General features: G+C 47.3%; 2 protein-coding genes and 1 long non-coding RNA gene across 4 annotated transcripts; 1 reads left to right on the top strand and 2 right to left on the bottom strand.

Annotated features, from left to right (window-relative positions):
* Positions 1-93498: 93498 nt before the first annotated feature.
* TSPAN2 (tetraspanin 2) lies at positions 93499-132465 on the top strand. Its single transcript, XM_037038830.1, has 8 exons — positions 93499-93633; positions 108901-109003; positions 119847-119944; positions 121243-121317; positions 122609-122707; positions 124435-124506; positions 127418-127501; positions 130023-132465. Exons 1-8 carry the CDS (start codon positions 93565-93567, stop codon positions 130086-130088), a joined length of 666 nt encoding a protein of 221 aa, XP_036894725.1. The 5' UTR covers positions 93499-93564; the 3' UTR covers positions 130089-132465.
* Positions 102374-106067, bottom strand: LOC118981950 (uncharacterized). Its single transcript, XR_005065440.1, has 2 exons — positions 105034-106067; positions 102374-104011 (listed from the first exon to the last, which is right to left on the bottom strand). It is a non-coding gene; the product is annotated as an uncharacterized LOC118981950 (long non-coding RNA).
* A 7253-nt stretch (positions 132466-139718) lies between the features above and the next one.
* TSHB (thyroid stimulating hormone subunit beta) lies at positions 139719-143807 on the bottom strand. 2 transcript variants are annotated; one of them, XM_037038853.1, is made up of 3 exons: positions 143660-143807; positions 140479-140641; positions 139719-140038 (listed from the first exon to the last, which is right to left on the bottom strand). In XM_037038853.1, exons 2-3 carry the CDS (start codon positions 140638-140640, stop codon positions 139784-139786), a joined length of 417 nt encoding a protein of 138 aa, XP_036894748.1. In that variant the 5' UTR covers position 140641; positions 143660-143807; the 3' UTR covers positions 139719-139783. The 2 variants fall into 2 exon arrangements, with proteins under 2 accessions (XP_036894748.1, XP_036894749.1); XM_037038854.1 differs by having other exon boundaries at positions 143665-143807.
* Between the last annotated feature and the right edge of the window lie 372 nt (positions 143808-144179).

The raw sequence follows: 144179 nt of genomic DNA, 5'->3' as shown, positions 1-144179 counted from the left end.
GAAATTGGGACAATTATAATAGCACAATCAATAAAATATAATTTCAAAAAAATTAATATTTCTCACAGTTCTGGAGGCAAGGAACTCCAGGTTCAAGGCGTCGGCAGATTCAATATCCGGTGCAAGCCCTCTTCCTAGTTCATAGATGACCATATTTTCACCACGTCCTCACATGGTGGAAGGAGTGAGGGAGCTGTCTTGGGCTTCTTTTATAAGGACACTAATCCCATTCATGAGAGCTCTGACCTCTAGTACCTAATCACTTTCCAAAGGCCCCATTTCCTAATGCCATCTCCTTGGGGATCAGGATTTCTACTTACGCATTTTAGAGGGACACTTTCACACCACAGCACCTCCCATGCCTCATTTTCCCCTCTTTTCTGAATATCTAACAGCAATCAAACATGTTCAAGATTTTCCTGTTGGCATTTTTTTTAAGAATGAAGAGGAATGGGGGTGGGGGGGAGAAGTTAAACATCGGATGGAAGCCATCACTCCACAGGGGAAAGGAGAGAATTTTTTGTAAAAAGAGCCCCTGCCCAGAGGGCTTGCTATATAAATTAGACACATAGAGGGAGTGCAACAAGACAGGGCAGGCACCCACAGGGAGACAGGTGTCAGCCAAGGATAACTGTCTTTGTTCCTGGCCAGGCCAGTCTGTCACCTGCCACCTTGGAGACAGCTCAGGGGAAGACTCAAGAGAGAGATGAAAAGAAAGGACAGAGTAGTGATGAATTACTTCCAATAATAAATGGAAATGAAGGTACAGCTCGGAGGGCCGGACACTTGGTTTCTGGCACCTGTCCTCCCTTATACATGAGAGGAGAAAGAAAGGGGAGTGTTAGTAAAAGAGCCCCAGCCCCAACAGGAGGACAAAACTGAGGGCTGTCCAGGGTTTGACACTGGTTTTGCTGTATGTCGTGTGTGTGTGTTCATTTGCTGTCCCATTGTTATTCTTCTAACATGTGTTATTGTGCTGAACCCTTTTGTGTGGGTGATATCTTCCAGTCTCATCCATGCCATAACCCTGAGGCATTCTCTCTTCGTAAATTCCAGGGCCAGAGCCCAAAGACATCTCAGTCCAACACATCTTGTCACATTGAAGTAAAAGCAAAATTAAAACACAGACATTGTGCAATGCCTCATAAAGCTCCCCCAGTGCACAGTGCAGGCTCAGATTTCCCAACATAAAACCATAAAACCGCTGCTCCTAAGACGATCTGCCTAATATGTGGAATATGTAGGTCAAGAAGGGAGGATTTTAATCTTCCTTGAGTTACATCAGTCCAAGTCATGATATTATAGGAGAGTGTCTTGGGCAAAGTTGATGAAAGCTGGCAAAGTCTGTCCAGTGTGGGACCCAAGCTCAGGTTCATCAAGGACATCCTGGGTCTTTGTTGGAGACCCACCCCACCCATCTCTGTTCTGTGGGTGTCACAGGAAAACTGAGCCCCTCTCTGCCTCGATCTGCAATCTCATCATAAACAGACAAAAAGTGGCAGTCTGTGAGCACTCAAGCCCTTGTCCTTGAGATCACATCACTACTTCCTTCCTTTTAGAGACAGTCACCTCCTTTTATTAAATGGTAACTCCCTCATTTACATAGCAGTAAATCAGAGTACTAGCTGGAATTGAGTTCTTTGCAGTTTTCACTTTCTTGAGCGATTACAAAATCTATTGAAGATGAATGTTGTATGGTGAGCCAGCCAGAGAAAAGGAGAGAGTCACAAGGTTTGACAGTTCTGATGAATGAATAATTGATACATCAGAGGCTGATTCTGCAGGAGTCATGAAAACAGGCAGGACCAGAGGGAGGGAAAAGCTTTTCTGGGAGAGGAAGGACTCTGTGGTTTGTAAGAGGGTGACAGCTTTCGGCCCCTTCCAAGCACCCATATGGCATCGGGGACGGGAGGTGCTTAGACAAGGGGAAGACAATGGCTCCCTAGTGGTGCTCCTGCCCAAGAGTTGGCTTCCCTAGTGAGGACACTAGACCAAGTCCTCAATTCCTGAATCGTCTGGGGAAAAACAGGATAGAGGCACTCAGAGCCTGCGGTTCATTCCTTTGCATATCCTACTGTGAACGGGGAAAGTTTGGGACAAGCCCTGATGTGTGCAACAAAAGCTGTCTTTCTGGATTTGCAAGTAGACTAATGGGACTGAGTTTTACAGAAAACATGTTTCCAAACACATTAGCCACAGGCCAAACTTCTCCTCAGAGGAATTTTATTTTTAGAAGAGCCTTAAAACTATTGTCTTTGTAGGACCTGAGTCTAAATGATCAATCCCTGTGATTCCGTGAAACTCCATTTTTCATAAACTTTCTGAGACAGCAGTGCCATTTGACAAACTCTCCAAAGTGGGGCTGCGGGAGAGAAAGCCTCCCTCGTGGTTACTGGGAGTGGAGAGGGTGGGAAGTGCTCCTTCAGTCACACGCAGCCATCTCCTGCTTGTAAAGTTGCCCGACAGAAACTGCCGGGTGGAAGAACCAAGTTCCTATTCAGCTTTGTCACAATCTTGGGCATGTCACAACTCTTCTAGGTCTCCGTTTTCCTATTTATATAAGAAAGAATTGCAAACACTATTTCCTTTCTGACCCAGGAATTCCTTTCAGAACTATGAAGACACACCCAAGATTTTTGCAGCTCCACTAAAGGAACATACCTATCAGCAGAAATGTGAGTCAATCACACTGGAGTTTCACATTTAACATGGAAAACATGTTCATGGTTGCTGTTGCAAACCTCCCAACAAGCCTGTGAAGCAGGTAATAGAGATGAAGTTGTTGGGATGTAGATTACATGCCTAAGTCTCTTCATTGATAAACTGGTACCTTTCTGCTTCTCCTGTGTCCGTTCCCAGCACCTCTTCTAGCTGGATTCTGTGACCGATCACAGAGAAGTCTGAGGATTAGGTGCTGACTGTAAGAGTTGCTACCAATTGAGATTCTACTATGAGCCATGTGTTGGGGCAGCTGTGTTGAGTCCTAAGAGCAACGCTATAAGCAAGTGGTACTGTCCTCATTTTATGGATCAGGAAAGCAAGAGTTACTTACATACACCTGATGGAGTAAAGACTTAGATCTATGCTGAGATTATGAGAGAAAGAATTCCATCAAGGGACCCTTTGGAAAGTCTAATGACCTTCCCAATATTGCCAGGGTGTCAGGGTCTTCAACTCACGGTGCTGTTATCAGGGGCAAGTTTTTTAAACTCCCCTGAGTCTATATGCTGCTGTCTGTGGGACATCCAGAAGGTGTTACAATGAAATCAGTCTTCTAAGAAGAATTCCTACATGAGGGAAAACCCTCATGTTCTGGGGGAATGCAGACTTATTAACTTTTTGCCTCAGACTACAGCATATTATGGTCATTTTTTAAAAGCAATTATTTGTGCATCTACCAAATATATCAGCCTCTTCACGAAATTATAATCTTTTGGAGAGCAGAATTAAAGAAGCACACAAATCACAGTGATCAACTTAAAACTGGGTCTCCATCCTTAAATCAGATTCATGATTCACGCAACCTTTGAGTTACTTTACAGAGACAACACCGAGCATGTACCATCCCTGTCCTCGAGGTGACCTCAGAGCCAAGAATCATCAGTCTACAGGACTCAAGCAATGGAAATGGGGCCAGCCAGAGACCTTTACAAGCAAGAGGCGCTTCAATAAAGAAGACCTGTACGTGGGCCAAATGTGGACAAACATAGAACTGACCAATCAATCCCTGCCAGGCTGGAATTCCTTTGTGCTTTCTCTTGCCCCTTGACCCTATACCATAAGCGGCCATACTCCAAAATCCGCCAATCAAAACTCAACCTGCCAGCATAACCTCATGCCACCCTATTCTCCCTTTAAACTTGTCTGGACCCCAGATCAAGGAGACAGATTTGAGCAGCATTTTCTGTCTCCTCCCAGGTTGACTCAAGAATGAAGAAAGCTTTTAGCTTTCTTTTTCTTCAAAGCCAGTGTTATAATTTTGGCTCCTGTGTGTATCTGGCAGCAGACCCTTGTTCAGTAACAGAACCCACAGGTCACACTTCGTATCCCTGTTCCCAGAGAACATTAAGCAGATCCTCCGTGAATACATCTATGGGGGATGGGAGGTTGACTGGGCTACAGGAAAGTTTGGGGAAGATGCCAATCTTTCATTCCAAAAGTCCCCAAAGAACTGTGTAAAGTAAGGGGGACCGTAAATCTGCATTTGAAAAAAGCCCAAGTAAGCAAGATGTTGGTCACCCTAACATACCAGAGAATTCACTCTCACACTCAACCTAGCAGGGGTGAAGTTAACACCAGAAACCATGTAAAAACAAAAGGGTTTTTTTTCCTTTCTGGGGTCTAGCAAAACCGTAGCACTGCAAAACATATCTTGTTCTAGGTAGCAAGCAGCACACGTGCCGTCCGGTTCTCGAGAAGGGGCTCATAAAACTCAAGCTCCTGTGAAGGACTTTTGCCAACGTTCTCAGCAGCCATCTGTGCTTCTCCCCCAGGAAGGTTCCTCCCCAGGGATCTATCCATAAATTAGTCATTCTGACCACCAGCCACCTCCAGGGCAGGCTCATCCTCAGTGGCGTTAGAACCATTAAAACCTCCTTCACATGTGGAAGAAACTTCCCACTCCCATTGAAAATGGAAAACACACAAAAGTTTTTCAATTTCAGAAGAATCCTCAACTGCAGTGAACACCTCATTACACATGTGTAACTTCATCATTTCACAAGTTTTCTGCCCCATTTGCTATTGCAGAGTGACATCTCCCTGTGCCCACAAACACCACAGGACATCTTGTCATTCATTAGTCAGTAAGGATTCAGGCGATGCTTTTGCATTTTACCATCAGATAAAGCAAGCATAATACAGTAAAACCTGCTGTTCTCCACCCTCCACCCCACCCCTCAACACACACACCTTCCAAAGCTAATTATACATGATCTCGGGATTTTTTCCTGAGCTCAGGATTATTCACTGTACCATTCCTCTAGGGTCAACTGCACCGTGGCACATTCTATCAACCTGCTTAAAGAAGCAGAGCTAACACCTCATGCTGTGGCTCTGTTGGAAAAGGGTGAGCAGCAGAATTTCACACAACTGACCCTGCCTCTCAGCAGCACAAATCTGGGACGTGTTAGGGATGTGAAAAACAGCTCCGCATCTGCATGGCGCCTTCCTTACTCCAAGCTTGGGAGGCACCAGAGACTTTGCACTGGGGCCTCACTAGCAAAGGAGCATCCTGTCCAGTGCATGAGCCCAGGCCTACAGGCCCCAACTCCCCCTGACCACAAGAGGCCTCCCTGGCCTTCCACAGGCAGGTTGGACCACTTCCCTTCTGCATTCCGGACCTGCTGTTCCGGGCCAAATTCCGAGCTGATAAGCCAAGCTCCATTTGTTTCCCTTCCCACAAAATTGTAAATGGGAGATGCGTTGCTCTCCATTTCCTGTCTCACTGTCTCCACTGATTTTTAAAAGAGTTTGCCACTTCCCACCCTCTGGGGATGGATGCCCCTCAGTGACCCATGGTGTCATGCCAAGCGCCTGCACAAACTCCAACCGGTGCGCAGAGCTGACAGTACTGGCAGGAGCTTTGGGTGTTGCCTCCACTCTGAAGAGTGAAGTCTAATGGGGGGAGGGAATCCCGGGGCTGACTCATCCAGTGGCTGGGGCTCCTTGTGCAACTGGCTCTGTTCCCCTCTCCACCCTTGTACTTTCTCCTCTTCCTTTAGGAATCACATCTTCGAACGGCTGATGCTCTGTGCGAAGGGAGGGACAGGCATTATTCCTGTTCCCAAGTTTGCTAATGACAAACAGCCAGGAGATGGAGACTGCACTGTCCACACTCGATCGTGGGAGATGTTCACACACAGCTCCCCTCTCCGTCCCTGGAAGGCAGGGTTCTTTTTCGGTTTTGAATTCCCAAGGGAAGTGGCTATTTTGAAACCAGCCTCTGGCCATTCTTGTCCAAAAAGAGGGTGAGAATATCCAGAAGGTGAGAGGCCGTCTGTGGCTGGTTTGCATACATTCTTTAAGTTTTACGTTGAAGTTGATTCTTTCCCCATACGATTTCCATAATGTTCCTTTTCTTTATTTTTCCATGAAAAACTATCCTTTTATACTCTACTGTTTATGACTCTCAAGGCTTAAAAAATCTTGAGGATAAAAGACACAGAACTCCCCCCAAGCATGTTATTAATGCTCAATAACCTGAAACCTGAAACACAACTGTAAAGTGAGTTGAGTTTTTCTCTGTCACTCAACACCCACCCCCATGACACAAACACCTATTTTGCTTGCCTCTCTCCCCACGTTGGTCCCCCCACTCACCCTGAGCTTCCTAGCAGCCTGAGCAGGCCGCAGTAGCATATGCTACCCACCACCTTCCTGACCAGTCCTCAGAGCTCCGAGGTCACTCCTTACCCCATCACTTAATCTCTCAAACTCATCCAGATGAATGTGTTAATAGATGATAATGGGAAATAATAATAACAAATCCTTATATAGGTATAGAATGAGATACTTTTCAAAGCACTGGACAGTTTTCAAAGCTTTTATATTAATTATTTCACTTGATAATGTTTTTTATTTTACTTATTTATTTTAATAATTTTTATTTAATTCTTGATAATGTTTTTTATATTAACCTATTAGTTAGGGCTGAAATTTTCTTCTTTATTTTATGGATGTGAAAATTCAGGGTCTTAGAGTCTAATGATCTGGCCCAAAGCCACAGGGCTAGGAAGATGGAGAGCTGGGCCTACACCCTAGTGTTCTGGAACCTGGTTCCCACATTGCATCTGGACAGTTGTCTCCTTTTGAAAGAGAACAGCTGGAGCAGGGCATGCCTTCATTGTTTCACAAGGCAGAAACGTGCTCCCACTTTTAGGTACCTGTTCATAGCACAGATTCCTGGGCACCATCCCAAACCTACTGAGTCTGAATCTCTGAGATCTTACTATTTAACATCTTAATTTCTAGGATGATTCTCATGCACACCAATGTCTGAGAACCTTTTACTTAAAAGAACTAGCTTTCTAAGGGTGAAATTCCAGACTCTGGGGGCGTGGGGAGAAAAGAATTAAAGAACTAATTGAGAAACAGAAACTCTTATGTTGGATTCCATTAGTACTTCCTGAGCACACACCTATCACGATGCTGCCTGCACACCCTGGAACAGGCAGACTCTGCCGCCTGTTGTTCCTGACCGCTACCGGTTACCCCAAGGCCATCTGACCACAACCGGGAGCACCCACTGCAGTTTGGAGTGGAGCCCATGGCCTATGCTTTTTCCTACTTTCTGTCTTCAGTCTCCATGTTCTGATTTGCTTGATGCTGTTAAATATAAACTCACAAAAGAGAAAAAAGTATGAGTATTATGAAAACATTCTCCTGTTTCAAAAATGTTTTTCGCTGCCATTTTGCAAGAATAATATATTATTATCAAAGACTAAATCTCCACAGTGACTAGAGTCACGTGAAATTCAAAAACACCTGGATAATTGATTGACTATTTCAGTCAAGGGTACAGCACTGTATACGACCAGCCTGTGCATTCCCCCATGGGAACCACTGAGGATGTAAATCCATCCCTCGGCTCTTTAATTAAAGTTGCAAAACATCAAGAGGGTCTCACCCTTGTAAACACACAGAGCTTTTTCAGGAAATAGCTCTGTCTCCTGTGTTAACAGATGTCATGGGGCAGTTGGGTGAGAGGGTGTTGTTTTAAAATTCTCAGTCTGTCACACAAGAGCTTTTTCTTTAGACAGTTCCTGGATAGCATCACATACTTTTTTTCCTCTTTTCAATGTTCATATCATTTCCTCCAGGGGTGTCCAACCTTTTGGCATCCCTGGGCCACACTGGAAGAAGGGTTGTTTGGGGCCTCACATTAAATACATTGCAACACGTAATCACAAAAAAAAAATCTCATAATGTTTTAAGTAAATTTACGATTTTGTGTTGGACCACATTCATAGCCATCCTGGGCCACCTGCAGCTCGAAGGCTGCACGTTAGACACCCCTGTGCCTTCCTGCTCTGTCTCATTGCTATGGTCCATTTGTGTCCCTACGAAACTCATATGTTGAATTTCTAATCCCCAATGCAATGATATGAGGAGCTGGGGCCTCTGGGAGGTGATTAGGTCGTGAGGGCAGAGTCCTCGTGAATGGAATTCAGGCCTTTATAAAGAAAACCCAAAGGAGCTCTCTCATCCCTTCTACCATACCACAAGAATACAGCCATCTGTGAGTCAGGCAGTGGGCCTGCAGCAGACGTCAGTGCCGCAATCTTGGACTTCCCAGCCTCCATGACTGAGTAGGATTCATGGCCAGAGAGACAGCTGGCACTTCCCGCCATGTGAGGGAGGCCCAGAAAGAAGGCAGCAGTCTACCACACAGAAGAGGCTCTTCCTCAGGACCTGACCATGCTTGGGCTTGGACTTCCATCTACAGAACTGTGAGAAACAAATTTCTGTTGTTTATAAGATTCCCAGTCTGTGGATGTTTTTATAGCAGCCAGGACATGTTAAGACACTCGTCATGTGGACCAGAAATAACCCAACCAAAGGCCAACTCCTTACATGCATGACAGCCACCACCTGCCAGCGGTGAGCTATGTTTCATTATTTGCCTGCTGGGACTGAAATAGTGAGCAGCTTTGTAGTTACACAATATTGGGTGCATCTTCCCAACTTTAAGCATCTGGGTGAAAAGTAGAAAATCTTTTCAGATAGATGCTCAGTATCACAATAACAAAGTTCCAGATATCTGACAGATGTTTTTCCTAGAGTTACTGATCTCAGTGTTACCTTACCTGCTTACCTGCTTTATCAGCAGTAAGCAGCCTTCCAGGTGAGCATTCTGCTCCAAGGGAGAGAAGCTTGCTCCTAAACGGGAAGCACTGAGCACCTTCATCCCAGCAGGGGACTGAGTCAGTACAGAGACCAAGGAGGAGAAAAACACTTCACACAGGCAGCAGGGTAAGAAGACTCAACATTCAGGAGGTTGGGGTCAGAGACTCTTGAGGATAAGCAAGTCTGAGTTCAGTCATGGTGCAGCAATCAGTCCAGAGATATGGCTCACACACACCTAAAGAGAACAGAGATCAAGATCATTCCAACAAGGAACAGAGCTGGGAGGGCAGAGAGGCCTCCATCGGGGTGCTAATGTCCCTGGAATGATCGTGGCATCTCAGCATGCATTCAAGTCATTGAGAACAGCCACCTTCTAGACTGTCCAGAAGAATTCAAAAGTGACAAGGCAGTAAATGGGACAGTGTGAGAGGGCCAGATCTCCAAAGAGGTGCTGTGCTCAGGAGAAGGTGGAATGAAGGTCTAGAAGCAGAAGAGATGCAACAGCTATGCCATCCAAGCCCCTCATTCAGCACCTACAGGGAGGGAACTGGTGCCGCTAGGATTCCCTCACTCTCCTCCCCATCACCTCCAACCTGTCCCACTCACTCCTGCATCCTACCACCGGGGAGATTCTGGCCAGGCTCTCGATCCTTGCGCCTGTGCTTCAGGATCAGTCACTAGGTGCTGGGTATAGAAAGGCCAGGGCAGCAACCATTCCAGAACCCACAGCAGAAGGTGAGAAGGGACGTGAGTGAGATTCCATCCGAGAGGACCACAGGGAGGAGGGAGGCTCCCAAGGGAATGCACCCTGAACCTCTCACATCTGGGAGCAAAAACTAAGGAGCAGAGAGCCTGAAAGGCAGAGGAGGGATGAATTCAGAGAAACAGTGCTCAGGTCAAGAGAACCCTTGGACTCACACTGCTCTTAGACAAGAATGAGCCTCCAAAGCCCAGGCTGAGTGTATGTAACATGGCCAACACCCAATGAGTCAGTGCTGTGGGGAGCTGAAGAAAGCACCAGATTGAAAAACTGGACATTGAATTCTAGATCTTACCACCAGTTAAATTTTGTGTGACCTTAGGCAAGTCATTTCACATCTTTAGGCCTTAGTTTCCTCATGCAAGAGAAGAGAGCTGGGTGGGATGATTGCTATGGCTTCCCCCAGCTCTGACTTCCAGCCCCATCCGGTTCAGGGAGGAGGGAGATGAGGGAAGCACAGAAGTCCTAGATGATGGGGTATTGCTGCCAAAATCACCCTCTCCCCCTCCCTCCTCCTGTTCTCTTACTGACATGCCCTTTATTATCTTGTTGTTGATGCAGGGTTTTTCCCACAGAGCACTATGGGACGGCGCTCAGAGCAGACAGGAGGGTGTGAGTGGGAAGGTGGAGGAAGGGCTCCTCCAGGGCTTCCCAAGTCCCTCTTCTCCAGGACAGAGGGCCGAGGAGACATGCCTTCCAGACTGGGAATCTGGGAAGGTGAAGGCCTCTCAGCATCCCCCACCTGCTCCAAACTCCACAACCTTTTCAGCAGTGTTCTCAGTCCCACTGCTCATTGTTCTCTGCTGGGTCCTGCTTTCTTTCCTAGCCTCCCTGGGATTCTGGCATATTCCTGCTGAAGCCAAGAAGCTGAGCTGGTAGCATCTGCAAAGCCTAATATACTCCTGGTAACAGGTTTTGCTCCATACAAAACATGGCAAAATTTAGTGATTTTAAAGCAACACCATCTTATTCATTCCAATTCTGTGGGTCAGCTGGATGTTTCTTCTGGTCTGGGATGGTTTGTCTGTGGCTAAATGGTCTAAAGCAGAGTGTTCCAATAGAAATATAATACAAACCACGTCTGTAATTTAAAATTTTCCAGTAGCCACATTTAAAAAGCAAAAGAAACAGGTGAAGTTAATCTTAATAATACACTTTCATTTAACCCAATCTATCAAAAATATTACCTTGATATGTGATATAAGAACTCTAAATGAAATATGTCCATTCTTTTTAGCGTGTAAGACTTCGTAATCCAGGGTGCACTGTGCGCTTTCAGCGCATCTCACTGGGCACTAGCCGCATGTTGAGCGCCAAACAGCCGCCGTATGGGACAGCGCACGCAGATCTAGAAAAACCACATGACACGTCTGAGGTCTCAGCTGTGATGACCAGAAAGGCTGGAGTGTCTGGGGCTACTTTTCGCATAATCTCTATCTTCCCAGAGACCAACCCAGGTCTGTTTGCGTGATAAAGGAAGAGTTCCTATCAGCAACAGAACCCCAAAGCACAAGTGATTTTTAAACCTCTATCAAGAGTAACAAGGGGCAGGGGTGGAAATGGGAGGGAGGTGGGGAAGGTTGGGGTGGGTGGGCTGGGATGGGGGTGAAAGGCAGAAAACTGTACTTGAAACACAATTAAAATAGAAATAAATAAATAAAAGAGTACCTAACCTTTTGGTGTCTCTGGGCCACACGGGAAGAAGAGCTGTCTTGGGTTGCAACACATAGTCACAAAAAAAATCTCATAATGTTTTAAGAAAAATCTTTTGTGTTGGGCCACTTTCATTGCCATCTGAGCTGCACGTGGCCTGAGCTGTCTGGACACGCCTGCCTCTGTTCTATATTTGCTAAAGTCCCATTGGCGAAAGCAAGTCCTAGGACCTAACCCAGAGTCAGTATGGGGAGTCTCTCTGAGGGCGTGGTTTCCAGAAGGTAACCAGGAGGGGCCGTTTCTCCCCAAAGCCCCAGGCACCAGGCAGATACCCCATTGCCATCACTAGTCTTCTCCTTTTTCCTTAGAAAATTTCAATGCAGAGGAAAGCGCAGAAAAGGAAAATTAAATAATTTGTAATCCTATGTCTCACAAATAACCACAGATAACCCTATTTCCCACAGAGACTGTTACCTTTCCATTATTTTTTCAATGCATGTGTACATACTCATTTTACAAATTATACACTACTATTTTCACTTATGAAAACATTCTTAACATTTTCCCATGCAACTAAATACTTTTCTAAGACATAAATTTTAATGGTCTCATAACATTCTATTGTATGAATATAGCATAATTTATTTAAATAATCCCTTCTTGCTAAAGAATTAAGTTGTTTCTTATTTTTTCATGCTTATATAAATAAGGAAATGAACCATCTTAGTTCATAAATTTTTCCATTTATTCAAGTCAATTTGTGAAAATTGAACTTCTAAAAATAGAATTTCTAGGTCAAACAATACTGCGCATTTCAAATTTTCTGATTAATTCATTGACCCGTTCATTCAATGGTCACTAAGCACCTATAATGCCCAGAGACTCTTAAAAATGCAGGGGATACAGCAATGAGGAGAACAGACAAAAATCCCTGCTCTCATGGAGGAGTTACAGTCCACTGGAGGAGGCTCCAATACGGAAAGGAGCAAACAGTCTGGCATGATAGAGAGCAATGAGTGATACGGAGACAACCTGATGGGTGTTAGGCATGGGGCGTGCCAGGGTGGGGGAAGGGCTACAGATACAAATAAAGTAGTCGGTATGGGCCTCACCTCATATGACATTTGCTCAAAATATATTACTCCGGTCTTTCTTCAGAGTATATAATAGTGGGGAGGGCAAGACCCTGGGGAAAAGTACAAAACAGGTGACCACCAAGGTCAGAGTCCAGTTCATCTCCATCATAGGTCTGCCCTGGGCTGTTAATTATTTGCCTCCACCTATAAACAAGTAGTTATAACTAGGCCCCAGGGGTCAAGCTGGGATCCACAGGGGAGGAGTGTCATGCTCCTAGTCCCATGGTGATGTACACACCGTGGTACTCACAGAACTCTTGGGGGCAAATACACTAAGGAGACACCATGGGGCAGCAGGGTCTCTGAGCACCTTCCCCATAGGCCCACTCTCATCGGGACTGACTCACCTCTTTAGTGTGATTGGCCAGAAACCTCCCAGAAGCTACGACCAATGACTTTTTCCTCAGCAAGCTTGGGCCACCAATACAGCCCCTCTTTCACTATTACAACAAAGTTCTTGTAAACATTGAACATTGGGTGCATGGGTTTAATGGCTATTTGGAAAGTTAAACAAATGAGTAAATTTATTGAGATAAGAGTAAAGAAATAAAGAAGAAAGAGGGCTTTACCATTCACACGGCCAGCCTGGGGCATTTGGAGGCGGAGTGAGACTGGAAGGATGGGAGTGGTCTCCTGAAAAGAACTTTGGTCTAGTTGCAATTCTACCACTGAGGAGATTTACGACCTTGAATGTGGCACTGGCCTCCGGAATTGACATCTTCTTACCTGAATATGGATAATACAAATGAGTGTATGTCTCTACTTTTGAGGACTAGGTCATAGAGGACACCCAGACAGATTTCCCAGGAACCATCCTTTGCAGCTACTCACAAAAGCACTCACTCATTCAAACAACAAAGTTTATGATATGCCTATGATGAGCAGGGCATTGCACTAGGCATTCAGAACTGCTCTGGGTGTCAGAGATTAAACAAGAAAGACAGATCCAGACCTACATTCTATGGGAGAGGTAAATATATAAGCATGTACAACCAGACAGCAATAGGTACTATAAAGAGAAATGAAGAGAGGGTGATAAAACAGAAAATGACTACGTGGTTTCTTCAAGTTGGATGGTCAGGAGGCCCTCTCTGAGGAAGAGACATTTAGGTTGAAACAACGTAAATTGTGTTTAAGAAACAAAGATGCCAGAGTAGCTAAAGCCTAATGGGTGATAGGAGACTGGTATGAGATAAAAATCAGGTAAAGAGCCCCATTTGGATTTTAACCTAAAAGCCATTTAAGAGCTTTGAGGAAGAAATTACATATCTAGGAGACTTGACTTGGGGTAGTGAACACACAACACAATGCAGATGATGTACCATAGAATTGTACACCTGACACCTATATAATTTTATTAACCAATGTCACCCCAATCAAGTCTATAAAAAGCTCTAAAAAAGAAGAAATTGCATCTCTGATTTGTGTGTCAAAATTGAAGAAGGGAGTTGAGGATCAGAGTAAAAATAGAAAAACTAGCAGACAGACTACTGCAGTAATCTTGGTGACAGACAGAAGTGGACTGATTTTGTTGTAGTTTTCAGTGGGGTTTCTGATGGATGAGAACTTGGCTTTGGCCAGTGGATGAATGCCGGGACAATTTACAGAAATGGAAGAGGCTCTGGGAGTAGCAGATCTGGGGGTAAAACTAAAAATATAATCTGTTTTGGCTTTGTCAGTTTGGAGAAGCTATGAGATATCCATTGGAGATTCCGTTGGAAATGAGTCCCACTCGGGTTTTTGAGGCACAGGTCGAAGTTGGCAGGACACAGATATGACTGGGTGTCATCTTTTACCCCCTCTCACTGAGTTGTCAAGCGGTAAAATGAATGAGTAGTTGTAAGGAGACTAAAGAGCACGAACTCAGCCTCAGAAAACCAGAATTATTGCCACTTACTGAGCAAGTCGTTACCCCAGCTCTGATCTTCATTTTGCTTGTCTGTGAAATGGAGGGAGCAATGATGATACTACCAAAAAGTGTTGTTCTGAGGATCAAAGGAGTCACCATTTGCAAATGTACACAGTAGGCTATCCAGCACAATGGAGGTCTCTTTCAGTAAATGACTGTGTGCTCTATTCAATCTAAAAGATCTTCAAGAAGAACATGGGGGCCACCCTCAGAAGGAGTCTTCACCATGCTTCTCACACGCCCTCACTGCTGACAGCTGTGACAGAGGCGCAATCAACACTGTGCAGAGCCTTCACTTAAATCTGAAATCAGCTGCTTCTGGGGAAAACCAGTGATGAATCTCTCAACAGTCATGCTATTTATCAGCTCAATAACATTTTTTTTCACAGATTATTTAGACTTTAGCTAAGTTAGAAACAGTAAAAATGCATTTTACAAATATTATTCATGCTTGTGAGTGGAATATTTTTTAGTTCTCTCTCACTCTCTCTCCTTTCCCTTTAAGAAAGTGCCTGCAAGGAGCCTATTTTGGGGGCTGACTTGAGTTGTTTTCCTGGCTGTCCTCCAAGTTCATAGCAAGAGTTGCTCAAGCTGCAGATAGCGGTTTTGTGGGCTCTGTGTTGCTGCTTTTAAGTGCCCCAAAGACCTCTCATTCCCATGACTTCCTAGTCAAAACGGAGGTCCAGGAGTCCTGACCACAAACGACAAGTGCAGATCTTCCAAAGGCAAAGGGTTGAGGAGAGAAGGGGGATGGGCTATCACTTAACCCCACCGTCCTCTGCTCCCTTCTCACGACAGTGGCAATTCTACACTGGACCTGCTCCAGGGTGCTGGTGGGAAAATCTGCAGATGAACCACCACAGCAAGCAGCACCCTTGGGGAATGTTCCTGTGGTGTTTGTGTCATAAAGGGCCATTTGCGCTCAAGTGCTTTCGACCGACAACGCCACCCCAGCATGGTGTGTCACGTAGAGGGCACAGAGCAGGGCCTGCTCTGAACCACACCGACCCTCCACGTGGGAGGTGGCAAGGCTGCTCCAAGGCCAGAGGCACAGCAGGGCTGGACAACCTGCAGACAGAGACTGCGTAAGTGGTCTCTGCTAAACTAGCCAGCGTAAGTGGGTCCTTCATTCTGGGTGAAGAAATTAGGCCTTCGCACATCACAGGCATGGCTCCTCCTGGGAAAGCACTGAACCAGCGCCTGCTCTGACTCTGCTGAGAACCCAAGCACCTCCCTGGAACTTTCATCTGAATGGAGACAGCCTTCCCCTGAGCCCTAGGGGCAGGTCCGGCTAGGGCGGAAGGTGGGCGTCTCCGGGCTGCAGAAAGCTGGGAGGTGAGGAAGAGGCGGGATTCCAGGAACCAATCCAAAGCCAAGACTCATGTGAGCTTCATGCCAGGTAGCGGGTCATTTTAACTTTTCATTTCAGTTTATTTCCCAGTATCATGCATAGCCAACATGTTTCTGGGGTGTTGAGTCAACTAACCATGAAAGCAACTTAATTTTTGTTAAGACTGAGAATTACAAGGCTGATCTTATGTAGCTAATGAGGAAAATGTGGCTCTTGGGATGCTGTGGTGAAAAGGAGATTATTATAGGAATAGATGAAATGGGAATTATTTCACAATTCTCTGTGCTATTTCCTTTTGTTTCTGTAAGGTCATTGTCCTTGTAACTGGGGAAGGGTAAGAAATTGTTCCCACATTGTTGGACTGTTTCCTTCTGGATAAAACCAACCCAAGCTAGCAGCTCCCACCCCCAGGCAAAGAACTGCACCAGTAAGAATGAGTTCTTACAAACGACCATGTCCCTTAGACCCAAACATTTAACATTCTCCACCCTTCGTTGTAATGACACCAAAGTGCACTCATCACGGTCCCAGCTGAGCGTGGTGCTCTACCCAGCAAGGGAAGCACACGGCACCTCTGCTGTCAAAGCAGGGAACATCATGAGGAAGAAACACAGGCAATTTGGCATAAACACGGAATGAGGACTCCTTTAATCTGTGCTCTCCTGTGCCTGCAGGATGCCAAACATCTGGATGAAAGATGCCACATTCTGCCAGGAAGCTCACTGGTCTCCCAGATAATCAAGTAGACTTTTATGTGAATTGTATAAACCTAGCAATTATAATAGTTACACCAACTTATATTTCCATATAATTTATTACAGCAGGGTATATATGTGTTCGTATATATGTAAAATTTCATTTTGTTACCGCATCCATATGGAATAAGCTTCATTATCCAAGTTTACAGATGAGAACATTGAGACCCTGTATCAAGCATGTTTCGATCTCATACTCTGCCAGGATTCTCAAGGTCTGCGAGGGAGAAATAAGAGTCCCTGCCTTGCAGGTGCTCACAGACCGAGAGAGGAGCTTGAAATTAAACGAATTTGACTTGCACAAGGTCACACAACGATTTAATGTCAGGTCTGCAACTCTGGCACCTCTTCTGGCACCAAGCTCAGCACTCTCTCCACAGCTGCCTCCCATAAAGGCCAGAGGCACTCAGAGAGCAGGGAGTGGAAAGGTGAAGGGACAGAGGTGCCACCAGAGTTCTGAGTCTCATTACTAACGCTGAGTTCAGAACTGAAGCACAAGTCATTACAATTACAACTCTGAAGACTATGACCAGACATTAGAAAATGTTTCATGCAGTGTTGGGTGTAAAAAGGCAGAGCACAAATGCCATGCCTGCCCACACTCGATGCACACATGGACGGCACGCCTGTCCACGCTCACTGATGCACATGTGGCCAGGACAAGACTGTGGGCAAATTTAAACAGCTGGCTATTTTTCATGTGGCTAGTTACAGCTGAAATTTCCCTTTCTTCTTTCTCTTCTTCTTATTACTTTCTAGTTTTGTTGATGTTGCTAAAACATAAATTATGGGTAGGAAAAAAGAAATAACATAGAAAGTTTACAGCTTTTGTAGCCACACGGACCTGAATTCAAATCTCGGTTTTGTTTTGCTCACGACTAGCTGTATGTTCTTGGGAAAGGTCCTGTACTTCTCTGTGCCTCAGTTTCTTTGGCAGAGAATAACGTGAGCCCTGCAGGGTTGTGCTGAGGATTAGAGATCATGGGTTAGAATACACGCAGAGTGGCCACTCAATCTATAATTATCATTATTATTATTACATAATGTGAACCAAGAAGTGTGTTGGAGAACAGACAGGCATTGCAGGGCCCACTGTAAGTCCCAGGTTTGGCCAAGAGTCAGCAGTGGTATCTGTAACCCAAAACATAGCAAAGTGGAATTATTCTTATCAGCAGCAAAAATACATTTACTATACACCTCTTGAATGTCAGAGACTAAAGGAAGAACCAGGGTATAAGGATAAAGAAGGCTTCGTTCTAACCCTAGTTCACTGGGGAAGAAACAGTCCTGGAAACAGATAAGTACACTACAGTATGGAAAGCTAATTACAAAGTTAGGCATTGGGGGACACAGAGTGATGAACACCCAATCCAAGTTGGGGAGGGAAGATGAGGAAAGTCTAGGGCAGATTTCTAAAGTGTTGGCCCCAGAGCTGAGCCTTTAAGCATAAGCAGGAGTTAGTCAGCAAAAGGGCCTCAGTGTGGGGTAGAGAAGCATCACAGCAGAGAAGGAAATGTAAGGAACAGTGTATTAGAGAACAGGAGCTGTTCCATTTTGCTCAGAATTTGAAGCAGAGGAATAAGACTGCAGGGAGAAGAATCAGCTCATATGAAGTTTATCCAGACGTGAGCAAAGGGTTTGAAGCCAGGGAGGTAGGAGTCGAGGCGGTCGGCTCTACACTTCAGACAAACACCCCAGAGCCACGAAGAGGGAGGATGTGAACAGGACAACCTGGTTGCAGCTAGGGGTCAGTCACCTCTAGGAGTTCAAGAGAAAGATGAGTCTGGTCTAGAACAGCAAACACAGACATAAAGATGAGAACAACAGAAACCAGATGACAAGACAGTGTCTTGCCCGGTGAAAAGCAGGGAGAAGTACCCATGTAAGCTTTGGGAACATTTTTCTTGCAGACACAGTCTAGGAAAGCAGCCCTCTAAAGAAGAAGAAGACATAGGTAGAGGAAGAGGACACATCCAGGGGAGGGGATGGAACCAACGAAGCCAAAGAGGCAGTACTTCGTGGGCTGTGTCCACTAAAGCAGCAGCTGGGTGGGTGATCTTCGACATCCTCTACGTTGTAAATTCTCACCCCCATCACAGGGAAAGCGTTTGTGCAAGACGGGTTATGTTTTCTCCTCAAAATCCCTGCTTTGATGAGACTAGGCGTGAAAAGAGGTTATAATGAGCTCAAGGCCAAGGAAGACTCCGAAATTCTTCTACAGTCCAGAAATGAAAAGACAGAGCCCGTCTTGATGGCATAAAAGGTCTGGTATTGTGTGGCGACTCCCGGCTGTGGCGAGACAGAGGGGACCGCCTTCCTCTGTCCTGCTTTCTTACTCCCCCGCTCCCTGCGCCCCAGGGGCAGGCCGGAGTGCTATAGGGAGAAAAGAAGATGGGGGAGAGGGGGCAGAAAGTGCCAAGGTGACTAAGGAATGGGGGTGGGGGGAGAAGGACAGTGTTCAAGGTCACAGGTTCCCTTGTCAACCTGAAAGTCAGAGGGGTGCTTCAGGTTAGAACAGGAGCCCACAAACTTGCTCTGCAAAAGGTCAGATAGGACACATTTCTGCTTTGTGAGATATTTGCTATCTCAAGTACTCGTGTCTGCCATTTAGCACAAAAGTGATCATAGACAATAGGTAAATAAATGAGCATAGCTCTGTTTTAGTAGAACTTCGTGGACATTGAGATTTGAATTTTATAATATGTTCACATGCCACAGAATATTCTTCTCTCATTTTTTTACAACTACTTAAAAATGTGAAAGTCATTCTTAGCTCATATACAAAAACAGGCAGTGGGCTGGGTTTGGTCTGTGGAGTGAGGTTGGCCACCCCTGGTTTCGAATAAGGGTCTCATGGCAGACAAAAAGTGGGAAGGGTCACCTGGCATAGAAAAGCTGCTCCCAGAGGTAAGTCCTATGGATTCTGGATGGGACGGGACACAGGACTAAAGAACCATTTTCTATGCTTTTCTGGATTCCACAAGTGTTTTCCTGGCTGACAATAAGTTGTTCAGTTGCAGACTATACCATCCTTTTCCCCACAATGAAGAATGTAGTGATGGGGGTCTTACATTGCTTTTATATTAATTAAATTTTGAAGTACTGCTCCCTATATTTTTATAAACCATATCATGGTATTCAAAAAACCCAATAATAAAACAAAAATCATACAGATTTTGGCTATAACATGTTTCTCTGGTTTCTAAAAAGCCAGGTAACACCTGGGGCTGTGCCTGTGAGCAACTTGACCTCCCTGTGGCCTCAGAGGCCCATCTGGGAAATGGGCAGAACTTCCTAAGCAGTTACTAGACTTGCTCTTTTCCAACTGGCTGCTCCAACAGCCACACAGCGTTTTATCTGTCCTCCCAAGTCTCCATCTCTCCCTTCATTGGGCTCTAAATTATCTTTTCTAGCTTCCACAGCTTTATGTGGTCTTGCTTGGGAAACACCTGAGACCCCACAGGCTTTGACTTTTCTCCTGGCTGCGTAGCTGAGGAGTAGCTATGCTTCAAAAGATGAATAGGAAGATTGACTTGCAAGATCCCTGACAAAGAGCCCAACCATGTTCCCTGGCCTGGGCACAAGTCTCCAGATTTTCTTAAAATAAATCATTAATATCACATCAAATTCAGGTTCTAAAACCCTCAGCCCCTGACTCACTGCCCCCAGAATAGAAGGATTCATGTCATTACATTTCTCTTCTTTTCTGCTCCTTGGAAGCAGTTATTCCTCTTATTAGAGAGAACGTTTGGGATGCTCCCACTGACCTGTTGCCTGACCTGTATTCTAACTTCCTAGCTACCACACCAGACTCTTTCTCTTTCTGTAACACTCACGATCTTTCAGAGGTGGGTATAACAAGAAGGGGTCCAGGAGAGGAAGAGAAGTCCTAGAGAACCTGAGGATGCATGTTGAGGGCTCTTGTTTCTGATGTTCCTCCTGTCCTCAGCTGTCCCTGATGACAGAGAAAGGAGCCAGCCACTAGGTCCACCCAGGATCTAAAAAGCGTGTGAGGCACAGAACTCAAAACAGAGAACCCTGCAAAACAAATTTCATAGAATCAACTATGGCAAGCTGTGTTGGGTATGTTTCCAACAAGTGAAAGGTCACAGGACTTGTCTAGCTTTTAGTGGAGAGCCTGACTCTCACTGTTGGGAGGAGGGGGGCATGGTGGGGAGTGGAAGCACTCTCCCCAGCTCCAATTGAAACCCACTCCTCTGCCCGGAGGCACCAGGTCCATTCAGCTGGCTTCCCACAAATCTGGTCCTGAAGCGAGCACGCAGTTCTGCTGAAAACACATTCATCCTCTTCTCCCATTTGATCTTCCTTCCACATGCCTTTTGGATTACTGCTGGCATTTTGTTTCCATCTGTTTTCAACTCCTGGTTAGAAACATACAAGCTTGGCTCTAGACCTCTGCGGGGCTGGGGGTCCTCGGCAGGGTGCCGCTCTGAGCAGGGTCCAGGGGAGACCAACTGGATGTCTTATTTCAAATCAACAGGCACTGAGTGAGAGCACCTCCTCTGTGCCAGGCACTGTGCTCTCTCTCAGGCACCGCTGGGTGCCATGCCATGCCACTACCCGAAACTGAGCGCAGGTGCCCATTTCACTTGGAGTAAAAGCTCAAGTCATTACAAGGAGCTATAAGACCTAAAATAATCCCCTCCCCAGTCACCCTGCCCACATTTCTGACCTCATCTCCGGCAACTCGTGCTCTTACTCACTCCCTAAAGCCACCCAGACCTCACTGCTCTTTGTGACCATGCCAGCCACCGCCTGCCTCGGTGCCTTTGCACCAGCTCTTCTCCCCACTCCACCCAGAAAGCTCTTCCCCAGAGGGGCTGACACCCACCTTCTTCCAGTCTTCACTCAAGTATCACCTTTTCAACAAGGCTTACACTGACAATTCTGTGGAAAATGGCAACACTTCAACAGCACACCTTACCCCCTTCTTACCCTTCTCTAAACTTTCTTCTTCTGTAGCACTTATTACCTACTGCCTTGGCCCAGTTCCCTAGAAAACGGCTCAAAGGAATGCAATTTCAGGGAGGCAAGAATGAATGGCAAGGGAGATAAAGCACAGAAGGGGAAGAGCAAGCCCAAGGGAGTCTGATTCCAAAGGACACAAGTGCTGTAGCAAGTGATGGCCAGGTCCCACAGGACATCTTCGGAGAGGCTGAATGAAGCTCATGCATCTGTGAGCAACATGCCCAGGGAGGAGAAAGAAATTTTGGGGTCCATATCTGTCTCCTGGTGGTCGAAGTCTGCCCCATGGGTGTTAACGCCCTCACACTTCAGGTGTTGAGAAAGCAGGTTAAAAGCACAGAGGGCCATCACCCTAGCAGTAACAGGGAAGCCCCAGCATGAAAGGTGGGCACTGAGAGATGCAACACTTTCATCTCAGGCAAGCGGCTGGGGGCAACATGAAGGACGGCCCTTAGTCGACAGGAGTGGCATGGAGTCCCTGCCTGCTCCAGGACTGCAGGCAGGGACTGAGCCGTCCCCAGGGCTGCTCCGGCCAGGCAAGGCCCACCTGTGCGTCTGCACTGCGCATAACCTTGACCCTGTGTGACCCTCGAACATGGCAGCACAGAAGAGGGGAGAACCAGCCTAAAGGAGGCTCCCTCCGCTCGAATATAAGCACCATAAAGGCAAGCTCTTTGTCTCTGTCCCTGAGACATCCCAAGAGTCTGGATAAAGGCCTGGCACATGATAGGTCCTCAACACCCTGCTGAAAGACTGAAAGGGCTAAGATAATGAAGGCAGTCTAGACCCTACACTCAATGAGCTCACAGTGCGCAGGGGAACACAGACCAGAGAACATTCATGGCAGTGCAGAGCAAGAGTGCAGGCCAGGAGGCTGCAGCAGCACCTGGAAGAGCCGTGGGCAACTGATCTGAGTCCTGGTGCTTTGGCTTCAGGTGTGGCAGGTGGCGCCCAGCCTGGTGTGTCTCACAAAATAAGGATACCAAAGTAGGAAGGCAAGATATGGGCTCTCAGTGCAACCTCAGTTGCTAACCAGCTAAAGGACCTTTTGAGAGTTATCTACATAACAGTAATTACTATTTATCAAATACTCACTTTCTGCTAAAGTGTAGGCTGAATAATTCACTGTCTTAGGCTGTTCAGGCTGCTCAAGCCGAATACCACAGACTGGCTGACTTATAAACAACAGACATTTATTTCTCATAGTTCTGGTGGTTGGGAAGCCCAAGGTGAAGGTGCTGGCAAATTTGGTGTCTGGTTCATGATGGCTGTCTTTCACTATGTCCTCACAAGGCCGAAGGGATGAGAGAGTTCCCTGGGTCTCTTTTATAAGAGCCATCAATCCCATTCCTGAGGGCTGAGTCCTAATCACCTTCCAAAGGCCCCACCTCCTAACGCCATCACTTTGGGGGTTAGGATTGAACATACGAATCTGAGGGAGAGGGTGATAATATTTAGTCCATTGCATCTGCACACAATTTCTAACTTCATTCCTACAACTCAGTGACAGAGATCTAATGATCCTCTTTTAATAGAAATTTAGACTGAGCCCAGGAAAGTTTGATGAACCTACCCAAGCTCTCATGGCTAAGAAGTGGCAGAGCTGAGACCTGAACTTGAAACTGCCTCTGCAAAGTCTGAGCTCATAACCACCTCCCTCTAGCATGGCACTGCTGGGTCTTAGTGTCCTCTTTTCTGAAATGAAGAGATTAGATGACATAATCTTTAAAGACCTTTCCCATTAAGCAGCATCCTAAACATGTCAAGTTCAAAGAAAAGTGATCTAGCCCAGACTTGGAAGGAAATGGTTAGATATTGTCCAGGAAAAATATAGCTACAGTGTGTTGTGGGCCACCAACCAGGCCTGAGTCACCAGTAGCCTCCTTGCGGCTCTCAGACCAAGGGACACAAGTCTTTGTATTCTGCACATGGGGACACACATAGGAGATCAACCTGGACAGGTAGAGGGAACAGAATGTGGCATTGTGAAGATACATGCAAATGTCCTCTGCAGTTCCAAGTTATGAAATGTGACTTATGGAAAGCCAACTGGTCACTCACTGCACGGTTGGAGGGCAACAGGGCAAGTTCAAAGCCTGTCAGGCAGCAACTACAACTTCAGACCTCCATCACTGATCTATATCACCACACACTCTGGTAGAAACAGGATACAGCCACACAGGTAATTCTACATTTCCTTGTAGCCACACTTAAATAAGTAAAAAGAAGAAAGTGAGATTAATATTCATAATCTACTTTATTTAACCCAATACCTTCAAAACATTATCATTTCAACATGTAATCAATATAAAATGTCATTGAGGTATTTATTATACATTCTATCTTTCATGTAAGTCTTTGAAGTCTGGTGTGTGTGTTACTTAGAGCACATCCCAATTCCAAAGCCACCTTTCACAGGCTTAGTATGAATTCATATGGGTGTGGCATTCACATATGAATCGTGGCTGCTGAAGGGGGCAGCGCAGGCCCAGTGCCTGATGGAGCTGATGCAGACGGGAGACACGCACATGCCCACACTCATACCCCAGCACCAAAGACAATGGGAACTATCAAATCCCCACAGCATCAGTACCAGCAAATGGCACAGTGACAGCCCCGTAGCCAGGCTTCTGGGTGCAGCCCTGGGAACAGGCAGAAGCCCAAGGGAAATGGACAGCAACCTGAACACACACACACACACACACACACACACAGAGTGCAGAGAAATGAGAGGAAGTCAACCCCTTGCAGGGGAAAGAAGGCATCTGGCTTGGTCAGATGCCTTTGAAGTTCAGCTCACCTTCTAACATCAAAAGTGGCAGGCCGAGAAAAAACACCAGAGGCTTTTAAACAATTGAGGCAAGAGGTCAGAGTTCCTTGGTCAGTTCCTTGGGAAATGAATTTCATACGAGATTTGGGAGGGTGAAGGGAGAATTGTCATAACATTAACAATGTGTATATTTAAGCAGTGTCAAACCACAGGAGCCCGTAGTCCTAACACATTAATGAAAGCCAAGGTCCCGCATGCCATTCACACTGTAATTAATTGCTGCTTGAAACAGACCCACAGAAGCAAGAAGTAGCGGGGCAGATGGGTGTTTTTCAAAACTGAAGGATTTGGAGACTGCCGGGGGGGGGGATTGTGGTTTTTCCAGGAATGAGATGGATTGAAATGGATTTTTTTTTTAAAAGGAAAGAAAACATTTCTAACTCTCCTTGGTAACTCCTGCCCCGCACAACACACGCACCCAACCAAACACGCAAAGCAATAAAGGAAGCGTGACTCTCTTGACACCAGGGGAGGCTGCTTCCCTCTCTGACAGGGTACGTCCAGGTGCGGGCCATCCCGGGCCCGGCTTCCCAGCCCTTCCCCCATCGGGCGCCAACCATATGGGCAACACTTCAGAACTCCACTTGGGGGTGTTTACTTGCTGCATTTGTGAGGTTGAGGCTAGAGCCACATGGAAGGCACATGCAGGAAAGGCGCTGTAATAACTTTATGTTTATAATTCTGGGAGCGGGACGGCAGAGTTGAGAATGGGATTGATCGGGTTCCAAATCTACTTCCTGGAGTCAAATTTAAAAGAGAGACATTAAGGGTAAAAGCCCTAATGATGTGGGTACGTCACAACAAGTCACAAGTTTATTTCTACTAGTGTTGGTACATATTTTTTAAATCTGTTGCTTTCTTCTCACACGGACCAGCCCATCCCTGTCAATGCTTAGAGAACTCTGACAACTGCCTCCTGGAATAAATTCTTATCAAATTCAGAAAACCTGATGCCCAAAGAGTTCATTTACAGGACAACCACCCCTTTGCTGTAATTCCTTTGTCATTTTTTATTGTTATTGTTCAGATTTTAAGCATTACCATCCGAAAATCTTGCCCATTTTCAGTGATGTTAGACATCCATCTGCTGCTACTTTGGTTTCCAGATTTCTCCTTGGACAACGAAAGCTCAGAGTGGGTCTGTCTCCACTCCTGGGCACACCCAGGCAGAAAGACATTTCCAGGCCTGAGGAGTCTCTTCAAAGCCTCTTGTCTGAGCTGGTCGTTCCCCTGGAGCTGCTCTGAGTCACTGTTCACCATTGTCTCCATCAGGAGTGGGATGGTCTAGAGCTCCTGCTGGGAAGCAGATTTTCTAGGCTCCCTAGCGTGGCATTCAAATTCCAGTCACTCGCCTCAGGTCGGAAGGCGGAGAGGTGATGAAGAAAGTCAAGTGCACTAGGAGTCTAGCTGCAAGGATGACTAAGACCAAGTCCTACTGTTGGGACAGCACTTCACAGTTTACAGAATGATTCCACACACAACGTCTCCGTTAACCTCACGATCACCCCATGAGACGGAGATTGAGATGCTGCTTTTTATAACAAGGAAACTGAAGTTACGTTTGTGGGCACATCTCATGTGAGGTCACAATATGTGACCCATGGTAGAGCTAGGAACTGGATTTGCTCCTCAGACAAGAAACCCAGCCCAGTTCCGTCCATGCTTCCCCTCCTGAAACCAGCAAATGAGCCCAGACAGCAGAGATGTCCTCACGTGGCCTCACCCCGTAAACCTTGAGCGTATAAAGCATGTTTAATCATGAATGAACGTGCCTCTTTTACCTAACGTATTTCTGTCACTTCGCTCATTGCCTTTGGATGGTGCTTAGGTAAAACAATCCCAATGTTCATCCAAAATCAATATAATGAGAGGAAAATAAGTAAAATTTCAACTAAATATATATTGAGGGTCTACTACATGAATAAAAAAACTTGATACTTACTCTCAAATTTACATTGTTGAAAAGTTATAGATTGTTGAGGGTTAGACATCAACCTAGGTACCCAAAGAAGAGTTGCCACCATTGTCAAAATGTGGGGTGCATCGTGAGCTGGAGGAAGACCCTGGAGATTCTGGGAAGGAAGAATGGAACAAGCCCTGGGCAGGGACTCCCCAACTTCCCTAAAGATAAGAGTTCCCAGGAGCACTTGTTGTAAATACAAATTCCTGAACTTGAATGCCGAATCAGAATTTCCAGGAGGAAAGCCTGGTAAACTAAGTGTTTCACCTGTGCCCCCAGTGATCCCTGTCATAGGCTGGGAGTCGTGCAAAGCACAAGTCAGCTCCAGAGGCCGCGACAGTCAAGCTGTGGAAAATGTCTGTGAGCTGTGAGAGGAGAGGGAAAAACCAGAAAACGTGGTGAGAGAGACTGAGAGAGGTGAGGTGTATAAACTAAGACAAATGTCAAAAGAAGACTCGACTCCAAACTAAGTAAGGGCAAGGGCAGACAGCAAGACATCAGTAATGCTGTCGGACAGGAAGAGAGAGGGCTCCAGGAGGGGAAAAATCCAGGCTCACACCTGCCCTGAGATGGGAGGGGACCACACACCGGTGGGCAGCTACATGGGGCCCTAACTTCAGGGCATCACTCGCCGGCACAGTGCTTCTGCCTAGGAGCCCATCATGGGACCAAGACCAGTCCTTTTCCTCGTTTTCAGCTGAGGGGCAGGGGGGGCAGCAGAGTGACCCAAGTTGCTAAATGAACAATACGGTTTGCTCAATACCTGAATTTCTTTTTCTACTCCACCTAGAAGCGGCTAAGACTGAGCCCTAGGGGAACCCAGGGGAATTTTGTGCCAAAGGAAGCCTCCAGCAGCCACGGTAAAGGTAGAAAAGTTCTTGGTCTACGGGAAATCTGGATTCAAAGCACAGGTCCATGAGAACCTCACAGTGCAAACTCATGTCTTTGGTCCTTGGTTTCTTCCTCAATTAACGATTATAATAACTAACACTTATATAGTACTCAATACATGACCAGCATTGTTCTGTATGTTTTCGTGATTTAACCCATTTAATTCTCACAGCAACCTTGTAAGATAGGTTCTTTATTGCCCCAGGTTTATGGATGAGAACGGTGAAGCACAGAGAGTTAAATCTCTTGCCCAAGAAGTAATTGACAGAGGCAAGAGTCAAACCCAGTCAGTATGGCTCCAGGCCTGCCTACGTAACCACTATCCCTTCTCTCCTCTCTAAGAACAATGTCTGGCCCACACAGAAAGTACAGGTGTGTGTACATGTGACTCTGTCGTGTGTATGGGGAAGCAGAGATCATCTACTTCAACGAGATGAGAGATTTGCTGGGGAATGGTGCCACAGTAGATTCTAAGGCAGAAGATGGTTCTAGGTGGGCTGGGAAATCTTCATAAAGGAAGTCCACAACCCAATGGAGAAAGCCCGAGCCCTGAAGAAGATCCATATGGATAGAGATGGGGAGGAAGGGAGTTTTGGGTGAGAATGCTTAGCACCCAGTGGGTCTGTTTATTTAATTTAGCAGCTGTTTTGTGAGTGTCCAGTACATGCTGGGCCCTGTTCCAGATGCAGGGGGCAAAAAAGACACTGTCCCTGCCTTCACAGAGCCCATAGTACCTTTGGGGAGGTGGACAAAAAAAGAAAGCCAACAAAAGAATAAAAGTGATGAGCTGTATAAAAGGAGCACCTGGAGAATTACAAGTGGGCGATTATTTCATCTGCGGTAATAGGAAGGTCTGTCTGTGTGAGGAGGGAGCTGGGACCTTAACGAGCTGCTGGGTGCAAGAAAATGGAAGACTAGTGTGATTCAAGGAGAACAGGTGACCGTGGGAGACAAGGCCACATCCCTCGAGGCCACCCCAGGGAGCAGGAGTGCAGTGGGGAGACGCTGAAGGGCAACACATGCTCCGACTTCGGTTAAAACAAAAATCCTTGCTGACTGGGAGGACAATAACTCTCAGGGATCAGGAGAGGAGCCTGTTGCTGTCATCCAAGCAGGAACAGGTGGTGACTGAGCAGGTGGTAGCCATGGAGGTGGAGAGATGAAGCAAGATTTGAAGTGTATTCTAGACGTAGAACCAACAGGTAGCCGCAATTTGGTTCTTGCCGCTACCAAAGAGCAAGCTACATAGACAGCAGCAGGATTCAGACCCAGGTGGACACCGTGCTTGCCAAGCACAAGTCCAAAGAAAGAGGGCCGGAAAGACCGTGCACAGCTGGTACCAGTGGGAAGTACAGATGGACACAAAGAGATGCTCCCTCTTGGAAGAGGGGGTTCCCAAGCTGCTCTCCAGGCACACACAGCTCTCAAACAGCTTTCAAGTGAACCCAGGTTTAGGGCAGTGATCCAAACAGGAACAATAACAGTTCTGTGGAGAGCTGGGCACAATCCCTGCCCTTGGTGCTCAGGGTCAGAGAGACAGCCACGGTGACTGAGAGTGTCCTGGGACACGGCATCGAGCCAGGAGACCCTGGGTAGCAAGCAGACTTGCAGAGATGGGGAGAGGAGATGGCCAACAAGGACAACACAGCCACCTGAGAGCATAAGCATAAGAGATGACTATACGGTGGCTCAGGGGGAGGGGGTGGGCAAACACAAGTAAGGGGATCCAGGGGCATCTCGGCGTCTGTGGCTGTGGACGGATAGCCAGACCAGGGTCTGCTGGAAGCAGAGTAAAACTGCTGCTGGACTTAGAATTCTAAGTACTGTATTTCATTTTTAATAGTTTTCCTTTTAGATAAAAGGCAGTGGTGTCCTAGTAAATTATTCTGCTAGCTTCCTAATCTTACTCCTTCACTTATGCATTTAGTGCATGGTCATTAACACAATATACTAGACCAAGCTTCTCCAACTTGGATGTGCACATGAATCACCTGGGTATCCAGTTAAAATGCAGGCTCTGGTTCAGCAGTCTGAGGTGCGGCCCGAGATTTTGCATTTTTATTAGTTCTCCAGTGAGGCGGATGTGGCTGGTCCTTGATCCACACGTTGAGTCGGAGGCCCTGGACCAATTAGGCATTCCTTTCACCTGCCCTTTGGTCCATCGGTCCCTTTTCACACCACTTTGACTTTAAACTAAATAAGTACATTCTCTGCAACAGAGTACCTACTATATACAAAGCAATGAAATGACTGCTAAGAGAGATACAAAAATAAATTGATAAAATGTTACCTTTAAGGAAATTACAGTCTGTGGGGTGGAGAGATGGGCGCTAACACAGAATAAGGACTGCCCTCCATCAGGCCTCCTACTACATTGGGATTATACCGCATTGCCCCCACTGAACCCTCACTACACCCTGAAATAGGGATTGTTCCTACCTTACAGAGAAGGAAAACCAGGCTAGGAAAAGTTAAGTCAATTCTTTTCAAACTCACATAGCCACTGAAAAGTTAGATTTTGACTTAAATGTGGGTCTGTCTGGTCTCAACGTTCAAACTCTTCCCATCAAGCCACACCTATGTGTAAATACCCCCCACACTGGGCATAATATGAGGGTTGCAAGATGCGAAGTGTGCAGAGCTTGCTGAAGGAGTTCTGCGGGCGGGGTGGGAGGTGACGGAAATATGGAAGAGTATAGCTACTGAATCTGACTGGTTTACCAGGAAATAGCAGCAACGAGGACTTCATGATGAAAATGTTATTTTTCAGTGTTGCAGAAAAGAGACCAAATTCTTTGTAAATTCTCCTTTTATGGACTGCAATTCCAGAGTTGAGGAAACTACATGCCCAGCCAAGAGAGGTTGGCATCTCTGGCTCAGGGCTCCAGATTCTAGCAATTCGTCCACAAACACCCAAGGAGGAGGCCTGCCCAGCCTGGGAGCAAGCTTCCACTGCCCATCTGCCTCAGCCTGAACAGGCTGAGTCCAGCCCAAAACCCAGGATGACAGCGTACTCATTACCCAGCATTATGTGGCTGAAAATCTGCACCCTTGTCACCATGAGTCTTTTTCCATTGTCGCCACTGCTGCCCCGGGGCCTTTCTCTAAGTGGTGCCCTCCCACTTACCCACACAGATTCTCAGCTCCCGCCGGGCACTGCCTGGACTGAGCACTGAAGAGGGGCCCCCGCGACAGTGTGTCTGGGATTCAGAAATGACTCCACTTTCCCTGCTGCTGAGTCATTGTTATTGTGACTGGGATGACGGGAAGGCCAAAGCCTACTGAAGGGGGGAATCTCTGTCCCAAGGGCCCTCCGCACACCGCTACACTCGGGGCTCCTCCTGAGTGTATATGCCCTCAGGCAAAATACCCTGAGCCAGTGTTCCTGCATGGTGGCAACGTGGTGCATTTCATATTGGCAACAAAAGACTAAGAGAACCAAGACTGTCATTAAACCCTGAAACATGTGGAAGTCCACCACCCCCACCACAGTGAGCCTCAGCCAGAAGAAAAGCCCAGAAACATTATATTAATTGCTAATAATAGCTCCGCTGGGTAGGGGTTGGGGTGCGGGAAGTGGACGTAGAGAGGGGACTGAGGGAAGGTGTCCAGGACCACCTGCCAGGCAGAGTGGAGGAAGCCAAGGATTTCTGTAAGGGGCTGGCCCTTTGGAACTCCATCCAGCTTCTTGGTTCTCTGATGCTAAAAAGAAAAATTTGATTGCTCAGAAAAATTAACTGTGGAGCTCACTGGGACAGGGCCTAGGGGACGATAATGCTGTACTCTAAGTCAGCTTCGAGGAGAGGCTGCCATGAGCCAGGCACTGGGCTAGCCCCCGCAGACACACAGATGATGAGGAGAAGCCCCCCAAAAGAGCTAGCCTGGGGTAGCACGGGACCAACGTGAGAACTGATGGGATGGTTGAATATGACGAATCACTACGACAGGCCTGAGCTAAGTTCAGAGACAGAACAAGATACACAGCTCCTTTCCCCAGCTGCTCACGGTCTGGTGAGGAAGACAGTGTGATAGGGACTTGGAGAAGGCTCCGTGAAGCCTATAGCAGGGCCGCCCAGACCTGGGCATTCAGGGACACCTCCCAGAAGAGAGGGCTAGACCCGAGGGTGAGCAGCAGCTGACCACACAGGGGTGGGGGCCAGGGCCGGGGGCACGGAGGAGGGGAACGCAGGGCTGGCATACAGGTCTTAGTGTGGAAAGCAGCGGTGAGAGCAGACACGGAGCATGTGTGAAACCAAGAGGGGCCCAGTTAAACTCGTGTAAAATGGGGGAGGGGTGACAGATGAGGCTGGCAGCGGGCAGGGCACGGCAGGAACTAATAACTGCGCAAGAGGAGAGCTTTGGGTACAAGAGAATGGAGCCAGGAAGTGTGTTAAAGGCTGGAGAAGACTTTGGCAGAAAGAGAAAAAAAGCAAAAACTGTTCAAGGATGACTAGGCGTTTACCAAAAGAAATGAGAAACACACTCCAGGCAGAGGAAAAGGTGTGTACAAGAGCACCGTGGCCCTTTGAAAATTAACTTCCTTCTCTCCTCTGATCCCAGGTGGGATGCAATGTACCAAATTTTGGTGGGTGGGGTCATATCAAAATCAAGGTTATGCAGGCCTTCGTAGTAGGGGAAAAGAGGAGGGAACAGACAATGAGTACACTTATTGCTTACGCAGGCCTGGTCCTTCAGTCCAGGCCCTTCCTGCTGAGGACAGCCTACATTTCCAAACTCAGGGACGCAGCCCAGCCAACTTAACACACTTCCAGGGGAACCATGGAAATGACCACCTCTAGGTGGAGGTCCTGATTACAAGGTATAGCCTTACTAAGAATATTAAATGCCCGCAAAACAAGGATCCTCAGAAATGATGCCAACTTAATTCGCAGCATCTACTCTAGCAGGCACCGTGCTAAAAGCTCCCTAAGCCTCATCCCGTTGACCTCTCTAATCAACCCAATGACACGTAAGTGTTCCTGTTCCTTTAAAGAGGAGGAGGAAGGACTGTGTTGACTACATTTACCACCACTCGGGCCTGCTGCACCCACACACAGATCAGAGTATAACTAAACCATCTCCCCACAACACCACCGGAGACAACAACACAGAGACCAGAAAGGGAAAGAGGATTTCACGAACAAGCGTGAACCGAAGAGATCAAGGTGGGGTTTATCTGATGTTAAAACCTTTTCACCTTCTCAGGGACCCAGCCTTTATAAAGCTGCCTCTTCCATGAGGCATCTGGATGGTCTTGCATGCAACCCCCCTCCACTCACCTTTTCTTGTGCGATCCCCAAACATGCTCATTTTACAGATGGGGAAATCAGGACTCAGAGCTGTATCTCTTCGAAAGTCTCGCTGCTATTGAAGAGCTCAAGCCAGACTCAACCCAGGTTCTGTGTGATTTCGGGAACTACGCCTGTCCACCACACCCAGCACAGCACGGCAGAGCGGACAGGAACTGCAGCTTTTCCCAGGAGGAGATGCCTCGCAACCAGTGAAAGAAAGCTAAGGCCCCACTATCCAAGGCCTTTCACTGAGAGAAATTGTACCTTACAAGGATGCTGACATGATTCTTCTGCCAAACACAGGTTCTCCCACAAGAGAAAAAAAACGGCAGTTATCAGGGCCCAAAGGGAGAGAAAAAGGACATCTATAAATGAACACAATGCTTGCTCTCCCAGGCAAACTTACGGTTAAACTTTCCACTCTCCCACGCTGTTGCTGGAACATAACTCTTACACTGTGGGTTCTGTATAACACAATATCAGTGAAGTACGGGGGAGGACAGACCCCGAGGGTCCTGGTGTAGAAGAGCAAGACAGGTCTTGTGGGAAGGGGAGGTCCAGAGGAGGAAGAGCCCATCTGTGTGGACTTGTACAGATGAAAACGCCATTGTATTTCATGCTCAAATGCACAGAGTCTCAAGATGCCTATAATCTTGTTCAGAGTGCTGAGAGGTGACGTCAGAGAAAGAGTACTGAACAGAAAGAAGACCAGAGTTCAAGTCTCGGCCTTACCACGATTCCAGGAGTGACAGAAACTCCTCAGTTTCTTATTTTCTTTGTAACATAAAGAAATCAGACTGGATGATCTCTCGAGGCCTCTTTCAGGTCAGGAACATGTGATCATAACTCTACTAACTATCTCGTTTCTACTTAACTATCTATTTTTGATGGGGCCACAGAGTAGCCCACAGAACCAGAGCCCTGAGATGCTATGACTAAAGGGTTGGAGCCCAGAGATAGACCCTGCCCACACCATAGCCTTGCCCAAGGCCACCCTACAGTCCAGTCACCAGACTCAGGCAACACTGAGATAGTCACTCTCCATGTATCTGCACCCATCTGCTCACCTACACCCTATTCCTTCCTTCTACTACCAAGCTGTGACTGCTGGGCCAGTGAGGGTCAGGCCCTTGCAGAAGCCAGAAGATGAATAACCCCCTACACTCAAGATAAAGATGCCCCCCAAGAAGGCAGAGAACTGGCCCTGGGGTTGAGACAATATGTGTCATTACCCAGAATAGTGGGTTCTGGGTGAACCAGGAATTTTCTGACAAGCTGTGTGATGTAAGGGATTTCACCTCTCTAAGCCTAAGTGTTCTGACATACAAAAAACGGTGATGATGATACGACCTGTTGATAAATGGCCTATCTCACAGAGTTGCTGTGATCACCAAATTACATATAAAACTCTAAGGCTTGACAAGAAAGCAACCACTGCCCCCAGGGCAAGTCCATGGGTAATGACCAGGAGTCTAAGAGCAGGGCCAAGGGCTACTGTAGGTGTGAAGCTCAGTTCACACTCACCCAGCCCTTAGCCCATCAAAATAGTCCCAAATCACTACACACTGGTTGAGAAGAAGAGGATTCACTCTCTCCAGGTAGCAGTGGATACAAAGTAGGTACAAGAGAGAGGATCTAGGCACTTGGGCCAGACCAGGCAACCCACCAGTCATCACCCAGAAGCATGAGCCCCCTGGGGCCGTGGAGGGAGGGGAGTCTGAAGCATCATCTCTCTCCTAACTGAACCAACTTCCACAGAAAGTAAGTGAGGACAGTCCCCAAGAGAAGGCTGTAGCTCCCAGAGAGGGGTCACTTCCTGTGCACAGCTCAAGGCCCAGCACCAGAACATTGTGGACACTGATTAAATGTTTGTTGATTGAGTGAATGATTAGAAATGGAGAGGCTGATGGAACAGAAATCCCAGTGAGCAAACTAAGTAGGAGGCTTCAGGCCTAATATGGCTGGACTGGCCCCCAGAAGAGAGATGGCCCAAAGGCTGAGGTTACCTGGAGCATTAAGGATAGCACTCGGAAAAACCAAACCAGGGAGAAGGTCAGTGTGTGAGTCACCTGTCCTTCAGACCCAGGACCTGTCTGCGGAGGGAGCCAAGGAATGTAAAACTCTGAGTCAGCAGGTTATCTTCACTACCTTCTGAGTCACTGTCTGAGCCCCTGTGGGTCTACCCTCCTGTCACCGGTGTGGGGCCTGTGTGTGTAGCCCTGTGTTTATATCCACACATTCAGCAGACACCACCAGCCAAGACCAGTCAAGAGTCTCTCTCACGTTTGACTGATGCTATGTCACCGGGCTGTCCTGTCAGTGACTCACTGCTTACCTGCCCTCCCCTGGGGAAATGCCTTTCAACAGAGGTGAGGTGAGGCATGCCTCCATGTGTCGGGGCCATGAGATGGGCTCACTCTGCCAGGTGCCATCTTCAGGAGCCGCGTGATTCCAGGCTCTCTGTGAGCATCTGATGAGATGAGGCCCCAGCCCAACACTCAGCATGGTTCCTTCCTTACCCCAGGCCCTACCAGAAACCTGCGCTCCTCAAAAAGGCTTCTCTCAACTACCCCTCTTTTCCCCTTACTGCCACCTGCTTCTGTATAGGTTCTAGGGGGTAATTACAGAAAAGGCAGCCCACTCCCTGGCTATTGCAATCTATTATTAGAAAACTCCCAAAGGCCCCAAAGACTTCCCAATTCCCCTCCGTCACCCTGCCAAAAGAATCTCTAGCAAATCTTCCTTGCCTCTGAAATCATTCCTGACATTATTACCAGATGAACCTTCCTCAGATACAGCTCATTGCTCAAAAATTCTCATCCCATACCAAATTCAGTAAAAACTGAATTGGCCCTAACTCTGTCAAGTTCATTGCCAGCCACTTGTAGGGTGACAGGGAGGAGCTCTGGCAGTCATGCCTGTGCCATGTGGTCCTGGCACAGACGAGTGAGCATACAGGGGCGAGCCCCTGACCCAACCTGGACCAGGCTGAATCCCTTCCTGGGAAATTCTGGGCAGAAGCTCAGAAATCCCAGTCTCAGTTTGAACTAAAGACTTCAACGAGTAAGATGCAAAGACTCAGGAGGTGGGCCCCACTGGTGGGGTAGCTCATTTGGTTAGAGCATCAACCCTGATACGCCAAGGTTGCTGGTTCAATTCCTGGTCAGGGCACATAACAAGAATTAATCAATGACTGCATAAATAAGTGCAACAACAAATCCATGTTTCTCCCTCCCTCCTCCCACCTCGCCTCCTCTCTCTCCCTAAAATCAATTAATCAATCAGTTTTTGAAAGCTTTAAGAAAAAGACTCAGGAGGTGGGGGACTCGGGGTGGATAGGGGGTGGGCATTTTTCCCATCCTATGACAGAAAGCTCAAAAGCAAGTCCACAAAGGGGGCAGGTGGCCTGCGCAGAAAAGCTGAGACAGCAGAAAAATATAGTGCCCAGGTCTGTTACAGTTCCCGGTTCCCAGGGCCCAGTGGTACCCAAAAAGTACTTTTTATAGTTTTAATATATAAACATGGAAAGTGATAGATGAGATAGTTAAATATCCACTTAAAATAGAAAATTTAATTTAAAAAATACTTAAAGTTAAATCATATCTAAAACAATTATTTTAGAAAAAATTTTCCACACTCATAGGTAAAAAAGGAAGGAAGATGGGGAGGGAGGAAGGAAGGGAGGTGGGGAAGGAAGGAGCAGGGAGGAGGGGAGAAAAGGGGACAAAGAAGAAAAAGCAATTTATAGCATCAGAAATGTTATGGTTTCCATCCTCCTTACAGGTGATTATTCATGATCCAAAAATGACCTTCAAAGGGCTTGTTTGTAATTACCTTCATCACTTGCAAGTGGGAAGCCCTATTTCCAAGAAGAGCCATTTAACCTATACTAAATTTATCTGCCTCTTTCCCCTCTCATGGTTTCTATCTAAAGAACTCTAAAACATTTCCAAAGGGCATTGATTAAGCTTGTGTCAGGCTTGGACTTAACCAAACACTGTCCTGTTCTTCAAAACCAAGTAATTGAGAGAGTTCCCTGCGACATGAGAGTCTTTGTGTGGCCTCCGACGCAGGGTTGCTCCCTCCGAGTCATTTGGAGAAATCCTCACTTACAGTCCAGCATACGTATTACTTTATCTCATTTAAACTTTACAAGCACTGAGGCACTATTACTATCTTTATTCTCTAGACAGGATGATCAAGGTACTTGGGGGACACGTATAAATAAGACCACACAGGACACAGTGGGCTAGTTTGGGAAGTCAAGGTATTCTGGCTCCTTCGCCTCTAGCCGGCAGGTGCAGAGGGAGGGCTCTGTATCTAAGCTGGGAAAACCTTCTCCCACACCTGTAACTTAGGCTGGGCAATCACGTGCTGATTAACTTGTTGTTCAGTCCTAAACACGTGTACCTCATGTGAGGGCAAAAGAAACTTGCTACTAAAGCTAACAATTGCCTTTAAACTGAGTCAAAGTGTTCAACAAACGCACTCATTTTCATTTTACTGAGCACCTACTTACGTGCCAAGGGTTCTGCTTCATTTTACCACTAGAATTTCCAAAGTCAGGTAGGCATGAGACACACAAGAAGAACAAGCTGGAAATACCAGAGGCTCTTGAAATCTGGGCCTTAGGAAGGAGACAGGGTGAAGGAGACACCCTGTCATGGGAGACAGCCCTCTCCCACGACTTCTTGTAGGAAAGGCAGGAACTGGTGGGCATATGACCCTGCTGACTGGATTTAACTCTAACTAGGAACCGTAACAGTGGGTCACATTTTCTTTCTTTAATTGAAATTGACATATGTTTAAAAATTATTCATTGCCTTGGAGCATGAGAGACCTCAAAACAGTTTTACTATAGACAAACTCCCTGTCCAGGTGAGAGGCCCTCTGGAAGAATCCATAATCTCTCTCTTTCTCTCTCTTTCTGTCTTTCTCATGTTTTTGGTTCCCAGATGGAAATCCTAGAAAGGAAAGGAAGTGGGGGAGCCAAGAGAAGGGAAATAGGGAAGAATGGATGTTCTCTGAGAAGTGCTTTTATAATAGCAATACAAATAGCTAGTGTTTACTGAGCATTTTCTGTAGACCAGTCACTGAGCTAGTGTTTTATCTCATGTAATCCTCATAAACAGCCTAAAACAGGGCATTATCTTCACACTTCTACAGAGTAGGAAGCTGAGGTCCAAGGCCACTCAGATAGAAAGTGGCAGGGTCACTAAGCTAGGATCCTGGGCCCTCAGTCCCCAGTTACACTGATTTATATGGCCCACCTGGATATTCGTCCTCAGCTGGGCTATGATCAAATCACATGGCCCTGTATCCATCAGCCAACCCGAAATCCAGGCCAGGTGCTGGGAAGAGTCAATGTGACTTGAGACAAAGAGAAAGCAGGTCACCATCCCAGACTAAAGGCCTAGGGGCTCGGACCCAAGCAACTTTCCTGCCACCCTTTTGTCAAGTGCACTCTGGTCAGGCAGCTGGAGAGCCTCCTCTCACTAGGACCCTGGAATCTTGAGCTCTCAGGAAGGCCCTAAGGAGAAAAGGAGCTACTGACCAGGTGACTGTTCAAAAGCCTGGACCTAAATGTAAATGGGGTTAAACTGCGTTTGAAAGGCCAGAAAGCAAAGAGACAGGTCCCCTCATTCTCCTAGTTGCAGAGGCCCCCAAACATCCCCAGGGAAGCATAAAGGGGCCCCCGAACTGAAGCATCTTGTTTTGATTGCACTGAAAATATCCTGTCACAGCCCGGACCTCGTGCATTCTCCACTCTGTAGGCAGAACACAGAGTGCCGTGCGGAGAGCCCGCCGCTGCACTCAAGGGTATGACAGCCAAGAATGCTTTCATAGTTGCGCTTCGCTGCCCAATTCTGTCTGGAATGCGTGGACTTTGCCCCTTTGATCTTGACTATGGCTGCTCAGAGTACCAGCATTTGCAGCTAGTTCTGTCCTCATTCTCCACCAGTACCGCCTCCTCTCCAAGTTCTTGGACACAGTTCTGTAAGTCTGCGTCTAGAAGTCCCTTCTCCTTCCTTCTCCCCTCACCCCTCTTCTGAAAGCATGCCCTCAGACTCCAGCCCCTGAGCACGCTGCCCCGCCACCTACAGCCTTCCTCAGTCACACAGGCATAAAGAGGAACTCGCTCCTCCTCTTCTCAAGACTGCACCCCAAATACAAGGACTAAACAGCTAGATGCTTGGAAACAAGCATCTGGTTCATTGGCTGGTGGCTTTTCAGTTTGTTTGTTTTTCTGCTTTTCATCCAGATGTTGGTGTTGTGTAGACCCCAAATGGGAGTCGTGTTTCCTATTATGATTCAGAATAAGTCACACCAACTAGAAAAAGTGAGACGCTGTTTCTCCTTTACAAGCAAGGCACTTTCTAGCGCCATGCCCAAGACTAAGACCTTAACCTGACAGAGAGGAAGAAAGAAATGTAGCTGTGGATATGCCACTCTTTTTAAAAAATGCATTTCTACAGAAAAAAAAAAGAGGTAAAAGCAAGATTTCCTGAGTCTGCTAATGGTGGGCTGAATGGTGACCCCAGAGATTCCAGGTCCTAATCTCTAGAATTTATCATGTTACCTTGTTTGGAAAAAGGACCTCTGCAGATGTAATGAAGTTAAAGATCTTGAGATGGAGATGTAATCCTGGGTTATCTGGGTGAGCTCCAAGTGCCACCACAGGTATCTTGTAAAGGGAAACAGAAGGCCCTGACTGATACTCATCCTGCAAGCCAAAAGGTCACAGGTTCGATCCCTGGGATTCCTGGTCAGGGCACATGCCTGGGCTGCAGGCCCGGTCACCTGCTGGGGGCATGTGAGAGGCAATTGGTCATCTTTCACACATTGATGTTTTTCTCCCTCTCTTTCTCCCTCCCTTCCCGTCTCTCTCAAAATAAATTAATTAAATCTTTAAGAAAATAAATAAAAGGGAAGCAGAGGGAGATATGACACACACAGAAGGGGAAAGTTGTGCGAAGACGACAGCAGAGATTGGAAGGAGGCAGACACAAACGAGGGATCGCTGGAAGCGGAAGGGAGCCAGGAGACAGCCTCTGCGGGGACTGTGGTCCTGCTGGCATCTTGATTTTGAACTTCTGACTTCTGGAACTGTGAGAGAATAAATTTCTATTGTTTTAATCCAAGTTTGTGGTGATTTGTTACAGCAATCTTGGGAAACTAACATAATGCTTATCTCTAAGAGCCACTGAAGACAAGCCCAGAGGTGGGGGTTAAAGAAAGAACAAGCAGGACTACATGGGAGGGTTTAGTGGTGACTGGTGTTTACATTCATCTGGGGTCCATTCGGATTAAAGAACCACTGCAAAGCAGAGGGAGAATAACGTCCCTAACAGTAGCATCAGGAGTCTGAGTGAGGTTAGGACGTCCTAGTTGGGGTCCCACCAGTAGATCCAGGAAGACTCAAGACCTGCTTCGGCTCAGCTAGCCCTCCTCCCTGGGAGTTGCTAAGAGAGATGGGAACACAAGGAAAACCATCAAATGGAAAACCAATTTACCTCCAGCTAAACTCCTAACTGGGTTTGGGCCTGAGACTCTACTGAAGAGCTTCCTGGTAAGCTGGGCTGGCACATATGTCCTAGTCCAATGGCCGAACCACCTTCTGGCCAGTTGTAGAACCAAAGAAATGAGCCCCCACACACCAGCTCATTGTCCTTCAAATTCTACCTGCTAGTAAATGTGGCTCTTCTAACCAGATTGTGAGTAATATAATTAACAGCTCACCCTCCTTGTTGGACACAAGAAGGAAGTGGGAATAGAGCTAAGCTTATCCCTCTCCTATAAATAGAAACGACGTGGAAACCACAACCTCCCAGGACGGTTGATTAAATCTCTATTTAGGGTCATGAGGATGAGAGTGCATCATACCTTCTGAGCATTTCAGCTTCCTTCTCTCATCTCCCCCCAAGTGAAAGAGACACTGAGCTAACTTTCCCTGGGTGCCTACCTTATGTCATGCACTGTCCCAGGCACTGGGGATAGCGCATTTAGAGGACAGATGCAGTCCCTGCCCCCATAAAGGACCACAGATTCTCTCCTGGGCCCAACTAAGCCTTCACCAGTCTGAAACAGAGTCCAAGAAAGGCCACCCCAAGCTTAGTTTCTCCCAACAGGCAGGACCCTGCAGTCACACTTCCCACCCAGAGCCATGCTGGTCTGAAACCTGAGAACTCAATTCTTGAAAGAACCATGTCTTAAGAATATAAGAATCAGATAAAATAAAGTTTGAAGAGCATGAAACACTGGAAAAAATATACGCCATTTATCATTGTAATCTATAACCAGTTAGGTCAGAGGATCAGAAAATTGTGCTGCTAAGGTCAGAATTTGTGGTCTCATTAACCATATTTATTCTCATGTCACATCCTGGACTTAAACCCCAAACAGCCGATTAAGCCACATAGAAATCAGCTGACTTCCATCTAGGCTTTTTGAAGTACAGCCAATAGCACCAGCTTCCTTTATAGAGGATGGCATGTTATTTTTGAAACATGAAGAACAGAAAGAAGACAGATCACAAGTCCCAGGAAAATCCAAGTCTATGAATAAGCCAGCCATCTATCTAAGGGGGAAGGAGAAAGGGGAAGAGGAGAAAGAAGAGGGAGGAGCAAAAGAAGGAGGAGGAGGAAGAGGAGGAGGAAGAAGAAGAGGGAGAGAAAGAGGAGGAGGGCGGAGGAGGAGAAAACACAGGTACACATTTCTAAATATGCAAATATTTGTTACGATGCAGAGATGGAGGTCTGCGTGACCAGGAGAGGAGAATTTGCTCTGTATTTGATAACGATATCCATGCACAAACACTAAAACTAAAACAAATGGCAACCAAAACAATTGTTCCAAAAGGATGAAATTTGGAGAGTAAGCCTAATTGTTTAATACTAGTAAAAACAAGCCAGTTTTGACTAATTCCATGGGAAATGGCGCAAAGCTTTCCTATCTAGGATGTGTGGTTACCTGGGTGGCACACTTTCAGAACCAAATATCTCGGTGTCCCTATTCCTTCAGTCCCAGCTCATCCCTGGCACTCAACAAACTTCCCACTAGACCACAACACATTAGGAGGAGCCACCGTTGTTTGGGTCAAAATGAGGGGAAAGTGCACCACAGCAGAAGAAACAATAATAGAGAGAAAAAGAGAAAAGAAAGGGAGGGAGTGATAGAGATAAAAACAGTACAGGAACATGTAATTTGAAGAAGAAAGCAGGAACAGGCCACTTTAGAGGTTTGGTTGAACTGAATGAACCAAAGGCAGAGGCCAGTAAAACGTTCCCATTACCCCTCGGCCGGGTTCGTTATGTCCTTATAGAACAGCCTGTCCAAGAGTTCACTTGGGTATTTCACAATCATTCATTCACTCGTTGACTCACTCATTCATCCAGCAATTTCATGTGGCATGCATAGGGCCCTGGGCTTAGCTCTAAGGAGATCGGAAGGTGAGCACAAACCTGAAGGTAGGATCTTGCAGAGACATGAGATGTAAATGTAAATGTGTGCACTATTCGTGTGACCTTCCCATGGGAAGAGTAGAGCTTGATAGGGTACATTGTCAAAAATAAACTTGTTTTATAGTATTTTTAGATTTACAGAAAAATTATGAATGAAGCATGAAGTTCCCAAACATCTCACACCCAAGTTCCCTGTTTTTAACATCTTATAATTAGTAGGGTACATTTGTCACAATGAATGAACAAATATTGCTTAATTACTATTAACTAAGATCCATACTTGATTGAGAGTTTCTTGTTTTTACCTAATGCTTTTTTTTCCCCCATTCTAGGTTCCTATCTTGGATGCCACATTGCATTTCATCATTATGTCTCCTTAAGCTTTTCTTGGCTATGACAGGTAATAGCATGTACTTTTAAAACAACGTTTTCCCTTATACTGTCACTCCAAATAGGCTTAGTGGACTGCTTATTTCTCTGTCCCTAGGTGAAATCTTGAGCTGATCCTGAAACATTTTCAGTTTCTCACAGATAATATGTCCTATCCAAATACAAAATTACTATGTCCAGTATAGTGTAATCACTGCTCAAAATTTGGGGGGCAGGAGTCAGTAGAGGAACAACCAGAGAAGTAAGCAGAGAAGCGTGAAGGCCCAGGAAAGCAGAGTCTTATGGAGGTCAAGAAGGAGAAAGTCTCAAGAAAGAAGGGGAGTGGGGCGCTGAAGAAAGGCCCCGGCAAAGGAGGAGAAGAGGACTTGGCCATCGGAAGCTTCCTCAACCTGGGACAAAACAGTTGTAGAGAGTGTCAAGAGAAGAAGCCACAGAGGAATAGGGTAAGGGGTGAATGTGAGGCCCCAAAAGTAAGGCCCCTCTGTGCACTCCTCTCCTGAGAAACTGAGTGGTAAATATAAGGTGGAAAATAGGTTGACTCCTTAAATGGGTAGCAGCAGATTTAAGGGAAAGGTCTTGGGGTTGGGGCAGATGGTAGTCAGCTTCTAAAGGGTTCCTAATGAGCCCCCTTCTGATACTCACAACCTTTATAACCCCCTCCCCTCTATATGGGCCGGACTAGTGATTCACTTCTACCCAAAGAATACAGCAAAAGTGATGGGATGGCACATCCGAGATTAGGTTACAGAAGATGAATTTTTGTCTTACTTACACCTGCCTTTCTTTCCCTTTTCCCCATGTGCTCAATCTGCTTAAGCAGCTGCCATGTTATGAGCTGCCTTATGAAGAGGCCCACATAGCAAGGAACTGAGGGTGTCTTCTAGCCAACAGCCAGCAAGGGACCAAGGCCCTCGGGCCAACAGCCCATGAGGAGCTGAGCGAACGCACTCAGAGGCAGGCCCTTCCCTGGCTGGGCCCTGTTGTGGACAGCAGCCCCAGCCAATACCGTGCAGCCCAAGAGTCTTCGAAGCAGGGGCCTCACCCACAAACAACTAGGAGAAAGAAATGCTGTTTTAGCCACTAAATGTTGGGATCATTTGTTACACAGCAATGAGTAGTTAATACAAGTGGATGATTTTGACAAGGGAGGCCTGCACATGATTCTAGCTTTAAACTCATTATCCTTAAGAATTACCTTAGAATCTGTCAAAATGCAGGCTGTGGGCACAAAACCCTAAGGGTTTTATTTAGGCACTGGAGATACAGACCTAACCAGACAGCACTCTTCAGGAAAGGGCCTGAGAAATGGCATTTTTGAAAGATTCTGGATGATTCTGGTGCAGGTGGGGGAAGAAAGACTCCAGCAAAAAGGAACTACCAAAGGCTGCAGCTCAGGGTTGTGGGTCTCGATGCGCTAGAGCAAGCGGGCGGGCCAGAGTCCAGGAACCACGGGGCGCTGGCCTTGAAGATTTGACTTTTTTTTTCCCTTGAAAAGGACATTTATTTTCTTTTTGTAAAACTTCAATCATTTATTTATTTTCAGTTGCCGTTGACACACATTATTATATTAGTTTCCGGGGCACACCCCAGCGGTTAGACATTACCTAACTCACTGTGTGATCATCCCAATAAACCTCGCACCCATCTGACACCGTGCATGGTTCTTAGAGCATTATTGACTATGTTCCCTGCGCTGCAACTTGACCATCGCCTGACAGTTTGGCTTCTTTCTCTGAAACATCAGGGAAGAACACGAGTTTGGGGAAGATGTCTAGACATTTTGAGACAAAGAAGGAAAAGCCTCAGTCGTCTCTGGAGGAAGGACATGGAGCCGTGTGCAGAGCCTGAGGAAGCAGAACTGTTGGCCAAGTTTTAAAGAAAGGATTCCAGGAAGAGCGAGACTCCTCGGGAAAGCCTTGGTGAGTCAGTAAGGGTTTTTAAATAATAGTAGAAGGGTGAAGAAGGCCAGAAGATGACTAATGAGCATAATCTGGAGGGAAATGAAAGAGCCCACTCTCCTCACACTCCTTCCTCTGTGAGCCATCGGGAATAGAAGGAAAGTCTCTGGTGGAGAAAGTTCTGGGGACAGTAGCTAAGGAAAAGATCACTTTCTGCTGTGATGAGGTGACAGAACAGTCTTTAGGGAAAGGTGAAGAGGGGCCTGTTCTCAGTAGAACAGGGCTCTGCTGGGCCAGCAGAAGGGTCCCAGGCAGCAGAGCCAAGATGTCCTGGGTACGGGGGAGGGCCTGAAAGGACAGAAAGAGAGGAGCGCAAGACTGGGCCACAGGAGGGCGGCAAGCAGAGCCCCGGAGGCTGAAGGTCGAAGAAGGACTAGAGATTCCCAATAATAATGGGAGGACAGAGCAGGAAGCAGTTAAGTTCGCTGATGAACTAACCCCTAACATCTAAGATAAACAGTAATTCATCATCCACACCAGCACCTACAGTTCCTCTGCAAGCAGGTCCAACAAGAGGCTGACACACCAGCCTCTCACAGGGCTGCCTCTGATGGGGGGCCTAGGCAGAACGAGGCGCTGGTCTCGGGAAAGAAGCTGGGCATGTCCATACTCAAAATGTGCCAAGTCCCATATCTGTCCTTTAAAACCTCTCCATTATCTCCTCTAGGAATTTGCCTGTGGCTAACGTGGTATAGAGTGAAGACCCCAAGGCTGAGAGGTAAGAGACCTGGGTCCTTTTCCCAGCAAGCTGTGACCTTAAAAAGCCATTGACCTCCCAGACACCATTTGTAAAGGGCGGAGGTTTAGCCAGATGTTCCCTCAAGTCCCTTCCAGCTCCAACATTCTGGGAGCCTGAAAACATGCAACCCTAAACCAGGTCTGGGGATCATGTAGCTTAGTTCCTGGAATTCAGCTTTAAAAAACAGAAGGGAAGGCCTCCAGCTCTTATCGGTTAGCTACTGGAGACTTCCGATCCATTGATAGGATTCCCAGGGGGAAATGTTTTGAAATAGTGGACATTCCATGAAGTGAAATTCTGGGGACTAATCTGCAATAAGGGCTGAAAATTTTCTCTGTGATTTTTCCCAAATGTATGAGAAATCTTTGTTTAATTGGACACAGGGTAGATTCTTTTCCGAAGCATCCTGTTTGCATTTTTGAGACAGGAAAAAAGCACTTAGGCCCAGATATCTTACTCATACGTTGTAAGGGAAGATGCTCTGACAGTGGCCAGTGAATCATGTCTAGGTCACTTCATAGCTAAGGTTTGAAACTATCTCCAAGTCTTGCCACACACACACCCACAGATTGTGAAAGACCTTCAGTCGCATCAGTGAAGTGAAAGTGGGACTTTCTCCCCACCTCGACTTCCCTGAGAAACGCTCTCCCGCACCACCATTACTCTCTGATGGGAACCCCTGAGGTCACTAAGTCCCATCTCACATTTTGGGAAACCAGGATAACCTAATAGATGTCTTAACTCACATCCCAAACTTTACGTGAAAGAAAGGGGATGAAAAACAGACATGGAAATTTCTTTTGATTTCCAAATGCAGGAAATCTGATTACCCTGGCCAGGACTCTGTTTACTTTTTTTCCCAATATATTACCAGTAGAAATAAAAACACCCTTTACCATGCTACACTGTATATTTTAAATATTTTATACTCTTTCCAATTGTTCAATCAATATGTAGTTAGCAGTGTGCTACATGTGGGGAGAGAAGTCAATATCTAGCTATGAATGATCTATAAGGCAACGACATAAATTCTCTAGTTTGTGCTATATTAAAAGGAGGATGTCACTAACTCTGCCTCAGGGCAAGGAAGTTGCAGAAGGAGAGTCCTACAGGATGACTAGGAGTTTGAAGATGAGGAAGAGCCGGGCAAGTAACGAATGAGATCTAAAGGGCAGTCAAAACAAAAGGAACAGGGGAGGAAAAACCCACAAAAATGTAAGACCACCTGGAAAGATATTCCACGTCCACAGCTTGGAAGAACCAATATTGTAAAGTTTTCAGTTCTCTGGAACTTATCTATAAATTCCACACAGTTCCAGTAAAAATTCTTATAGGCTTTTTTTTTTGGGGGGGGGGGCCGGGTAGAAATTAGTATGCTAATTCTAAAATATGTACAGAAACAGAAAGGCCAGAGACAGCCAAGACACTCTTGACAAGAAAGAAGTTTTTTCCAGATATCAAATTGACTTTAAAACCACAAAAAGTAAGAGAGTGGGTTTTGTGCCAAGATAAAAAACAGACCAATGGAATAGAAGAGCAATTTCAGAAATCCACACATATAGGAAACACTTGATTTGTGACCAAGGTATCATTGCAGAGAAGTAGGAAAAGTACAGTATTTTAAATAAGTGGTACTGACTTGACTGGATATCCATACGGAAAAAAATAAAGTGAACCTTTATACCACATACAAAAATCGACTCCAAGAAAAATGTAGCTTTAAATGTGAAAGACAAAATAAAGATTTTAGACGTTAATATCGAGAATACTTTTATGACTGTGAGGAAGGATATATTTCTTAAATAGGGGGTAAAAATGCATTAATTATAAAGAAAAAGATCGATAAAATAGAATGCTTTGAAAATAAGAACCTCTGTTCACCAAGACATAATTGAGTACAAAGGTAAGTCACAAAATAAAAGATCATATTGGCAATTTATGTAACTAACAAAGGATTTACATTCATAAGAACTAAAGAATTCCTAATTAGGAAGAACAAAAATAAGAAAAACATCCCAACAGAAAAGTGTAGAAGAGATTTGAACAGTACTCTACAAAGGATACTATGCAAATGGCCAGCAACTAGGAACAGTTGTTCGACCTCATTCACTATCAAAAAGGCACAAAATAAAACCCCAATGCTAGCTAGCTCTACATTTCCACTAGCATGGCTAACATTTTAAAACTAAAAGTAATGAGTGTTGGTAAGGATTCGGGACAACAGAATTTCTCATACACTGCTAGCAGTTGCATAAATTGGTAAAGCCAGTCTGGAAAATAGTTTGACATTAAGCATTTTTTGTATTTTATTTTTCAATTACAGTTGACATACAATATTATATTAGTTTCAAGTGTGCAACATAGTGATTAGACGTGTATCTGCCCTACAAAGTGGTCACCCCGGTGAGTCCAGTGCCCACCTGGCACCAGACACGATTATTACAGTGTTACTGCCTATCTCCCCTGTTCTGTCCTTCACATCCCCATGGCTGTTCATTATAAAAAACAAGTTGTACATCTTTATCCCTTTCAGCTCTGTCACCGATCCCCCAACCCCTCTCCCTTCTGGTGACCATCCATTCATACTCTGTATCTATGAGTTAGTTTTTGTTTTGTTTGTTTGTTTGTTTTGTTTTTTTTAGATTCCACATATAAGTGAAACCATATCCTGTAATCCAGGCATATACCCAACAAAAATGCATGCATATGAGTGCCAAGAGACATGGCCAAGAGACATGGTCCATTGTAGCCTTCTTTGGCATAGCCAAAACCGAAAACAACCCAAATGTCCACCCTGTATAAATAGAGTATGGTGTGTGTACACAATGTAACACTATACAGCAATCAACTGTATAAACTCTAGGTACACTTAACAATATGAATGAGCCAGAGAAACCAGACACAAAAGAAAAATTACTAAATAGTCATAGTTAGATAACCTTCAAATATAGGAAAAACTAAACTATACCAGTAGAAGTCAAATAATGTTAACTTTGAGGAGTGGGCACGAGAGAGATGGTAACTGTTCTTTCTTGATCCAGGTGGGGGTTACAGAGGTATCTGCTTTGTTATAATTTACTTTGTTACAATTATATATCTAATTTCTGCATGTGCATTATATTTCTTCATTAAAAAGTTAGACTAAATCTATTAAATAAAAGGGCCTGTCCTTTAGAGTAAGGACTCCAAAAACAGTTCCCACAATTATTCGCTCAGTGCCCCTCTCACCCCTGAGCACAGAAAGCAGACTTTCTTCTCCCAAAGGGCTCTCCAAGGAAAATTACAAGCTGTCACAGGCAAATACTGACCTTCCTCTCTCTCTCCCCTTGGGACTGAGGTTATAGATGACGGGAAGGGACCAGAAGGAGTGTCTTTCATTGCTGCACCAGGCTCAGACTAAGGGGGTGCTCTGGCGATCATGCCCAAGTGTCCCCGCCTTCTGCTCCGCCACGTTGTGAACTGGTGCAACCAATCTGGAGGATGACTGAGCACCGCCAGTAAAGTCCAAGATGCAAACGCCCTGTGACCCACCAACCCCACCCCTAGGTATCCACCTCAGAGATGCTCTTGCAAGTGCATGGGTACAAAGATGTCGGATGTAGCTTCACTTGTAATAGACAAAAAAGAAAAAAGAGAAAAAAACTGGAACAACCTAAATCTCCATCAGTGTAAATAAATTATAAAGTAGTTACACAAAGAGCAGTTGAATGAACTAGATCTAATTTATTAACATGGATAAATCCCAAAAACAGACAGCTGAGTAAAACGAGTTGCAAATAATATGAACAGTGGGGTACCACTTGTATATATTGAAGCACGCAGATATGTGGTTTATGAATGTAATGAAACCATGAAGGGACACACTGCAGGGCAGTGGTATCTACAAGAAGGGAGTTAATAGGGTTTGGGGGACACAGCCATAACGGAATCTCTAATATTTTACTTCTTCAAATAAGTATCTGAAACAAATATGGCAAAATATTAACAATCGTTTCAATCTGGTAATGGGTATATTGGGTATCTATTACATTATTTTGTGTGTTTTTATGTTAGGGATGTGGCCGAACAAAAAATAATAGTAATGGATGTGAATTATCTCCCCTGAAACATTCTCTAGGCCCTTACCTCCCTCACAATGAATAGACTAATTCTGCTAGATTTCCTCCTTCTTCAAGATGCACACGGATTTGTGATAAACAGCAGTTGGCAGCAGAGTGCACTCACACTTGTTCAGGCTGTTCCTGACCCAGAAACATCTCTGGCATGAGAAGATGCCCCTCTGCTCTGCTCTGCTTCCCAGGAAGCTGACCCCTAAGGACAACAAGCTCCTTGCCTTCTGGCTTCTGAATGGGTTGGCAAATGGGAGACAGAGGCATAGACAGCTGGACAAGAAGAAAAAAGGGACCAGGTACTTATTCCCTGGCTTCCTCCCTGCTGTCCTAAAGGTGGGGAGCAGCTGCATTTCTCCCCTGAAGGCCACATTCCCCAAACACAGGACCCCCTCTGGGGTCCCCAGTGGCTCCCTGGGCAGCAGCAATGCCTCCTGGCCTTTTCTCCACAGGCCTAGGGGTGGGTAATGGCTCCCCACTGTCACTAGCCCCCAGTGCTTCAACATCCCTCCTGGTTTCCCTTCATTCTACCCACGTCTTTATAAAAGGTGCGTTCATGGACCTCCCCTTAATGTTTCCACTTGAATGTGTCGTCTGTTTCCTGCAGGTCTCCTGACCTCATGGAGCACAAGGAAGAGTGTGGAGCACATAACACTCTGGGAGTGCAGGCGATCCAGGAAGCTGCAGAGGCAGAGCTCAGACGTCAGCAAAGCCTTGAGAGGAGCAGAAGTTGGCCAGCAGGTCGAAGGGGTGCAATGAAGAGGGGCTGACAAGAGAGGCAAGACTGAGGGAACAGCTTCAACAAAGCTTCTGTATTTAGTTGACCATATGCAACTGCCAATATTAGACCCTTTTTGCCATACCAAAATAAAAGGCAATTTTATATTGTTCGACTTAATAGGACTCAGACAGTGATGGCCTTACACAGCAAAGAGGGTCCACGGGAGCAGAAAGAATAAAAACTGACCCTGTCTGTACAGATGGCATGTCAGGAAGAGTGGAGATAACATTAACCTGAAAAGGAGGAAAATCAGCTTTGCCAGGAGTGACAAAATGTGTTTTCTATGTTTGATTTCCATTCAGGCAGAATCATAGGTCTCTTTCTGTTCTCCTTATATTTGAATGTGCAGTCTGATCCTTACAGAGAAGGCAAATGCACACGGGTTTCCCATCTTGGGCCACAAATCTTAGGGCTAAACAAGCCCTTCCTATACTATCCTCTCTTTTAACAAAGAGAAGATAATCTTTTAACAAAGATTAAAAACATAATGAGGCACGGGGTGAAGAGTCTGGCCCACTACCACACGCATGTGACTCTCCAACAGGCTGTCTTGGTCATGGAACCCCTCCAGAATGAGTGCATGTGGGAGAACTCCAATGACACAATTCTATGGACAGAAGGTAAATGTCATGACAGGCTGGAGTCAAACCCTGATAAAAGTGAAGAAATAAAAAGTTGTAAGACAGAGAGGATGCTGACAGCATATTAGCTCAGCTGGAAGAGCAAAGAATGCGTATGATGAATTATTTCCTTTTATCAATCTTATCCTTGGACCCAGATTAATCTTTTCCTAGACTTGTTAGGTCAACCAAGACAATAAATCTTCTCAGGTTTGGGAAGAATTAAAAGGCACATGATATATTTTTCCTGAGCTCATTCCCAGACTCATCATGCTGCTCCTCAAAGCTAACATTTTGGCATTTAATAACCCAAGGAAATTAGGCCATGTACTTGACATTAGCCAATTTAAAACAAAACAAAAACACTAAGTAATATTTAAAGTCGGAGTTGTTTTGATCTCATCGTTTCTCTCCTGTCATTTGAGTTCATTGAGTTCATTACACTCTGGACCCAGATGTTCAGAAGTCCTGTGTTCAAGGTGACAGCAGCCTCCCTGTGACCCCCAGTTTGGTACCCTTGACTACCCAAGGTCCTGGTCTTTATCGATGGTCCAGCATGGTGTAGTGCCTGGGCCTTTGGAAGCCCTGCTCAGGCCATTATAAACAAGAACTGTAGTGGGACTCTGGGGTTGGGAGTAAAGAGTAAGATGAACTCTTCCTGGAGAAGGAGGGTGGTGGCTCAGTGTCACGCCAGGTTGGGGATCTTGCAGACACACCCACCTTTGTGGACAGCCGAGGCCACTCAAAGCAGGAAGGGGGCAATGCCCCTGCAGTCCTCCAGCAGCACATCAGCCCCCTGCCTCCGCCTGCTGGAACAACACACATCGGCGGCCGTGTGGGGTTTCTCATTACGACAACCCACATTGACACGTAAGTTACTGAGTTACTTATTTCTGAACTAAGTCACTGATCACCACACTAACCCTAAGCCATTGGGCAGAACTGGAAGATGATAAAAGGTCAACAACATGAACAGTCAAAACATTACCCCCTAGAAGGAGATGACCTAGTTTTGAGTTATCACCCTGAAAATAAGAAGACGCCAGCCCGGAGATAATGACTTGCCGAGGTCCCAGAACTAGTTAAGTGTGGATTGCCCTTGACCTGTCTTTCACCGACTGGCTATGACTCCCGGACCTTCCATTGGCACGCCGTGCACCACTCACACGGCCGGGAAAGGTCTCCTCCAACCCCTCCTGCTGTTTCATGACTTTGTACTTGTCTTCCTGAAAGATACCGTGTGCATCTTGTAAGTATTTCGATTTGGTGTAATTCAAGACACATTTACGGGGGGACTCTAAGTGACAGACCTTGCGCACAAGTTAAGCCCTCAGTCAACATTTGTTAAACGTGTCTACATATGGGAGGCCCTTCTAGCATCAGAACTTGGGAGAAAAGAGAATGGGGGCCATGTGATGGGAAAATGGCTGTGCTATTCCCCTGGCCGTGATGCAATTCAGTCCTGAAGGAGGATTATGGTGCTGGTGATAGACAGGGATGGGAGTCATAGGAAGAAATGCGGAATGTGTTAGAGAGTCAAATTGGATGTGAGGAGAGGAAACAAAGGAAGGAATGATAGAGAATTCTATCTTACACATTTCAAATGCAAGGTACCCGTCAGACACACATTGGGAAAAGTCCCACAAAGAAGGCCAGACGCACAGGTGGGACGCAGGCAGGACCCCAGGTCAGAGTCTGCAGGAGGGGGTGGTTTAAGCTGTGCAAGGGCAGGGGTCTTGCCTTTCTAGAAGTTAGCACATCTCTCTGCTAAAAGTCCCCTACTGCTCTAGATTATTCCAACTAGACACAGGACTGGCAGAGATCGGAAAAGCAGAAAAATGAGCAGGCCAAGACTAGCAGCCCACACAGGCTACCCCAGCCCTTGCCCTTGCGCTCAGCCAGCATCCCTCCCACCCTCCCTTCCAAATGCCCCGTTTTCGGGTAAGATGAGAAGCACTGGGCATATCGGCCACACCACGTCTCTATTCGCGGCACACACGGGCACCCAGTGATGCTCGTTTTTCAATGATACTGACAGTTGCCACGTCATCCACCTAAACCTCTTCCTTCCATTAGTTGTCCATTTTCCCACCTTTGGCTCCTTCCTCATTCCCCAGTCCCAACACCCTTGCACACTATTCTCCTCGAAGTTCTCTTATCTACCCATACCCACAATAAGTTACAGCAAAAACTGAGTTTTATAAAACAAAACTTTTTTAAAAATGACTCGTCACAAAGGAAAAACCTGCTTAAAATAGACTTTGGCTTTGTAAATAGTCTGCATATGTTAGAACTACGCCCTAAACGTGGTGGGGATCTCTATTTGATAGACCTGTAACCCAGTCTCATTTTAAATATTTGTAAAATTTCCACTAGAACATGCAACAATGACTGGTGGCAACGATGATCAAAATAGAAGCGAGGAAATCGGATAGAAGCAGCAGACCACTGAGGCCACCCAAGTGGGGGAGCCAAACCACAGAGGAGCAGGAAACTCCAGGGACAGAGCCCTCTGGAAAACCTTCTGCTGCCTCTTTTCCAGGACAGAAACGCAGTCCTGTGGTGGTTTATCTTATCACAAAAGGGGGGCCAGCCCAAATACTAGGAGGGCAGGGGCTTTGTGCGCTGCTGTCCCAGCACCTCAGTGTACCACAAACAACCACCAGGATGCTGGAACTCAGCACACATAGTCTTCCAGATGATTCCAAACCCACAATAAGTTCACCAATAGCATTGCATTGCTGATACTAGAACAGTGAGGGCCCTGTGGGTATGAACTTGAAATCTGAAATCCTTATGGCTTATGACTTGAGCAGGTCTCCTCCTGTGCGCTACTACTCAGCATTTCCTGTCTGATCCATCACACCTTCTGTCTGACAGCTAAAGTGAACAATTTAAGCCCAGGCCATTCCTTGGCTTAGAGCTACATGAAGATAAAGAGATTACCCTGCCGAACGCTTTCCACCACCTCAGCCCCTAGTAAGAGCCCAGTAATGGGAACTTTGCTTACATCTGAACCCAATCACGTTAAAGGGTCTCATCCAGGGCTGCGGGTGGATTCCATACGTTCTCCACCCCCGAGATCCTGAGGCCTCAGCCCCAAGCCAAAACCATATTCCTACCACTGCCGCTGCTGTTGTTTAACATCAGTTCTTTTTCACCAGAGCAAAGTGCAGCACAGTCACTACATTAGTGTCTTACTACCTGGAGCCCAGTCTCTGTTCACCGCAGAGACTAGAGACAGAGGTGAGCTGGAGAAACGCACTGGCATGGTTATAACCCCAGTGTCATTCATCCACCCCACCCATTCACCCACCCTTCCTATCCAAAGGAAGGGATTGGCCATGTGAGATTTGGTTGACAGGGCTGAGCTTGCGCATAGCAACGACAGTTACTGAGTGCGGCAGAAGCAGGGAGAGCCGACCCCTGAACTCTGGGAATGGTGGTGCTCACCCCCTCAGGCCTTAGCAGGGAATGCTGCTGGGAAGACAAGCCAGAGTGCTCACTCGGGAAGAAAATGTGTGAGACTGGGAAAATGGTGGCCTGCGAGTCTGTGCCTGTTGGAGGACTTTCCAAAAAGAGGACAGTCGGCAAGATGACTTCTGGAGGGCAGTGGTCCACTTACAGCACTATCCCCACTGTTTGTAAAATTCCAAGCACACAGCACCTTCCCCACCCCACCCTTACTCTAGCGCAGTGTTCCCCAACCTCCCTCTGCCTTACCACCTGAGCTTCACCTCCTGTCTCCTCCGCACCCCCACCCCCAGTCTGTGGGGAAAGTGTCTTCCACAAAAACTGGTCCCTGGTGCCAAAAACGTTGGAGACCACTGCTCTAGTCCACTCAGGCCAACTTTATAGGCCCATCAGTGTGCTTGAGCATTTCAAATCATCTTACAGTAACCTGGGCAAAAAGACCATGAAGGTGAATTGGCTGCCCGTACAAAGGTGGCAAACAGTTTTCAGAGTTCTAAAAAGCAGACCCAGCCTTTGGGAGGAGCCTTGCCCCCCACACACTTGCATCCACTGTCTGGGCTCATTGTGGCTCCGAACGGATGCTTCTGCAAAGCCTGGTGCTCTGGAAGCATGCCTGTGGGGTGTATGTACTGTGTAAACCAGAAATGAGCAGCTTTCCCAATGCACTAAAAAATGTGAGCATACAGACTTTTCTTCTCCCATAAATTTTTGTTCTGTCCTCGGTGCCTGTTACCACTTGCCTGTTAGCCAGAGCTAGCATAAGACAAAAAAAAAAAAAAAATGAATGAGTAGAAACTGTTAATGAGAAAAGTCAGACACAAATACCCAGGCATCCTCAACAACTTGCTTTCTCGTGGCCCGGGCTGCTTGTGTTTGTGGTTTAACCTGATCACTTGTTTGCAGGAGAAACTGTTCCTAGCTCATTTGAAGGACTTCAATATTTTATGGCATTCTCAAAAAATCCCTTGCAACAGTCAAGGTCCCAGACCCTTAACCTGGTTGGACTCCGGGACAAGGGATTTTGAGCCAAGTCTGGTTCTCACCCTGAGCAAGTTCTTGTTAACCTGACCTCTCCAAGCCTCAGTTTTCACATCAGTAAAATGGGAATAACACTAAGCACCCCATAGGGGAACACTCTGAGGACTACATGTGATCATGTATGCAATGGGTCAGGTGTGAGGTGGTCCTTCAGTACATGTCAGTGACTGTTATTCCCAGGACTAAGTAAACATCTGTTTTAAGTGTGCCTAGCCGAGCTCCTGCATTTGCAAGGTGATCCATACATGGCCTCCTTTCCCTTTCCCTGCAACCATGCTCCAAATTTCAGCTTCCCAGAGGGCCGCTACTGCACAGCTTCTCTGCCCTCAGACCTCGCTGAACTCCAGAAGATGCTTCCGTCTCTGCTTATCACCGCTTGGTTCCAGGGCAGTGTGTAAGCTCCTGACCAGAGCCGCCTACCAGCCAACCAACCGACAACAGCCACAAACAGCCCCCAGAATGACCCAGGGAGCTGAAGCAGGCGAAAATGCAGCCAGAGTGGAAAGGTGTCTCTGTACCTACAGCCAAAGAGGGTCTTTCCTGCTCACACCAAAACCTGCTGTTTCCTCAAAGGGAGCTCAGAGCTCTGTCACATGTGGTCTACCCAAGCCCCAGGGTCACCCTCTCAAAGCTTTGTCTGGACCAGACCCAGGAGTTTTAATCAGATGCAAAAAAAGAGGGAGAAAGCAAGTAGTTCTCCCTTAAATGAAGGACAAGGGCTCCCCACTGGGGAGAGCTAAGCCTTGGAGGAGCGCAGGCCCAGTGCCTCATCACAAGGCGCTCACCAGCTGGACGCAGAGCAGAGACGGAGGCTTTTCTTGAAAAGGGAAGAAAAGCTGGCTGGGCAGGAGTCCTGGGCCCCAGCCCCCTCCCCAGCGTGACTCTATTTTTGGCTTCCTTAAGGTGAATTTAATTGTTTAAACAAGATTAAACAAGCATGGAATTTGAGAGGGAGAAGGAAGACTTCTTTTTTTAAAGCAAGGGAATTTTTCTTCCCTAAAGATCCAAAACAAATCTGAACTCTAAGAACAGTGTTGGCTCTTAGTAACTCAAAAAATAAAATCGTCCAGGCTGAAAGGGTCCAAAGGAAATTAATTTCCTGGGGTCAATGTAATACAGAGGAATCGCAAAGAAACAATGAACCCAGAGTCATCGATTTCACTTCGTTTTAGAAAAGAGAAGCGCAGAGAAAGCTCTCCAGCCCTAACACATTTCCCCTTGGAACACCAGCATCGGCCACTGTGAAATAAGAAAACCCAGCACATCTGTGAGAGCCCGAGGCCCTCACAACAGCCACACAGAGTGATGCAGGGTCAGACTCCTGATTCATGCGTCCATTAATCCAGTCTCTCAACAAGGGTTTTGTGGACATCGACCCTGTGCTGCCAGGTACCATGCTAGGCATTGGAGCTATGACCAGGAACCAGACAGAAATGACGCCTTCCTTCAAGGTGTCTGAAGACTCTGGGACAGGAGGACAATAAGCCTGCTCATTAAATTAGGTGCCGTATAAACAGAAAACACAATTGCCTCTGCCCAGCGGGGCCATGCAGGTAACAGACTGCTTCAGATAGGAGGTGACCATTTTCCCTGGACCTTAAAAAAGTTGTAGCAGTTCTTTAGGAAGAAGAGAATAAGGAGCTTTCTGACTGCGGCACAGGGGTGTCCCACGAAGGCCACGGGCTGCGGACCCTGCTGGGAAGGAAACGGGGCTGGGTCCAGGCTGTCACGCTGTATGTACCATTCTCCAGCACTCTGGCTTTGCCCTGTGAGTATCAGAGCTTCTCAGAAGGCAGAATGACATTAGAAAGAGATCACAGGCTTAAGAGCCAAGAAACCAAAGGATCTGCTATTTCCTAGCTGTGTGACCTTGGGCAGGGGACTATCCCATGTGGGGCCTCAGTTTCCTCCTCAGTCAAATGACAGAATTAAGCTAAATGGTTGTTTTATCCCACGAGAGGCAAGTGACACAATTTGAGGAGAGAAGCATGGTTCAGAAGCAGATTGTGAGGCTGTCGCTGGAGAAGTCCCGCCCCCCATATGCTTGGGCCTTTCGATTAACTTCAGGTTGACCACATACCTCCATAGGTGTGCATTCACATGTGTGCACACTCAATCATACCACTCCAGTCCACCTTCCACTTGCTCACCAAAGTGCGAGGGTGAAAATGCTTCTGGGACCCAAGGTCCCTCTGGCATCGAGCTAAAGCTCCTCTGTGTGGAAGAGAAGGACCTACCAAACTTCACAGTGTTGTACCCCAAGCTTCACAACTAGACGTCAGGCTCCTACCACGCCTTTGCTCCCCAGCCCCTACTCCCCAAATATATCATGTGGGCTCACGCATCTGCTTCATGGCCATGAAGCCCCACCGAAGATGAACCTCCCCAAGAATAAGGACTGAGTATCTCAGTGACACTCATACCCCCTTTTCCCAGGGCCGTACCTGGACACAGAATGCCTACAGCAGATGTTTGGGGAGCTGACCACTTGCATTTTTATTTAACTGTTACGGTTGTTTGCATAATAATACAGGATGATCCTTTGATGGTCTGGGGGGAACAAGGGTCTCCTGGAGCTAAATTAGCTGTCAGAAAAGGACTGTCCAGCTGAGGCTGGACACCCATCATCTCCTGGTATAGTCCCAGCTTTTCATAACCTCCACACCAGACTGTGAGAGGACAGGCAAGAAGATGGGCCCCTCAAACTTGCCCAGCAATTTAACATCTTCGTGAAGTTACAGACATTCAGAAAGGAATGGAAGGAATCCTAGAAGCCAAGGAATCCAAGAAGGATTCCTTCCTTCTTGGAAGGAATCCTAGAAGCCATGGCCACCTCCCGCCCAGGGCGGGCCACCTCTGACGGCACAGCTATTGTGGGTATCTTAGCCTCTCTAGACCAATTTTCTGTTGTTTTCTCTTATCCCACACCCCAGACTCTTCACTAGAAAAGGAGGCCCCTCGTATTAAAAACACAATTTTCATTCTTCTAGGCTCTGTCGGTGGGAACAGAAGCATATGACAAGAAGCCACCACTCTTTCCCTCCATCTCTTCTGCTCCAACCTGCACAGTCCCCATTTCTTTATCTGGCCTTCCCATGGCACAGTCCCCAGCGCCTCCACAATTCCGGTCACCCTCCTTTGATAGCATCCTTGAATGCTGCTCACTGTCTTTAAAGAGGCGTGGTTTCACAACCCAGACTGAGGAATTTCCCATGAAGAAGAAACTTCATTAATGAAGCTAAAGAATGCCTCACTTTTACAACATTTTCTTTAAAAAGAATGTACAGCCCCGCCAAAACGGCACACTGACTGAGAGGTGGGCACCGCCCTCTGTGTGTACACTGTGCTTGCGAAAAGCATGCTGCTCGGTGCATGTCTCGGCGCATCGGTCTGAGCTGAGCACTCACAGGCCACCGGGTGGTGTGATCTGGAGGCCCCACCCACCCCACCAAAATGTGCCCACCCCATACCTTACTCAAAAGGCATTAAAGACGATTGTTAACATGTGACTATATCAATCGGAGAATAATACCCTCAGTATTGGGTATTAGTGTCTTAGCTCAAGTTATTTAAGATCGTAGTGGCTACCATTAATGGAAGTAAGGAAAGACGGAATTTGCCATAGCCAAAGGTTGTGTGTGTGCAAGGGGAGTGTGGAAGGGAGGATGGGGTAGTGAGAGAAATACTGGATACATCTAAAGGGAATGACAGACACCTGGTAAGAGGACTGGCCCAAGCCCAGGGGCCTCTGGGGGGCACAGCTCCCAAGACACGCGCAGGCTCTGCCAGACAACAGGAGTGTACACAGCTGAGGACAGAGACCTTGTCTGAAGTGCAGCCACGCTTCGCTCACCCTCCAGTGAAGCACACGGTGAGAGTGCCCTCTAGTGGGAGAAACAAGTTCTCACCACCTTTCAGGTCTGCATCAGCATGGATTTAAACCTTCCTGGGTCATTTATTCAACAATTATTGGTTCAATTTCCACTACATGCTAAACACAATGGCAGGCACTGGAGAGACACATAAATAAGGCATGATTACTCTCTCAAAGGGGTTCAGGCTGGCTGAGGAAGTCTGGCAAGTCATGGTAGGTGTGTGTGCATCAGGATGGTGGGGGAGGGAGGTCTTCCCAGGAGAGGTGCCCCTCAAGCTGAGATGTCTGCCGAACAGGTAAGTGGGATCTAGGTCTTCCAGACAGAAGAGCCCAAACTGGAGGTGTTCTAGCCCCATCGGGGACAGAGAAGGTGAGGGTCATTGCCAGAAAGGAAGCGGAAGAAGGGTAAACTGTGTCTCATCAGAGAGGGTTTAGCCTTCATCCCAAAGGTGACAGAAGCCAGAGAGGAATAAAACAATTATGCAGATTTAAAAGGATTGCTCCGGTAATGGGAGCAGAAGCTGAACCATGAGCAAAACACAAGGGACTGAATGGAGGTCCAAGATGTTAGAAATGGCAAGGAGGAGGAGAGGCGAAGGGCGGGCCTTGGTGACAGATTGGGGGGTGGGGGGTAAAGGAGGGAGAGGAGTCGAGACTAACTCCCAGCTGCAGGCTGGGGAGGCCAGCTTGGCAGTGATGTCTTTCACCAAACCAGAAATAAAGGGAAGGAGCAGATTAGGAGGCAAGCGGGTGAGTCCGATTCTGAATGTGGACAACTGGATGTTCCTGAGGGACCACCGAGGGGAAACTCTGGGAGGTAACTGATCATTGACAATTCAGTCTGCAGCACTGGAAACCGCTTTGAGGTTTGGAAGTAACCTGTGGCACTAGAAGGGAAAATGCCTCTTAGGTGAACAGTCAGCACGAAGACTGAAAAGAACTGAGGACAGATCCTTGGGAAAGCTAATCTTCAGGGGAAAGCAGAAGAGCTGCCCTCCAGAGAAACAGAAAGGAAAAACGGAGGTGAGAAGAGAACCAGAAAAGAACTAAAGCCACGGAAGACAGAGCTTCAAGAAGGGTGTGATAACTCTCGTCCAAGGGGACCATGGCTACAAGTCTTGCAAGGAGTTGAAGAGTTTACGGAGCTGAGAGGAGTAAGGGCTAGGTGGCCTTACAGACACCCAGCTTCATGGTTTCTCCAACTGGATTCTGAAAAGATCCATCTTGTGCCCTTCAGCATCCAGGAATACCCAGGCACAGAATTTCTTAGAGGATGCAACCCCTCGGTTTGATAGCACCCATCATGGGACTGCGATAAGGATTCAATAAAATGATTTATGCAGTGTTTAGAAAATTGCCCACGACACTGTAGGCACTCAAAGCCAGCTCCTACCCCTGTGATACATAATTAGGAAAGTATAGCAAAGAGGATACAGACCCACATTAGATTAGCTGGTGTGTAAGCTGACCAAGTCATGGCTCCCTCACTGAGCTGGGTGACCAAGAGTGGGCTCAAGTCATGTGGACAGAATCTCCACCAAGTGGGCATTGCGGTCAGGTGGCTCGTGGGTTCGGCTAGGGGTCAGACATTGGGTCCTGAGATTTAGATCCATTACTGACCTCAGTGGCCCATCACAACAGTGGTGTGAGGTAGGTATTACTACATTCCCTATTTATAGATGAGGATGCTGGACCTACAAAGATTATATAATTCTCCTGATGCCACACATTCTTTCTCAGGAAACAGTGTGCTCTTAAAAACTATGTCATCACCAATATCCCTTTTGAAGATTTAGCAGGACCAGACAGGAAGGAGTGTGCACACACATGCACACTCACATTAACTGTACTAGACAGCAGCCACTCTGAGTCAAGGCCCAATTTGTTCTTAGCTCTGCCACTAGATAATTATCTCGTCCTTAAAACACCGCCCAGGAAAAACACTGCCTAAGTTTTTCCACCTGGAAATGGATGAAATAGTCCTATACCTCCCACCCTCCTCTAGGGAATGGCCCTGAGAAGACCCAGATTGACCAGGTCTGCCTGGATTGTCTGCTTGGACAGAGCGAAGGCCTCGTCCTCTTCCTGCCTCAAGGGATGTGCACATTCAGAAGATCAGACCAACATGGCATCTTCCTGATCATATTACTCACTTCTGAGGCCTAGAACAAATGAGAACAGGGGGGTTTTGATGATATTCTCCACAATGAACAGCAAGTAAATTAAAGCTCAATTTCAATGAAGAACTTTCTAATGGAAAGGTAGTAGGCCAATTGGCCAGGTTTCAATTAAATTCCAGTGAGGTCTGTAAATTCCACATGGATACTGGGACCTGGGTTCTTTACTCTGCCTTTATCCCTAACCTTCTGATTTCAATTTAGCTCCAAGTCCAAGTTCGAAATCCAAACAAAGATTCTGGAAACATCTTCATCAGATACAGTGTAAAGAAATCTCTTTGTAGGGGTCCTCTGAAACGTCTCATACCCAAAGTGGATTAGTCTCACATTTTCTTCATCTCACCCACCAGGTCTCTCCTTTCCTCTCTCCCGCCTGAACCGTCTGCCCCTTGCCCCCCGCCCAGCCCCCGATACATTACCATCTACACATACATGTACACACACCCCTCTAGCTCTCCCAAGCTGTCCGAAGGAGTGACTCTCCCTAAAGTTATCTCACCACGTCAGCCTGCAGAAGCAAACTCATGTGCCTGGAATGCTTTCTGACCACCTCTTTGCCAAGCCCATCCCCCCTCCTCAGTCTACCTGCTCCCGAAAATCTACTTCCTCTGGAAGGTCTTCTTAAGATTAATAACATAGAAGCAATTTCCCTTGTCTCATCCTGCCTCAATATGTATCTTCATGCTATTGCCATAAACTATTCTCTTAACTCGATTATTCATTCATCACTTTTTCTAACCTCCAAAATGCAATTAATCATTGCGTATATCTGATGTCTAGTTTCTACTGGCAAGTTACATAATGTTCTGATGCCTTCCTGGGTCGTGTGTCCAAGCTTAACTCTCTGCATTGCAAGGAGAGTAAATACTCTGTGAAGCACCTGATAGGCATTAAGAAGGAGTTTGCAGAGATGAAAACAATGATCGAATTCAACAATTATTTAGCGAGCTCCTCCTATTGCTCATCATTGTGTTGACCTGATTGGGGTTGAAATTCTGAGAGAGTCATTAAAAACTACAAAGCATAGTCCTGACAAGAACATAATAACATTTCCTCGTTTAGTTCCTAAGTCAGAGTTTAGAAAATCTTGTTCAAACATTGGCATTTGATTCCTGTCCCTTTAAGATAGGCAGGTCAGATGTCATTGTTCCCACTAGACAGATGAAAAAATCGAAGTTCAGAGATGTTGATGGCTTGCCAAAGATCACACAGGACCAAATGCCAGAGCAAGGACTCCTGACCCCAGATCCAGGTTTCAGGGAGGCAAAGAAGAAACACACCCCAACACAAACATACACTTCTAAGGGCAATTATCAAAACTGTAGGTGATAAGTGCCAGAAAGATATGTACAGATGACACATGTTGAAGGTATTTGAAGAACTACAATGAAGTACAATCAGCCACCATGACAGGTCTCAGGGCCCACAGAAATGGCCTCTGGGGATAACACTGAGTTGCTGTCCTCTGGCCACATGTCCTCTGCTCTGGGACAGCAGCACACTGCCCACGTCAGACACAAAGGCCAGCATTAGTATCTCCAATAAATCATTTCCTGGGCACACGTGTGAGGAAATAGCCTGACTTTAGATCTACATCCCGAGGGCACAAAAGCGAGCAGTTTCTGCTGCCCTGCCTGGGGGGAGGGTTCGCTCTCCTTCTTGCTCCTTCCGCGTCCCTTCACTCGGCACCCGCACAGCCCAGCTGCTCCGCGCTCACAAAACCTCCACATTGCAACGGGTCTGCAAATGCGCTGAAATTAAGACACACGTGTGTGCACATATGGAAACTCCGCTGATCTCCATTCTCCAGGTCTCTGAGAAACGTCTTTTGTTTGCATGAAACAGAGACTGACCCATGTTTCTTCTCACCATGGGGGTTTCTTGATAGACATGGCCTGCGGACACAGGGAAGATGGGCAGCCTCGCACTGGGGGAAAGAGCAGCCCCTGGAGGTTGGTCCTGGATCCGCCCTGGCCCCGGGTCCCTCCACAGCAGAGTCTGTGCATCTTCCATCTAGTGTCCCGCCATCCACGTGACTTCACTGCCTTCTGTGCCTTCCTCCGTTTCTCACTGCTGAGTGGCTCTCTGATGCCCAACACCCCCAGTAGATTGTCTCTACTCCCAAGCAAACCAGACACGAGAGCTCCTGCTTAGCAGAACACCAGCCCCTCTCAAAGGCTGGCCGGCCTTTGTCCAGGTGTCTTCCTCTCTCATTTAGAGGGAATCTCTTTTGTCCTGGCTCATCTCTTCAAAAAGGCCAACTCACTGAAGGGGTATAGGCTAGCTGCACTTTGGGCAACTGCCGTGTCCAATCGGGGACCAGCCTTGAGTCCACTCAGACCATCTCAGGCTAGACCGGGCTCTTTTCACTTCACACCTGGGACTCTGGAGTTACCTCTCTGCTGAATCCCTGCTTCCCACCCTGGGTCAGAATTTAAACCCCAGAGCCCTCAGGCTGCAGGTGACTGAGCCCTCAGCCACCCCAGGTCTAGAGGGTCTGAGGGAAGAGTTGCCTTGTCCTTTAGATTATGCCCCTTAGAAGCCACATGGAAAATCAAGCCAAGTCCAGAAGAAAAGGGGCTCAGGGACATATTAAGAAAGAAATGTCTGGGAAGGGGAGGAGGGAGGCAAAGAGGGGGCCATCCTGGGATGTCTTGAGCTCAGTCGGCAAGCCGGGCCTGGGTGCTGGGCCTGGTCCTGTTCTTCCTCCAGCTGTGTGCCCTCTGGAGTCTCAGCTGTATCTAGTCGCTCATCAGCCCTTCCTCCCTCTCAGCATGACTGTGGCAGTCAAATGTAATCGTGCATCCAGGACGGGTGTCCTCAGCGCCCTCATCGCTGCAGGGCAGACCACTGTGCTTGGTGTGGCTCGACGCCCCCTGGGGCTCCGCCACCCAGGACAGACGCACTCATCCAGACAAACGTGTTGGAAACACAGACAGTGGGGAGAAATCAAAACAAGGTACAGACACTCATGTGTGTATATATCATGTATCAGATGCAGCTAAGTGGTTGTTTATTTTAAAATGCAGGGCTGTTCACAGAGTGCAGCCCATATCCTAAGCACACAACTGACTTAAAATGAAGAGAAAGGAATAATAGTACAGTACCATCCGAGTTCCAGGTGCTGTATATGCATTGCTTCATTTATTTCTTAAGGCAGCCTTGATATTATTATGTTTTTGGCAGAGAAGAAAACTGAGCATGTGGGAGAACTGGGACTTGAACCCAGGTCCAATGGACTCAAAAGCTGATATGGGTCCACTCCAGCGACTTCCCCAGCACCTCAGGTAAGAAAGCCCATAGTCATCCAGGCCAACCTCCCTTCAGAGTGGTCTGTGAAAGCACAGCTGGCTTCTCTGGTGACAGGCAGCACAGACCAAGCTTGGACACCTGGGGCCATTAGAAAGGGCGCTGGCCACCAGCACTGTGGAGGGACCACACTTGCTTCTAGGGAAGTAACACGGGGGCAGCTTTCCTCAACACTCTCATAGAAAGGGACACACATCAGTGCCTGGAGAAGCCCTAACAACCCAACTGCCTGTCACAATCTTCATGCAAATACTGAGGAGTGTGTTCTGATTTAAGAATGTCCCTGCATTCTAAGAAACAAAAACACCGGTGATGCAGACACTCAACAAAAAAGGCACATGGGAGGCATGGGACCTGGCATGACAGGACCTGGCAGGCTCATGAACAGCTGAAGGGAGGTTGGTGACTTGGGACTCAGTCTCCATCTCAGGGCCTCAGTGGGACGGAGCCACCCTCATTCATAAACGGGGCTTCGGGCCTTTTCCAAGTCCCCGGAGCCCAAGCCCTGCCTCCTCCCCACGGATGCAGGTGTCCTGAGACCAGAAGGGAGCCTGGCAGCGAGGAAGCTGTGAAGTGGGACTCCGAGAGAGTGTTGGAAAAATCGAAGGGGCTTCTGAGGGGCGGCTGGTGGCACTTCGTGCCAGGGGAGGGGCTCCTGAGCCAGATGCGGCTGCGTGTGGTGTGTCCCCGCTGTTTACCATCAGCAAGTCCATTTTTGTGGAGTTGGTTTGTTTTGGCTCAGCAGGCCGACACCTCATGCTTCCCGAATATGTGGAAAATAATGAAAGTGGCTTGAATAACTAGGGTAACTTTTCACCACAGCTTCCCCTGAGAAGATGTTTGGAATCGACAGAGGATGGACAGATAGGAAAGCAGCGAGGGTCCATTCAAGACCAAGCTGCAGGACAACCCGTCCCCTCCAAGAACCTGGCAGCCCCACTGGGCCCCAAGCCTGCTCCCCTTGAGTGACCCAGGCAGAGGAAATTTCCATCAAGACAGGGCCTGACTCAACCTCTCCCAAGCAAACCAGACACCAGCCACCAAACTGCCAGCACAAGAGTTTCCATCATGAGAAGCTTCCAGGAAAGCCCCATAAAACCTTTACTGTAAACTCAATAAACTGAATTTCAAACATGGTGGCTGGGCCGGGGAAGCCTGGAGACACACCACCCCCCACCCCTCTCCGCCGCCCTCGCACACCTAGAAGCAGGCCATTCCTGCAGAAACACAGCCCCACCCGATCCTCAGGGCCAGTCCTTCCTTCCTAAGTCAGCTCCGCACACATGCTCCCCCCCACACAGAGGAGCCATGTCGACAGAACCTCCAGAAGATGTTCAGCCCTCACTCACAGGGTGTGAAAAACACGCCCTCCGATGCCTCGAGCACACCCAGCTACTGCAGGGACTCGGCCCCTTGACATCTGTCAGAGCCCCGCTCCTGCCCCTTTTGTGCCCCACACCACTAGTCCAGTCAAGGGACACCGCCATCTGAGACTATCAAAAGTCGGTGTGCCACCGCACCCTCCCCCGAACACTCAATCTGGATCCAGAGGCAGCAGGTCCGAGGTGGCATTTCCTTGTCCTGGTCAGAAACCTCACCCCGACCCTCAGCTGAAAGCTGCACCTCCCCACCCCAGCTCTGAGGCCGTGATTCTCCTACCCACATGACTGTCACCCACACCTCTCACTCCCTCACTCAAACCCCGGCCTCACTCTGCCCTCCCAGGGCTGGGCCCTGCAGGGGCACCAAGAGGCTTGTCAAGTGCCTGATGGGGGTACCGGCCTGGGCTCTGTGCAGAGACGCAGAGGCAGACGCGGGCCTTTGCCTTCCAGACCCTGTGCTCAGCTCACGTCACCAGGGCAAGGTGGGTACAAGAAAGGTCATGGCAAACAGTCTGTGCAGGAGAACGTGGCCGAATGGACTGAGCAGGTGATGGCCTCATTGACAGGGGAGGAAGTTCGAGTTTGATCCGAAAGTCTAGCCCCTCAAAACTCTGGAATGGGGAAGGACTTAGATTTCAGACGCCGTCCAGTTCCATACTTGCATTGTGCAGATGGGGAAACTGAGGCACAGAGGAGGGGCAGTGACTTGCCCAAGGCCATGACCTGGAAGCCAGCTAAGGCCCAGGCACAGTGCCACAGAAAGCCAGGCTCCCGACTCCAGAGCACTCGCTCCCCAGCGCTTCCTGCTTCTGAGATAACCACGGCGGGGACTCCCAGAGTGTCTGAGACCGAGGTTGCAGGCAGGCTGTGCGGACCCTGGAGTCACGGACGGCTGAGGTTTGTGCGGCCCCAGGCACACATCTTCCCTCTCTGAACCCGAGTCCCCTCTTTCCACAATAGGCCCAGCAGTATCTCCTCTGCTGCCAGTGTCAAATGAGAGTGTATGTAAACCGTGCACAAGGACAAGGTAGGAAGTGAGGGATAGATAACAGAGTAGATTAGCACTGGGAGGCAACCCCAGCGTCCACAAGACAATAGACGCGTGTTCCAGACTGAGGACCAGCACGTGCCCACACGCTGAATGAACACTGCCTGTCAGGAAGCTGAGACTCCCCAGCACGGGCCGGTTCCTGGCCCTGACGAGAGCGGCAGAAAGTGAAAGGCACACATGCATTTCTCCTCCTGGGCTGCTAGGGTTTCACATTCCTGCCCTGACTCTTCACAAGCGGAATCTTCCGCTGCAAGCCCCGTCTAGAAGACTTCCCGCCCCCACTCTGCGCAGACACTTGGGTTGTGGATATTTTCCACATTCTTCTAAAATGCTTTTTTGGGAAACCATTTCCCTCCATCCCTGGACCAAGGACAAACGAGTCAGCGCTTGCCATTGTGAGTCCACAGAGCAGCCAGGCATTCGCCTGAAGGCTTTCAGGCGCTGGTGCTGCCTGTACTTTTCCATGAATGGAAGGGAGGGGCAGCAGCTGGTGGCCTGGCCGCCTGGGGATTTTCCCAGCTGGCTTTGGTAAAGTCGTTCCAACCTGATCCAGCTGCGGCAGGGTCCCCAGTGAATGTGAGGACTCAGGTGCTCAGACCTGATCTTAAAGCAGGTAGCCCTGCTTCCCCCCCAAACCAGCTTTCTCTCCCTGATGGATCTGATGAAGCACTCACCCCTTATTTGCATATCTTAATACCCCCAGCTGTAGGGCTGGCTGGCCTCACCACGGACTGTGCTCACACGCAGCCCAGCCCAACGAACCAGAACAACAATGAAGGAGGGTTTTGAGGGGACACAAGTTGCATGAAGTGGTTAAACATGTGGACTTCCAGGCCTGACATGGAAGTTCACCTGGCTCAGCCAACTTCTAGCTGTTTTTTGTCTCTGAGCCTCAGTCTCTCCGCCAGTAAAAAGGGTAATAATACGTGTTACCTCAGAGAACTGTAGGAAGGATGGATTAAAATGATGCATATAAAAAGCACTCACTGTGATACTAGTGTGCTGGCGACTATAAACAGGCAAGGTCGGCCGAGGCGGACTCTCTCCCCTCTGTGAGCTGCACAGGAGGGCTGGGTTTTGTGGCCAAAGCCTGCAGGGAAAGAAGAGGTGCCAGTTCCTTGAAGAACTCAGAAAAAGTGGGATCTTCGGCAAGCCCACACGTGGCTCAAACACAGCCTTCCCAAGTGACAACCGAAACCCATGCCCCTGACACAACCCATTCTGCTGGCTAACTCCCCTGGAACTCCACGGGCTTCTTTCCACCCCCAGCCCCAAGCCTCCGGTTCTTTTCTCCACACCAATGTCCATTTTGTCCTACAAAACCTCAGCACAAAACTACCATGTAACACTGTATTTTTCTTAGGTGCTGTTGGCCACGATAATGGGTCCAGTTATGCTGTAAGGCAAACATTTGTCCATGACGGGAAAGCCGCATGTGGAGGTCACTATATTCCAAGGTTAACAGTGATTATCTATTGTCTGCAAGGGGGTGAGATTAGAGGTAATTTTCATTTTCTACTTTTGTGTTTTTCAAATGTAGGTTTTAGAAAATGAAAGCTAATTACAAACAAAACAAAACCTAATCATGAGATAATTTTTTATAAAAACAAAGTTCATTGCTGTTTTTTTTTACATGTACATTGTATCATACACTCTGCTGCTGAAGTATTTTCAGTAGTTTCTCATGGCACATAAAATAACACTCAAACTCCTCTTCTGTGGCCTACAAGGCCAGACACGACCCAGGCCCTCCACGAGGCTCCAGCGCCTTCCCCTGCCCTTCCTGTCCTTACCCACAGCTCCAGCCTCAGTGGCCTCCTCCTGGGTAAGAACTGCAGCCCTGTGATAACAGTACCTACTTCACAGGACTGTGGTGAAAATTACTTTAAAAAATACCCGGTATATAATGTATTTCCATTATTATCATTTCCTGCATTGCAGCTTTGCGCATGCTGTTCATTTCCTGCATTGCAGCTTTGTGCATGCTGTTCATTTCCTGCATTGTAGCTTTGCGCATGCTGTTCCCTCCACCCAGAATGCACTTCACTCCACGCTTCACTTGGCTGCCTTCTCCCCCATTGTGGCCTTGGTTTCCATGTCCCTTCCTCGGAGATGCCTTGCCCGTCATCTACTCTCAACTCTGCCCATCCTGCGACTCTCTCAGACTCACAGCATCCTTCCCTTTTTCCTCCAGAAGGTAAACCCAAAATTCCAAGAGCCCAGAGGGGAGAATGCAGAAACACATTTAAAAAAATGCCCAGGGAGCAGAAGTAAGATGCAATTACAGAAAAGACTTCCAACATGAGTCCAGATAGATTGCAGAATTCCTACAGACTACTGACCACTATATGCCCCTTTTCCTCTCTGTGTGAACCCACCATTGTATGTGGGCTAGTGGGGAGCATGAAACTTATCCCTTTATTTAGTTCATGTTTCTTCAGATTGAGAGGAATATACTCAAGTTGGTCCTTGAGGACCACACCTGCACAGCCTCCTTCATCTGAACCTGGTTGAAACTGAGAGATCAGGAACCTGAAGCTGATGCCATAATGAAATAAGTCTTGGAAGTCTGGGGGAAGGAGTAAGTATAGTTGGCATACAAGAGGGATGTGAATTATTATGCCCAGAGGGTGGACTGTAGCAGATGGTGTTTTCCAAAGACAGTTGCAACCGTATCTCATATCCCATATGCTCTTCTTACAATATTATCTCGATATTCTTCCCATTGAGAAGCGGTGTCTTCATCCCTTCCCCTTGGAACTTTTGTGTCTGCTCCCACCAATATGGTAAGACAGAAGTGACACTGTGATTTTCAAGGTGAAACCATAAAAAGCCCATGTACTTTGCTCTTTGCTCTTTGCTATTGCCTTGCTCTTCAAGGACACACGCTTGAACCCAGCCACCATGCTGTGAGAAAGTCCAAACTATCCCACATGGAGAGCCCACAGGGAGAGCAGTTACACAGGGTTTCTGGCCAACGGCTCAGGTGACATACTAGCCAACAGCCAGCATCAACCACAAACCATGTGACTTCTGACATCTCCAGATAATTCTAGACCCCAGCTGTTGAGTCACCTCCCACTCTTCAGGTCTTCCCAGCTGAGTCTCCAGATGTTGCAGAGGAGAGAGGCAAGCCACCCCTTCTATGGCTTATCAAATTTCTGACCCACAGAAACCATGAAAGATAAGGAAATGATTCTGACTGTTTTAGGCCACTAAGTTTGGGGGTGGTTTGTTATACTGCAATAGATAACCGGGACATATGTCTAGACAGCGCGGTTTAGAGCCCTACACCCGGACATTTGAGTTATTTACTTTGTTTGCTCTTGTGGGCATTGTTGCTATGAACATTCTTACATGTTTCTACTAGTGCACATCTAAGAGTGTCTTTTGGCTATATACTTAGGAGCAGAATTGCTGTGTAAATCTACAAGATAATGCCAAATTGGTTTTCAAAGAAGTTGTGCTAGGTTACATTCCATCAACAAGGTGTAAGAAATACCCTGGACCTCCAGGCTCTTACCCAGGCTCTGCCCTGGACCCAGAATGCTCTCCCCTCAGGCAGCCACACAATTCTGTCCTTCACACCTTTCTCAAATGTCACTTTCTCAGTGAGGTGAACCCCGACCTGCTCCCCTTAAATTGAAAATTACCACACTGTCCCTACCTTCATGCTCAACTGTCCTTACCCTCCTCCATACCTCCCTTTCCCACGTACTATGTAACTAGTTAACCTCACACTTACTGCTGGTGTCCATCTCCTCCCAGAAGAGTGCAATCCACCACAAGACCTGGCATTTTTTTCTTTTTATTCTCTGCTATAGCCTGAGCACCTAAAAGAATAGCTCAGTGGATTGAGCGTGGGCCTGCGAACTAGAAGATTGCGGTTCGATTCCCAGTCAGGGCACATGCCTGGGCTGCAGGCCAGTTCCCAGCAGGGGACGCATGAAAGGCAACCATACATTGATATTTCTCTCCCTCTCTCCTTCCCTTCCTCTCTATAGATAAATAAATAAAATCTTAAAAAAAAGAAAAGTATAAAAAAATAAGCTTTAAAAAAAGAATGCCTACAGTAGAGCTAGATGATTTTTTATTAAATAAATGAATGAACGGCTATATCTTTTCCAGTTCCTTATATTGACAGACTTTGCAATATTCACCAATTAAACATAAATGTTAACTTGTCTGAATTTGTTTCTTTGATAAAGAAAGAGGTTCACGACCTCTGCATGCATTCATTAGCTACAGTGTTTCCTTTCCTGTGAAACACCTGTTTGTGTCATGTATCATATTTCTGTTGAGCTGCCATCTCTGTATCAAATTATAGCAGTCCTGTCTGTCTATTCTCGAGATGGACCCTTTGCAAGTTATATGCAAATATCTTCTCCCAGCATGCAACTTGCCTTTAAGATGTCTAATAAATAGAAATTGTTTATTTTAATATAATCACTGTTATGGAAAATTCTTTGTATGTCTTAAGATGAAACTATTCTTCTCACACCAGGGCATCAATCCTGGGAGCCAGTTCTTTCTAAAACATTCCTTTTAACTAAAAACTTACTTTATTGACCACACAGAGACCTGTGCATGAAATTCAAGATATTACAAAGGACCCCCGGGCCCCTCCAGAGAGATAAGCCCACCCACCCCAGGCCCAGGCCCTTCTCTCTCATTCAGCCTCCCACCTTCTCCCTCCAGCAATGTAATGAGAGATGCCATCAATCACTCCCTAAGAACTGCCAGGTGGGCAAGAGGTGGGGAAGAGTGGAAAAGTGCCGGAGGGAAGGGGCTCCGGTTAGAAATGCCAACCAGTAGCAGTAGCCCTCCCCCTGCCAGAAGAACTGGGCAAGTCCCAACAGAAGACTCTGAGGGGCACTTAGGATTCGAAATGCAGCAACAGGATAGTATTGGGGGTGGGAGTAATGTATTGGGTTAGCCACAAAGTTTGTTTGGTTTTTCCCCATATGATTACTCCAGTAGCATTTAGTTGTATTTAATGTCATTCAAAATGATTTAGTTAGATTATATTGTGACAGCTGTCATATCAACGTGCATTTTTTAAAAACATCAAAATTGGTGAATTTTTGTGCAGCCGCTTTAATATTGAAGATGGAAGAAAATATGCAACATTTTTGGCATAGGATGCTTTATTATTTTAAGAAAGGTAAAAACGCAACTGATGCAAAAAAAAGATTTGTGCAGTATATGAAGAAGGTGCTGTGACTGATCAAATATGTCAAAAGTGGTTTGTGAAGTTTCTTGGCACTATTGACATTTTGGCCAAATAATTCCTTGCTGTGGAGTTGTCCTATGAATTGGAAGATGTTTAGCAGCACCCCTGGCCTCCTCTACCCACTAGAAGCCAATAGCAAGAGATAGCCGACATACTCAAATTATCCAAATCAATAAAGTTATTTGTGAAAATGAAAGGTGCGTCTTTTATTTTATGGAAAAACACAAATGGGCTTTTCAGCCAACCCAATACTGAGAACTCAAGCTAAAGCAGAAGGAGCTATTCTTTTAAAGAAAGAAGCCCCCTTTCAGACGGGCTCCGTGGAGGCAGGAAACAGTTGGGGTAACCTCTGTGTCTCTAAGGGAACCACATTGGTGTGACATGTAAGGTGACATGGGTTCCTGGAAATGAGCGGACAGCAAAGGACAGGGGACGGAGAAGGAAAAGGGGTTGTTTGGCCCAGAGGCTTTCCATCACTAGTGTTCAAGACCTTGAAGTTGTCAGTCACGGATCCACAGGCTTCCAGAGGCCTCCTTGGCTCCACAGCCCAAGGAAAAAAAAATTTACTTTTCCTGTAAGGAGGAGAAAAGGGGAAACTTCAAAACATAAACACCAGAAGATGTCCCTGTCTGCCTTCCCAGGATTAACCGGGCTGTCGGTGTATAACCTCCAGGGATTCTCAGGTCCCAAGTTCCCCTGCACCGGATGAGTCACTAAATCTTATTTGAAATGTTCAGACTTTGCCTCCAGGAAATATTTGGCTTTGACACTTTCTGTCATCTCTTCTAAGAAGAGAAGCAATAAGCAGAACTGCTGTCAGAACGCGGGGCATGGGAAAACCTCCTGCCTCCGGTCATCCTCCTCTGCACCGCCCTCCCCAACACCCCAGAGAAACAGCTTCATGCTGAGCACTAGACTGAGAGCACGAGAGTGGATTCTGGTCAAATTATTTCCCCTCACGTACAGGACAAAGTAATTGGCCCCCTTGTTCTGAGATGGGGCATGGGCCAGGACACTGAAAGGCCACCAAGCAGAGACTGTGACCCTGGCTTGCCCTTTATCCTATATCACGTGCTGAAGAAAAATATTAAGTGAGCCACCATGTCCCGCAAGATGGCATGAGACGCCCAGAGGAAGCCCACTTAGCTCAGGGCAAACCCCCAGCCGGCAGGCATCCGGGCCTCTGCTCGTGGGAACTTCCTCTCAAGGTTTCCCTGCCACTCACCAGCCTGTCACCATCTCAGGAAACATGGTCCGCCAGGCAGGGAGACAGTCCTCCTGGGTAACTCTTCAGGAAAGTGGGCCCGCCCCCAAATAGTTCACAGTGTGCTGAGCCCATGGGCCCTTGCAGGGCTTACCCGGAGCATCTACGGTAAGGGAGTGAAAGGAGAGGGGCACAGTCCTGCCTTCAAGTCCAGTCTGAAAAAGAAATCGTGGGTGACAACTCTCTCAATGTCAGGTCTGAAGCCTCCCCCAGAAACTTTGTCAGTTCAGGGGGGCCCTGACAGGCGGACCAGCCAGCATACGGTTACTGGATTTAGCAAATGGAAACATAGGACATCCAGTTAAACATCAATTTCAGACAGACAAGGAAGCTCCTTTTTTAGTCCCGTATAATATTTGGGGCATACGTAAACTATAAAAATGATTCCTTGCCTATCTGAAATTTAAGTTTAACTGAACATCTTGCATTTTATGTGGCAACCTGAGAACAAAATCACAAGGCCCAAACCCATGTCCATGAATATGGGAACATGCAAACAGGTAGAAATTTCAAAGCCAAGAGTCATACTGCCGAAGGGACAGAAAATAACAGATGCCTCAGAGTGAGCAAGACCCTGCTGGGTCTGTGGCTGCCCAGGAACACCCAGGTCGTCTGGAATGCCTCAGACTCTGACCCATCACATAGGCTGCTCCCCGGTGCCTCCCTGCATGGTAGGCAGTTTGGGATACAGAGACAGGCGTCCAGGGGCTTTGAAGCCAGCTGTGGCCACTCAAGCCAGAGCTGAGGCAAAGCACACTGGGAGAGTGGACCATGGGCGGACCCACAGCGGTGCCAAGGTCTGGGGGAATGCAGATGGGTGCCCAAGGGACAGTGTGTGCTTTCAAAGTGAAGACTGATGGGACAGCTTCTCTGTTGCCAGGAAAGAAACCTCTGAGACTGCTGCTGCTAGGGGCACTGCTAAGACCGGAACCTGAGAGCTGGAGAAACTGAAAAACAGGAAATGGGCACAATCCAGGGCTGCAGCCGCAGACTCTGAAGGCCTGAGCTCCTGCAAAGTTGGGCAACTGAGGCCCAAAGCAAGGCTGCCTCTCTCTGAGGCTGGCACCAGGAAGCTCCCAGGCAGGCTTCCATCCCCTCACACCCGGACTCCCCAACACCCACCACATGAGGCCCACATAGTGAGACAAGAAAGTTGTTCGCCACGCCAGGAACTATTTTGAAATATTTAACCACTGTCCCCCATTCGACCTGTAGATCAGCTAACTCAGAGCACCTCCATGTCAGGGAGCCAGCAGTTTCATCTAAAAGGGGGGACCAAGGTGCAATCGGCAGAAAGGCAGTCTTTCAGAGACAGCTTGAGCAACCGCAGCTTCCACGGGCCTGAGGCTGGAGATTGCCAACACCAACCAGCTCACTTCCTGGCACTCACCTTGCCCAGCCCAGGCCTTCCTCTTCCTCCTTGTCTTCCTCAGTTTTAGACACAAGCCTCCTGGCCCCAGGTGTCCTATTGTGTGGAGTGTTAAAAACTTCTGAGTGTCCCAGAACTTCTGGAGTCAGAACAGCTGTCACAATCGCTGAGAAAGACCCAGTGCTGCCTGCTCTGAGGAGCTCTAAAGAGGACTTTAACCACCATCCCTACTACTATTACAACTATTTACCAAGCACGAACTGTAGAGCAGACTGTAGTTAGAACTTTATGCACTGCCTCGCTTCATGCACAAGCACCACCCTTAACCCCATTTTACAGAGTAGGACCTGGCAGCCACAGGCGTCTGCCCATCTAGGCAGTTAACACTCAGGGGCAGAGGAGACCATGGAGACAAAATCTCAGCCGTTGGGATTGACCTCCAGGTTAAAGCCCTGATTCTTTGGAGAACAGTGTCAGAACAATGGAAACTCGAGGCAGGTTCCAGTGCTTGCAAAGCTTAGCTCTTTGGCAGCAGGGGGCGCCAATGTCTGCAAAAAGCTAGCTGGCGACAGAAAACCTAGACTCCATTCCTGTAGAGTACAGATGCCAAAGGGTAGAAGTGGAAATGATCCCCTAGGGCCCCACAGGTCCCAGAAAAGAAACTCAAAACAAAACTGGCCTGTGCTGCTTGCATCACAGGCCCAGATTTAGTGAGTGTTGGATCCCAGGTGAGCCTTCTTATCGGCTTCCCCTGAGCTAGGCAAACATCCCTGGGGAAAACCAACCTAGCCTTTGAGGCTCTTCTGGTTTCTCATGTGTCCTGCCAGCCCAGTCAGATAGCCACAACCTCCATGGTTCCTATTTCCCTAGGTCAAGTCCACATCCATGCTCAGAAAAGTCAAATAGCACCAGGGAAGAAAATAAACAGAGACAGGTTGGCCTAGAAAAGGATCTTCCTTCTCTACTTTAGTTCCCCTCCTCATTGTTTCCACTGCTCTCCATGGTCTTTCAAGGTACAATTTTTACAATGTATCCAGTTTTCTTCCAGGTAGTGTGGTATTACAATAGTGAATGTCCTGTTGCAACTTTCTATGGGCTGTCCAGTTTCTCTCACCAAGCTTCTGCTTATTTGTGAAATGCTGCAGACATGGTAAACAGTGAGAGGGAGGGAGGGAGTCCACCAGCCAACAGGGTGCCCAGAGCATCCTGCCCAGGCAGGCACTGGGCACCTTTGGTTGGCCACCCAAGGGGTTTGCAGTTGGGGCCCCGTGGGTCCTAGTGAAAAGGGTCCTTGTAAACCATGTGACCTTGAATAAGTTGTTCAAACTCTGCTCTGGCCCCAGTTTTCAGTCCCATGAGGAAAATTAAGGCCTGTCTCACAGGTAATAAATGAAATACCACACACGAATCCCTTAGCTCTGTGCCTGGCTCTTGGTAAGAACTCAATGGTGACTAATGGTACATCTTATTTCATTTACTAGATGAAATAAAAGTAGATGAAGGCATTACAGTAGTTGGCGAATGCCTATAGAAGGCCAAATATTATAGTGGAAATCAGAAAGGTATAAGGTAATGATATTTCTTGCACTTTAAGTCCATTTAGCAATTTTCCCAAGTGCTTAGACATTCATTATCTCTTCGCATTCTCACCTCCACCAGGTATTATACAGTGGAACAGATGTTATCCCCATTTTAAGATGAGGAAACTAAGATTTAATGAGATTATATGAATTAGCTAATGTTCACCCAGCTGCGCAGAACCAGAAAAAGAATTCGTCTTCACACTCCCGGTTCCCACCTTCAAGGCTGATAGTCCTATGTGAACTGTGCACCCATAGGAGAATGTAATCCACGGTACAAGGTGGACATCCGGCAGGGAAAGCAGAGCCAGGGGAAGGCGTGTGAGCAAAGGCGATGTTTGTGTGTTTGATGAAGCCTCCTCGGTTGCCGTTGCCCAGAACAGATCTGAGCCCGAAGAGAACAGGAGAAACTCAAACACCCTGAGGAGAGGAAGACTGGGAGCAAGTTTGTATCTCAAGTGGTCTGACGAGGTCAGATTGTGCTTTTTTTTTTTTAAGTTTCCATTCCACAAAAATGTTTTGGAGCCTTATGGCATAGCAAGTGCTATGTTAGATACTGGAATACAGACAGGGACAAAAATAAAGTTCTTATCCTCGTGGACTTATCGGCTAGTGAAGGAGACAAACAATGATCAAATAAGCCACACGTGGATATGTTGTTACAGACTGAGGTGTTATGATGGGAAAGAACCAGATGTGTCGAGAGAGCCCCTGAGGGTTAGAATTGGGAAGGTCATGGGAGGCCAATGCCGAGAGCCCTGCTGGCAGACGCAGCATATGTGTGAACTCCCCACGTGACAGCACGTGGAACACTCCAGGAAGGAAGGGAGGCCAGCCAGGTGGAAGCCAGAAGGTGGGGTGGAGAGAGCACCAAGGCCCCGGCCAGCAGAGCCTCGCCGCCGGCTGTGGCTGTTCTCATGGAAGCGCACAGCCACTGGATCTTCCAACGCGGGAGCAGCCAGGAGAGCCCTGAGAACGGGGAGTGGAGGGTGGCCTTTGCAGGGGCTTGGATCACAAACAACAGTGATGCCGTCTGGCTTATGTCAGAAAAAAGTAAGTTATTGGAAGCAGATGTTGTAGCATCGGAAGCAAAGCTAAACAACCGGACCTTGAAAAGGGCAGGAACAAAGGAAGTGCCACAGATTCTGGGAGTGGGCATGAAGGGACAGTCACCGCTGTCAGAACAAATGTGCCCCAGCCACCTCCCAGTTCTTGTGTTGCTACTCCTCTCAGAACCCCATTACCCAGACATAGACTCGTGGGCTCAGCCAGGTCACGTGCTCACTTCTCGACCTGATGACAACACACCTAGACCAACAGTCTCTCAACAAGATAGTTCCCAAGGGGCAGGGGTGTTCCGAAAAGGAAAATCTCAAAGAAACTGGGGTGACATCCCCAAAGAAGTGGGGAGGGATTCTGGACCAAAAGAACAGAATCAGATGTCTGCTGCAGACTCTGAAAGAAGGGCTGGAGGATGATAAGGACAAACAGGTGCCTTATGACAAGAGGTGGGCCACACAGGAGGTGTAGGAGATGGGAAGTAGAGCCAAGAGCTACCAGATGGCACTCCTATCAGGTCCCACGTCACATAACCCCCTCGGGCCTCATTCTCTGACTGTCTGTAGCATTCCAAGAGATAAGGTAACCACTAAATAAGTAAGCCACCAAGCACAGTCAGAAGTGGCAGAGGAAACAGAGAAGGAATTCGTTCATTCCACCAATAATTAATTATCTATAAACATTCATCCAAGGATGAAGGCTGACTCTGAAGTGGTCCCTGGTTGGGAGGATGATGGAACGGGTGGTACCCTACAGATGAGCTTTGGGATATGCAGAACAAAGAGCCAGGGAAATAAGCCATGGACCTGATGACAGACCTGTAGGCAGGAAATACCTGAGATGGGTCAGGGCCACCTCTGCTCCTAAAGATCCGTTGAAATACTGTCATAGTTTCCCCCACCTGAACAGGGAAGCTTTCCCCAAAATACACTAAATCAAGGCATAATTTATCACCGGAAGAACATTTCAAATGTGGGTTGCCGTACCCTAGGCAACACTAGGAGAACCCACAATGCTTCAAAGTCAACAGATATTGCAAAAGCACTAAAGATAACAAGTGCACAGGAGCTGGACACCGGGTAAGACAGGAAGCCCCTGCTTCCCCCTGGGCTACTTTGTTTCGCTGGAAGAGAGCTCTAGGCTCCTTGTGGCTTTTCAAGGCACTGGGGCTGACTGTTCAAAAGTCTTATTTTCCCTGCCTTTTCATGGGAGTCTCCTTCCACTGCATTTAGAGGAAAATCTGGGGTACAAAAGAGTGACACTGAGTCTAAGGAAAGGAGGTGAGAGATGAAACTGATGTGTAATGTGTCAAATCTTCAGAACACCACAGCCAAGACCAAGAGATGTCTGTTTTGCAGAAGGGCAGTAGGAGAGACTGTGGCCAAGTCCAATAGCACTTAGCACTCCAATGTGAAGCAAGCTGACAAATTTACAGTAAGAACTGACACAGGATAGTGGGAAGCTAGGAAAACCCCGACAAGTGGAATAGGGAAACCGAGACAGGCAGCTGGACACTGGGGCCGAGCAATTTACAGCCGGTACAGACCGTCACCAGGGCAAAGGCCCCAAGGGCCTGGCAGGGGCAAAAGCAAGATCACAGGAACATCACCCCCAAGGTACCCTCTCCCCATCGGCCTTTCCTCCCTGGAGACATCATCTAGGCCTCAGTTGCATTTCAGCTCCAGGCCCAGAAAAGTAGCAAAACCAGGTGGCTATGCCAGAACTAACTGCAATGACTAAAGACCCCCTGCCTTGTCACTGACCAATCGGAGGAGACCATGACCCCGAAAGGGCACATCTGGGGAACTGATGAATATTCTCTGAACCCTCCCCTGAGACTCCCCCCTAAGATTCCCGCCTGCAGGAGAGAAAAGCCTCAAGACAAAGGCCCGAGTGAGTGTGTGTTCTCCCTTTGGGGAGCAGCCTGTACCAGGCCCTTTCCTTTCTCACCCCCCCCATACCCCACTTCTTTCTTCACAGGATCAGGTCTCCTAGACTCTGGCAATGGGCAGCTGGCAGCGGGTCCCAGGCTGGTCCCCCAAACCTGTCCCTATGGCCGGCCTCTGACTTCCCAGTGAGCTCAGGCAGCCCAGCCCAACCGCCCCCGTTGCTTCCTCTATGCTAAGCCCTTCCTTGTTTCATTGTCCCCAGCTCTAATAAATGTATCTTCATAGTCACCTGGACTCTGAGCTGTGAAACCTTTCCTAGAGGAAGTCAAGAACCCACACACCACAGCTGGCCCCAGGCAGACCTGCTCAGGTAACAGAAGGAGCAAATCAAGAACATGAGAGAAAAGCAGTGCAGGTTCCTTAAAGAGAAATTCTCTCTAATATATCACAATATTTTCCTTACTGCTCTCTGCAGCTGAGGTCTCTTGAAGCACTTGGGGGAACTTATGTGGACTCAACATTGGCCTCCTTGAAATACAAGGTTTTGGTAGACATCTTCTCTTTCAGAACTTCTGCAGGTTGCCCAAGACCAGAGGCCATATCTGGTCACTTTGCATAGGGTTTTGCTCACCTAACACTTGTTCCATGATGGTGTCCTCCTCACTGTCCAGGGTTCTTTTTGGTAAGATACATGTCATTCTTCTGATCCCCACAAGACAAAACTCCAGTAACTTAACAGATGTAAATAAACCTTCACAATTTTGGCTCCAAATGCCATTTCATTCCCACCCCATCACCTCACCCCCATCTTCAACACACACACACACACACACACACACACACACGTGTGCTCTAGCCACACCCAGCTTTTTGGCATTCCCTGAACAGACTATCTCTGGGCTGGTCCCGTTCCTGCCTCTCATTAAACACACTCCCACTCTGTCTATTATGCTCTCAGTCCTTAAAGGTTACTTAAAATAGAGTTCTTCCTTGAAGCCTTTCCCAGCTCATCTAGGTCCTTTTTGTACTACACATCTACACGTTTTTTATTGGAGCACTTGTCAGTGACATTGTAATTTCTTATTTACATAACTGTGACTTTCACAAGCCTGTAAGTTTGTCATGAGAAGGTATTTTATTCAATATCCCCAGCGCCTAGCACAGTGTCTGGCACATAATGGGTACTCAATATTTGGTGAATTCTCAGTGTGTGGTTAAGAATGTACTCTAGTCAAGTCTCCCAGATTTGATTTGGTGAATTCTCAGTGTGTGGTTAAGAATGTACTCTAGTCAAGTCTCCCAGATTTGAAATCAAGCATTGTCTTAACATCTTGGCAGGTAACGTAACTCCTCTGTACCTCAGGTTCCTCATTTCTAAAATGGCAATAATTGCCCTGGCTGGCCTGAGAACCAAAGAGTCATCAGTTCAATTCCCATTCAGGACACATTCCTGTGTTGCTGCCCAGGTCCCCAGTAGGGAACATGTAAGAAGCAACCACACATTGATCTTTCTTTCCCTCTTTCTCCCTCCCTCTCTTCCCCTCTCTAAAAATAAATAAAATCTTTTAAAAAATAAAGTGGTAATAACTCACAGAGTCACTTTGAGGATTAAATGAGTTACTAACTATAATGAGCTTAGGACAGAGCTCTGCATATTAAATGCTCGATAAAGTTCATTAATTACAGTGCTCCTGTCAAACAGTCTATGACCGAATGGGTCTCATTTAATGCTTGCATAACTGAGGACTTGGGGTACCCCATGAATTCTCCAATTTTCTAATAGTGATAAATTGTTGTTGTTAAACTCCTAAAAGGTTTTTATAAATTGGATGAGAAAGAAAAAACATGGCTGAGTGGCATTCGATGTGAGTGCATGAAGATGGAAGTATTTCAATATACACACCTAAGATGATGAGCATTTATAAGCTGAAAGTGCCCTAGTGAGAAATCTGGGCACCTGGGACCTGGCCCGAATTTAACTACCAACTCCCCACGTGACCACCCTGGGCCAGTTTCCTCAACTGTGAGGAAATGAGATTGGAATATTGATCTTTGCGGTAACTTCCAGCCTTTACATTGTCCTTAAAGACTTTTTAGTTAGTTCCCTCAAGACATCGCCCCTAAACTTCAGTAAACTACTAGATATCATTAAGTATAAGCCAGACATCATTTGCCTCAGTTCCCCAGGCAACCTTCCTCTTAATGTTATTTTATAACCGATTAAGCTTGCATTCCACATTTAATGGGAGAACCTAGAGTTGCTTCTTTATTTAGATATTTCCTATTTTCTTTGCTCTTTATTTCTTCTAGACTCTCTGACTGGCCATCTAGGATCATTTTCCTTCTGCATGAAGTACAATTTTTAGTTGTTTTCTTTAATGCAGTTTTTTTTTTTTGGTGGCAAACACTGTTTCTACTGGTTTGAAAACATTTTTGTTACTTGTATTCTTGCAGGATATGTTTTCTGGGTACACATTTCTAGAATGACAGTTGTTTTTTTTTATTTTGCAGGACACTGAAGATATCATTCCATTGCCAGGAGGATGCAAACAACTTTGTTCTTTCTTATGCTTACCCAGGAAATGTGCTCCACAGCCCTCTTCTTCGCTGTCCCTGCATGAAGTATCAGACAGTTCCCAAAGCTTTTCTGATCCCTTCAGTTAAAGAGAATCCCAGCCGAGACTAATTCAAAGCTCCAGACTCTCATTCCCTGTAGGATTTGCCCCAGTATGTAACTTGGGCCTACCTAGGCAGAGAAGCCAGAGGGGGGAGGGATCATGATAAGCTCTTCCCCCACTCACTAGCTGCTCTCCAAGGTCAAGCATCCAAAGCAAGCAAAAGAAATAAGGTCTCACTTGACCTCTACATCTAGCACATGTCCATTGTAATTGTTTTCTCTCAAGTGTGACTTTGTGAGCTCTCTGGAGTCCCATCTCCATCTTGAGTTCTCTTGATTTGGGCCTTTCCAGCCAGGCAATCACGGCTGTTCCTCAAGCTCCTGGCTTCTAACAGTCCACCCTTCTGCTGAGGACACCTCTTAGACTGGGTCCCTTTTAGGAACTGCCCTAAGCCCAGGTTCCTCCAAAGGACCCATGCCTGGTCCACAGCAAACCCTTGAATCATTGTCCTGCCATTCCTATTGTAGCCCTATCTGTATTCTGCTGCAGGCAGGGAGAGTTCCAGACTCATGTCTAATACTAATTCCTGTTCCCCAAACTCCAAGTAACATTATGTCAAGCCCTCCAAGGGTTTTCTTAAAGCCCCTCTCAGCTAGCTTTAAATTGGGGGAGGGAAGCATCCCCTCTCCCCCCTTCCCCGGTGTGGTGAGAATGACCACACTGGTCATTCTTTTCATCTGTCAGCCNAATCATGGCTGTTCCTCAAGCTCCTGGCTTCTAACAGTCCACCCTTCTGCTGAGGACACCTCTTAGACTGGGTCCCTTTTAGGAACTGCCCCAAGCCCAGGTTCCTCCAAAGGACCCATGCCTGGTCCACAGCAAACCCTTGAATCATTGTCCTGCCATTCCTATTGTAGCCCTATCTGTATTCTGCTGCAGGCAGGGAGAGTTCCAGACTCATGTCTAATACTAATTTCTGTTCCCCAAACTCCAAGTAACATTATGTCAAGCCCTCCAAGCATTTTCTTAAAGCCCCTCTCAGCTGGCTTTAAATTGGGGGAGGGAAGCATCCCCTCTCCCCCCTTCCCCGGTGTGGTGAGAATGACCACACTGGTCATTCTTTTCATCTGTCAGCCTGCTGACAGACGTGTACCTTAGCCTGCTCTCCTACAGACAGCCAAGGTAATACAGGACACCATTGGCTGGCAGAACCAGGTTTCATTTAAACCCTTTGCAGTTCCACAAGGACAGTGTGATGTCTATGGGTCCTCACATAGGAGCTTATCATGATCCCTTACTTTTACATGTCAACATGACTGGGCCATGGGGTGCTTAGACATTTGGCCAAACATTATTCTGTGTGTGTCTGTGAGAGTATTTCTGGGTGAGATTAACATTTGAATTGCGCCCTCACTGTTGTGGCTCAGTGGGCTGGGCATCATTCTGCAAAGCAAAGGGTCACCAGGTCAATTCCTGGTCAGGGCACGCGCCTAGGTTGCAGGTTCAGTCCTCGATCAAGGTGTGTCTGAGGCAACTGATCAATGTTTCTCACATTGATGTTTCTCTCAAGCACGAATTTGTGGAAAATAAATACACATAAACATTTTTTATACATTTGAATTTATAGACTGAGTAAAGTAGGTTGCTGGCCCTAATGGAGGTGGGCCTCAACCAACCAGATGAAGGCCTGAATAGAACCAAAAGGCTGGTAAGAGGGTATTAACACTGTATAACTGCTCTAAGACATGTATTAGTCTTTCTCTGCCTTCAAACGTCACCTGGAAAATTGGCTCTTCTTGGCCCAGGCCAAGTGGTTCAGTAGTTTAGAGCACCATCCCATACACCAAAACGTTGTGGGTTCAATTTACTATCAGGGCACATACCTAGGTTGTGGGTTTCATCCCCAGTCAGGACACCTAAGGGAAACAACCAATTGATGTTTCTCTCTCGCATCAATGTTTCTCTCTTCCTCCCTCTCTAACAGCAGTAAAACGTGTCACATATCCTTGGGTGAGGACTAAATCCAAAATTGGCTCTTCCTGGATCTTGAGCCTGCCAGTTTTCAGATGAGTTCTCCTTAGGCCAATTATAGATTTTGGGACTTTTCACCCTGCATAATTACATGAGCCAATACCTTACAATATATATACAAATACCAATTATTGGTTCTGTTTCTCTAGGGAACTCTGACTAATACAGACAGTCTTGTATCTTACTTTAGAACGTAAAGGTCCCTAAGTATTTGGAATTTTGCTCTTAGTCTTTGTGGCCACTGTTGAAACTTAGAAACAATAAGAAAGTCACATTAGCCCTGGCTGGTGTGGTTCAGTGGATTGAGTGCTGTCCTGTGAACCAAAGGGTCACCAGTTTGATTCCCAGTCAGGGCATAGGCCTGGGTTGCAGGCCAGGCCCCCAGTAGGGGTGTGTGAGAGGCAACCACACACTGATGTTTCTCTCCTTCTCTTTCTCCCTCCCTTTTCCTCTATCTAAAGATAAAAAAAATAAATCTTTTTTTAAGTCACATTAAAACTATGCCAGATTACCATTCTACAATTCTTCAAGTCTTTTCTAATTCTGATTATTTCAATGGGGATCATCTGTGAGATATGATAAATCTTCAGATTTAGAACTTTCACCTGAACAGTTTGTGTTCCTCTTCTTTCCCCAACCCGCTGTAAAAGTGAAAACAAAAATGAGTAGGTTAGAGTCTATCAACTTCCGCCAAGATGGAGGCATAGGTGGAAACACTGTGTCTTCTCCCACAACCAAGTTTGAATAAAACAAAGGTTTGGAGAAACAAAGACACAACCAAAGGACAGAAAATTGAATTATACGGAAGTCTGACTACATCTAACCGTTCAACGGGGACGGTAAGAGGGGCGGAGCCAGCAGCGAGCAGGGTCGGGCAGGACAGAGCCCCCGACCCAGGCGCGCAGGCAGACGGGAACCAGTTGGGGTGCGGGGCAGACCACGGGCGCATATTCGCGCACAGTGAGACAGACCACGCAGGCCCCAGGGGGCGAGGGCTGACGGCGGTGGCACACTTGCGAGCAGTGGGACGAAACGCGAGGGCCAGGTGATGGCAGCAACTACGGCACCGGTGAGGGCCGTGGCGGCAGGTGGCGGACAGGACGCCACAGTCCCTCTTTGACCCCGCCCCCACATACAGCGTCACAACCCAGCGACTTAGTTGCCCTGCAATACCGATGAGAGCCATTGTCACTCTTTGACCTCGCCCCCACATACAACGTCACAACCCAGCAACTTAGTTGCCCTGTTCTAGTGAACATTTTAGGGCTCTGATCCTGCTATGGAACAGGCACGAACAACCCGAAAGATGGCACAAGAAGAACTCAAAGTCCAAGAGCCAATAACTCTCAGCGACCAAGAAATTGCCAGCCTCTCAGAAGCACAATTCAGGACACTATTTATCAGGATGCTCACAGAACTGGTAGATTATAGTCACAAATTAGAGGAACAAAGTCACAAATTAGAGGAATATATGAAGGCTAAACTAATTGAAATGAAGGGAGATGCACAGGAAACCAATAGTGATGGAAAGGAAACGGGGACTCAAATCAATGGAATGGACCAGAAGGAAGAACAAAACATCCCACCAGAAAGGAATGAAGAAATGAGAATTCAAAAAAATGAGGAGAGGCTTAGGAACCTCCAGGACATCTTTAAACGTTCCAACATCCGAATTATAGGGGTACCAGAAGGGGGAAAGAAACAGCCACGAGTGGAAAACATATTTGAACAAATAATAAAGGAGAACTTCCCCAGTCTGGCAAAGGAAATAGACTTCCAGGAAATCCAGGAAGCTCAGAGAGTGCCAAAGAAGTTGGACCCAAGAAGGAACACACCAAGGCACATCATAATTACATTAGCCAAGACCAAAATGAAGGAGAGAATCCTAGAAGCATCAAGGGATAAGGGGACAGTCACCTACAAAGGAGTACCCATCAGACTGTCAGCGGATTTCTCAAAAGAGACCTTACAGGCAAGAAGGGGCTGGAAAGAAGTATTCCAAGTCATGAAATCCAAAGACCTACAGCCAAGATTGCTTTATCCAGCAAAACTTTCATTTAGAATGGAAGGACAGATAAAGTGCTTCTCAGATAAGGTCAAGTTCAAGGAGTTCATCATCACCAAGCCCTTATTATATGAAATGCTAAAGGGACTTATATAAGAAAAAGAAGATGAAAAATATTAACAGTGAAAGGACAGCAAACACACAGCTATTAACAACCACACCTAAAACAAAAGCAAACCAAGAGGACAGCTAGATCAGGAGTGGAACCATAGAAATGAATAACACATGGAGGGTTAGCAACAGGGGGGTGGGAGGAGGAGAAGGGGGGAGAAGGCACAGAAAATAGCATAGATGGTAGGTAGAAAATAGATAGGGGGGAGGGTGAGAATAGTGGGGGAAATATAGAATCCAAAGAACTTGAGACACGTGGTTATAAACTAAGGGGGTCAGAATGGTGGGGGAGGGAGGGTGCGGGTGGAAGGGATTGAAGGGGGGGAATAGAACAACTGTAATGGTATAATCAATAAAATATACTTTTAAAAAAATGAGTAGGTTATTCCCGTAGGGCCCCATGGAAACAAATCAATTATCCTCTGAGTTTGCTCCCCTCTCCTGTTGCATATCCCTTCTCTTGCTTCACACTTGTCTGCACAAGCAGGCATACACTCCTTCCTTTCACCAGCAAACACCAGAAGCTGAAAACTGATAAAAATTAAAAAAAAAAAAAAAAAGGCAGCAGCAGCAGCAGCAGCTAGCACTGCCTAAACGCTGCAGGGAAAATACTGAACCAAGTGGCTGAGCCCAGCAACCTGTGACCATGGAGATGGTTTGTAATCAGCAAACCAAGGCCCTCGCCTTCCTTCCTCCTCTGGGCATCCAAGAAATGGTTGGTTTAGAAACCCTGAACCCACACACTATTTTCCAGCAACAACTGCATAGCAACAGGATTAATATGCTGTAAACTGAGAAGTCAAAAAACTGCTCCTGTCCTCCTTATCAAAACCAGAGTTATGATAACAGAACACAGGGCTTCTTTTTCCAGTCGCAGGGCAGACTTGATATCCTGAACTACTGGGTAAAACCCATGAGCATCTTCTTTAAAAACACACCGCCTGACTCACATGAAAGGCAGAGAATACGCAGAGGCCAAGATGAAGTAAAAGCAGAAAACCCGGGGGGTGGGGTGGGGGTGGGGGACGCAGGTGCCAAAGCCATGGCCTTGAGTTACTGATTCAGCAGCTGCGAGGACTTGGGTTCAGTAGGTAGAGCCTGAGACCCCCTAAGGGTCCACTGGGAGACTCCGGCCACACCCAGTGCCCATACCCTCAGACAGGAAGTGCCCATACCCTCAGACAGTACCCTCCGTGCCCCAGGGGACAACGAGGAGGTGTGCACGTTCTGATCTTGGCGTTGGGGTTTCGGGAAAACCTTCCCAGGGGAACTTGTCCCCCTCACGCCAGCCTTTGAATGGCTCTGTTGTTTGAATTCCTACTCCGCGGTGGTGGCTTGAGATGATTTGCAGAAATCCGAGTAGATCCTCTCTGAAGGAATAAAACCTCAACCAACAACTCAGAAAAGTGCCACAATTTTCCCAGGAAATCGAGCAGCTTAGGATGGAAAGAGAGAGAAAGATCACACAGAGCTCAAGGGAAAAAGACACTAACGACAACAGGCAGAAAATCCCACGGCAGCGAAATCAAACACGGCGAGGCCAAACACGGCCGTTACGAGACACAGAAAACAAAATTTTTCTGCCGCTTCACCCCGGCCTGTCCCTTCCTGTCTCCAAACAGAACCCCGCGCCCGCGTTCTGACTCCCGTCCACCCCTCCTTCCCCACGACCGCCTTCCCCGGGGACCGCGAACACGGCCACTCGTCCCCAGTGAGAAAGGAAGCGAGGAACTCGCTTTCCCTCCTCAGCTTCCCCACTCTCGCAGCTGAGCTTCTTTCAGGCTTTCACATCCCCCCTAACGCATCCCCCCCCCCCCCCCGCACCCCAACTCTCGGGAAATTGCCCTGGCGCCGTCGGAGTCAGCGCCCTGAACCACCAACCACCAGCTCTCTCGGAACGCTCTCTCACCCGCTGCTGCGAAGGCACGTGCAGCCCTTCAGACTCGCCCTCCTTCGGCCTCGGTGACACGCAACTGCTTCTTCGCATTCGCCTCCGACCTCCCGGCCAGGCCTTTCTTCCCAGTCTCTTCAGGCCACTTCTTAAAATGCTGTCGTTCTGAAGGTTCTGGGCTCGACACTTTTCGCATTCTCTGGAATGTCAACAAAAGTGTGCGGCCACCCATCTGACGTCGACAGGTGTCCCCAGTCTCGGGTGCGGAGAAAGGAGAAACTTGTTTCGGGCGAACAACTTGCAAACCAGCCGGAAACAGCCGGCTTCAAGAGGAGAAGCCAACGTGTGCTCTCCAGACGCAAAGCGCAGGCGCCGGTTTTATAAAGTTCCCACCCTGGTTCCTGATTGGTCCATTTGCATGCACATGAGAAATCCAAATTTGCCACCTCTGATGGGTCCGAAGAGCAGTGCCCTGATTGGTTGATTTCACGTGATCTGAGTGGCCATTATGAGTCACTTTGATTGGTCAGTATATATGCAAATGAGGATATAGCTACACAGCTCCCATTGAACAGGTAGCAGCCCCTTGGTGTGGGAGTGTGTGCGCGCGTGCGCTTTGCCTGTCAGTAATGGCTCCTAGGCTGTGCCGTTAACCAGGAGGAGTTCTTCCTGGCAGATACTGTGCATACCTTCTTGGGGTTCCCACTGGCCATATTATCTGTGCTCCTAGCTTTAAAACAGTTGTATAGCTCTGGGGCATCTATATCCTGGCGATGTGAGAATCTTTCCAGTGGGCCGTCCAAGATAAATATTTAGTTTTAAGAGGATCAATCTGCCTGAAAATATTCGTGTGATATATATACGCTCTTGTAAGTTAGAAGGATTCCAAATCTACTTTCATGAAAACTGGAGAAAGTCCAAATGGAGTTGTCAGCTGATTCTCATTAGAAATAGCTACTGAAAGATCAGTATGTGATAAGCCCTGGCCTATTCACTCAGTTGATTAAACTTTCCACCTGATAGCCGGGGTTTCAGGTTCAATCTCTGGTCAGGACACATACAAGAAACAACCAATATATGCATCAGTAAGTGGAACAACGAATCAATCTCTCTCTCTCAAAATCAATATTTTTTCATTAAAAAATAGAAAGATAAATACGTGAATTTGGGGCATAGAATTCAGAAAGGGCACTGCTGTAACAACTTCTTCCACCCTCATCTACTTATTTGGCTAAACAAAGTTTCTCAGCATTAATATTAAGGGAATTTATGCTGAGCCCTGTGTTGTTCTAACAATTAATAACTTTCATTCATAGATACACGAATCAGTAGGAAGAAAAAACCAACCCCACCAATCTCACTGAGATGCATTTCCAGTAATATTTGACTTTTATGTTTGCGAGTGTTTATTTAAATTATATTTATTTTAATCAATTATATACTAAGAATAATTTTAATGATAACAAGATAGAAGAAACTAATTAACACTTAGAGCCTTATGGTCTCAGGAGGAAAATTTGCATTTCTTTTAATAAACATATAATAATATTTGTTCAGACAAGTATAGAAGGACATTCAAGTAAAACCAAGTATAAAAATGCATTTGGTATTACATTTCATGGAAAAAGTTGAGTGAAAATACAAATTCAAGAAGAAAAAGGAAAGCTGCAAACTTTCATCCTGTTAAAGAGGATCTTGTCCATGTATTTTTTAAATTCATGATGGCAGGTAGCAGATCACATTGGCACTTAGTTTCTATCTGATGCATTAAAATGAGTGATCTGACATCGTATATTAAAATGTAAATATTTAAGATATATCAAAAATGACATCTTTTGCAAAACTCAAACTTATCATTAGAGTTGATATATCAAGTTAAAAGTGTGTGAAAGTAAATACTGTATGTTCCATTTACATGAGGTTATAGAACAGGCAAAAATGATCTATTGTGAAAAAATCAGAACGGTGCTTGCCTTTAGGAGGAGTAGGCATGGATTGACTGGGAAAGGTGCCAGAGGCCTTTTTGAGGTGATAGTAATGTCTGGGTTTGGGATTAAAAAAATAAAGCACTTGTCAAATATCATCAAACAATACACTTAAAATTTCATTGAAGTAAATTTCATCTCAAAAATGAAAATCTGTAAATAAATATTTTAACTCTAAAGTTAACGTTATGCATGCTGAAGAGTTTAGGGGTAAAACATATTAATGTCTAAAATTTATTTGGAAATGCATAAAAAATAAATTGACAAATGTAGAGATAAGTAATATACCTAAAGCAAAATGTCTACAGTAGAATATAGGTGGTGAGTCTATGGTGTTCCCTGCTCAATTACTCCAAATTTTCTGTAGATTTGAAAATATTCACAATAAAATATTGGAGGAAATGTGCAAAGGTGATATATTTTTTCATAAGGAGAATATATTTTTCATAATTCTTTCAGGGAGCATGTGGGCAAAAGTTTGAAGACCATTGGGTTTCTATTATCATCACTTGCTGATGAATTTTTAACCTAAATTTACAATCCAAACCTCTCTCCAGAATCCCAATCATATTTCCATCTGTCTCTTGGATCATTCCATCTGGATTTCCCATCAGATCTATAACTGGACAGATCCAAATATAAATTTATTGTCTTCCTCTGTCAGTTAGAAATATGATCAGTTACAAGTATAAGAATATAAGAGTCAAACAAAAACAGAGGTTATTTTTCCTACATAACAAGAAATCTGGGGGTAGGTGGCTGCTGGTATTTGTTTGGCAGTTCGACAATCTCCTGGTTGGCAGGTCTGTCATTTTCCTGGCCTTTGCTCGTAATCACAAAATGTTCTATAGCTCCAGGCATCATGTCTGAGTTCAAGATGGGGGAAGAGCGATGGGAACAATGCCAATGACAAATGAATCTTTTATTGAGACAATTTTAGATTTTCCAGAAGCTTCCCAGAAGACATCCACAGAAACCCCATTAATCATCTTGTGTCATATGGCCACCCTAGCTGCAAAGGAAATCAGAAAGCAAGTACTTAGTTAGCTTTTCTATCCTCTAAACTGGATGTGGGGCTGGGCAACAGGTGAGTACCATCTGCAGTACTTGGAACATTCTCCTCCAAACCTTCTCCACTTTCTGTATTTCCTGTCTCTGTTAACAGTTCCATGAACTGCTAATAGTTACCCAAGTAAGAAACCCAGGAGTTGTCCTGCCCTCTCGTTCCCCTTCTATATCCCTCATATCTGCTCTGTCTTGGTCCTTTTTGTCAGTCTTAAATCTCAGCCTCCTTCCTACACCCACTGCCACTGTCCTGGTTCAGGTGGTCATTTCTAAACTGCCGTAACCACCTGAACTTTTAAAACCATCCTCCCTGAGCCCCCTGCTTGACCATTCTAAAAATAGAAATCTAACCATCTCTCCCCTACTTAGATCTCCCCTGTGGCTTTGCATAACATCTAGTTTAAAGGCTAACTTCCTTATGTCATTGAATGTAGTTTCCTGCTTTCACAGGAATGTGCTCTTGAAAATGTGTTATCAGTTAGGATGCCCTACCCCTGTCAAGGGTCAGATCCCTTAAGACGAAACTTTGTGCGGGAGGAGAGCTGGGGAAGACTACATTCAAAATCTAAATCTACTACGCTAGGCAGGCAACCATCTGTCTCTGCTACATGTATGCTAAGATTGTAGTATGAAAGAACAATAGATTTATATGTTATAATCTAGGTTCTGTTCCCAGAGTATATAGACTCCCTAATGTATTTTGTCCTAGAGACCTGAAATTTAACAATATATTTGAAGTATAATATCACTGTTGTTCATTCAGCTCAGAGATATATTAAATGCCTACTATGTGCTAGATACCACTCTTTCACTGAGGTCTTTTCCTTTATCATAGAATAGAGATGACAAATAGAGAACAATGAGTGTTTGGCTGAAGCTAAAAATCTACCTCTTTCTGCATACCTAATGATGTTCATCTCTGTCTCTGTTTCACTGTTTGAAGCTTTTGCTTATTACCAGAATCGGCACTTGAATTTTTCTGTCTTCTACTCACTTGTCATAAATAAAATTCACTTTGGATACTCAAACAAGTGTCAAAAAACACAGATGTAGGCAAAGATGGAAACACTGATACAAAGTGATTGGTCATCTGACACAATACAGCAATAGCCAACACATACAGCATTTATTCTGTGCACTTGACCAATATTAACTCATGAATCTCCATAACTCCATGAGGTATGTACTATTTATTATCTCCATGCTGCAGATGAGGAAACTGAGGCCTGACAATGCTTTTGTCAGTTGTCTGAAAGTTGTGCCCTAGCATCTTTCCAACTCATCTTCTCTGCTCCACTTGGGCTTAGCACAGCTCTAAGTTCTCCCAGGAGGCCTTGTGTTCTCCCACCCTGTCTAATTTGCACGTGCTATTTGCAGGTGCCTGGACGGCCCTTCCCCTCTGCTCAGACTCATTCTTCAAGGCTGGAGCAGACCCACTCTCCTCAACAAAGCTTTCTCTGCCCAGTGCAGTGAGGCCAGGCGGCACTGGCCAGAGTTTTGCCTGACCCCTTCACTTTGCAGAAGTCAATTATTTGCTTACAGATCTGTCTCTACCACCAGAGACAGGAGACGGTGCTACAGGCCTCCCTGATTCCACATTGTTGAGTCCTTGGGGCTTGTTGCTACACCGCCTGGTCTATAATAGGCACTTAAAGTTTTGCTGAATGAATGCATAGGCTCCCTGAATTTTACACTTTCTTGTCGCCCCCACACTGTCTGGCACCACATACTTTAGACAATTAGTCAACCAGAGTGGAAGCCTGATTTCCCCACCAGAAGCCTAATTTAATAAAACAGAGCAGAACAAAACCCACCCCCTCCTAACTTCCATATCCACATCCCTTTCCACGCTCTCCCATCGGTTGAATCCACCAGGACCCTGAGAGTGTGACGCCCCCTCCACTGGCCGTGTGAGCCGAGCAAAGTGGAAGCAGCCATCTGGGCAAGACGGTCGCATCCTGCTCCTCCTCCCCGTTCTAGACTATTAAGGTAAGAGTCCTCGGAGGAGCGCGAGAGGGGCCGGCGGGGGTGGGGGGGGTCCCTGGAAAGTGGCCTCCGTGGCCAATGCTCTCGTCTGGCGCCATAGAACCACAACCCGCAGCAGGAGGTGCCCGGCGACAGGTCGTGCCAGTTTCAAGGCAGCCTCAAATCCTCCTTCTCTTTCTATACCCTAGGCCACCTTCCTAAGTTTCCATAGCCACCGGGGCCGTGGCCCCCACCGGGCCGTGTCCTTATCCCCAACCGCCATCGCAAGCCTCAAATGAGTCTGCATAGGGCGCTGATTAAGTGGGTCTCGGGTTCCCACTTAATTAAGTGGACGCTCCTTCCTGGCAGATGCTCAGATAACCACCGGGAGCTGGGCGCCTGCGGAGCACGTCATCTGGCATCCGGAGTAAAGAAGGCGGTCCCTGGTTCCGGAGGAGAGTGGGTACATGCTCCCACTGATCCCGAAGGCGCCCCAACCCTCGCCAGCGTCTTCGCTCCGGGTCCTACTGGGGCCCTCTGACGCCCCCTGCCGGGGCTCGCACTCCCTCCGCAGGCCCCGCCTCTGCCCCGCCTCCATAGACCCCGCCCCCGGTCCCTAGCGCTCCACCCCCTCCCCACCGGCTGCCGCCGCTCCGGGCACTCAATACCCGCCTGGGAACTCTGGATCCCGCCGCTGGGGCTGCAGCATGGGGCGCTTCCGCGGGGGCCTTCGATGCATCAAGTACCTGCTGCTCGGCTTCAACCTGCTATTCTGGGTGAGACCCGTAGCCAAGAGGGCCAGGCAAGGAGGGGGCCGGGCGGGGACGCGGAGCCGGGGTCCCCGGGGCTCTGATCGCTGCGGCGTCCGAGCCGGGCTCCGGGAGATGGCAGGGTGTTCCAAACGGCGGAGGTGAGAAAAAGGCAGACAAAGGGGGAGAAGAGGGATGGAGAAGAAGAAAACGGAAAGAGAGAGACTGAGCAAGGAGAAATGGTGAGAAGGGGGAGACACCGTGGGGAACCTCCCAGCCTGGGTTTTCATCTCGCAGCTGGTGACTCCAGGTGCGGGCACGCTGGCCTCTCCTGACCTCCTGGGGGTCGGCTCCCCTCCAGCGGCGCACACACCCCCTTCTGGCTCTCCTCCACACTGGAGCCCAGGCCTGGCCAGGGCATTGGGAGAGGAGACCCTCCCTGCACTGGGGCTGCCGAGGGTGGTGCCCCCTTGAGTCCACACACTCAGAGGAAGGCTGTGATGGTTTTGTGCTGGGAATTGGGAGCAGGAGAGAAAATGGTATAGGAGGAGGAGGAGAGGGTCGTCCTTTTTCTGAGTATCAGGGAGGGGTCCAGCTGAATGAGAAGAGGCAGTGATGTTCTTCTCTAAAGGGGTCCGGCGGAAGGGAGGGGCGGCAGCATCTCCCCCAACCCCCAAACCGCAGGCTCTGCTCCATACTAATGCTCCCAGGGATGATCTCATTCAACTTGGCATTGGATGAACAACCATCTCGGGACTAGTGGCCCACTGAGAGACAGAGCCATGACCCCTGTCTCCTATATTACTGGGACAAGACTAGGGCTAGACCATCCCTAGGTCCCTAGATACACCATCTCACGCCCTGAAGGGCTGTGGGACAAGGTTTGAAAATTGTCTGGTTTGCACATCCCCTCTTGGGCTTCCTCAAGAGAATGCCAGCCAGTATAACTGCTCAGATAGACCCAGAAGGAAAATACAGATCTTGCTTTTGGGTGAAGAAGTTCCTGAGCCAGGAGGGAGCGGCAGGGGCCTGGGCACTTGGAAACAACTGGGATGGAGGAGGTGGTGGTTGTCCTAACTGCTCTGGGGAGGTTGTCTTCCCGTTACTGCAGCTAATCAATTATTGAATGATGGGCTCTGCTTGTGTCTGCCAATCCATTAGTCCAGATGCCCGGATGACTCCAGCAACTCAAGCTCTCAGAGGCCAACTTGCCACCTTCAGCATCCTTCATCACATCATCAAGGTGTGAAGAAGGTAGCCGAAGGCAGCCCCTGGATCTTAAAACTACACATGGCTTTTGTACACCTGGGCATTTCCACCCACTGTACTACAGGGAGGGGTATTTCTGAAGGCCTCTGTGCTGTGCTTTTGACTAGCCTGCCTTAGTTTCAAGAGCTGTGCATTATAAGTATCATGCTTCAATGACACCCTTCACTCTCACTGCTTGCAAATTCAAAAGGAGTTATATATGAGCCTAAGAAGGCTTGGTTTGGTGCCTGTTTAGTGCCTGACATCGTGCCAGCCTTTCCAGGGATAATGGGAGGCATTAAGGAATGTTTTCAATGTGTCAGGGACAGTACTATGCACACTGCATTCATTATCACAGTTGATCCTCACAACACTCCCAATGTGCACACTATTATTATCCCCGTTTCTACAGATGAGGAAACAGAGGCTCAAATGGGAGCTTGGCCAAGGTCACACAGCTAAGTGAGTGGTGACTCAGCCTCAGCCTACTTGCTGCTAAGTCCTGTGGCACATCACATTCCTAACCTGTGGTTCCCCTGGACCAGCAGCATCAGCATCCCTGGGAACTTGTCAGAAATACACCTTCTCAGCCCATTCCAGGGATGCTGAATCAGAAACGCTGGGGGAGGGACCCAGTCAGCTATTTTAACAATCTTCCAGGTAATTCTGATTCATGCTCAAGTTTGAAAAATGCTCATTATTAGATAGGCATTATAAAGATGATTTACACATATATAAACCTAAATACACATATTTATTTACAAATATAAAGCACTATTGTGTAAGCTGCCAGTCTGGTTGAGGGAGTGAGACCAATGCATACAGAACAAACAGCAAACAGAACAGGCAGTGTAAAATCGAGTGCCCCACTGCCGTGTGAAATTTGTCACTCGACTTTACACTGCCCACTTCTGGTCCAGGGTAACTTCTGACCAGAAATCCAGAAGGAGGAAAGCGATGTCTGAGTGCCTGGTGGAGTTAGATGCCGCCCTGCGTTTGTATGAATGAAGGAGATTAGCAAAAAGTCCACAGCAATAGTGAGGAGTCAGGACAGTTCTCCTGAAGACAGGGACGTCGAAGCTGAACCCAGGGGCTGGAGGACAGAGGCGAGGGGGCAACACTGCCCAGCAGCAGAGGAACAGAGAAGAGGGCCGGAGCCTGCCCTCTGATGGTGGGATCAGGCTTGAGTGCAGAGATCCTGAGCAAGGTGTGCTTGAGCAGTTTATCCTGACTCCTGGTCCTCTGTGTTCTCATGGGCACAATTAGGGAAACAGCGTTGTTGAGAGAATTAAAAGGAAACAGGGCAGATATCTGAGCTCGCCTTCCTATGAGCCTAGTATACAGTAAGTGCTCAAAAACGTTAAGTATTATTATTGAATGCCTGGCACATAGGAGGCACTCAGTAAAAGTTAGCCCTCTTTCCCTACTCCCTTAATGTCGGGAAATAGTGCACGTTTGCCAAGCGACATACAGCTTGTCTTCGTTTTAGGATAAGCATACAGTGTCTTCTTAATCTGTATTTGTGGATTTTCCCCCACTAGAACGTAGAACATTCTGAGAGCAGGGATTTTTTTTTTCCATGCCGTTTGTGGCTGCATGTCTAGAAAAGTGCCCAGCACCCAGGAGGCACTCAATAAATGTCTGCCGTGAATAAATGAATGAGCAGGTTAGAGGGCTCGGTTGTACCAAGTTTGTACCAAATGGCCTTCCCAGTTTGCGCAGACAGTCAATTCTCAGCTTTATCTGAAGGACTGAGACCTCTCTCTGCTCATTACTTACTGATTTGCTCTGTGTTTACACAGACTGAGCCCAGGAGGGGAACCTGAGCCTTCCGGTCTCCCACTTCCCCCGGGGGCGGGACCCCAAGGGTCTCAAGGTAGCAGCTGTCACAGACAGCTCTTCCGCATCTATACCGTCCGACCGAAGGGAAAGGGGCTACTGGACCAGGCCGCTAATGACTCGGGAAAACAACTGTTTGGGGTAAATTACCTAGGTGCCTACCTCCGCTGTAGCTGAGGGAACCCTTTTCCAGAAAAGCCCCACCCTGGCTTCTGAAGTTGTTTTTTCCTGGTTAGAGGCGTTCGTGGGAAGTTTGGGGAAGGGGCAGAGGGTGGAGGACGGCTGCCCTGGAAGGACAGGCGTTAGCAGCGACTCCAGGGCCGTGTTTATACACACCCTGAGTGCCCTGCACCTGCCCTTCTGAGGTGCCTGGTCCCCGCTCTGCAGCAGCACTCCCTGTCGGGAACTCACCAAAAGGCAGGCACAGAGTAGGGTCGGGTGTGTTTGTCATCTGCAATGTAACAAATTGATTTGCAACCTCCTTCTGGCAGGTTGGTTTACGTTTCCTTAAGCCGTGCTCCTGGGTCTATAAACATTCAACGAAGATCCTGCCAGGGCCGGCACAGCGCTCCCTGGCCCAGGGCCACTGGCTGGAGGCACCATTGAATTTTTCAAAACAAAAGTAAAGCCTAGCCGTGAACCTCCTCTGAGCTCATTTCTGTTATCGTGGTTGGTGTCTGATGTGAAAGAACCCCTTCCCAACCTGTGTCAGGCCTACATTCAGACACTACAGTCACATTGCTGTGCGTATTCCTATGCCTTTTACTGAAGTCACCTTTAGTTTTTTCCTCTGTTGCATAGCAATAGAAATAACACACCCCAGTCCATCAAGCCACAGATGTTGGCTTAAAGAAAAACCTCGGCACTGTTTATCCCTTGGTTTATTGTTGTATACTAAGCGCTTTCCTATCATTGTGCTGTGCGTTGAAGTACTCGGGGTTACCCACCAACAGGAAGCCGGGCTGTTCATTGTGGAAAGTCAGATGCCATATATGGCTTGTTTGAAGTCGCTTTCTTTCCCCCTTATCGTGATGAATGCAGCTTTGGGGTTTCACTGAGTGATGCCTGACAGGTGCTGTTGGAAAGACGGTGTCACGTGGCCTCAGGAGTGAAAGACAGTCGAGTCTCCTGAAGCTTACAGAGGTTGCCTCCTCCTCTTTCCCAGTTTCTTTCAAACAATAACTTCAGAGCTCCTACCTGCAAGAAAAGGCTGATTTAAAAAAATACCCGAAGAAAGCATTCTTGGGGGTCCACCCAAAAGCTACACCTGTAGGTTTGCCCAGAAGGCAGGTAGGAATTGGCCTTGTTGCAGGATAGGCCTTATTTCTGATTTCCATCAAGGTGAGAAGAGAGCGGCAGTGGCCAAGTCTCCCCTAATGTGATTGAAAGGGCCCGGGGTTGGGAGGGGCCAGGACTCGCTGATAGAGCCCCGTCTGTGGGGGCTGGAGCTCTGGTTCCAGTCATCTGGTAGACCTGAGGCGGGTCTAGGCAGGTGGCAAATCATCTTGGAATTCAGAGCCTGCAAGGTGGACACAGCAGCGTACTGCCGGGGGCCGTCCCTGGCTGTCCTGTTTACTTATGAGGGGAGCTTGGTTAGCAAGTTTTTCAGTCTCTTTGAGCCTCAGTTTTCTTACCCATAAAATGGACATGATCAAGTACCAGTAACAGTCTGTGGTCTTAGTGCAGATAAGGTGAGTAAATATATTTAAAGTAGCAAAGATAGACTCAATGTAAGATATTAGTGGTAGTTGTATTTAAACACTGGAAGTGCAAGTGGGAAGGGAGACTCCAGAATCCAAGAGGTTCATAAAGGTGAAGAAAACTGCGAAACAGGCATCCCAGTCTAACCCGCCAAACTAAGTCACTAGAGTCCTGTCGCTTATCAAAGGTATGAGCTGGAAGGAGAGATCCCTTGCTCAGCAGTTAGTCACTCAGCAAACATGTGCTGACCTCCTACTATGTGCCCACCACCCTGCCAAGGGCTGGGCATTCAAAAACGATTAAGACGCAGTCTTTGATCTTGAGACATGTGTGCCTTTCTCTCTGTAGTCTTTGCTCTGTGAGGGCTGTGCTGGCGGCTTCCTCCTCCCCATCCCTCAGCACGAGAGGAGGCTTTGAGGTCACAGGCAAGGCCCCCCACAGAGTTGTGTGTGCTGACCCAGCACGGGAACTGTTTGTCCCTGGCCCTGCCTCTGCGTTGCCAAGGGGAAGCCAATGGGTGGCAGTGGGAAGACCTTGGTGATCAGTGTTGCCCAGCTTTTAATGTGCATACAGGTCACTGAGGGATCTTGTTCAAATACATGTTCTACTCTGGAGGTCTGCACTTCTCAAAGCCCCCATGACGCTGTTGGTCCAGGGAACACACTCTGAGACCACTGGGTGAAGTGTAGCCCGGAGTGGTCCCAGACCCCCTGGCAGCTCTCTTCTCTGAATGCCCTTCCTCCTAGCCCACTCTCCTGGCTTTCCTTAACTCCAGTTATCACTTTGCCGTTACTATTTTAAGACTTTATTTTTTACATTAAAACTCGATAGTTTGTAGAATTATGCAACATGCAAAATATCCTTTGCATTTCACTGTGTTATTCTGGAACATCAGGCATGCAGTGTCTTTGGGTCTCTGACTGTGTGTGACAAAAGAGAATATAACCTCCATCTACCACCTTCCAATCGACAGTTAATATCACAACAGGGCTGTTCCCCTAAAGCAAGTGATGCTGTGCTGCCCCCTGAGGTAGCGCCTGTCGTAGTCACGGAGGACTTATAGAGAAGGGACTGAGAAAGAGGCCAGTAAGATGAGACTATCAGATGGGCCGGGGGCACATCGTACAGACGAGGAAGGGGACCTGTGCCCACCTTCTTCATCCTCTTCAGATTTAACTTGGGAACAATAATGCTAATAAAATACATATGATGTGTTTGTTTGCAACGCGCTTTCATATGCATTATCCCATTCGATCGTGAATCACAACAATCCTGTGAAACAATAGAATTATTCTCATTTTACAGATGTGGAAGCTGAAAGTCAGGCATAGTAGGTGATATGTCTGAGACCAAAGAGTTAGAGAGAAGCAAAGCCAGGATTCACACCGAGGTCTTCTGCTTTTTTCCTTTAATCCTCACCTGAGGATATGTTTCTCTTGATTTTTTCTTGTTTTAGAGAGTGAGAGAGAAACATCAATATCAGAGAGAAATATCAATTGGTTGCCTCCCACATGCACCCCAACTGGGGATTGAACCCACAACCTAGGTATGTGCCCTGACCGGGGATTGAACCCGCAACCTTTGGGTGTATGGGATGATGCTCCAGTCAACTGAGCCCCTCGGTCAGGGCTGGGTCTTCTAATTTTAAACCCAGTGTTCTTTTCACTGTGTTAACATATAAGGGCATGGGGAACCTAAGGTATGAGAAATGCTACCAGCTTGGGAAATGGGAAGTCTGTGACCAGGAGATTATATCAGTGTTGGATTTAGTTGTTGATGTGTTCCAGAAATGCAGGTGCAAGGGATGCATAAAACACCCCAGATCGGTTTAAGGCCGAGGAGAAGCAAGAAGGGAATTGAGAAAGGGTGTGTGTGTATCAGGAGACTTCATTTCATCAGCGAACACTTGAAGAAGAATAGTTACCATGGTATTAATATAAGCTATGAGCTGCAGCTTTCCTCAGCACATTTTGTGTCTTTAGTCCTCACAGTGACCCTCAGTTGTTGTCGCCCGCAGGGAGACTTGCCCAGGAGCTCAGAGCCAGCCAGTGTGACAGAGCTGAGCTCCTGTGTGTGGCCGCAGACTCTGGTTTTAACCACTCCAAGTCTGCAGGCTGGTGAGGAGAGAAGGTGGAAGCTTTGCTGAGCACGTGAATTCTAGACCTCTGCTCCCCAAAATAGTAGCTATGCTATTCATCACGTGAAGCCATTAAATTGAATTCAAATGAAAAGAGATTTAATATTCAGCTCCTAAGTCTCACTAGTCACATTTCACGTGCTCGATAACCATTGCTGGCTGGCGGCTACAGGACTGGACAGCGCAGAGGGAGAAACTTACATTTATGTCATTGGAGAAAGTTCTATGGGATAGCTCTTGCCTAAATATAGTTATTCTTTCTCTCCTAAGTTATTTTCTCCTGTTTTTCTCTTGCGGGTCTTATAAAAACTATAAAGCCAAAGAGAAAGAGGGGACATAGTTTCTGAAAAGAGGCACTGGCATAGCTAGAAGGTTTAGAAAACTCGGGGAATTTCAGCTGTCATGGAAAGAGTGTAGTAGACCTAAGACCAAAGTTAGAGGAAGGCAGTGGCGAGCTAAGTTCTTGCTGTCATGGGAGTGGTGTTTCCTCTCTTGGGTAGGGTTAAGTTTCATTTTGAATGTAACGTTAGCAAACCTACCATCATAACAACCCTGAGGGCCGGGCTGAGTGTGCAACGGGAACTCGTTTCATCCCCTTGGGAAGCAGTATTATTACCTCCATTTTGCAGCTGAGGAAGCTGAGGGTGAGAGAGATGAAGTGACTGGCCCAGAACCACAGACTAGTCAATGGCAGAGCCCGATTCACACCCAGGAGGGCTCGGGTCGAGTGTTGATCCGCTCCAGCCACTGAACACCACAGTGCTGTACGTGTGGATGCTTCTGCTATTATCCTGGCTAAGGGCGTCGTTACTCAGTCCGAACTCACAAGTGGTAACGTTTTCTAGAAGAGCAGTTGGCAAATGTTCCAAAGTGTGCGCCAAGCCTTATCCTCGCCATCATGATGGTGAATGGGGGAGCGTCAGCTAGTAAACTGGAGGATCAGGCAGGGCTGGCAAAGCCCCGCAGTGGGGCGGGGACAGGGGCCTCGGAAGCTGCTGCCACTCATTTAGAAAGCGCCCCCTGCTCTGCTGTGCGATCTCAAATCCGTCCAATCCCCTGTGTGGCCAGGTGCTCCCTGCCTTCAGGACCACAAAGATTTCTGGTGACATTGCTGTTAAGCAAAATCTCTTTGGAACTCCAAGCTAGCCTTTCATGATTTTTACTGGGTTCCATCCAAGCTAACTTTGTAATAAACAAAGTGTTTTCACTTGTTCCAATCTAACCTGAGTTCTACTGAAACACATTTTTTTTCTCCCATTGTCTCTCTGTGATAACTAAAACTGGGTGTGGGTCTTGTTACTGATTGATATTTAAGAATCTTGTTTATCTGCTCAAGAATCAGTCTCTCAGACTATCTTAAAAGATACTAGGCTATTAAATAGGTATTGTTTAATGCCCTGTCTTTCTCGACATAAAACTCCCTATAGATGAGATGCTATGGTAGTCAGTGTAGACCTCAGGTAAGTGTTTTTTGAGGGTGTGAGCCTGGGATAAGAGCCAGCTTCGAGCTGCAAGGAGGAAGTCCAGGAAACATAGAAGAGATCATTGTTGTCCACCTGGAGCTCCTCCCCCGGGTGAGGGAAGGCAGACATGGGTTTAAGTCACTTGGGTGACTTGGTGGATCAGATTTCTGGCTTCTGTATATTTGCTCTTCACTTGATGAAGCCATCTGCTCACTGGGATCATTAACTGTAGTCCATGGTATTTATTTTGCTAGATGAAAACTATACAGCTATCATTTTTCCTCCTCATTCTTGCTGCTCTCTCCAGTCACTTTCCCTAGATTTCTTCAGAGAAAAAGCATTGTGTATAACCATGGAATAAATACAACACACTTCCCACTATATTTAAGTTTTCTGCTTTATCATTCACAGCAAGCTTTACATCAGCTTTGTTTCCTTCCCCTGAGCTCTGTGTCCCCCCAGCACCCATTTTCTGCCTCCTGGCAATGTCACTTGACCCATGCAAGTTAAGTTTATAACCAGTGGTCCCCAACCTTTTTGGTACCAGGGACTGGTTTTGTAGAAGACAATTTTTCCATGGACTAGGGTCGGGTTGGTTCAGGATGGTTCAAGTTCATTACATTCAAGCTCACCTCCTGCTGTGCAGCCCGGTTCCTAACAGGCCTGGACCAGTACCAGTCCACAGCTTAGGGGTTGGGGACACCTGTTTATAACAATCTAAACAGAAGACGGTCGTTCAGCACGAACACACAACCCGATGTTCTTTCTGGGATGCACAGAACACTCGGATTCTGTCGTGGTTTGGAGTGCTGTGAAGCCCTGATTGGTTTATAAATAGGTCCTTACCTGAAGGAAGTCTTTCAGGGATTCTTAGCATGAGCTTGTTTCTAGGAAATTACTAGGAGGAAAATCATAGGGAATCAGAAACATGGGTATCTAGCCAGTGCGTTTCCAGCTAACAGCCGTCTCATCACTCGCCGCTAGGGGCGCTGCCCCAGTTCCACCCCACTGGTCCAAGGCTGAGACAGGGCAGCCAGGACCCTCGGAGCGGGTTTGCGGGGATGTCCCACGGCATTTGGCTCTTGTATTTCTCGAGAAAATCCCTGATTTTGAGAATATGCCGTCGGAATCCTTGCCTTGCTTTCATGGCAGACTATGATGAAAATGATGGGAGCCGCCTTTCCCCTTCAAGAACATTAGTATCATCTTCCAGAGCGAATGCGCTCCTGCCTCAGGCCCGCTAAAAGGATGCGACGGCACCGCCCTCGTGGTATCAGAAAGCAGCGTGCACTCGCAGCAGGCACTGGGCACAGCTACACGTTGGGGAGGGCAATTGCCACCAAGAGCGGGCGTTAGCTTAGGAGCTTTTAGTGGAAACTGCAGGGTTGAAGTGTCATTTCCAGCTCTGTGTGACTTCATCCCAAAGAGGAGGAAGCACGTGATTGGGCCGTGTGTGCACACGGTGTTCACCCTGGAGAAGCAGAAGACAGCGCGGCCTCCGCTGGTTCATCCGTCTAGTGTGCCGCGTGTGCTGCTGCGGTTGTGTTAAATGTTCACATGCTTCTGCCTGTAAAAGGCGTGCAAAGGTTTATCCTCTGTGTGCACGTGTGATGCGAAGCACACATCCTCACAGGCTTAGGAGACAGAACTGACACTGCACGCTCTAATTTGTTCTGTGTTTCTGTGGGAAAGTCTGGTTGCTGAGGATTTTCAACAGGGTGTTCACACAGCACCTTCTGAGGGGTCTGCGCAGTGTTTCCCAGAGCGAATGAATTTGTAACCCTACTTTGCACGGTGTCCCCTTGAAGGGCTATGAGAGATGTTGTTGGAAACTGCTTGGGTCAGCCTCTCAGAGGTCCTATTGCCATAAAGAAAATAAATACCATTCATTGGGTGGCTTAAACAACAGGAGGTCATTTCTCATAGTCCTGGAGGCCTCAAGTCCAAGATTGAGGTGCTCAGCTGGTTTAGTTCCTGGTGAGAGCCCTCTTCCCAGCTCACAGATGGCTGCCTGCTCCTGTGTTCAAGGGAGAAAGGGGGAGGCATGAGAGAGAGAGAGACAGAGAGAGAGAGAGAGAAATATAGGAGCACCAATCCCATCCTGAGGGCTCCACCCTTGTGACCACATCCAAACCCAATTATCTCCCAAAGCCCCACCTCCAAACACCATCTCCTAGGGGGTTAGAACTGAAACAAAGGAACCTGAAGGTCGGGCACAACTGAGTCCACAGCCCTCCCTCCATTTACTCACTTAGCAGGTGCCTGTTGGGAGCCCGCTTTCCAAGGCAGCGGGGCCAGGGCTCAGGGCCAGCAACACAGACCCTGTCTCTGCCCTCTCGTGGCTCAGGACTTAATAAAAAATTACAGAAATATATAAACAGAAATGCTTATAGGACACAGGAGGCTAAATGACTTATTTCTGGTTTTGTTTTGTTTTGTTTTTAATTTCTAGAACGAGGGGAAGGGAGGGAGGGAGAGAGAGAGAGAAGCATCTAGCCCACAACCCAGGCATGTGCCCTGCCTGAGAATCAAACTGGCAACCTTTCGGTTCGCAGGCCAGCGCTCAACCCACTGAGCCTCACCAGCCAGGGCAGGTAGCCATTTCTTAGAGGAAACCTCTTGTCCACCAGTTTGCTTTAAATGCTTTCTAATCAGGTCTATGTCCCCCTCCTCCCCTACTTTACTTTTAGAACACAAACTGTCTTCTCTAAAAACATATGCTTACAATTTGCAATTTATATAAAGTTAGCTATTGAAATAACCTGCCCATGGAAATGCATAATATAATTGTATCTAGTGAGCCCTGGCTAATGATACGGATTGATGTGTCCTGTCCCTTCCACTACTATGTTTTCATCTTTTTTTTCTATTTTACTTATCTCCTCTTTTTCAATATGGGGCACAATGTTGCCCTGAGACTCCAGTTTGGTCACACTCTCTGAGAGCCTGACACACAGCGGGCACTCAGGAAAGAAACGATGACAGGAAGAGCGGTATGTGACATCTTCTCACGGGCCGGTTCTGTGACTGAGTCCTCACCTGCAGGGTGAGTGTCCCTCCTGGGCCAGCGGGTGGGAGTCAGCTCCACCAGGAGCCTCTGAGTTCCTCCAGTGGCAGAACCGGGTCTTCCTTATCTATGAATCCTTGGCTCCTGGTTCACAGTAGATGCTCAGTAAATGTCTATAAAGTGATTCACACCCAAGCCCAACTCAGGCGCCTGTATGGAAAAAGCCCATTCCTAGAAGAACAACATTTCAGGTGACAATTACCAGGCATAGGAAGCATGGGGTGGAGGCTGGAGCGCTTCAAGCTAGAAAGGTTAAAATTTAGGAGTCGTGGGGGCTTCGCACAGTTCGTTCCATGAACCTTCTTTCCCAAGGTGTGGGCCACACAGAGCAACGGGACTTGCTCACCTTGTTCTTAACTGGGCTAGTCTTGGTGTGAGGGTTTTCCAAACAATTTCTAGTAGAGCAACCAAAGTCCAGCAGACAGAGAGTCATTCAAGAGCCTTAGAGGAAACGCTAGTTAGAAAGGACTTCTTTGGCTATGTGTCTCTGTTGATGCTGCTTTCCAAAGCAGTGATCACTGTTGTCACAAGCAGCCCAGACCTGACCAGGTCTGCCCCCGGCATCCAGGCCACAGCAGGCTGCTGCAGGCAGGAGGATTCCCTCCGCGCAGTGATGACGTTCAGCTAAGCCACAGTTTCCTTGACTTAGGAGGAAACCCGTGTGGTTTGGGGTTGAGAGGGCGTGGATAAGCAAAGTGCAGATATTTTCTCATTGTCCCGTGGCTTTAAATTGCAACCTCCCTTTTAATTTTCCATTATGCATCAAACACGTCTGTGCCAGCAGTGGGCAAATGTATTCCATCTGGGAGGACGATCCAGACAGCTATAAATTAGAGTTTGTGTACAGAAATGCCAGAAATGTGGCCGTGTGGCAGGGTGTCCCTGGGACCAGTCACCTCCTCCACAGTCTGCTTGGTGGCTGTGAGCCTTGGCCTGATGCCTCTGTCAACAGATTTCACTTTGCATTTGGAAACTGTCTTTCCATCAGGTTGCCACAGAGATGGGGGCGGGGAGGTGGGGGCAGGGGCACCTCTGAGACTCTGCTGGGCACACCCGCCCCAGGCAGGCTCCCACACTCCCAGGATGGTGCTTTCCCAAGGGCATCACTGTCTTTCCTGCACCTGGAACAGCAATGACCTTGAAGGTGGTTTCCTCCCAAATTCAGGCATGACCCAAGAGAACTCTCCCCACTTTGTCTAGATAGAACAAACTACCATATCATGCTTTTTTAAAGAAAAAATCCTTACCTGTGGGCATTTTTCATTGCTTTTAGAGAGAGGGGGAGGAAGAGAGAAAGGAAGAGAAGGGTCAATGAGAGAGAAGCATTGACTGGTTGCCTCCCATAGTCACCCAGACTGGAGATGGAATTGCAACCGAGGCATGCGCCCAACTGGGAAACGAACCCGCAACCTTTCAGTTACAGGATGATGCTCCAACCAACTGAGCCACACTGCCCAGGGCCCATATTATGCTTAAATTTTTTTTTAACTCATAAAAGTAAGGTATGCTTATTGTAGAAAACTTAGAAAATATAGTGAAAAGAAAAAGTCACGTGTAATCCCACTCTTCAAAGATATTGTTAATGTTTTAGCATGATTTCTTTCAATATTTTTCCACGGCATGCTACCCTTTTTAAAAACGCAAAAATCTCTTCAAGCTGGTTGAGCCCAGTTCCTTCAATTGCCCCTCTCACATTATCCAATTAGCGCTCTCCTCTGAGTACTGGAAACATTTAGTTATTCCACATTAGAGACTCCAGCTGGTAGAACTCTGTCCCTCCGGCTCCTCCTGGCTGAAGTCATGCCAAGCTTCTGAAGGGCCTGGCCACAGAGGGACTCGGCCCCGTGGGATCAGAGGGTGAAGGACAAAGCCCTTATATAACTCCAGCCGGGGAACCCCAAAGGGTAGCACCGGGTTTTACAAACAGCCCCACAGATAGAAGGACCCCCCTGTACCAAGGGCTGTGCTGGCCCCTGACTTCAGTGTCATTTTTCCTACTCAACATCTATGCCACAGACTATGTCCTTCTGTCTTCCTTTCCGGGCAGGCGCAGCCTCTACCTTGTGTGCCTGGCCATAGGCCAGGGCAGCCCAACACTGACTGGAGGGGTGTGCAGAACCAGGGTGGGGGCTATTTTTACATCTTTGCTTCCTGTCCCCTGGTGCCTTGAGTCCAGAAGGCGCCCAGGGAATGTCCGAGGATTGAGTGATGCGGTGGAAGTCGAGATGGGCATTTGTGGACAGAGAGGACGCTGAGGCTGGAGCCTGCTGGCTGGCAGTTGTGACAGTCCTGTGGTGGCAGAAAAGGACCCCCAGCTTTGGTGTGCAGCCTCACGAAGCCCTCAGAGTGGCCGAGGGGGAGCAGGCAAGGCCCTGTGTCTGCCAGCCTGCCCGGCCGCTGCCCGCGCCAGCCGCTCAGCCTCACCACGAGTGGCACAGCACACAGACCATACTTCTTCAGAAAATTATTTTTTCCTTTCTCGCTTTCCATGGAAACTCAAAATAGCAACCAAAGGAAAAAAAAATGGTCAAGCTCCCTCCCTGTCGGCACAACTATCCCCAGGCAGTGCAGTGACCGGGGAGGCCCCGGGGGAGGGAAGGGACGTTTCCATCTGGAAAGCCTCTGAAACAGCTTTCTCACTGGGCACTGCCCTGCACGCTCGTGGGGCGTGGGCAGGTCTGAGGTTGGTGTGTTCGCTTCCAGGTTAGAGAGGCGGGTTCCCCCCAGGTCTTGGAGTTCATGTTGCCCTTGGTGACCCAGCGTCTGACACACAGCCCCCTCTCATTGTGCTGCTGGTCAGGAGGTCCAAAATTCCCCGCAAGGGACAGTAAGGCAGGGCGCAGATGCCTTCCAGCGGAGCTATTACTGGAAAGTTCTTTTTTTGAAGTACTTTTTATTGATTATGCTATTTCAGTTTTCCCAGTTTTTTCCCCTTTATCTCCGCTCTGCCCTGTACCCCACAACCCTCCAGCATCCCCTCCCTTAGTTCATGTCCATGGGTTGTACATGTAAGTTCTCTGAGTCCTCTGTTTCCTATACTATTTTTGTCTCTCCTGTCTAGTTTATGCCGACCAATGATGCTGCTTCTTCCCTGTACCTTTTCCCCTCCTCCTCCCTTCCCCCTCCCCACTGAACTCCCTCTGTGTGATGTCCATTTCTCTGATTCTGTTCCTATTGTGGTTGTTTGCTTAGTTTTTGTTTTTGTTGTTTTTCTTTCCTTTCAGGTTCATTTGTTGATAGTTGTGAGTTTGTTGTCATTTTATTGTTCATATTTTTGATCTTCTCTTTCTTAGATGAGTCCCTTTAATATTTCCTATAATGGCTTGGTGATGATGAACTCCTTGAACTTGACCTTATCTGGGAAGTACTTTCTCTTCCCTTCCATCTAAATGAAAACTTTGCTGGATAGAGTCATCTTAGATGTAGGTCCTTGCATTTCACGATGCAAGAGGAAAGGAGAAAGTTACCTACAAAGGGGTGCCCATTAGAGTATCTGCTGATTTCTCAAAAGAAACCTTGCAGGCAACAAGGGGCTGGAAAGAAGTATTTAAAGTCATGGAAAGTTCTTTCTGAGATGCCTTCCAGGCTGCACAGAGCTGCGAATGCCCCACGACCCAGGGCAGCGGCCAAACGGGGGAAACACTGTGCTTGGAACTTCAGTTCCAGTGTCACATCAGGGACCTGGGGGCTCTGAGCACTTCATGTCACCCCCACCCCCACCCCAGTGAAATGGGAAGGCTGTGGCCTTCCAGCCCCTGCGTCCCAGGCCACCACTCGCTCCTGGGCCGCACACACGCTCCCCTTCCACTCCTCGTAAAGCTCTGGCATTCACTTTTCAGCTGGCGGGGTCGGCTGTCATCGCTTTTGGACTATGGTTTCGGTTCGGCGGCACCATGAAGGATTTCTCCTCGGAGGACAAGTCCCCAGAGTACTTCTACCTGGGTGAGTGACGTTAGCTTCCCTAAGCTTTAGCTTGGGCTGCCCTGGAGGCTTCGGACAGACCTGTCCCTGGACTCCTAGGGAGGGGCCAGAGGCAAAGGAAGCAGGAGAAGCCTGAGCCCCTAAAGAACCCCCTTCTCCTGCAGTGGGGGGATGGGGCCCAGGTGGGGGAGGCCCCTGCCTCCCTCCCCTGCCCGCCCCTCACACTGTTAGCCCCCCGCGCTCCACAATCAAGGAAGACCAGTGCGGTAGACTGGCCTGCAGTACTTCTTTCAGCCACTTCAAGAAAAGAAGCCCAGAATGTGACTACAATTCATTTCCAAAGATTCAGACACTCCATTTTGCCCCTGCTCCCAGAGAAGAGCTTATGCCCCAGCGGGTTACTCACTCTTCCACCTGGGGTGCCTGGGGCCCTGCAGACTCTGAGAGAATTATGTAATTCAAAATGAGGAGACATCTCAGGGTTTGGAGGTGCTCACCTCAGTCCCTCCGTGACCAGGAACTGCAGAGAGCTTGGGGGCGGGAGGGCGGGGATGCCTGGGAAAGAGGCCTCAGTGGGCGAGGGGCAGCCGCCCACCTCCCTCCAGCTGTAGCCCGGGATGAGGGGTGGGGGATGGGTGTCGGGGAGGGTGTAGCCTCCCATCCTGAGACCCCATGACAAGTCTGAGCTGAGCATTCCCCCCGGGTTCAGAGTCCTCTCTCCATCTGCTTCTAGTCCTTTGCTGTGGCTCTTTCTCATTCTACAGTTACGTGCCGCTGGACTCTAGATTTCAAAGTGCCCGAGACTGTGGTCAGTACAGGGGATGGCCCTGTGTGACCGGTTGCTTTTAGATCCACGCAGCCACATAGTATACACTTCAGGTGCTTGTGGCAACCTCTGTGCTTGGGGTGAAGCAGGATCCTGCAGAGATCACTTGCTCCAGCCCCAAGAAGAGCAGATCTAGTTCCCGGGAGGGACCTGTGTCCAGGCCCCACTGACAGACAGCCAGGGACATCCTCGTGAGGGCCACTGCTGGCTGCGTGACCCCCTCTTCACAGTACCTTCCCACCCCGTCCCCTCCTGGAACAGAAAGCCTGCTAAAAGGTGGGTAACGAGAAGGAATCCCACGTTTCATCAAATCTCAGATGCAGTCTTTTGTCAACACTCAATCGTTTTAAGTTTCACTAAGGAAAGAAGTGCTGCCACTTTCACGAACGTATCATAAAACTTGCATCCTAATTTCAGAAACGTTCGAGTGTAAAATTGGTGAGATGTGGTAAGAGGAGTGTGGGGATGGGGAATCTCCGGATGTGGCTCGGGGTTCAACACAGGTGCCGAGGACCCAAGTGTTTTTCAGGTTTCTCCTCACCACCCACGGGACAACCTCAAACACGTCCCCTCGGGATTACAAAATGGTTGCTGTGGTTCCAAGCATTGCACCCTCATACAGCAGCATCCAAGGGGGGAAATGGAAGTTTCACCCTGTGTGGCCCTTTTTAGGAATGAATAAAATCTTTGTCCGGAGTTCCCAGCCAACTTCCCCTTGCCACTTGTTGGCCGGGAATGCACTGGGTGTTCATACCTTAGCCATCATGGCCAAGAGGAGAATTACTATGACTGCCTCTCTGACTAATCGGGAGTCACCCTGGGCCTGGAAAGGAGCCCAGGCTCCCAAGACAAAAGTGTCTCTGACACTGAGACAAAATCGGGGTTTTGTTACAAGGAAGAAGCAGAGGAATTTGCCATCCTACTTAACCCTGAAATGCTCTTTCTTTCCACCCACACAGTTTCCAGGTGGTACCCACCCTTCCATCCAGAATCTCACATGCATATTTAGCATATTCTTCCTTCCTTGAGGAACTGCTGGCTCTGAAAACCTCCTCAGAATCATTCCTCTTGCCCAGAGCAGACCCCGAGTGTCCCCAGAGCAAGCTCAGCCTGTCCTCGGCCAGCCTCATCCCCAGGAATCTTCCAGCTCGCCCCAAGGACACACAGGAGCAGTTTGGGGCGGGTGGAAGGAATGAATCTGCCCTCATTCTGCTGATATTCCAGGACCTGCTTGTTTCATCGCTTTTCCTGTGATTCCTAATTCCATTTTAGCATAGTCACACTCCTTGCCCACTGGATTGACCACAGCAAAGTTTAATCCAGTTTTCTGGGGATTTACCATGATCGGTAGCAGACAAGAATCTCCAGCCTGTGTTAAGTGCCAGTGAGCGGCGCAGACACGGCCACTGAAATAAGCGTGAGAGGGAGCACTTCCGGCTGGCCGGGCAAGCCCGGAATGGAGGGGCACTTGAGCGGGGCCTGGGAGAGCCGAGTTGTTCCAGGGAGCCTGCGTCACGGAGAACCCAGCTCAGGACTCTGAGTCAGCACGGCAAGGCACCGGTAGGCAGTTCTCATCCTCTCGGCGGTCTGGGGCAGGTCTGGCTGGTAGTTCAGGATGCTCTTGTGTGGGACCCTTCTTAACCTGGCTCCTCCCAGCCATTCACAACCGCTGCTCGGGGTGAACATCATTCTCTCCCCACTACGACTTCAGTTACTTGGTGTCCTGACGCAAGGTCAGTCCCAATAAAACTGCGGTTGTCCTTTGCTCCTAAAATTCAGGCATGTTGGCATTGAGGGTGTCTGTCTGCTCTTCACGTGCTGTGTATCTCGTAGTCCTCAGGTGTGGGTCTCAAGACTTTCCACTCAAAGCTGCATTTTGCCCTCAGGCACATGGGGAGTGATCCACCTCGTTGAGAACCAAAACATGGAAACAGCCACCCATTCCATTGCCGTCAGACATTCTCCTTCAGGTTGTTGGACCCAGCTGAGTGCCTAACACCAGCCCCCACACCACCAAGCTCAAGGTTGAAGGACTTGAATCTTTAATGGGATTTCTGAGCTTGAACTGAAAATGCTCAGCCACAGTAAAGAAAACCTATTTTAAAAGACCATGAAATCCTGGGTTTTGTGAAAAACGCAAGAAGCTATCTCCCTTTCAATGGTAATGAATGCCTGGCTGTCTAAAAAATCTCTCCATGGTTATTTTAATTTTCAGATTTTGGTTATGCATTCAAGCAGGGTGCCTCTATTCTTTCCCTATTTTTTTTGTAGGCTCCTCTGTTTGGGAAACAAATAGAACCTACCCATGGGTACCTCAGCCAGCATCTAGAGTCCCGGGCTCTGTTGGCACACAAAAATGTATGGGGATCCTGGACTTGCCCCATGTAACCTGCCATCTCTTGTGAGTCTCTTTGGAGAGACTCACAGACATAACTATTTAAATTATGCTAGAAACTACTGTGTGTCTAAATGCCAACAAAGTAGCATTTGTAGTGGGAGCATCGTGGCCCCTGGAAACTGGGGAGGCAAGGAGGAGCTGAGCTAGGTGTGAAAGACCAGACTGCGATCAGTGGAGAGGAAGAAGAATGAGGACTGCCAAGGTCGTAGGGCACGATGACATGTCTGCGGGACAGTGGCTAGCAGCCCAGGCCGGGCAGAGCGCATTCCGTGGAGCATAAAGGGCTGGGGCATGGTGGGAGGTAAGATTCCAGATTTGGGAGGGAGGCAGGACAAGCATACGGGGCTTTGGGTGTTCCGGTTAGTTAATTTGCTAGGGCGCAGAAGACTAATTTAGGGTCTGGGGGAGGTATGCTCTCACTGCAATTTTAAAGAGATTATTCCGATAGCAACGGGATGAGAGAGGAGACACAGGATAGAAAAGAACAATCTAGTTCAGTAGAAGAGGGTAAAAGGTGGGGGGTGGGGGGGGTAAATGGTGATGGACAGAGACTTGACCTGGGGTGGTGAACACACAATACGATGAACAGGTGGTGTGTTACGGCATTGTCCACCTGAAACCTATGTAGTTTTATTGACCAATGTCTTATTAACCCAGTAAATTCAATAAAAAGAAGAAAAAAGAACTACCTAGATTACTGCTAAAGTCAGACATGAGGACATGCCCCATGCGGCTGCAGTAGGAATGGTGACAAAAGGAACAGAGACAAGAAACATTATTAAGCAATATTATCAAACATTATTAAAGCCAGGGACAGAAGGAATCAGAACAACAAATGACATCAGTAACAGAGACAAGGCCAGCAGCGACAAGGCATGACGTTTAGATGGGAACCGGGGTCACACACGTAAGCGGTCCTGCTCGACCAGAGAGAGGGCGCGTGTATGAAGGGGGGTGCGGAGGGGGAGCCCCTAAGCCAGCCCAGGGAGCAGCTTCTGTCCGTGCTGCTCCAGAAACAATGCGATGAGAGCATGACTGCAGCTGGAGATTCGGGGCCAGACTAAGAAAACCTTCCCAATGATTTGGTAAATCAGAGAAGCTGAGCACACCTCCTCAGCTGAAAGTGAACTCACCTCTTCAACGGTACTTCACATACCCCTGGTGGGGCAGAATCGGATCGGGGGCAGGGGGTGTGTCCACTCAGGAGGGTCCTGTGCTGAGCGGGCGTCACGAGCTCCAGACAAACATTCTGACCCTATTTTCTAGCCTAAAGCAATGGGAACCGCTCATGGGGCAAGAAATGTCGAATTTTTATGGACACGTCTTTAGGACTTTTCTCATCACAAATCACAAACACTTGACTCAAACCACTTTGAGCAAAACAGAAATTTCCTGACTCACATAACTGAAAAGTCCAGAACTGGCACTGGTCTCAGGGACGCAAGGGACGTAATTGGATCCAGGCCATCGCCATCTCCGAGCCCCGCCTTCCTGTGGCTCCTCTGTTCTGGGCAGGTTTCTCTATAGTCGGTAAAAAGGCTGCCCACCGCTCCGGGCAGCACCTCCCGAGCAACTCTGGCAACAAAAGTCCAACCCAAGTTCTGAGCCGCCTGCCCCTCATTGGCAATCTTGAGTCCTGTGCTCGTTCCCAAGCCGGTCATTGCGGTCAGCTGGTCGGGCTGGGCTCGTTGGCTAAAGCCCGGGCCTCACCCCTGCCTTGGAGCTGGGGCCATTCGGCCACTCAGACCACAGGGACTGAGAGTCACCAGGGTTCATTCCTCTGATGGAGCGGAAGAGGAAGTGAACTCTGGGTGGGAAACGGCAGTCCACACTGCAGGCCTGCGCCCCTCTTGCTTGTGTTTGGTGGCCTGGGGCAGGATGTGGGTTTGCTCACCCTCAGTTCTCCCCTGTCGGCCACACCTCCCCTCCGCAAGGCAGCCCTTGAGTGGCTGGTGGTGGAGGCACCTGTGGTTCATGCTCCAAGTTCAGGGCAGGGGGTCAGCACAGAATCTTAGCACTAGGCAGAAACAAGGAGACTAGGGGCCACACAGGCAAGCCACAGGGGGCGGGCAGTCAGCATGGATCCCCAGCTCTCCATGGAGACTGCTGACACTCGGGGCCTGTGCTTGCCCCCGTGAAATCAGGGACCTTTCTCCAGAATTTCTTCAAATTCTCCTAATATAAAAAAATCAAGCAATATACATGCTCATAGAAATTGTTATTTCTTTCCTCAATAAATAATTTTCCAAATAAGAAAGATACCTGCTCTTTAGCAAGAAAACAAGAAGAAAAATATGCCAGGATCCCATTTATGGCCTTGCAGAGCCAACAGTGTAAGGTTACAGGATTTTAAAAAGAAGCAGGCCCCGTTTGGGAAAACCTCACTTTGGGTCACAGGGTGCCATTCACTGGTCTGTGTATTTTCTTTTCAGAATAGGTTCCAGAACAATCAAGCCATTAACTCTTATCACGCCTTTGTTAGAGAGTGTTTGTGGACAGGCTTGGCATAGTCCAGTGGCTCTTAAAGAAATAGGAGCTCAGGACCTAGAGCCCCGCCTCCCAGAGGGAACTCCTGGGAACACTGGGTCCAGTCCCCTGCTTCCTGGCAGATCGCCGCCACACAGTGTAGGAGAAACCCTGCCACCTTTGGGGGGTGCTTTCCTTTCTGGGACCCTTGGTTCTTCCTCTTTGCTGATGGACAGAAGGTCCCTTTTGGGGATAAAGGCCTGGGCATGACTTCACCACCAGGGGACAGGCCGAGTAGATCCAGCTGTGAGGGGGTCGGGAATGAGGGCAGGCAGTGAGACAGACAGACCGCTGCCTGCTGCCGCTTCCCGAGGACCCATGCGCCCAGGCCGAGGCCTGCAGGCCAGTCTGTGTGCACTGGCTGCTAACATGGAGAAAAAAGAACCTGGCCAGGGTGGGGCCGGTGGCAAGAGAGACTTGAGTGACCTGGTGTTTCCTAGACCATCTCTGCTTCCAGCTCTCGGTGAGCTCTCGGGAGGAGCCCCTAGTGTCCCCCGAATTCCACCAACCTGCCCCTCTGGCCTCCTGTTACCATCCGTGTCTGGGGCTGCCTCCCAGAGGGACAGACCCCTCAGGGGTCATCTCCCCAGGAGTGCTTCTGGGGAGTGACGCCCTCAGCCCCTGGCAGGCCGGAGCACATGAGGTCATGTCTGAGCACAGGACGTTAGCAGGTTATTCCACGGAGGGGTTGCCCATACAAACAGCAGCCGCCTGGCTCTGCAGGGTCCCTGGCTGAGACCCTGCTGAATCCAGACTTGAATCCGGAGTGGAGAACCCTGGCTCGCATCGAGGCTGTGTGTCGTGTAAGGGAGGCATTCCAGGGCCGCATGTTGAGGGGCTGGCTTGCCTTGTTCAACACTGACTCACTCTGGCGATAGTATTTCTTTTTTTACTTCTGGGTTTTCAGTTGTACCCAAGAGTCGTGGTAGCCACCTAACAGAGACGGGCTATCGCTGACATCGTTGGCACAACATCTCTAGGCATTTTTACAGGAAGTCAGAGTAGATCTCCATGGACATACCGCAGATAACAAAACTGAGGAATAAGAGGTTTACCCAGAGCCTCGGTTGGCAGGCCTGGATTCCTGGCTCCCAGCTCGATACTCCTATAGGAAAACCCACAAATCATCAAGGGTAGACCTGCCCCTACAAAGCTTTTTCCCCTGCCATTTATAAATTATAAAAGCAACAGATTTGGAGCTGAGACAGTCACCACTCCAGAGCCCCTATGGAGAGCGCGGCACGGGAGGGAGGGTGTGCACTGTGCAGCCGCCTTCCCCCTACTCTCCCTGCCGCCCCCCGCGCTGGTCCAGTTCGCCCCTCACTCGCTGTGCAGTCTGAGGGAAATTACCTAACTTCTCTGTGCCGCAGACTCCGCAGCTGTGAAATACAAATCCTTCTCCGCACCTCGTAGGGCAATGGGAGCAGGAGATGATTTAGCATCCAAATATACCTGCGCACAGTGCCTGCTGTGTAATGAGCCCTGAATAAGTGCCCACTGTGGTTATTACTGTAACGAGGGCAGGCTGAGGAGGCAGTCACCCTGTGGGATGCAGGAGCGAACGCGAGACTGAAGGCTGCAGGAGGGGGTTAGCTGCCAGGCAGTCAGAGTGAGAGAATGGCTGATACCCCTGCTTGTCTTCTTGGGTGGCAGGTTCCCGTCAACTGCGCTGGCCAGACTGCACAGAGCAGGCCGAGGCACGGGAAGTGGTAGTGGTCACACTTCGTGTTGCCTGACTCAATCCCTGACAGCTGTTGTTAGGAGAGAGAACCCAAGACCTTTACCTTCCCCACAGATATTCCCCATCCCCTAAGTCCCCATCCAATATTCTAGACACACATATAATTATGTGCGTCCCAGCAAGCTGGGAGGGAGGGAGGAAGGGAGAGTTGCAGAGGCATAGAAAATGACTTTTAGATGAAAAATAGTCGTTAGCCAGGTATGTAAATCTATCTGCTGCCACAAAGCCATTAAAACTGAGGACCACACCATCCACCGGCCGGTCAGTAAAAGGGGGGAGCCATTTTCACCCCAGTCGATGTAGACAAGGCTCCGAGGGGGTTGCTGCGACTCCTTCCTGTGTCAACTGAAAAGAGGCTTCTAACTTAAAAAAAAAAGAATCTGAAACCTAAGAAGCAAAGGATGGAATTGTCAGGAATTCCTGGTAGCCTGTCCCTGGGCTCACTGGCATCTCAAGGCCCAGCTGTAATAAAAATGCAATTTCAAAGTGCTTTCTCTCTTTTCAAGTCAAGGGAACTAGGACTCGGAAAGTATGGGGAATTGGGAAATAGGTCAGACACTTGTCACACAGGCTGTTGCGGGAGGGAGCGGGCTCCGCAGAGCCATCTAGGAATTAAAATGTGACACTCAGGCAATGTATTCATCCATTCAACAGCTCTTTTAGGGGCCAGATCAGAAAAGGGTAAGGTATCCTTAGAAGCCACGGGATCTGATAAGTCTTGTAACTCAATTTGGGAACTGGATTCAGCAGGCCCAGGAATTTTGCCACTTGTTGAACTTCTGATTTTCCCTTCAGCTCCAACCAGCAGGGCTCATGGGTGTGGCCTGAGCGCTGTGGCCCAGATACACACAGAGGTTTGCTAAGGTGAGGCCTCAGGGTTTGGAGTTGCCCAGCCGATCCAGGGCTGGTTGCAGGGCGTATTGCTGTGAGCGTGGGTTCTGATAGCCGAAGGATGGGATGTTATACAAACGGGCGCATGTGCTTGGGACTGAGCGTGCTTGCCGCCAGGGGGCGTGCCCTGGCCTCCTCAGGCCCCAGTGCTTCTGTCTACTGCCCCCTCCTCCCTATGTTTGATGACTCTCTGGGGCCCTTTCTCATCTACTTGACCTTGGGAGAGCCCAGCCCTGTGGTGACTTCTTGGACATCTACTTGGATGTGTTTCCAGTGTGTATCTCGAAGCCCGTCCAGAGGTGAGGTCTGATTTGCTCTCTCTTAATCCTCACGTCCAGCAACACTGATTGAGAATTCTGCCATGTGCTGGGCATATTCTAGGTAGGATGATAAGGCTTGTTTGTGGATTAACATCTACAGAGGAAGACATATACGAGAACCTGCAAATGCACAAAATGGAAAAGAGCAGGCCAGGTTAGACCCCCGAGAATCCTCATGTGGCTGGAGTGCAGGATGGACAAGGACTCGGAGGGGGCGGGTCCCTAGGCTGTGACCCCGGGTAGGCAGAATGGTGGGTAGGCAATGGAGGTTGCAAGCAGGAAATCAATAGAGTAAGGTGTCCACCTTCTAGCCATTCTTCCGGGGAACTGACTGAGTAGGGTGGTGTGTGGCTGCCCTGCAGCCCGTGGGGTGGGAACCAGGCTCCAGCCTCTGCGTCCTGCCTGTTGCCATCTCGCTTCCTTGACCTCATTAGTAAAACAGAAATGTATCGCTCGCCTTGCATTTGGACTGTTCTGAGGAGCCCAGAGATGATAGAAATGGAAGAGCTTTGAAAACTTAATTTTTTTAAAACCATAAGGTGTTTAGGCAGTGGGGCCAACAGTCGTATTGTTTAAATATCATTTCTCTCATTCCCACATCCATTCCCCACAGAACTGCTTTCTTAGAGGGAAGGGGAGGGGAGGAAGCGGCAGGGCCAGCAGAGCGGGAAATAAAGAAGTACCTGCCTCGGGAGTGCAGAACCCAGGGCTTCCCCAGCCCGAGGAGGTTCCGAGCAGGAAGCGGGGCCGCCTGGGCCGCGCCCCACCTCTGTCGGCACAGATCGGATCTGCCCACAAACCACCGGAGGCACCCAGGGGGCCCCTGGAGGCACCTGCAGGCCAGGCTCAGGGTTTCCCCACAGAGGCGGCACCCAGCTCCCCACCCTTGCTGCGACTGGGAGTGGTTTCCAAGTGACTCATGTGAATAAAATGCAAAAAAATAAAATAGAGGCATTTTTCTAAGCAAGTCAAGTGCCAGGCCTTGTATTGTGTTCTAACTTATCTCAGGATCAGAGGAGGAAATAAGGAAAGACTCGGCTTTCTCTCTCTTGGAAGGAGAACATTTCTGCCCTTTTCTTTCTCTGTGAGGACTGTCCCCGCGGCTTGACTTAGGTAGTACGAGAAATTCCCACCCGAGTCAAGGCTGCTGTCATTGCTGGAGAGGCCAGAGAGGAACGTGACCATGCGCAGGCTGTGAGTGAAGGCAGATGGCTATTTTTATCCAGCTCTCTGAGCTTGGGCAAATTGTTTAACCTTTTAGACAGTTCTTCTGTCTTAAAAAAAATGGAGATGGTATGTGCTTCTTGAAGATTAAGTGAATAAATCTGTGCCAGGTGCTCAGAACAGTGCCTGGAGAAAAAAAGGCCTTAATAAATGTAGTTCATGATGTCTTAATAACAGCATTATTTGGTGTAATTAACCCCCTCCTGGCTGTTCTTGTGGCACCGCCCCCCAGGGGGCCACTGCGTGTAGTGTGGCCTCCAAAGTTGATGGTTCACACGGAATCTCATCACCTCACCGCCCCGTCCTGCCTGCTCTGTAACCAAAAGCCCCTTGTCCCACCCTCCCGCTGCTTCCCCTTCTGTGCCAGGGTGGCCCATGCATAGCCCTTTCCCTCCCTCGGTGTCCTCGTGGCCTCTCAGAGATGAGACAGCCCTCAGTCCACAGGGCCGCGGGTGGTAGGGGGCTCCTGGAAGCTGTGGGTGGTGTCTCTGCCCCTCAGGTGGCTCCCGACCCTCCTGACGCCTGTCATCAAGTTCACACCAGGAGTGGTGGTACCCACCTTGAGGGGGTGATGGGAGTCTGAACGGTGGAGGGCCAGGCCTACAGCAGGCCTGTGGGAGGGCTGAAAGCAGGGGCAGGGGGTGGGACAGACGTGGGTCCAGTCCTTGCTGGGCCGGGGCCGAGAGCGGGTCCCCTCACCTCTATAAGCCCAGCGTTCTTTGTGCACTGAGGATGGTAGCGGCCCTCCCTCTCAGGATCCTTGTGCGGACTAAATCGGGTGAATGAAGGCTCAGCAAGACCTCCGCAGGCGGCACCCTCTGTATTACTGACAGCCTGGGGTCCTGCCCTGCGAACGCTGAGCAGTGGTGGCCGTGCTGTGCAGGGACAGCGCCTGCTGGAGCCAGCGCTCAGCGTCCCCTCCGCCCTCTTCCCCGCAGGGCTCTACGTGCTGGTCGGTGCAGGGGCCCTGATGATGGCCGTGGGCTTCTTCGGGTGCTGCGGAGCCATGCGGGAGTCGCAGTGCGTGCTCGGATCCGTAAGTGGGGCGCCAGGGAGTTGGTCTGAAGGGAGCCCGACATCCAGCCTCCAACGCCAGCCCCTTCCAGGACACACCGAGGCCTTGGCACTGACCTGCTCCCCAGAGTCTCCATTTCTCCACCTCTTGCATAAGAATAATATTATCTTTGTCCCTGCCTCATATGGAAAGGGGGATGCAGGGTGGGGAATGAGGTCATTAGTATAAAGAGATTTGGGGAGGAAAAGTGTCTAACAGTGGAAAGGAGAGATTGGGACTGTTCTTTTTAAAAAACACTACTTCACAGCAAAGGAGGCGGCTGGAAGCTTCCTAAAGGCAGAGAAGTGCTGGGTTCAAGGAGAAAAGGCAAAACTTCACCAAACAAGCCTCCTGCAGCTTATTTTAACAAGCAGACTGTCTTGATTTTTTTTTGGAATGGAATAATTTCTGTGAACTGCTATATGCCCATTGCCAGTGTGACCCAAGAGAAATGGAGAGAAGGGAGAAAACTGACAGGAAGGAAGGAATTTTTCATGTTTCCCCACCAGGAGCCAGACCCAGCGGGTTTACGGGCAGCCTGTCCTTGCCTAGCGCAGCCTTTGACTGTTGCTGGGTAGATTCGCCCTCTAACGCATCTTCAGGCCCTTCCTCCCCTCTCTCTTTCCCCTGCTACTGAGCACCTCTCTGTCTTGTCTATCGCCGAGCTTAGTCAGATCAGAGCAGACCCAAGAGACCGGAATGGAAATCTGTCCGGGACACCTGCACCTCCACCACCACCTCCTCAGAGAAGCTTCCAGGCTGCACGGCCTCAGGTCACACCTTCCCCAAAGCCAGGCCCCAGCCGTCACTCTCCGCCTCCTGCTCTTCTTTTGTAGTTTTACAGAACCTCTTTTGTCCAGCAAGTGTTATTTTGAGTACAGGTGCTAGGCACCATTTTGATATCATTACTGGAAATTATTTCCCTCAGCTTTTGTATTGCTTTATTCCCTTCTCATAGCATCACCTTTCTAATGTAAGGTCCACGGTAGCGGAGGCGGGGGGATCTTGCCTTATTCCCCACTATCTACCCAGCACCAAGGGTAGTACCCAGCACAATGTAAATGCTCAATAAACAATTGCTCAATGAATTAATGAGTTAATGAATGAATGAATGAATGAATGAATGAATAAACTACAAGGGACTAAGGGGCACATGCTTCCTGCTAGATCAACTCGCAGTAATAACCTTGCCTAATGTTTTTCAAATGAAACCAGAATCAAAGAGGCTAAATAAATCAAAAAGGTACTGAATTAATGAAGTGAGTGTCTTCTCTCTACAGTTCTTCACCTGCCTACTGGTGATATTTGCTGCTGAAGTAACCACTGGAGTGTTCGCCTTCATAGGCAAGGGTGTAGTAAGTAAAAATGTCTTACAATTTCTTTGTATGATGGTTCAAATGTTCTTGCTATGGCAAAAGACAGGAGGCAATTGATACTCACAGTGATGTTATAAAACCAAGGAACCCACACAAATACCATTCATGCAAAACTGCTTAACCCAGAGGCATTGTATGGGTCGGGACTGAGCGTCTGAGTGTGCATACATGTGCACGTCATTTTCACCAGCTTCATAAAGGTGTCTGTGATTTTTTTAAAATAAAAGGATCTCTAGTCTAAAATTACCCCATCTGAAATGGAATAGAAGTCAGATTGCAGATGTGAGAAAGAGGGTTGGGGAAGAATGTACATTTTCATCCCTTGTGACCACCACTTGTCCTTAGGGCTTGGCCGGGACCGAGGCCACGTCACCTCAAATACTAAAGCCTGACCTCCGCGTGCTGGTGAAGCCAGTTTATTTAGATCTGTGCTCAAACCGTAGGCGTCCAGAACAGGCCATCGGGAGAAGCCACCGAGGAAGTGGCCTCTAGGACGCTTAAAACACGCTGTGGCCGAGAGAGGCATTTTCGAAACGGGAACAGAGGAAGAATGGAACCTTAGGTTTACTGTGTTTCACATAAACTCACATGCTGTCACTATGGTGTTTATGGAACTATTTTGGATTTTTAAAAATAGTAAACATGTAGAATAAGTAAACACCGCCTCCTTTGGGATTTTCCTAAGGTAGCTGGTTGTGTTTGTAGAGGAATTCTCCACACTTCATGTGCAATTTGAATGCGGAAACAGTTTTCCTTGGTCATGAATGACTTTGAAGCCAAGTCATGGGAAGAGTTGAGTTGTTTTAACCAGTGGGTGCCAAGAAGCACAGGTCGTGACCCCAGCCATACATCCCAACCACCTGGGTTGCCCAGCAACCTGGGGTCCAGTTGATGCTGAAGCCCCAGGTTCGAGGCATCAAGGTTCGATGAACCTGCACTGTAAGAAATCTTTCTAGTCTGTGAAAATTACTCTTGTTAACTTATCCTGCCATCTTCAAAAGTATCTTAGAAACCCTAGAACCTATGATCTGTTCCAATTACGCAGAATTATCTTAAAATACAAATAAACATTGGAAAGACTGCATTTTTGAAGGGTCAGGAAGAGGGAGTTTTCCTTGATGAAAGGAGAATGTTTGAAATTTCATTAGAATTGTAAAGGTGATTTTAAAAAAGAAAAAAAAAAGATCTCTAGTACAAGATTATCTCATCTGGAATGGAGCAGAAGTCAGATTCCACTCACTGGCCCCTCGGTTTTCCCGGTGTTTTTCAGGCTATACGACACGTTCAGACCATGTATGAAGAGGCTTACAATGATTACCTTAAAGACAGGGGGAGGGGCAATGGGACTCTCACTACCTTCCACTCAACAGTAAGTAGCTTTACTTCTTCCTTAAAATTCAACCTTCTAAATGTGACTTAGAGCAGGTTCTCTCTGATCACATGGGTTAAAAATAAAACGCATGGGATATTGCAAATGTTTTGTAAATTATATGCTATAATGTGTATATATGTATATGCACATCTATGTGTACATATATTTCTATTTACATATTCTAGTAGTGTAAGTTTACTGTTGAAAAATCCTTTAAAAAAAGAAAAAGAAAAGCATCCTTAAAGAATTTTAGTATATCAAAAAAATTTTTAATATATCTAGATTTTCTTATTCAATGTCTGTTCATGCTGCTTTCCCACCCTAAAGAGATGTTCTAGAATTTATATCATATCAGTATACATTATTTGCATACTATTAATTATTTGCCATGATAGTTAAGGAAAGCAGCTGTATTTCACAAAGATTGGAAAATATAATAGCACAAAACTGTGATTTTGATGTTTTCCAGAGTTGTTGTAAATTTTATTTGGTTTTTATATACTGGGTCCCACAATTGTATTAGCCTCCTAGTTTTCAAAATACCAAGAAAGAAACAAAATGTTCTTTTTGGCAAATTTCAAACATAAGTAAATAACTGAGAGTCAGTTCGGCGAGGTCACGCAGCCGCGCCACGGTCCAGCCCTGCTGGGGGCCACCGTGCAGGCCACGCATCGAACCCAGAGGAGGAAGCGGCCAGGCACACGGAGTTCACGAGAGGAGGGCAGGGCACGTGCCCCAAAGACAAGAAAGCACAAATGAGAGCGTGGAGAAAGTAGCCCAAACACTATCGGCTTCTCTCCAAGGGTGGCATCACCGTGCACCAGACACAGCTGTGACCTTAGAGCCCGAAAAGCTCACTCTTAGCCGCAGCCCTGCCACTGGACAGCTTCGTGACCTGAGTCAGTTCCTTGCCTCCCTGATACTTGGCTCCCCTTGTTTGTAAAATAAAGGAGTACGTGAGACAGCCAATTCCTTTCCTTCTGGAAGGTCCTCTCATCAGGGCACTGCTGCAAGCTACACGCACTTAATCAAGGAAGGCTGGCAGAGTTGTGGGATTTCTCACCGCTGTGATACAGAGAAGGAGGCCAGAGCCCCTGGGCCACGAGTTTCCAGGGATCCCAGCCCTAGTCTGTTCGAAGAATGTCCTGGGAGGCACCACCCACTTACCCTGCTCAGCCTCAGCTGCTCCGAGGGCAGCAAGCTGCACACAGGTTCCTTTGTCTTTGAAGGGCCGTCCCCAAGGCAGGACACCTGTTTGCTGGCCAGTCTTCCGGCCCTGGTCTTCAGCCCCTGGAGTTTGCTGTGGCCACTTCTCCACTCCCAGGCTGCCCCAGTTAATGAACCCTTCCCGAAGCTCGTAAAACCCCAGCTACTCCGCAGGTTAAATTACTCCCAGACTTGAAAGAAAAAAATCTGAAGGCCCAACTCCTGTCCGAAAAACAGCAGTTCACACAGATCCTAAAATTAACTCCTTGCCTCTTTGGGTTGCCTTGAGTCACTTCCCATCGTAAAACCGAGACAAATTCAGAGAAGTCATTTTCTCATTCCGCCTGCACGGTCACGTGACTCCCCGCTCTCTCCACAAAGGCGTCTGGGTTGCGGGGTTGCGGTGACCGGACCTCCAGCAGCTTTGCCACTGGGCACCCCAGGCCTTAGTGGTGGTGCCCAGACTTGCAGCCGCTGGCCCCCCTCCTGTGTCTAAAAGCTGTTTTCCGACGCCCTAGTTTCAGTGCTGTGGGAAAGAACGGCCCGGACTGGTCCAACCCACGTGCCCGAAGGACCTTCCAGGACCCAAGGTAAGCACCTCCAGCAGGGTCCTCTCCCAGTGCTGTCTGGGCTTCGGCTTTGTTCTCTCAAGTAAGAGCTGGGTCTCCATCTCCCGGGCCCCGGGCAATGATGCAGGTGCTAGGGCACTGTTTTAGCTCACTAGTGTATCTCACTGATTCAGTGTACACCCAAGAATGCGGCCCCACGTCTGCATGGGCGTCATGGTGCCGGTAAGCGCTTGGTGATAAAGCGCTGTGTGTAAGGCACCATGCCAGTTCTGAAAACGCTAGGAAAAATGCAGGTCCCTTTCTCAGTGGCCTCGCGGGCTGGTCAAGGGACGTGGTGCTGTGCCTGAACTCTGTGCAGGGTGCAGAGCAGACAGGCTTCACACAGCATGGGGCCCTTGAGCTGAGTGTTGACAAAGGAAGGTCATTCCAGGCCCAGAAAGCAGCAGTGGCAGAGGCAGGGCGGTCTGATGCTCCGGGACTGCAGAACAGCTTGTCCAGAGCGAATGGTGGGGAACATTTTTTGGAGAGGCGGTCAGAGGCATGATTTCACACCTGGAAGCTTGGGGAAGCACAGAGGATTAACACAGTCAGCTTTGCATTGCAGGGAGGGCACTCAGGCTGCTGGGTGTGTCTGGTAGAGTCAAAGGTTAGAGACTATGGAGAAAGGCCACTTAGGTGACATTCGGTGGTCACCCTGGTAAGAGAGAAGATGAAGGGTTAGAGCAAGTCACAACAGTGGGGAGGGAGAGGAAGGGACAGATTCAGCGATGTTCAGGGGGTGGAATCAGAAGTTGTCAGGCCTGGACAACTTGTTGGGCTTGAGTCGGAAGGAGAGGAGGCAGCTAAGACTTCAGACTTCTGATGGGCGGAGGCCCCACTCACTGAGCATGGTGAGTGTGGGAAAGGAGCAGATCTTGGGAGCAGAGGACGGCTGCAGCCTCGGTCAAGTTTGCACTTCGGGTGCCTGTGGGACTTACAGGTAATCTTTGTTGAAGACGCGGGTGTGGAATCCAAGTATACTGGTGGTCGCTGAAGCCATATTGGTAGGTGTGGATGAGAGCACGCAGGGAGAGAGTGTGGGATGGGGAAGAGGTGGCTGGAAACGGGTCAACGAGGAGGTACGCCGAGGGCGAGAAGCCAGAATGAGACTGCAAAGGAGCGGGAGTCAGGGAGAGCCCAGCGACAGTGGCACCCAGGAAACGGGAGGAGATGGCATGTCCCACAGAGTCAGATGCCGGGAGGAGGGTAAGAGTGTGGAGGCTGGAAATAATTTGTTGGATTTGGTGCTTAGAAGACAGTTAATGGCATTCACCACGTGATTCCGGTGCATCGGTGGGGAAAACACAGGCACCACGTGGGACATGAGGGAAATAGGGGAATGTGGGAACAGTGATGTCGACGTCTGAGGCATTGGGCTGTGAAGGGGTGGGTGAGAATTTACTCCCCACTTGCATTGCAAAGCCCACTGAACACTCCCTGAGTCCTTCTGAGTTGGGGGAAGTGAACAAGACAGCCACTGCCCGTGAGGGCGCGCCCTCTGGCTGGGGTAACATCCAGGGAGGCATCGCCCCAACTGGCAGCACAAGAAACTCAGCCAAGGGCACGGGACTCGAGGGCTCCCGGAAGCTCCCCTGGCGTGATTCTGAGGGTGAATTTTGAAGGGTGAGTAGGAGTTCAGCAAGCAAACAAAGGAATGAACACTCCCCCTAGAGGACATCAGGCAAACGCAACGCAGAGGCAAGAGAAGGTAGCTGTATCCAGGAGAGTGTGCGGGTGGGGGAGGGCCTGTCCAGCTGAGTGCTTTTAGAGGGGGCACCTGTTCTTGAAGGGCCTCCAATACTCTCCTGAAGCCAGAAATTGGGGCTGCATGCCGTATGCTTAGTGTGCCATTGCAGGTGGGCTCTGGGATGGCATTTGGGTTTTGCTGAGTCTGACATAGTAGCACTAAGGAGGACTGAAGGGAGGTGAGTAGCCTGGAGCTGGAGAGACCAGGTGGGAAAACTGTAACTGCATGGTCAGCCAAGGGTTGCTAATCGGGCAGGAATGGAGAGGAAAAGCCCTTCTAGAAAGTGAAAGGACCCAGTGACCAGCGAGACAGGAGAGAAGCCAGACGCCCACTGCTGGGTCCTGGCTTCCCTGTCTGGAGGGATGATGGCATCATTTACCGAACTGAGGAATAGAGAACAAGCAAATTTTGTAGAAAAAAAAAGTGAGGTCAGTGTTTAACAGGGGGATTTGGTGGAGCCAGTGGAACCTCCAAGTGGAAACGCCCAGTAGGCAGTTGGAAAATTTGGTTTGCGGCTCAGGAGAGAGGTTTGGGGATCTTAAAGCTGTAGACTGAATTTGCTCTGTTAGGTTGGGGGAAAAGAAGAAGGATGGAACTCTGGGAAACAGCACTTAGAAATGGCCAGAGGAAGGGCTGCCAAATAAGGAGACTAGGAGTGGGCAGACACCAGTGAGGAGGCAGGGCGAGGGAGCAGGGACTGTGCCCAGGGCCGGGTGCTGCCACCGAGGTCGGTTTGGCATTCACCAGGCACTGTGGACACAAAGACGAGTGACCCAAAGTCCCTGCTCTCAAGGAACTCGAAGTCCCACAGCAGAGGCGACCTCAGCGGTGGACTGAGCGCAGTGACAGAGGTGCCGTGAACACAGGGTGGGGCTTAGGTGAGGCCAGAGGCTGGGGGTCCAGGGGGAGGCAGACCGGAGTAGTGACTTCTGGCCAAGCTGAAAAGGCACAGTTGTATATAAAGAAGGAAGTTTGTGTCTAAGAACGCACCAGCAAAGCTAGTGGTTATCTTTAGTGCTATCTGTGTACAGGGTTCGGTACTCTCCGCGGTTTCAGGCATCCACCGGGGTCTCAGGGCGTATCCCCCATGGAGCAAGGGGGACAACTGTCCCATCAGGTGTTACACGTGACTTTTTCCCACAACAGAACTGCATTGACGAAATCGAGACCGTAATCAGTGTCAAGCTCCAGCTCATCGGAATTGTCGGCATTGGAGTCGCAGCTCTCACGGTGAGAAAGTTTCAGAACATAGCCTCTGCCCTCAAAGGAGCCTCGTGCCTTTGCACCTTATTTCTCTTCGTGTGATGGCAGTGTCTTGGGAGACATGTCTTGGGAAAGACAAAGCCATCTGTTGACAGGGCAGCTCCAAACAAAGCTAATTAAATACATTAAGACTGAGATCTCTGAAATACGATACAAATATCATAGCATAATGACAACCTTGAGTTTATCATTGTAATAATTTCCCAATTTAAATCCACCAAGCTTAACCTAGACCAGTGGTTCTCAGTTCTGGGCTCTTCCTACGGTTAGAGATGTAAAACAGCATCAGGTTAACCCTCACGTGTGGTCTGCAGAGCCGGCGCAGTGTGGCAATGAGCAGCGTGAGCTCTGGCGTGATCACACGGTGTGGCTTTTGCTTTTGGCTTTGCTCCTTACAAGTCCTGGAATCGTGGGAAAGCTTCCTAATTTCTCTGTGCCTCAATTCCCCTGCCTGTAAAACAAGGATTTTAATGTACCAACCTCTTAAGATCGTTGTGAAGATTAAACACAATACTACATATCAAGTGTTATTAGAAGCCATAGTGCCTGGAGCACAGCAGTGAATGCATGCTGGCCGTTCATGCAATCTGCGTGCTCCCAAACACAGAATCCAGGCAGAGGGAACAGTGCGTGTGACAGTCTGGGCCGTAGTGCCTCCAGGCACTGCAGGTGGCTCGGCACTTCTAACGTACAGAAGAAGAGTGTGTGAGAATGGCTAGGGACTGAAGGGTGCGGTAGGAGTAGCAATAAGAGATGACAAGGACAGGGTGTGAGGGTCCAGGTAACTGAGGTCTTTGTCCTTTCGGAGGTTGGGTAGAAAGAGGGGAAGCCACCGAGGGTTAGAAGGACCTGGAGACAAAGTCGGAGGGAAGCAAGACTGGAGTCAGGTGGGGCCAGTGAAGAGGTGATTTCCATTGCTGAGGGTTTGAGTGCAAAGAGCTAATGCTGAGGAAGTACTTACCCTCTAACCCTCTATGTAGGCTGACTCCTGGCCTAACCTAAGGCAGGGGCAGTGGGAATTGCAAGGAAATCAACAAATTGGCAAGTCTGGGGAGACACTCAAGCATCTTTCCTCTTGCCTGTGTTTGGAGCACAGGGGTGGGGAGGCAGGTGAATATACCATGCTGAGGACCCCAGTCCAGGGACACCTCTCAGGGCCTCCCCACCTGTCCGGCGGCTAGCCTGATCACCATCCTGAGGTGGAACATTTAAGAACGTTCTGCATAACAGAAGTACCAGGCAGACCCTCCTCACAATTCTCTAGTCTCGATGAATGAGCCTCCTAGAAGCGGTCGGTCACCCCGGCCTGATGACAGTGGCAGGATGAGGCTGATAGAATGTCCTCCTGAGGGGACCCTCTAGAGTAAAACCAGGTGAGGCTGGGGTTGAATCCAGCATTACATTCCCTCTGGTGGCCACCTTGAATCAGTATCCCCTGATTTTCTCCCTTAATTCTTTTCTTCCTGTGGTAGGAACTGCACAGAGCAGTCAGTTAGCCAGATGTCCATTAGGTGTCTCCCCTGCCACACACTGGTACTGACTTCTGTCGGCCAGAATCGTGGGGCCCCGGCTTGGAGGCCACTCCCTGACTTAAGCCCACCCCTTCCCTTCTGAAATAAAGGACAAACACGTGTCCTCTTTAACTTGGCACTTGCAGATGCTAGTCTGATACAGGATGGGACTGAGGAGAGAACCAGAGAGTCATGGCAATGATTTCTATAAACAAACACTGACAAGAGTTTATAAACATTGGGCCCATAGAGAGCACTCCTCCAGCTCTGCAAAATGGTAGGGGGAAGGGCTGAGGGCAAGGATCTTTGGGCCCCCTTCTATTCGAAGCGTCTCAGTGGCTACTAAGCTTGACAAGCACTTGGCTTCTCCGAAACTATCCAAGATGTAGAAGACACCAGGAATATCACAGCTCAAACACCTTGGTTTATGTTTTGGAAAAACTATCGAGTTAAATAGTGAAGCACCACTTATACTTAGAAATGGAGTGGGAATGAAGAGACGGTCCACTTTTTAACGTGCAGCCGCCATTGCAAAAACTCAAAGCATTTCCAACAACAGACAACTACTTAGACCACAGGCATATTTCAACAACTAGTGGCTAAAAACACTTCTCAAAGCAAAGATAGACAAGATCTGAAGTTAACCTGAAATATAAAACTCCCCAAACAGTACTGTATTATTGGTATTTTATAATTATTAACAACTGTTCTAGAAGCTAGACGTAGAGCTCTTTTCTGAAAGCCAAGCCTTGTTACTTTTCAACAATAATGAAATTGGAGTGCATTCTAGGCAGAATTAATATGGAAGTCTCTAACCCGTAGTCATAATTAAGGAGATATATAAAAATGCCATTTATAACCAGTAATTGCTGGTTCTATTACTTGTTAACTTGAGTTAGACACACGGGTAGTCTGCTGTGCTTTCCGTCAGTTTCCATCATCTGAAAGTCATTAACATGCAAGTCCTTCTCTTTCAGATCCTTGGCATGGTGTTCAGCATGGTCCTTTGCTGCGCAATCCGAAACTCCAGAGACGTGATATGAAGCTACTTTCACGAGAAAACTGCAATCTAGAGCTTTCACATACACGTCCCAGGAGCTGTCTCCTGGCTCATTTTTCATATTCAAAGGACATTAGGATTTAAATACTTTTCTCTCAATTGTACATTTGCACATGTATGTATGTTTGGCTCACCACTGACTTACCCCTCGAGTGAATGCCTACGTATACTGACTGGGAACATATTTGTGTGTGACTTGTGTGCTTCTGGTATATGCATCATACAGAATGAAATCAGTTTGCTGGGAATGCCTGAATGGGTACACAGTGAAAGGAACAGCCTATGGAATATTTAACTCTAGAAAAAGATCAGAAACTTTGATAAACATAGTAATGGCCTGGTTTCTCAGAGTCTAGCCACAGAAAGTTAGGCACAGAGTTCAGGGACCCCTGGTCCACAGAAGCAATAAGCCACAGGAATGGAGAGACCACAGTGCAGGGTTAAAATGATTGGGTCTGAGGAGAGTGTGAGGGTTCCTGGGGTTTTTTTACATACATGCTCTCCCCAGAATACAGTCAACCACAGTTTTAGCCCTAAATACATCTGTACAACTAAATATAGCATGGAAAGTCTAATTTGAATAAGTCATATTTTCCTAGTATTTAAAAACAAAACAAAAAACTCCCTCTGCAAAGAGGGTTACACAGACAATCGTGTGTCCTATAAACGTGACTTGTAAGGACTGAAAAAGAAAAAGCCTTTTAATGACTTTTTAAGAAAATATTTTTGTTCTTATATAAAGGTGTTTAAATGTTGCTTTATTGCTTTCTTTCCCTGACGCTGCTCTGAACCACTGCAACCCTCACACCCACAAAAGGGCTTCTATCTCAGACTCCTCCATGTTTCCCAAATGCAAGGACACGACGACTGAAATGAGAGATGGGCAGCTGTCACTTGTGGGAAAGAGAATTTTACAGGCACTGTATCTTTAAAATACCTCATAACTTGAGTTTACATATTTTCCTAATTTTTATATTTTTCTTATTTATTCACCTAGAGCTCTTCTTCATAGATTAAGAAGTACAGTTTTTACTGCTTAAAGTAAATAAAACAAAATCCTTCATTAAGTCGAAATATTATATCATGAGCGTCCTTGGCAAACCCAAAACAAAGAGCCTCTTCTCCGGGCTGTGTGCACACACAGAGAACCCCCACAGTACAAGAATATGTCCACACACACACACACCAGAAACCTGTTTTTCTCAGTGCAAGGCCCCCATATAAATAAAATTCTCATGTTCTTTTATGGTCTTGATGCTTCATTTTAAGTACACCCAAATTTAGGATCTAAATGGACATAGTTGTCCATTTTTAATAACCTGGTACATTTAGCAAATCATGGCGTTCTGTTTAGGATTACACTCAAAAAGCCCATACACAAGAGTGACAGTACTGTGCACTTTGAGACGGCCGAGTACGTTTGCACATGTGTGAGAATGCAAGTCTCTCGGTGTGCTCTTCCGAGAAACTGCAAGTCATTTCACTGAGAAGCTTCACGGCTTGAAATCGTCTCGCTGCCACACAGATCGGCGCTTCCCCTTCCACCATACCTGCTATTTCTCGGAGACCTTTCTAGAAAAGAAGAAAAGTCAGGCTGGAAGCAAGCTGAAAATTGAATTGCGCATGGCTACTTTACCGTATCTAAGACAATCACTTCACAAAATAGGGGTTTATACCTCAGTGGTTGAGAAATACAACCTTTTCAGCAAAGAACAATCAGCCCATGTCTCTTGATGGCTTTATTCATCTGTCTGCGTGAAGACAGGGAACAGGCCCAAATGCAAACTCAGGTTTTTTCCAGCTCAGACTTGCCTCTGAGTCAGCAGAAATGAGTTTTGTTGTATATCCGAATTAACAACCTTAAAAAAGGACTACAACAGTTAAAAGTAGAAGAGAAGAGGTGGCCCATCTCTTCACTCCTGGTCCATTTGTAATTATATTTACTTGTTAATGTGCTCGTTTTGGAGTGATTTCTCCAAATTATGTGCCCTGAGTAAAATTAGAGATTTCTAAGTGAGGGTAGATACACACACACACACACACACACACATGTCTTGAATGTATATATACACCTTGAATTCCTATATATCTTGAACCTATATAGAGCTATTGAGTATGTACCTCTTGAATATATACATATATAACACGACTATATGTATACATGTGTGCATGTGTATGCATGTATACATATATGGGTATATGTATATACGCAAATATAAACTTTTGTCTATGTCTGTTTACCTGTACTGATATGAAGTCAGACCCAAACATTTTCTTAAGCCTCTGGTGCCAAAGCCCTGACTTAGAACTTCTCGATGAAATATTTAAAGGTATTTCAAATTAAATTTTCTATGCACTACTATTGCTTGTTTATCTTAAAATCCTGTTGTATCTTCATGCACACCTTCACACAGCGCATCCAAAGGTCACCAATCCACCCACACAGTACGGTGAGAAAGGGAACGTCAGGAGCTGGATTCTAAAGCAGCAAGTCCTGGCTGGTGTAGCTCAGTGGATTGAGCGCAGGCCTGCGAACCACACGATCGTGGTTCAAATCCCAGTCAGGGCACATGCCTGGGTTGCAGGCCAGTTCCCAGCAGGGGACTCACAACAGGCAACCACACATTGATATTTCTCTCCTTCCTTTCCTCTCTATAGATAAATGAATAAGTAAATAAAAATCTTTAAAAGAAAAAAGAAAGCAACATTTTAAGGGCTCGCATTTCATACGGCTGTATTTCATCTAACAGTGTTTCACCCAAAGTGTACCTCTTCCCCAGAGTAGCTCCTCTTTGTCCACGGTTTAATCTGTAAACTGCACACTGGTGCAGGGCCCAGTGTGGCCCGCCCCCGCCCCCGTGCGGATGCCCCCACCAACCTCAGTGGTTGCTCTCTTCTCCCCAGTAAGGAACGCTAACGGGTTTGCTTGGTGTAAATGAGGCTGCAGGAAGACAGCAGTGGGGGAGGCCATGCACCTCCCCTTTTGAAAGAAGTTTATCAAAGATTAAAGGGATGAGGCATCCTCTGTATCATGGGTAAAATGTGGTTTCCGTGGCTCTAAGGACAGTGGCTGGGAGTTTGGGAGGAACACCCCAGCATTCCCAATTCACTGCTCCCCTGGCAGGTGCTTTGGCCACCAGCCCCTCGGTGTCACGGTGTCAGCTACCCCACTTTCCCCATCCCTCGGAGGGGGCCTTACAGGTCCCTGAAGCCAGTTGTTTACATGCGTCATCTCAGTTTGGACTCATCAAAATCAAATTTGGGGGAAGGTATATTTTAAGAAAGACAAAGGTTTTCTATTTCTTTTCAACATGACATTATTTTTCCTATAAAACATACCTGTAAGGTATCATACGGAGGATTCCCTGAGAGGTAAAAAGACCACACCAGTGCAAAATGTCATTATCATTTTGTTGATATCCTCGCGGTAACAGCGCTAAACACATGCCAAGAATCCACTGCTCACATGACTGTCTCTGGAGAGACGGAAACATGAAGAATGGAAGTAAAATACCCAGGATGTTGCAAAGCCAAATCTGTGCTGACTTGATAAAGTTTTCAGCTGCTGGGCCAGAAACCCTTCCAAAGCCCTGGTATTTGGGGAGTTTTGGGGGGTGGAGGGGAGTTTCCAATATAATTTTTGATGGTTTCATTTACATTAAATAGAAAAAATTTAAATTGAAAGAAGTAACCAACAAAGTGCTTAGTATGCTTGGTAACCAACGAATATTAAGTACTGTTATAATTATGTTGTCAGGGAGATGTTCTGTTCATTGTAAATCACACAAAATCATGTGTAACCACAGACACCTCCATAAATACCTATGTGAACACACTCATTTGCTGAATTAATGAGTAGCTTTTGCTGTATTTCCCAATTCTATTTTAATTCAAAGACTTGGTATTAATAGCCCCAGACAAAGACCCTCTATTTTTTTCTGGGACTGCTCTGCCTTGTAAGAGGGAACTCACTCAAATGTTAGAAATATTTTCCTTTACTTTGTTTTTGTACTACTATTTTGTACACTAAAAAAAACCTCTGTAACAACACTGATATGCTAAGACGAACAGGACAAGTCTCTGCCCTTAAGAAGCTCAAAATCGTGGGCCCTGCTGGGTAGCTCAGCTGGTTAGAGTGTCATCTGGCTACACCAAGGTTGTGAGTTTGATACCTGTGCAAGGCAGATACAAGAATCAATGAATACTTTAAAAACGTAGAACAAATCTATGTTCCTCTCCCTAAAAAAACCACAATTTTTTTAAAAAGAAGCTTAGAGTGGAAAAGAGCTGGCAAGTCTAATTCCCATAAAGTAAGTACCATGATAATCACTAACCCAGAGTGGACCCACTCATCCCTGCGGATAATGGTCACAGGAGAGAGGTTTCCTAAGTTCTGAGGTCTCTAAACTGAGTGCTGAAGAACCCATACAAATCAGCCAGTGAAGGTAACAACGGGGGTAGGGAAGCAAAGGAGACTCCTGGGAAGCAACCCACAAGGAGACGGAAACAGAGGTGTGTGTAAACAACGCCAGAGGGCAGGATGAGAAGGGAGGAGACAAAGGGCCCTGTTACACTGACCTCATCTTTGTACAGAGAGGTCATTGGGAAGATTTTAAACAATGAGTTACAAAATCAAATTTGAAATTTTTAAAGATTACCTAGCTTCAGTGTGAGCAACTGGAGGACAAAGACCAGAGTCATGAGGCTTCTAACTAATGTACTGGAAATCCTACCAGGAAGAAGCAGATGGATGTAAGAGAAAAGGAAGGAAAGGGGAACCTAGAATCACTCCCAGGTGTCTTGGTAGCTGGAAGAGGGCAGAGCACGGAAGAAAAGCCAGCTGCGGCGCCACGTTCGAGAGGACTACAGAACACCCGAGGCAACAGAAACAGACCCTGGATATGCGGCTCCGAAGCTCAGAGAAGAAGCCTGGGTTAGACTGTAGCTGAGGAATCTGCAATATAAAAGTACTAACACCCAGGTCTGAAAAATCTGAGCTGCCGCTCAGGTGTAAGACTTCAGTGAGGAATTTGAGTTTGAAAAATCCAATGAACAAGACAAACAGAAACTCATACACACTACAGTATGGTGGTTACCAGAGGGAAAGGGGTGTGGGGGAAGGAAGAGGTAGTAAAGGGGGTCAGATATGGGATATACGGTGACAGAAGGAGTTTGAACTGAGTGGTAAGCACAATGCAATATCCAGATGATATGGAATTATATGCTTGAAACTTATATATTTTTACTAACCAATGTCACCCCAGTAAATGTAATTTAAAATTTTTTAAATTATAAAATCATCTACTAAGTTAAAAGTCCAAAACATTTATTTCCCATTCGTTTTTTAATCTCAAACGAGGGTCTCTCTTCGCTCCCTGCATTTTCAGTAGCCACCACCTAAACTGTCTTTCTGAAATGGATATAATTCCTAAGGATACCCAAGGCTGAATTAATACAAACCCATTTCCCATACGCTCCACATTGAATGGTGTCCGCAGGGGCCCGCGGACACCAGCATCGCACCCCTGGCCCTACTTTCATTAAGTTTGCAATCCTCACCCCTCCCGCACCAACTGAAATTCCACTCGCAAAAGGAAGTACAGTCCAGAACTACATGACTGTCACCTGCTGAGAACCATAGCATAGATTTTGTCATCTTAGAGGAGGGGGTAGAAAGAGAAGGCATGAAAGGAGGAAAATGTTGACTTTGGCCTCGCGAGGACTGATTAGAAGTGCCAAGGGCGTGTTTCATTGTGAAGCCGGGTGTGTGACTTCCACTGAGCCCTGTGGGGAAGAAGAGAGGTCAGGGAAGATCAGAACCAAAAAGCGTCCTGTGTATCGGACCAGCAGCCAGTCATGGCCGACCCTACTGAAAACTGTTGCAAGGGGAGACGGGAGTAGAGCTCAAATGGCAATGAGTCGAGAAGAGAACTGAGAAATGAGAAAGTAAATGGTTAGTGTGGGGAGCTTGCTATGGTCTGAATGTTTAGGTCCCCCGAAAATTCCTATGTTGGAACCCTAAGGACCAATGTGATGTTATTAGGAGGTAGGGCCATTGGGAGGGGCCCGGGTCATAAGGATAAACACTTCATAATTGGATTAGTGTTTTTATAAAAGAGACCCCATAGAGATCCCTTGCCCCTTCCACCAAGCGAGGACACAGCAAGAAAGAGCCAGCTATGAACCAGGCAAAGGGCTCTCACCAGAACAGGACTCTGCTGGTGCCACGACCCTGAACTCCCCAAGCTCCACAGCTGTGAGAAATAGGTTGCTGCTGTTTATAAGCTACCCCTGTCTGCAGCATTCTGTGGCCCAAAGGGGCTGGCTGTACAGGGCTCTTTCACAAAGAAACTGGAATAAGAATTCAAGGAGAGAGGGACAAAAGTAAAAGATTGCACAGGGTCAAGAGAGGGTCGTTTGCCTATTTTTGCCTTTTTTTTTTAAGGATGAGAAGAAACTGTAGTCTACTCCATACTGAGGAGGAGGAGGAGTCCGTAAGAAGGAAGCAAGAGGAGGTACAAGAGGAAACAGAAAGGCTCTGGAGGAAATGTGGGATGGGATCAGGAGCATCTTTTTGAACGATCCTTTGCTAAGGATGCTGAATTAGTACTTTTGAGTTGCAAGTGTCAAACCCAACTCTAACTAACCCAAGCAGAAAAGGAAATTTGTGACGTAAGGGTTGATGCTGGCTTCAGAATAGGCTCCAAGAATATCAGTAGGTCTCTCCTCCTCAGTCTCCTTGCTGTCCTCCGGGTCGGCTTTCTTCCCAGGCAGGTTATCCCCAGGGGATGCCAACGGTGGACAGCAGTCTAGGCTCACATTCTATGAGCTTGGGGACCTCAACAGGCCAAGCACTCCTCTGTCCAAAAGTTACAGTACCAGCCCTCAGACTGACTCCTACTAGAAAAGACTGGGTCACGTGCCCATCCCTGAATCGGTCAGGCTTAGTTGAGCCCAAGCGGCAGGCCCACCTTCATTAGTCCCACCCAAGCTATTTGAATGGAAGACAGTGGTAGGAAGGACCCCTGAAGAAAATCAGAGTGTAGCTACCAGAAGAAGGGACATGGATGCTAGGAAAGCAAATATGGCGGGAAGGAGGAAAGTAACAGAAGTAGAGAAAGTGACACAGGGTTGTTTTCAAAGATAGATACAAATGAACCAGGTAAAAGAATATGGAAGAACCAACACTGAACAATAGGGTTAGAGTAGAAGCTCCCGCAAAAGAAGTTTTATTGCACTGAGACTTGCTGCTCAAAAAAGGAGGGGCCAATTTCTTATACAAAAGAACTTTTATTACTTGAAGTCCCTATTATCAGGAAGCATTATGCCGTTACCCTTCTGTATGTCCGTCCTGGTGCACACACTCACTCCTAAAGACTTGGGCTGTGAGAACAGCAGAGGTTGCTGCTGCGATCACCCCAAATCCATCTGGTTATAAAAGAACTCTGTATTTCAGAATTCAATGGGGATCAAGAGGGATTTTTTTAAAGCTCTGAGTCTCAAACTTCCTCCACCAAGAACCGACTCTTTGAAACCTTAGGTTGAATGTAAAGACCACGTCAGAAAATATTCCAACGTTTCCGTCCTTCTCCTATCACACAAGCAGCGAGTCTTCATTTCCCATTTCTAAGCTCTCCATGCGTTCTCCTCAACCCAAAGAATACCAATATGCCCAAAACAGCATTTCCATATATCCAAGTTTCTGGATCCAGCTGGGCAAATTGTTGGTCACACCAATGCCTAGGCTCTCGCCTAAGGATTCTTTGTCTTGGACAGCTCCACTTTCGAGTATACTTTAAGTGTTGAACTACACAGTTTAACACAACTATGCCGAATGGACTGCCTTTGGTGAAGGGGATAAAGCACCTCTGACGTGCCGGCTCCAGGGCTCTGCGGCCCAGAGCGGCTCGGGCCCACCACACCCCTTATGGCGTCAGCCCCTCCCTTCAGGTTGAGGCAGCCCATTTCACCAACGTCCCCTGAGCTGCACTGTTTACAGGGGCCTCCCTAAACCTCCCAGGCTTTTCACAGTTAAGTCCTCAGGAAATAGTTTTCAGATTCCATGCAAGTCATATGTGATTAATGCCAGTTAAGTTTGAACATTAGATTTTTTACTCATTACTCAAATATATATGTTTGGTATACAGTTTTCAGAGAGGATGTTATATAACCCTGCAGCCTTAAGTGCCCATGTTACCAAGTAATGAGAGAACCCAATGCTCTGGATGAATATTTGGAGGTCACACTAATATTACCTTCAGACATTAAGGTAAAAATAATGGAAATTCCTGACTTTGAATATAAATGTACAACTCCTCCCTTCCCATTGGAAGAGCATGGGCTTGGCATTACCCAGCTACACCACCTCACCATCCCTATGGGCATGGCTGGCATGCAGGCGTGTGCGTGATGCCCAGCTGAATGCATCTAGTGGCTGTGGGACACAGCAAAGCCAACTGGCCCGGCCAATGGTTGACTTTCGCCCAGAAGGCAGCAGTGTGGATGGAGCAAAATGGACAAACACAGGGTAAGTCGCCTTTTTGAGGTCAAGTCTGCAGGGAACTGGGTCTGCACCTATTTGAAACCAAGCTCCCACAAAAGAGCACCTACAGAAGGAAAAGGAAAATATCAGCCGCTCACCAAGCACATTTACCAGAACACAGTGTTTCAATATTGATCAACGTTTAGGTTAGAATTTCCGATGCTTCTACTCCATTAAATCCCTTAGCACTCTCCCCTGGCCCTAAAATCTTTCATAATCATATTAGGTTTTCATGGCATCAACAGCCAAAACAACGCAGGTTGCTCTTGGTATAAATGCTGAAAACTGTCTCTTATTACTTGAAAGACTACAAAGGATTTAGACATTCACATGTAAAATGATCGTGGCCTCTTTTCTAGGCTTTGAAGGTATAACTTTCATAAGTCAGCCCACCAAAGTATTTAAATTAAAGAGAATAGTTCTTCAAATAGAAGACAGTGTTTCATGCGTGCTAGTGAGGTTTTATCCCGTGCATTTGAATGATTAGGATAAAAAACTACATTGCAGATTTCACATATTCCTTACTCTCCATCTCCACTCCAGTCCTTTGGAAGTTGATATTATGTGGACTCCACATATTAATCTGGGGCTTTGGATTCTCATGTCACCTGATAACTTGGACACTTAAAGCTGTAGGATTATAATATCCCCTCTGATAGCTGTGTATCAAATACAGATATTTGATTAATGAGTAAAGAGTCTGATGTTCAGATCTAACTGGTACCCCTGGTTTCTGATCACATTAACCTTTCCTTGTAACTCTACAGCGTTCCCACATTCACTGTCTACATCAAGGCAAAATCCATGGCCCTGTGTAAAGAGCTTGCTCAAGGCTGGCTTTCATTAGAATTTCAGGTCCCTGTTCTCCATTTTACCTGCACTCCGCCCTGTCATGTGGAAACCATTCTTCGCACGAGCTCAAAAGGCCCTTTCGGTCACCCTTTCTTTTAGCACCCCTAGGTGCATACATGCATAGCACGTATGCATAGCACCTCACACATGCATACATGGGGTACAGGCATGGATGAGACAGTACTCAAAATGCACACGACGTGTTGTGGAATATATTGATATATTATTAGTTTTATTCCAGGCAAACACAGGTAACTGAATTGCAAATTACATCACCACTGAAGTCAGATAGAAAACCCCACCATATAGGACTGCTGAGGTTTGGTGCAGTAGTTCGTCCTGACGGCCTCGTGTGCACAGTCACTGTAGTCGGTATCGCACTTGCCACACTTACAGCTTACAGCTGTGGGATAGGAGAAATAAGGACTAACATGGCGCGGGCACCCTGGTATTTCTACAGTCTTGTACGTGAAGTCTCTATATGTACACACATCCTGGGACAGAGCATGTTTGGGAAGAAAGAGCTTGCCATTGATATCCTGCGGAGAGAGCAGAAAAGGGAACATAGTGGAATAGGACTTTAGGGTACACACAGATAATGAAAACAAATAGAAATGAATTCACCTATATTCCATTGTCACAAATAGGACTGGGAGAGGGTTTCTTAGCCCTGTTTAACATGTACCAACTCAACACAGCATCACTGAACCCCAGAGAGACAAAAGTGGCATACCTTTATCCTGGATCACAGGAATAAGATAATAAAGTGTGGGAGTAAACTGTTACAAAATTACCTGTGCCTGTTGTGCTGAGTAGATGCACATAATACTGTAACCTTTACATTCTCCACTAAGGAGCCAATCACCACTAGATCTGGAAAGTGGGGATGTGATTTATCTCATTTCCTTTCTGGATAGAAATGGACTAAAGCCTAGGTTTATCTGATTTACAGCTCAAAGAAGTGAGATGGTCTACATACCCGTGTCATACAATATCCAGCGCAGATGGTGGTGTTGATGGCTAGGCAATAATCACACTCCTTCCTTTCGACGTGCATCACATACTCAGTCAGAATACAAAAAGAGGTCACTTGCCCACATGCAAGGCCAAAAAGCATGGACAACAGGAAGATGGCAGTCATGCTAAATCAGAGATAAAATTAAAGAATGTATTAGATGTATCCTTTAGTACATTCAGAAGGGACATTTGGAAAGAACTAAAAATATACGCATTTTATGTCCCGGTTGGTGTAGCTCAGTGGATTGAGTGCAGGCTGCAAACCAAAGTGCCACCGGTTCGATTCCCAGTAAGGGCACATGCCTGGGTTGCCAGCCAGGTCCCCTTGTGGGTGGCACATGAGAGGCAACCACACATTGATGTTTCCTTCCCTCTCTTTCTCCTTCTCTTTTCCTCTAAAAATAAATAAATAAACAAACAAACAAATAAAACTTAATTTAAAAAATATATGTATGTATTTTAATACAATGCCTATTTTGTCCTAGGCTCTGTATTAGGTGTTTTTACGTAGTTAATACTCTCAGTAACTTGTCTTTATACACTTAGATGCAGCTATGATCCACAGAGCCCACGGTGCATGTGTGTGGTCATGTGGTGAAGGTCCTGTTTGCAGGTGCTGCTTGGCTCCACTGGAATGGCAAGCCTGAACCACCACAGCAGGGAAGCAGCAGAGACAAAAATGGCAACTAAGTGTAAACCCATGCATTCAAAGGATGCAATCCAAATACCTCCCTCTGTGGTTACAAAAAAATGAATTAACGGTGAAGTTTCAGTAACAGCTTCTCCAGAACTGTAATTTCAAAAAACTGTGGTTAAAAAACCAGCAAACAGTTCATAATTAGAAGGAGCCAAGAAACCAAGAAAGTGCATAATCAGACATAGTACCATGTTAAGACAAATAATCTTGCATTTCATTTTACCCACTGCCTTTCAAGGAAGACAAGATAAGGCTACAGAAAGTAGAGAAAAGATGGGCTGAAACTGCCACTGGTGTTAAGGAGCTAACCCAGACATCCAGACGCTCCCCTTCTCCATCCCTGGGCTATTCCTCTAAGGTTGAAAGCAGTAGAGTTGGACAAGTAAAAAACTGTTACTCAGAAGATGAAATGCATCATCTTAAAAAGGTTACAGATGCAAACAACACAGGTTGACCCAATGAGAGTGATACAGTCCAGGATGGCAGATGCACCACAGGTCAGCCAGGTAAGTAAGACACGTTTGGCTGCACGGAGGACACCGGAGGGTCCACAGGCCGAAGGCAGAAGGAGAATGTGTATCTCAGGAAAGTCCGTCTGATGGAAGAGTTGGTTCAGCATCAACTGCGCATCATAAGGTAATGTTAACATAATCACCTTAGTTCTGCTACTGAGAGTATAATCCAGACTTTGGAATGTAAAGTGATCACTTCAGAAAGTAAGAAGATTTTTTTTTTTTACTTTACAAATGTTGTACAGTTAGCTAGGTATATTTGGATTTTCCTGCTTCTCAAGAATATTGGTCCTGGATTAAGGAAGATAATCACATTTTAAGATGTCCCATGCATAATCAATAAAATATACTTTTAAAAAATCTCCCATGGACCTACGAGAAATTGACTAACACATTTAATCTGTCTAGGCCTCATTTCCCTAGTCGCAGACCAGAGAGAGACAAATACACTCAATCCTTTTTTAAATCCTAGGAACAAAAAAAAAAATCTACCTTAGAATTTTTAACCATTGTCATATTCAGCATGGACACAACACTTCCTCAGAGTTCCTCCTATAAATGTAAAACTCTACCTTCACAAAAGAAAAAATTAAAAGTACTGAGTTATCAACAAAATAGCTGTGTAACTGTGGATGTAAAGAAAGCAAAAATCACTCTTTCTCCTTTACTGCAAATAGTAAAGCTTGAGCCACAAAATTTTCCTATGCCTCAATTTCTTTATGTAGAAAAGGAAAGTTTAGAACCAGAAGACAATCAGGAAACTCCCTTCAGTGCCCGTAGTCCATGATTCTACGTGATAAACTGGTGTCAGACTCCTGGTCTAACAGTGAATTCTCCTTCCAAAGTTCACTGCAATTGTCTGTAATGGAGCAATTTAATATCTTTGTGCCTTCATTTTTCCATATGCCCCATTCTGAACTCATAAAAAAGAATAAAACAACACATGTGATGAACCTGGAGTGCTACATAAAAAAGACTATATAAATATATACATAAACATATATGTATCACTATATAAAATCAGGTGTTAGTTAATACCTCCCTATATAATCTGCCTCAATTTCTCTTTTATCACCTAAATTCTTATCTTTGCAAATTATCTGCCTCTTTTAAAATCATCATAAATTATTTATTGAGCAGCTAAATATAGAAGGCATGATTTTAGGCCCTAAATAACTAGAAATGCTTTTTCAGTGTATGTGTGCACTGCCAATGTTTTTCCTTATTCTAAGATTTCTTGTTTCTTTTGCCCCTTACTCCATTTTTTCTTTCTTTTTTTTTTTTGTTCTCACTACCTTCATTTTCAATAAACACTTTTTTCTCTGCTCTGTTAATTCCCTTCACCAATTTTTTCTCTTCAACTCCCTTGCCACACTACGAAGAGAATCAACTGCCCACCCTATAAACAATCCAGGAACTTACTGAAGCAACACATGCTTCCAGAGAATAAAATGTACTCTAAGACGGATGTGTATACCACACACTATCCAAGGTGGTTTAGCTACTAAATAACTAAAATAAAACAATAAATTACCCCTGTAGATACTCAAAATTGAATTTACTCTAAGTTTCCCCAGAAGTATATTATCATCAAAGGTAACCATTAGTGATTGATTTAATTCAATAAGTAGATTATTCAGTTATCAAAAATATGTAAATCAAAATGTAAATAGGAAAAGAAGGCCATGTACATCAATCAGGGAATTGACTTGTTCGTCTTCAAGTCAATGAAATTTTTCTTATCCATATGGATGTAGCTCACGAAACTTCACCCAACACTGAACTAATTTGGAGCAATAATTAAAATTCTCTGGAGCCAATCCAAGCAAATTATCACTCAGCACTTGCCAGTTTTCAATAAATGATAAAAGGGTTAAAGTAAAAGAGAAAAAGAACATTTCATCTTGCAAAGCCTTCCACGTATAGACACCTACCTTACTCTGCATTGGTGAGCTGAGGCTGCAGTGACTCAGACTAAAGCCTCTGGGTTCACTTTATACCCTCCAGGGTAATTCCTCTCTGATCTTGTTTAGACAACTGTGTTTGAATTACTGCTCCCTTATCTGAAAAACATCTATTGAAAATTCATACTGAACCCCAAACAAAATGTGTTTAAACAATTTCACAATGCCTCCCTCTGGAAACTCTGACATTATTGCAGCACAGATTTTCTTTTCTCCTATTTCAAAATAAAGTTACCCTTTAAAATACATTCTTTATTAACTTATTAATATTGCAAAGGAAATACACAGAAAGAGAAAAAACCTTACCATCAGCTAAGTCTGATATGGAAATAAAATTTTATTTGGCACATGAGGGCCCCAAATTTTACCTAAGTGCTCGTTCAGAGACAAATAAAAGTACTGCTTACCAACAAAGCAAAGGCAACTTTTTAATGGAAATCCAGGACACTTGGCACATACGTTTCTGACTAAAACAAAAAAAAAAGGAGTT

The sequence above is a fragment of the Sturnira hondurensis genome, unplaced genomic scaffold (genome assembly GCF_014824575.4).
Source record: "Sturnira hondurensis isolate 20B ecotype Veracruz unplaced genomic scaffold, ASM1482457v3 Scaffold0024822, whole genome shotgun sequence".
NCBI lineage: Eukaryota > Metazoa > Chordata > Mammalia > Chiroptera > Phyllostomidae > Sturnira > Sturnira hondurensis.
This window is presented reverse-complemented; position numbering and strand designations above follow the sequence as displayed.

Excerpts from the sequence above, each read along its gene's own strand:
- TSHB (XM_037038853.1), bottom strand. The coding sequence starts at position 140,640 with ATGACTGCCATCTTCCTGTTGTCCATGCTTTTTGGCCTTGCATGTGGG. Across the intron at positions 140,039-140,478 it reads CTGGATATTGTATGACACGG|GATATCAATGGCAAGCTCTT; the intron begins GTATGTAGACCA and ends CTCTCTCCGCAG.
- TSPAN2 (XM_037038830.1), top strand. The coding sequence starts at position 93,565 with ATGGGGCGCTTCCGCGGGGGCCTTCGATGCATCAAGTACCTGCTGCTC. Across the intron at positions 122,708-124,434 it reads TCACTACCTTCCACTCAACA|TTTCAGTGCTGTGGGAAAGA; the intron begins GTAAGTAGCTTT and ends CCGACGCCCTAG. Across the intron at positions 127,502-130,022 it reads TTGGAGTCGCAGCTCTCACG|ATCCTTGGCATGGTGTTCAG; the intron begins GTGAGAAAGTTT and ends CTTCTCTTTCAG.